General features: G+C 53.2%; 3 protein-coding genes across 3 annotated transcripts; 1 reads left to right on the top strand and 2 right to left on the bottom strand.

Annotated features, from left to right (window-relative positions):
- Nucleotides 1-9,091: 9,091 nt before the first annotated feature.
- Nucleotides 9,092-9,493, bottom strand: LOC116890128 (60S ribosomal protein L29-like). Its single transcript, XM_032890866.1, has one exon. It carries the CDS (start codon nucleotides 9,491-9,493, stop codon nucleotides 9,092-9,094), a length of 402 nt encoding a protein of 133 aa, XP_032746757.1.
- An 8,050-nt stretch (nucleotides 9,494-17,543) lies between these two features.
- On the top strand, nucleotides 17,544-43,389 carry LOC116890127 (maestro heat-like repeat family member 5). The gene is made up of 24 exons (XM_032890865.1): nucleotides 17,544-17,627; nucleotides 18,588-18,680; nucleotides 18,899-19,015; nucleotides 19,243-19,362; nucleotides 20,556-20,678; nucleotides 20,773-20,849; nucleotides 21,386-21,521; nucleotides 25,847-25,942; nucleotides 27,604-27,708; nucleotides 32,621-32,756; nucleotides 32,846-32,940; nucleotides 33,954-34,103; nucleotides 34,548-34,702; nucleotides 35,639-35,783; nucleotides 36,890-37,074; nucleotides 37,282-37,419; nucleotides 37,590-37,701; nucleotides 37,907-38,050; nucleotides 38,541-38,717; nucleotides 39,680-39,835; nucleotides 41,219-41,341; nucleotides 42,730-42,832; nucleotides 43,028-43,102; nucleotides 43,289-43,389. The coding sequence occupies exons 1-24, from the start codon at nucleotides 17,562-17,564 to the stop codon at nucleotides 43,387-43,389; spliced, it is 2,928 nt and encodes a 975-aa protein (XP_032746756.1). The 5' UTR covers nucleotides 17,544-17,561.
- Nucleotides 43,390-57,866: 14,477 nt separating this feature from the next.
- Adgrb1 (adhesion G protein-coupled receptor B1) lies at nucleotides 57,867-129,434 on the bottom strand. The gene is given in 32 exon segments (XM_032916582.1): nucleotides 57,867-58,643; nucleotides 59,000-59,107; nucleotides 59,270-59,305; nucleotides 59,949-60,169; nucleotides 60,172-60,648; nucleotides 62,865-62,919; nucleotides 64,309-64,404; nucleotides 66,126-66,297; nucleotides 71,104-71,189; nucleotides 72,815-72,881; nucleotides 74,127-74,196; nucleotides 74,768-74,918; nucleotides 75,567-75,669; nucleotides 77,195-77,298; nucleotides 82,844-82,985; nucleotides 96,571-96,614; nucleotides 97,959-98,061; nucleotides 98,240-98,315; nucleotides 98,814-98,957; nucleotides 101,439-101,547; nucleotides 102,182-102,250; nucleotides 102,807-103,001; nucleotides 103,153-103,259; nucleotides 104,639-104,740; nucleotides 104,840-105,004; nucleotides 105,546-105,719; nucleotides 105,978-106,142; nucleotides 106,357-106,521; nucleotides 106,920-107,030; nucleotides 107,759-107,920; nucleotides 116,002-117,000; nucleotides 129,104-129,434. Coding segments are annotated over 31 exon segments (4,749 nt in total). The 5' UTR covers nucleotides 116,774-117,000; nucleotides 129,104-129,434; the 3' UTR covers nucleotides 57,867-58,445.
- Between the last annotated feature and the right edge of the window lie 12,452 nt (nucleotides 129,435-141,886).

Raw genomic sequence — 141,886 nt, 5'->3', positions numbered from 1 at the left:
ATGGCTGGTTGTGTTTTCAACAAGAATAGAATCCAGATTTTATTCAGGTTTGGCCAGGAATTACATCCAGGACACAGATTGGGATTACCAGGTGTCAGCAGGGTACTACCAATCAGTTGTTTTAACAGACTACACTTACAAAGTTTCTGGGAATTCACCTCACTATGCAGGTGCACAAGCTGACTGCACAGTCACACTTAGGTCTGTCAAAACTAGATAGAGGACCATCTCTCTGACCTTCAGGGCACTGGTATGTGACTCAGGTCGTTGCCTGGTTGTAGCTCATCTCCTTGAATGAGACATCTTAACCATGACACCGAAGAGTCCTCATCATTTACCTTGGCTCCTAGTGTTCCTCACGGGGTGGTGACAGGAGAGACACAATGATTGACCTCTGAACTTGAGGTGGCTGATGAGCTCAAGTCAAGCTAGTGGCCTGCCTCAGTGCATACCTCCCAAAGGACGAAGGCATCAAGGAATTCATGAGGAATTCATGACAAAGCTCGTGCAGGGCTCTTGGGATGCTTCACTTTGCCTTTTTTCTTCCCCTAAGGAGGGCAAGGCTGATTCAACTGCTTTTAACCACACTTTCAATGGAGGTTATAGTTATTCAAACAGTTTGACCTCTTCTTTATAGAGAGTGCCTCGCTTGCACACTGTAAGGAAGACACTGTCATCAGCTAGCTATCCTTCGCTCTATGACTCTATGACTGACTAGTTCTGCTGAAGCCATTTGGATCAGCCCCAGAAGCCCAGTTTCTGAGGGACTCCTTTCTCTTGTCTGCATCATAAAATACTGCCACAGTAGGGGTCAGTAAGAGCAGTTGTTGCTCCCCATTCCCAAAGGAAGTCATGCCAGTTTCTGAGATGGGAGTGTGAAGCAGGGCCAGGGCACCTCAGCCTGACTGAGAAAGCAGAGATGGGCCCCTTTAAGAGGAGCTTCCTCATGTTCCTGTGGTTGCCACCCCCCCCCACTTCACCTGTCACAACATCCTTTGAGGCTGTCACTTTTGTTGTCTCTACACATTGCTCTTCTCTCCAAGGGATACAGGATAGAGTCCTTTGTCCATCCTGTAGAATGAACTTGGTGGCACCCTCTACATGACCACCTGTCACCCAGAGTCCCAGAACAGTTGTAGGGGCTTGTCCAGGCTTTGAAGGCAACCCCTCAACCCCAAGACCTCCACTTAAGGTCATTATGACTGATTGGAAATCATGACAGAGGAGACCTCTGGAGACACACACACACACACCCCCGCCTTCCCCAGCCACTTTCACTATGCAGGTCTTTCTTCCAGAATGTACAGTTCTTTGTCTATCCCACAGAATAAACTTGGTCGTCCCCCCTGACAACCACTCCTCACCATGGACCCCCACAACAAGGTAAGTTCTCAGGTCCTAACTTTCTGCTCCAGTTTCAACAAGCCCTCGTGCAAGACCCATGTGTTCCCAGCATCTTCGGTGTGTTTGTATCTAGTTACTTTTTACTTTAAAAGGGAATCATTTATCAGCCTGTATCATGTGGGTGGTGCTGGCCATGTGGTGTCTGTGTACATAATGAGATGCACTCATTCTGAGCTGCGTGCACATGCAAAGGGTCCAAGTGCTTCTTGGAAAACGCAGTCACCCAGGCCAAGGTTCAGCCTGAAAAGCCACCATTCACACAATATAAGGCAGGTTAGAGCAGGACACAACCTGATATCCATATTCTTTGTGTTGAAAAGGGTTCTACTGAGGCCTGGGGTGTCCAAAATGGCAGAGGAGACGCCATTATAATCAGCTCCACAGGTCTGAGCAGCTGTGGGTCTGGTAGCTCCACCCTAGAAGGGGATGGTTTTACTTGCTTCCCAGAGCTCGCCTTCAGCTCTCCGAGTACACATCTATATATAGACAAATGTGGTTTTCCCTCCACTGGACAGATATCTCAGGAAAGCAGTTCCCCTCCCCAGCGTAGCAGCCAGGGCCTAGACAAGACGCCAAGGACAAAAGTAGGGGTGGTATAAGGCCAAAGCCCACCAAATCAACCCCCCACTCCCAGAGGTCTGGGGACCCTACAGGACAGCAGCTGCTCTGGAAAGAAATGACCATGCCAGAGCCCTAGGCAGTACAAGGCCAGAGGTTGGTTTTTTGTTTGTTTTTTTTTTTTTTTTAAGCTCTCTGCTCTTTGTTTTAACTCTCTCCTCTTCGGGAACCTGGCTGAAAAGGCACAGGAGTGGGACAGAAGAAGGCTTGATGGCCTCTTGGTCCCAGCGGTTCAGCAGTTATCTCACACCTTCCTCCTGAGGAGCGAGGAATCACTATTCCAGATCAGCTTCACAGTTTCCAGGCTAGGGAGGTGCACATGGTCCCTGCCTGCCACCAGGACAGTGTAAGCTGCCACACTGAGGTGTTGCCAGGCATCCTCAGCCGGGGGGGGGGAACCTGAGGCTGCTGTCCCGCTGCTGCCTAGCTCTCATCAGACAGGCCTTAGGGAAGCATTTGGGAGAACTTTCCAGGAGGTAGATCCCAGCCCCACAGAGCCCTGCACTTGGGACCCTAAGACCAGGGTCCCTGGAGGGGAGAGTGGAAACAAGACCTCACCTTTGTCTTCCCCTCAACTGGCAGACTACCCCACACCCCTTGACTTCTGCTTCGCACTTTTGGAAATAACCTGTCCCTGTACCCAGCACCTCTGCCACCTTGGCTGTGCTGTGGCTTCTGCAGCTGGGAGGAAGGGTGGATGTCCACCTGGATAAGGTATTGAGAGACAGCAGATGAGGGTGGGGTCACAGCTGAGAAGACCCTCTGGCCCGGGAAGGAACAGCCTCTAGCCAAGCCCCATGGACCCTTGGGCCCCCTCCTTTACCTCAGTTAAGTATTCTTGCTCTCCTAGAGTCTAAGCACACAGACCAGAATCAGGTCTCTGGCCTCACCGGCTGAAGAAGAGATATTTGAAGAAAAAGGTTTCAAAATTAGAATTGGTTCATTCAAAAATCACGCAAATGGCTAGCGAGGTGTATATTTAATTCGCAAATGAATGAGAACGCCAATAAGACAAGACTGACTCAGTTAAGAGACTCCCAGGCCCCATGAAAGAACTCTCTTTGCTAGAGATACCCCACCCCCATATCTAGAGGATAACACTGGCTCTGTGATCTGCTCAGGAAAGAAGCAGGAGAGGACATGATACCCCTCTTTCTTTACGAAGTGGGTTTCACCCTAACACCTGAACCAGAGACATCATGAAAGACAAGGTCACCCTAAAACTTGCCTGGGAAGGAAAGGGATTTGACATCTTGAAAAAAATGGCAAAAGAGGAAGGGATTTGACCCCCCTCAGGGCTTACTGGACAGTTGTCGTGATAGAGGTTAGTTGACTTGACGCAGGGGATAAGTGTACACAGAGAATAAAACAGAAAACACAGAAGTGCATGGCCATTTCTGCCTGCTGAGTGAAGGACAGCTGGTTACCGAGTGCTGGGAGCTCCGTGGCTCCACTGTACCCCTAGTGGCCCTGTCTGTATGCCCTGGAGGTCAGCAAGGGTAGACAGCCCATTCAAGAGTGCCCCGAATGGTGAGGAGTATTGAAACTGTGGGCCTTATTCCTTGCTGTTGCTGCTGTTGGTTCTGAACAGACCCACCTTCTGTCCACCTCTACAGGTAAACCTGAACCATCCAGGCTCTCTTGGCCTCCTCTGCACACTTAGGTCCCTTCTCTGAGACTCATGAGGCTGCCAATGCTCACTCCAGCTCCTCTCAGACAATGTCTGGGAAAGTCTCCCTTCTCCATCCGTCTGCCCTGGGAAAACACGCCGCAGCTGAAGCCTCCAAGGGATGCCTATACTCAGCTGGTCCCCCATTGGCTCTGAGGGGCCCTGTGCCTCCTCCTCCGTTCTCGTCACCTCCCATCACTCACTCATATACTTGGCATAGAGCATCACAAAGTGCCAGAGAAGTTAGGCAAGATCATTTTATCTCAGGGCTCTAAGACTTCTTTGGTGACAGGCTGATGCTGGGCAAGGGCCTGCAGCTCCTGCCCAGGAGGCAGCAGAGTACTTGTTTCCTTCAGCAAGAGATGTCAAGGAAAGGGGGCCAAATCATTGGCCTTTCATTTTTTCTGTTCTGGAAACCTTACATTGTAACCAGGCTGCACAGGTACTCTCTGTACCCAACTTTAATCCTTTCAGCAGCCATGAGCTGAGGGACTACAGGGCCCAGAGCTCACCTCTGCTGCAACCTGTTAAGAACACTGAATCCGTGTGGGTAGGGAGGGCCTCTGAGAAAGGAGAACTTGCTGTGTGGGTGTGGCAGTGGGTTAACTTGTCACACATTCCGTTCTCCTCAGCCTCCAGCCTGACCCTTGGAAGATGAAGTCTAGACTGAAGAGAGATTGGGGGGGGGGCAGGTGGAGTCTCAGTACCTCAGAGCCCCTCCCTGGCTTCTCCTGGGCATGGGAAGGCATTCTGTGCTGAGAGAAGTCTTAGAGGCCATCCATGCCCAGGCTTCCTCCTCAGCCTAACCAGGCTCCAGTCCTGCCCAGTTGGAGCTGTGAGCCCACTGAGCACCCACTGTGTGCGACACAGCCTTTACCTTCACCAACTCTGTGTCCCTCAAAGTACAGTGACAAGGGCTATGCATCGCTTACCCCGTTGTCCACTGTACTCTTCAAACCTAGTGCCCAGGCTTCAGCCTGAACTTATGCCTCACGTCAGATGAACAGAGGCAGACGGGAGGGGTAGAAACCATGTTCAGAGTGGCCTTGAATTGTCTGTGCCGCCCCCAGCACTCCTGGCTCCTCCTCAGACACAGATCTACTCTCCCAGGCCTCTGCCCCATTCTCTATGCCACCCCCATTTCTCCAGGACACCCCATCTCCCCAGACCCCTATAGCCAGAGGGATGTGCCTACCACCCTCACAGCCTTACCTAACCCATCACTACCCAACCCACATTATGCAATGCCTCCCATCAACATGGCACCTATGGTGCAGTCTTTTGAGGACCAGCTCTGTCTGCCCCAAGCCCGACCAAGCACTTATCAGTCTTCATCCCAGCCTTAGGCAGTAGGAGCTATGGAGGGAAAGTAGCTCAGAGGTTCTTCCAGACCTGACCCTCAAGTCGGGGGTAGGGGAGGCTGATATTCCCTCCCAGATGTTGCTTGCTTGCTGGAGTAACAGCCAGATGTTGATGACCAAACACTTCCAACTGCCAACCACACCACCTGGTGAGTGTGGAGTGTTAGTGGAAGCTCAGACACTGCTATGAACACTCCAGACTATCTCTGGCTCATGAGCATCGCATCCTGAGAATCCCCCCACCATCTCCATAACAGATTCAACCAAATCAGAGGGAGGAGGTAGTGCTTGGTCCCTGAAGGTTCTCTTTCTGTGAAAAACTCTGACAATGACAGACAGTGTGCACACCACACCCTCACAACCCCCTCCTGGAAGAAGCCTCAGGGCTCAAGCTTGCCAGAGGAGCTGCTTTCTAGAGGTGGGACCTTCTTCATTCCTTGGTCACTGAGGCATTTCCTGCCAGTTCTCTGGACTGCTGGAGTATCTACCCTTGGGTATGAGGAGAAGACTTGTAGGTTCAGTAACAAGACAACGTGACGCTCCTGGAGGTGTGTGGCTTCCACAAGAGCTCAGAGTGGGTACCTACCTCTGGCCCAGCCCTGTGGGCTTAGGGGACAATCCACTGCCTCTGGTGTGAAGGCTGGGTCCAGGAGAGCCTGACCAGGAAGGATGCCTCCTGAATTCTCACCCCAGACCACTACAAGGGCTTCCCAGGACTCCTCCCGGATTTCCAGTTCCCATCTGGGACTCAGATTCAAAGGTGAGGGACACTCTCTTGGGACAACTGAGGAGGCAATCATGGGAGTTGTCTCAGGAATGTCGACTTCTCCCTACTACAGCCCAATGATGGGAGGAGAGGCCAGACAAGTCAGCCTGTCTTCCCGTGATTGGGTGATCCTGTTTCCTTTCTGAGCCACTGGACATTGACTGGTCCTTGCTGCGTGACAGATCAGTTGGGTGCAAGGAAGTAGGGTGGCTACCCCCTGTCCCTCCTCCTCAGTGGGCCTTTCCTCTTGAAAGGGCCCAGAGATGTCACCAGAACCTCCACTCCACACCCTTCAAATCTCATTAAGACACCTTGCACTTTCAAACAACTTTGCAGTGGGTACCAGCCCACTTCCTCCCTCTGCTGTGTTGGCCAGTCTGGCCATCCATGAGGACAAACCCCAACCCAGTATCCTCAGCCTCCAGCTTGCCCACACCCATCTTGCCATGGCTCCCCGTGCTCCCTTCCTGCTTCTGTGAGGCCACTTCCCTCTCCACCACCTAGCAAATGTCTATATGTGCTCCAAACCCCAGCTCCCAGCTCCCTTTCCCTGGTGAGGCCTGCACCCATTCTCCAAGCAGAAAAGCCACCTCCTCTGCTTGCTTGCCCTGTGCTTTTAAAAGTCTTCCCTGCTGCTGCCTCTTTGGCTTTGCCTCCCTCCTTTCCCATGTGACGGGTGACAGAACATCCTGTGTTCTCAATTATTTTATGCAGAATAGGAAGAGACTCAAGAGGTAACCTGATGGGTAACAGTGGCCACAGTAGAAAGAAGACCCACCTCAACCCTGCATCTCTCTCTATCAGCCACCTTCCAGCACTGGCCCACCCTGCCCTGCCTTGTTCCCTCGTAACCCAAATTCCCTCCTGCCCCACCTCCATAGGTAATGGAGGCTAATGCAAGTCAACAAAACATAGCACAATAAAAAGCCTCTGGAAAAGCAAGCCCCACCCTGGGTTTCTGTGCCTGTCAGGAAAAAGAGCAGTCTCAAGTGCCCCAGGAAAGCTTTACACAGCCCAGGCCTTGGGATAGGGCTCTTTTTCTTCAGGTCCCTGTTAGGAGTGAGGGTGACCCCGTGTGGTTTGGATGTGAAGTGTCCCCAGAAGGCCGAAGAGTTGAAGTTTAGTGCCCAACTGGTGGATCCAGTCATTGAGAGGTGACTGGACTTGAACCACACCAATGGATTAATCTGTTGCTGGAGCCAATAATTTGGTGGCACTTAGGAGGTGGGAGTCTTGCTCAAAGTAGTTTATTGGGAAAATATCTCGTTCTGCTTCCTGGCCATTAGGGAGTAAGTAGTTTCTTCCATCTCCCATGCTAAGCAATGGATTCAGTTGTCCATGGGATAAAACAATTGAATCTACGAGCCAAAATAAATCTTCCTCCCTTGCTTGGTCAAGTACGTGTTGTATGGACAAAGCACCAGACTCTCACACTGCACCAGCACCCTTTGCTAGGAAGCAGGATAGACTCCCAAGACTGCACCAGGCAGTGACAGAGAGGGACTTGGCAGCCAGGCACGAGACCTTCTGACGAGCTGGGGCCCCAGCCTCCGCTGCCAGCAAGTGAGTAGTCTAAGAAAGCATACTGCAGACTGCGTGCTCTTTAGTGCCAATCCTGGAACGCTCACTTTTCAGCTCTAACACACCGAGATCTCCAGCCAGAGAGGAGCTTGAGACTCGCTTCTATAACGCAGCAGATACGGAGAATCAAACAGGTTGGATGGATCCTTCCCGGGAAGGAAGGATCAGTCCTCCTCTGTTTCTCATTTTCTGTTGATAATCCTTGCATGACATCTGCTCTCATTATTCTGTTCTTAATCTGTACTGAGAAACAAGTCCCATTGGGTCCTTATTACATATCACGAATGGCCCAGATGGGACCTTTCCCTGTCTGAGAGATGGTGTTGACACCTGCCTACTGCTGATCCAGGGACCAGGCTCAGCTTTTGCTCAGGGATTCTTGTAAGACAAGAAATGGTGCCATCTCTTTGACATAGTTTGGAGACAGATTCTACTTGTCATATGGAGTCTGGTACTATGGGGGGAGGCCACTGGAAGGTCGGGGGGTAGAGAGAGTGGCTTACGGGACTCTGCTGCAGAAGCCCGGGCAATGCTTGCTGGTTTGGCCAAATGAAAATGGTTGGAAGCTGGCCAGCACGCAGGTCTGATTCAAATCAATGTCTTTGTCTGTTGGAGATGCCTGACAGAGAGGCATCCAGTATCTGTTAGCTGTAAGCCTCGCACCCTCACTCTCCCAACTCACAAAGCCTGCTTCCTTTTCCAGTATGAGCTATATGATCAGCTGACCAGTCAGACTCAAAGCTATCTTGCACTTCAGTTTTGAGAGAAAAAGACATGTTCCAAGAATAAGAAGTCTGGGTGTACAAAGCAATTCGTTGCTACATTAACCATGGCACGCAGTCCTACACAACTTTGGAGACTATGCATAGGGTATGGTGAACCCTATTGCTCCTGGGGCCAAAAGGTCTAACTAGGAAAGCTTGGCTAAGACTGTTCTGCTAATTCCATGCCTCTGGAGGAACATGCTTCCAGTCTCCATGGTAGTCTTGTGGGCTCATGCATTGGTACTGGATGTATTAAAAATTAGGTCTTTTGAGTAAAACAGTGTATGTCCCAGGTTGTCACTACACACTTTCAGAAGTTAGGACAGCAATAGGTTCACATGGGCTCCAGTTTGAAAAGGCACCGAAAGAAGTAAAAGGCCAAGGCAGGAGGGGCTAAAGGGGAAAGGCACTAGTCTTTCCTAGTAAACACACACACAGCAGGTAGCTTTGCTCAAAACAAAATAAAAAATGGCTGCCCAGTGGCCCTGACCTCAAAGACAACCTCCACAGACCTGAGCCTAGGTGAATCTCCATGTTCTTAGGAGACCATTAAAAACAGGGTGGGGCACCCTCTGTGGTAGACAACCGAGGTTTTAAGTCCAAGGGACTCTGTGGGCTGTGGGTGTGGAGAGTCGATCCAGATCCTCAAGCTACGCTCAGTGCTACCATGGCTCTGAGGGTGTGTTAATGTCAGTTCTTAAAAGCAGAGCTCAAGGAGGGTGCCTGAAATAGGGGGGCAGTGACTAATAGTCTGGTGGTACCTTCATCTGTCCTAACAGGAGGAGTGTTCTTTTTTTTTTTTTTTTTTTTCTCAAGTTTATTTGTAAAAACAGCATAGGACACTGGTCATCTGCAAATGGTGTGTAGGTAGGTGTGTCACAGGGGTCCATCTGTCTTCACACTGACAGGAGCCTTTTCTATGGGGCCTTCACAGGGGCCTGGGCACCCTTGGGAGCCTGGGAGCTGAAGCCTGGGCCTTAGCTGGAGCTTTGGCCTCTGCCTTGGTTTGAACCTTGGGCTTTGGTTGGCAGAGCCTACGACCCTTGGCCATGTAGCTTCGAGTCTTCTTCCCAAGTTTGGGGTGAGCGATGAAAGCCAGAAGGCTGAGTTTGCGGCTGGAGCCCTTTGGCTTCTTGGGCTTGACGGCCTGAGGCTTCACAAGGGCCTTGATGGCCTCTGCGCGTGCGCTCACGGCCTTGGCATCGCTGGCCTGCATCTTCCTCAGGCCTTTCTTGTTGTGCTTCTTGGCAAAGCGCATGTTCCTCAGGAACTTGGGGTTGACCCCCTTAAGAGATTCATATCTTTGTGACCTGGGGTTTCTTGATGCCATTTCTGTGCCATTTGCGGGACTGGCTGTGTGTGGTGTGGTTCTTGGACTTGGCCATGTCTGCATGGTAAGCCATGGCTCCCGCCAGGAGGAATATTCTTGCCGCCATTGTCACCGTCTCACAGATAAAATGAGATTCTATTTCAAGCTACTCCACAAACCCTGGCTCTTTCACAGCCTTGGTTAGTTTCCTGACTTGCCCCATCACCTTTTGGAGAGCAGAGACAGGGAGTATACCAGAAAATACATCATGACATTTTTCTGTTGGTGTGTCAGGTCAAATCCAGACTCGCATCAGGGAAGTTTTATAGGAGGTAACTTGGATCTGTGATATAGAAGACTCTACTCCACAGAGATTTGGGACAGTTAAAAAAAAAAAAAACTTCGCCAAATTCAACCTGGTTTCAACCAGGGCTATGAGGCCCCCAATAACTCTCATAGAAAAAACTGCTATAGACCTTGTGTCCTTGGACACCTGCTGCCTTTTCTTAGATGTAGATGAGAAATCGTTTCTTGGAGTACAGACAGACTGACATGTCCCTTAAAGATACTCAAATGTATCTCAAGGAAGACACTTAACATGTTCACTAGTGATTCTTGTGCAGTTCCTGTACTCCACAGGAAGTAGGTTCAGAAGGAAGGTCTGCATCTCTCAGGAAGGAAAGCCCAAAATATCTCAGGGAGTGGGCAGTGAGCAGGGTACAGTGACATCTTCAGGGGTATTTTCTGGAGAGGAAGGAGGCCTCTCAAGAGGGCCTGGGGTAGCCACAGCAGCTACTCTGGAGTTTCTCATATAGAGATTTTCTGAGGACTGGAGACTAGCCCTAGACACCAGTTCTTCTCAGAGGGACCCTCTCTCTGGACAACATATGTCACTCAGCCCTTCATCGTGGTAACTATTCTCTTGACACCAGTCTGACCTGCTTCAGCCTGCCCCTCGTTCCCCCAGGGGTGGGTAGATTTGCATCCAGAGAGACCCTGTCTGCCTATGGAAGCTCCCACCTGACAGCTTTTGTCTGCCTCAACTCATAGAGAGTCAAACTGTTCATCAGGATTACCGCAAAAGTCCCCAAAGCCTAGCTATGAACAGGCCCTGCGTTCCAGAAGCACACTTGGGGGACTCAGTATCCCTCATTCAAGAAATCAAAAGTAAGCAACCAAACACCTCATTACTGATGGGTTACCACACCAATTTAAGCAAAACTTCTGGGCATGAGCCAGGCCTGTGCTGAAGCCAGCTCCAGACTGCGGGTTGTTCCTGAGGCCCAGTGAGAACAGTGCCAGGGGACTCATGGGGCTGTCTGTTTCTCTAGGACAGCTAACCTCTCTACCATCAGCCTACACAGCTCTTGTCTGTCATACTGGGTTGGGGGTTACTGGTGATCTTTCAGATCTGCAGGTGACAGTTGGCTTAGCCACACCCCTTCCAACTGTCATTCTGAGGGGCACTGCAGATCTAAGAGTAGACTGGTCCAAACGCCCTGGGGTAACCTAGGTGCGTCTGCAGTGACTGTCTATGTCCTAAGAACATCTTGACAGTGTTCATTCTTTGGCCATCAAGTCCTCAAGTCAGACTTGGAGCTCAGTGGAGCAAACTGCAGACATTACAGAGGCTCTAGGGAGGGTCCCAACGAGTTGTTACCCAGCCCTTCGAAACCATGAAGCAGGCTCTGCCAAGCAGCTGCTCATGGTGTTCAAGCCTCCTAAGGGAGACAAAGTCTCTTCTTGACTGTCAAATGGGCAAAGGTTTTACAAAAGGAGCTCCTCCTTAGATCATCAATGGTACTATTCCCAGTAGCCCTTCTTGTTTTTCAGAAGACACAGAGCCCAACTGCCACTAGCTAGGATACATCTTGTCTCTGTCTGATTACTCCTCAACTGCCTTCAGTGTCAGAACGGAATTCTCAGGGGTGAGGTTCCCTCCTGACCTCCTGGCAGTGGCTGTTGGGAATTTGTCATTCAAGCTTTCTGGGGCTTCTGGTTGGATTTCTTGGGGCACAATCCCCACTGAGCCTTGGGGATAATAACTCAAAGACAGGTCTGTCTTTGAGGAAGCATTTCTCCGTAATTAAGCCCCAACTGGGGACTAGTCCAGATTTTGTCATCAAGTCTGTTCCCTGCCCAGGAGAACCAAATCCCACAGTGGGGGATTGGTGTTTCCTTCAGAAGCTTCAATATTATATAAGATGGCAGAAGGATCCTGGGTGGATATGCCCACACCCTGAAAGATGAGAAATACCCTTTCCCTCTTCTTCCTTAAACCCCTGTCACACAGCTTCCCTTCTTCTCAGGGTGCCCAAGGCCACCAGACTCAAGACTTCAGGTGCTGGCAGAGCCCTGGACCAGCTCCTGGCTCTCAGTTTCCCTCCCAAAACCAGAGGTACGGTTTTACAGAACATCCGCTTGCCTTTCAAAAATCAACCAACCAAAAACAAACACTTCACAGCCTTTTGAATTTTAAGTAGCATTTTTGTCGTCATTTTGTTTTTCTGATAACAGTAAAATATGTTCCTTTGCACCCTTCCCCCCTTGCTGCCTAGAATTTTTAAAAGAGGATTCAGAAAAGAAAATCTGGAATCACAATACCTTGAGAAAGTGAATCTTAAATTAGAATTCTGGGTCTTTGTCCCCGGGGCCAGACAACATCCATGTGGTTAGTGAACATTTTTGGGAGCGGGTTTCTGGCACTGCCCACTGAGCATCTCTTTTTGACCCCTGTGGCTATTAAAGGCCTGAGAAGAATCAGCGAATGGTTATTTCTATTTTTTAACCCTTGGACTAAATTCTTGAAAGTGGGAGTCTAGGACAAACAGGCCATGATGCCTCAGGATAAGGGAGTCTTTAACATCAAATGACCTATGCAGGTGCAGGTGACCAGTGGGGTTCTCAGGGGCTCTTGGTGGGGACTGTCCTCTGCGTTGTCATTGAAGCCATGCGTATGTGTGAGTAACAGGTCTTTTCCATGTGTTTCTGTTTCTTTGACTAGCCTCAAGGTCACCTCTGAGCTGCCTTCCAGCACACAGAAGTCTTCCTTCATCTACCGAAGACTGACGGCCGCAGATGTGGAGCGCACAGGCAGAGCACTGATCTGGTGGCCCTCATTTCACCGCGTGTAGGAGCACAACACTAACCCAGAGCCGAATAATAAAGAGGCAGCCGGAGAGCTCAGGGGGGAGAGGCCACAGCAGAGAGGGATGAAAAGGTGACGAAGGAGTGAAGGGCGTGTAGGCAGTCAAGACAGAAACACTCCAGGTAACAAGGTGAGACCCCCGTGCCTTCCCTTCAAAGAACTAAAGAAGACCCTGGCTTCATGGAGATGGGACTGTGGCTGACCACGAGACGCTTGGCTGGGAGCTGCAGCCAACTGAACCAGGCCGCAGGAGCTGTGCAGCTGCTTCAGGGCCTATGGGGCTGACTGAGGACTAGAGGGTGGAGAGAGCCAGCAGATGAGAACCCCTGGACACACTGGAACACAGAAGGATCTGAAAAGCTGATCTCTAGGTTCCTTGGCCCGCCCTGCTAGGTGCGAGCTGACTGGGTTAGGTTGAAGAGGAAAAGCAGTTTGCATGGGAGAAGCTAGCACAAGCAAGGAGTAGGAAGGGAAGTGTGGGCAGAACGTATAGCAGTGTCCCATCTATTCTCTGCAAGCCTTTTGTTATAGACCTACCTGTCATCTGTAGCCACACTTGTCCCCCTTTGCCCTCAGTGGCTCCCTCACTTTGGGTCATTGTCTGACCCTTACTTTGGTTTCTTTGTCTAATGTCCTCCATGCAGCCTTCTCGTTCCCATTTCTCTTGACGTCTACCCCAGACTTGGGGACAGTCACTTAAGAATGGCTTTTGTGGCTTCCGTGGAAAGATTGGAAGGGTCCAGTTTGCAAAGGAGAGGTTCAACATCCCTGGAACCTTTACGAGGCCCGCAGGCGGGCCACCTCGCTCTAACTTGATGGGTGGAGCTACTAAGTAAGATCTCTAGGTGAAAGAATCAGGACAGAACAGCCTGAAGTTGCTAAGGCCAGATGTGTCATGGCCATTGTAGGTTGGAAATCCAGGGTCAGCTCTGGTTGGGGTAGACAATAACTTAAAGCAGACAGGAGAGGCTCTAGCTGGGGTCGTAGCAAGGTCAGACACTTAGGTATCAGGTAGGACCTTGAGGCCCCAGATGGGCAATGGACTTCTCAAAATGGTGTAGTGTTAAGGCCATCAACACTGGGCCATACTTAGCCCCTGGCACTGGACAGGAGAGGGCACAAAAAACAGCGAATGGGTCAGAGTGCCACCAGAGGCTCTTCCTTCAGCTAGAAGGCAGGGCCTCATGCTCTTCCCCACCCATAGCCATGCTTGCCCAGCCAATCACACTGTAGCTGTCACTTATAGTCAACTCATTGCTTATAGCATCTGTTCTTTTCCTGGTACCATGAGCACCCACAGTGCCAGGCCTGCTGATCATATAGGTCTGAAGGCAAACAACCTTCTTCTCAGGAGGGTAGGTGCTCAGAGGTTCCCCCATGCCATAGAATTAATGAGAGAAGCCACGAGGAACCTTAGGACAGAGGTGATAAAGAAGCCCAGCCAGGGCTGAGCTTGGAAAGAACTGCAGACGGGGCTGGGGCGGAGGAGGGTGTTGAGAACGAGGAGCCTCAGGATGTGAGGGCGTGGGCTGGGTGCTAATAGCTTGAGTAATTCTTGACAGAAGCAAAGGAGGGAATTTTGGCTCCCAGCTTCAGAGGTCTCAATCTGCCATGGTGAGGAAGGTGTGGCAGGGAGGAACAGCTTGAGGACAGTCATAGGAGGCCAGGACACTGTAGGATTCTGGCACCCACACACTTTCCTCCTTCCCACCCTTCCTTGCATCTGGGATGCCGGCCTACGGAATGATGCCACTCAACATTTGGGTCAGGTCTTCTCCTTTTGACTGATCTCTTCTGGAATCACCCTCACAGACACACCTAGACATGTGCTTGGTCAATCTCCTGAGTCCTTTAAATCCATTTAAGCTAGCAGTGAAAGTGGGGTAAGGAGCCTGATGCGAAAGCTTTACAATAGAGTTGCAAGATGGAGCAATGCTAGGGAGTGGCCCTCAGGATACTTGGGAGGTTCCCAAACTGAGCAGGGGTGTGGATGGGCAGCAGTGAGGTGAGCTAATGGGGGAAACTGGCTAGCTTGCTGCCTAGGGGTCTGGTATACGCCCTGACTGGGCAAGGCTGGACAGATGGGACATTTGCTCAGAATTCTGAAATGCCCCACGCATGGGGTGAATCTGTAGCCAACACCTACAATCAGGTTCTCTGGACTGTGGGCCTCCAGGTGGCCTCGGTGACACATAGGGGCCCCAGATCCCCACACATAAGGTACATTTTAACAAGTCTAAGGAGAACCTCTGAAACCTATGTGTGGGTAGGATGGCTGGTCCAAAAGAAGGGCTTGGAGCTGAGTTCTGGGGATGCCAGAAGAAAGGATTGTCAGGGTGAAAGCATCAGAGTGGGATCAGAGTCCCCACCACACCCATGTTAAGTAGCTGTGTTAGAGCTGTCTTGGTCACTGTTCTATTGCTGTGAAGAGACATCACAGTTAAGGCAACTCTTATAAAAGAAAGCATTTGACTGGGGGCTAGCTTACAGTTTCAGAAGTTTAGTCCACTATTATCATGGAGGGAAGCAAGGCTGTATGCAGGCAAGCCTTGGAGCCCATGGGAAGTCAAATTCAGACCACCACAGTAGCTGAGCAGGAAAGGCTGGACTATGGCCTTCTGGATAGCACACTGTTGCCTCCAGGACCAATTGTTGTCTCTGGAGTGAATATGGGGGCCATGGAGAGACTTGAGTTGATCAAGGGAGGAGGTTGTGAGTCCCTGTGGCCTTGTTCTGTCCCCAAGTAGGTAAGGGATATAGATACCCTGTCCTTGCCAGGTCCTGCCTTTCAAAGAATTACTGGTTCCATTTAGGCTATGCTTGGCGATGGCTCCTGTCGGCTCCACAAAAAGATCCTCTCCCCGTAGAAAGGCCAATCATCCATTGCCCAGACAGGAGCAAGAGCTGGAGCTTAGTAAGTGGGGTTAGGGGGTGGGCACACTGCTGAGGGAGGCCAAGGCCCCTTGGGATGAGCAGGGGGCTGAGAGCAGGTGCTCACATCCATACAGTGTATGCGTTGAAGATCATTTACTCTCTTCCTGAAGTAGGGCACTGGGCAGAGTCCATTCATTTGATGTCTCCATCCCTAGGGAGGACGGCTGAAATGGTGCTACCATCCCTACATCCAAGCAGTCAGGTGGGGCAGACTAGGTACCATTGCCACCGAGCTGAGTAGGTACCTCTCAGCTTCTCTTGTATCATTCTTTACAGCTCTGGGGGGCATAAGGTGTAACCGGTTAAGAGACAGCTGTGCTTAATAGGGGTCTCAGTACCTGGCAGGTATATAGGCAAAAGGTGCGTGGGCATGAATGAAGGAATTACTGACTTCCAATGGGTTGTGCATCATCTTGGCTACCAGTTCAAGGTAGGGTGAGTGATGCCCTCAGATGCCAGCAGCAGGATCCTTTCTGCCATAATGACACAGGGTCAAGACCAAGGCTCAGGTGAGGACCCTGTATAGCATTTCTGGTACCAGATCCTGTAGGTCATGGTTTGCAAAGATTGAGTCTGACAAGCATCCAGTGATGAGGCAGCCCATGTGTAAAGCAGAGTTAGGTTTTACTTGCACAACCATCATGACCGGCTTTGGATATCATCTTTGTAAAAATGCTAGACAATGCAGAAGTAACATACAGCCATCATGAAACCTTTAGGGTTTCTCTGTTGGTGAGGAAGGGACGGTGTTTGCAAAAATACCTGGCATAAGCAAAGGAGGAACTATGTGTCTGGGCTCATTGAGAGTATTTGGTGCATAGTGGGGCTACTTTTGTAGCCATGGCCTATGCTAAGCAGAACAGCATGGTGGAAGGTCTGGATGGGCAAAGCTTCTTACCACATGGTGGCCAGGAAGCAGGGACTGGGAAGAAGCCACCCTTCCAGGGGCATTCCAGTGACCTACTTGTATCCAGACCTCATTTCCCCACAACGCCAACACTGACACCAGCAGCAACAGATAAGGCCACTGAATGAAACCAAGCCCTCATGACCGCATGAGAGCCATCTGTGTGGACCAAGTCTTCAGCCCATGAGTCTTGTGGGGGTTGGGGGTATATGGAAGCCATAATGGTGTGGCTCTAGACATGCCTTCCTGATTGCACCTGGAATAGCTACTGAGGGGGTTTTCAGAGAAAGACTCACTTCCCAGCCACATGTCTGTAGGATGCAACTGGCTTCCCTCAGACATTCTTGTCTTTGTCTCACAAGGAGATAGAAAATTACAGCTCCAGGAGCCACCTTCCCACCCCATTGATAATGAATGTGGCTCTTTGGGATGTGTTTATGGCAGTGGAATCTCTGACTGGATGGCAAGGGAGAGGCCTTCGTGTGTCCACATAGCTCCTACCATAGATACAGCCAACTCCTTTCCAGCTCTTTCACTGCAGAGGGTGGCCAGGCCCTAGGAAGTCTTCCCTTTAGAGTTCTGTTTAGGCTTGTAGATGGCAAACCCCAGGATGGTAGTTCGTTGGTTGGATGCCTACTTCCAGGGTTGTAATTGAAACAAGGGAGCAGCTAGCTGTTTCTCTACTGAGACTAGGCAGGAACTGTGTCAGTATGTCACTCCAAATGACCTGCAGCTGGGGCCACATTCCTGGCCTCCTGTGTAGTCTCTGCTCCCACGACAACCGGATGAACCCTGATCCGATGCTGAGCTGGCCACCAGGCCTCCTTGATGCATCTGTATTGATGGAAGCGAGTCTGCCTCCAGTGTCTGTCCTTTCAGTGTGCCAAGCAGGGACCTGACAGGGCAGGTTCTAGGTGGGTCCTCCTCTGCACCCAGCTCAGGAAGGTTGGTCCTTAGGTCCTGAGGGGACTGGTGGGTGTGGCTTGTACTCCCCTTCTGCTTCTGGAATCTCTACAGATAACTTGGATGTGGGGATCTTGGGAGAAAACTTGAATGTCAACCCACCCTGGGAGGACGTGGTGGTTAATAAGATCAAGAACATGCTGGTCACGGAGCAGGGCCTAGTGCTGGACACCATCTGTCTCTTCCTTGAGAAGCAGAGCCAGGTAGGTTCAGAGAGACTGATACTCCCCGCTGGCTGGGAAATTCATGGGGCCTGGGAGGAAGCCAATGAACCTTGTGTAACCTGTCCCAAGCCACCATGTTGAATGCAAGTACCACTCCTGGACTCCCAGAGGTCTTGGTCATCCCTGAAACTCCTAACCCTCTATGGGAAGGTGTCGGAGGGATTCAGGGGCTTTGTGTTGGTGTCTTACTACCCACCTACTGGCAGAAAGGCACAGAGTCTACCCAGGGGCTCCTGTTAGGGTTGGCCATTTCCAGTTTCATGTCCGCTCTGAAAGCCTTCATGGCAGGGTGCAGCAGGACTGCCTATATGGGACTTTCCTGTCCTCTTAATGCCAGCTTGAAGGCCAGAGACAATACCAGGAATGTTTGAAGACTTTAGATATATGGCGTGTGACTATCAAATTAATTTTTATGACCAATCTCCCTCAGCTGTGGACCACTTCCTCTGGGCCAATCGGAATGGGACATTCTTTGAGGATTACAGCAGGCCTGTGTGCTTACAGAGGGAAGCTAGAGAGGCTACCAAAGCAGTCCCAGCTGGGCACAGGACTGAGAACCTAAGCTCAGGTGGGAGGGGAAACCAGTCAGAACAGAATGGGCAAGTACCCAGTAGGGTCAATCAGCACAGAGGCACAATAACCAGGGACATGCCCAGATGCCAACAGGACTTTCTACGCCTGCTAAGAATGTCAGGCTCTGTTCTAAGGCTCTCAGGGCACTATTGCAGAGGTGGGCATGGGGCCAGATTTACCTAGGATTGAGGCTCTGGTTCCCAGAGGGACTTTACCTTTGGCTTTTCCTCACCTATTTGAGAGCAGGCTGTCCTTCATCCACTCAGAATCCTGGTAGGGCTATATCTATTCTGCTGGCTCTAGACTCCCTATTACCCTGGGAGTTGGGTAAGGGTTGGCAGGGCCTGAGTTTGAGTTTCCCCACAGTTCTGGGAAAAGCAGGAAGTGTCATTCCGGGATGCCTCTGTGCAAAAGCTCCTAGAGCTTCTCAGCCTGGACCCCAGGAAGGCTACTGATAAGGTCAGTGACCCGTAGGCAAATTGCAGCTGTTTCAGCCTTGTGGAGATGCTTCAGGAAGGTGACCTTCCATGCTTTGTCTCACACAGCAGGAGGAGAAAGGACTCCCTCTTGGAGGAGGGTGGGGTGGAGTGAATAGCTCTGCCCACACAGCCCTGCTGTGCTCAGATGGGTGGGTCTCTTAGTAGTATTAGCCTGCACTCCACCCTACCCTGCCACAGGCTTTCTTCTTCCACCTCTACGGCATGATCCTCCGTGAGTGCCCCAGCATGGAGCAGGTGCAGTGCCACCTGGCCAGCCTCCTGGATCTGTCCCACCAGCATGCCAGACAGCGGGAGGTGGGTCAGGACCCCCCACCCCAGAATATTGTCTTGTGTCTCCCTACTAGCTCCCATCCCTCATGCCCCATTCAACATCACTGTGGTATTGTGTGACTCTCATTGCATGGGGCACTTCCCCAGCCCAGACCCTGGGAGGCAGCCCTGGTGGAAGAACAGCCCTGAAAGCTGGAGGAGGACCTGTGCTGTCACCTGCCGGCTGCCTCACAGGCTCCTCTGGTACACAGGGCATTGCACTGGCTGTGGGCCTGGCCTCCACCAAGCACTTGGAGGAGGTGTGGGCCCTGTTGGAGCATCTGGGCCGTACCAAGTTTTTGCGTTCAGCTGTTACATCTGAAGACAGCCAGGTAGGGAGGTCCCACGTACTGGAGCATGTTGAACAGGGCAACACTGGACAAAGAGGGTGCCAGCCTACACACTGGTGACACTAGGGCTCTGGCCTGGCCAACTTCCCTTAGGGGTTAGTGTGGGGGACAGGGGAGGGATGAAGGTTCTTCTTTGTGTCCATGCTTCATAGGAATCTCCCTCCCCAAGACCTTAGGAATGAACACTATTGAGCTAAGGATTTTGAACCGAGGAGCATCCCAAGCCTTTGAGAGCTATGCCATGCTTAGGCCTCAAGTTCTCAGATGTGCCCTGGACCTAGCAGATACACGGAGAAGCTCCACTTTCCTGGCCAGTTCCAACCTCTGGAACTGTGCTGGGAAGAGTCTACAAAGGAATCCCAAAGGAGGAGGCTTGCCTGGGGAACCAGCTAGAGCAACTTCCTAGATGAGAGGACTAGTGTCAGCCCTAAGACTGGGCCTGTGGAGGAGGGAGACTGATGGCCACCACCCTAAGTCACTACAGAGGCTTCAACTTTCTCCTTGGCAGGAGGGAGGTGGGGGCCGGGAGGACTGAGAGCTTGGCACCCTTCAGCATAGCTGTCACCCACACAGGCAGAGAGCAGCCTTCGATGGAAATGGGTCAGCAGCACCTCCCTACTGTGCTATGGGCAGATAGCCAAGCATACCAAGGAGCAGATCCTGCCCTGGGTGGACAACATCGCCTCGAGGATGGTGTACTACTTCTCCTGTGGCCCATGTGTGAGGCCTGCCCCACCTCTTATAGAAAGGCAGGGTGGGTGGGCAGAGCACCTGGGCTAACTCACAGAAGCAGTACTTGAGCATAGCAAGCTTGGTGTCTTAGGAACAGAGCCCACTCAGGGTCTGCTCTTTGTACTCCGTGGCCCAGTGCTCTGGCTGCAGGTGGTTAGGATGAAGCTGTGCCTTTCCAGGGTAGTGAGGCTGATCCAGGGAGAAGGGAAGCCTGTATTTAGCTTCCTCAATTGGCAGAGAACTTGTATGTGTGAGTAAGGTTGCTGTGTATATGTGATAGCTCTGTGTCCTGTGTATGAAGGGTATTGTGTATGCTTGTGTGTGTGTGTGTGTGTGAGGTATATACCTTCCTGGTCCTCTTATAAGGGGGCTGGTGGGTTGTGTGACAGGGTTTTAAGGAAGTGTCCCCTGACTGGGCCTTTGGCTCATCTGTGGGGGAACAGGATGAGATCCTGAAGTCAAGCTTCCTCTCTGCGGCCATCCTGCTCACCAGATCGCTCCAGGCAGAGTACGGCTCCCAGAGGTACAAGTTCACTCAGATACCAGAGCTCATCCTGTGCCTCTTGGTGAGTGACGCTGGACTCCACATTGGCTGCTCCCAAGGACCAGGGTAACCAAGCCAGAGGCAGCTGTCACACTTGCTCTTCCTCTGCCCTCCAGAACATCCTCCAGAAGGAGCCCAACTCCCTGACTACTTTCTTACGGCAGAAGGTCATACTGGTCATCGTAGGCCTGAGGTAACTCACTGTCCCAGGGCATGGGAAGGAAGACAGGCAAAGTCCTGAGTTTGTGGTAGAGTCAGTGTGTGAGGGGCTGGGGCCTAAGGGGGCACCAGTGTACTGGATGTGCTGAGGCCTTGTGTATTCTGCCCGAGAGAATAAGTTTGCCTTGCTAAGGTAAGTTAATGCTGGCAAAAACTAAGCACCAGCCATAGTCACACACTAAACATAGTCCTGAGCACAGACTAGGCCCTAACCCAGGTTATGCACAAAGCTTAGCTTTTCATCCTTGGGCCTGATCTCACTGCTGTCTATGTTTGGACATATGCTGACCTATCCATAGCTTTGATTCTGACTCCAGAATGTGTGTAGGTTTCCCCCCAAACAAGCGTCAATGAATCTGAACAGCTCACCACAACCCCCGTTGTGGTGACCCTCGCCAATGCCCTGAGCCAAGACAGTGCCCATTTTCATATTCTAACTGCGTTGACATGTTTTTGCTGGGGACCCTTAGGGCCAGCATCGCACCCCAGCCTGTCACTGTTCACTTGCAGTAACCTGCGGCCCAGATTCAAACCGCTGCTCAAGTCCCAGGTCCTGAAGACTTGTCTGCAGAGCGTGTACATGCTTCCTCCAAGCAAAGACCTAAAAGAAGACTTACTCTCAGTGGAGCAAGCCCCAAATACTACGGTGATGCCCTGGGATGAGCATGTCTCCCTCCCTGAGGTGTGGGTTCCTGGGGCTAGGCCAGGACTTAGCCTTGTCTGATGCCTGGCAGGAAGAGGAGCTCTGTCTGGGTGGAGATCTGTCTCACCTGGAGCACAGGCTCCTCAATCTGCTCAAACAGACCCTGGTCTCAGTGCTGTGCTGGCACTGTGTACAGCCTTCCTGTACTTTGTACTCTAGTGACTTGAAGAGCTGACAACCTTCAAACTGAGGTGCCGCATCCTGGTCCTTAGCTGGTCAGGCCTACCCTGCTGTCTCAGGCTGTCTCCAGGGGGGTTGAAGCAGGAATAGGGCTGGCTGTCACTCCTGTGCCTCTGACCACTCTTGCAGACATTTAACATACAGCTAGGCTATGCCCCATTCCCAGCCATACCCAAGGTGGACCAGGTCAACTCTGTCCACAGGGAGTCAGGGGAGGATACAATGTTCAGGGAGGACGCCTGCTGTGGAAAAAGCCCATCTGACTTCTGAGGGTGACTAAGCTTTGCTCAACAGAAAGCAAATAAAGAAACAAAGCCTCTGAACCCAGTTTGTTTCCTGGCCCTAGAATAGGACCAGGTTAGCCAGAGAGGCGATGTGGTCACAGGTAGTTGAACCGTGGTCTCGGACTAGGCACCCAGAGCTCACGTGAGACATTGCTGTGTGGATGGTCTCAAGGTCATACTAGGTGAGCTCAGGGAACTGAGAAAGATGGATGAGTCTCAAGGGAAGTTCACCTCCATGTGGTCACAAGGGAAGTGGCAGCCATTCCTGTGTGGAGTTCAACTGGGACCATGTGCTACCTCACTGGCTGATTCCTGGCAGTAAATCATAGCTTTTGTTAGCTTCATTTTGGCCACTGGGATGAGCACCTTGTTGTGTGCTCAACCTTGGTGGAATGTCTAGTCAGCTCTCCCAACTATCTTTGGAGTGGGCTCCTAGGTAGGTTTTTTAAAACTAGCTTTTATTTGCATTCATGCTTTGTGTGTGTGTCTGTCTGTCTGTACTGTGGTGCACATGTGGAGATCAGAGGAGAACTTGAGGAAATTGTTTCTCTCCTTATGTGATATGGGTCCTAGGGATTTAACTCAGGTCTCCACGTTTAACAGCAAGGATCTCTATCCCCATGATGCATCTTGCCAGCATCCCCCCACCCCATGCAGTTTTGTTTTTTTTTTTTTGGAGCTGGGGACCGAACCCAGGGCCTTGCGCTTCCTAGGCAAGCGCTCTACCGCTGAGCTAAATCCTCACCACCCCCCTCCCCATGCAGTTTTAAAGTTTCACTTGCACTCTATAAGCCTGTAGTTGGCATTTGAAAATCTTCTCTCCGAGTCCAGGCTCTCTTATATTCTCTGGGTTGTGACTTCTGAAGAGAAGTTGCTGCTGGTTAGAAAAAGTCTGCTGGTTTTTCTTTTATGGTCTATGCTTTGCGTGTGATGCCTAGGAAGTTTGCTTACCACAGGGTCACAAAGACTGCTTGGGTTTTCTGTTAGAAGTTCTGTAGTTTGAGGTTTCAGCTGAATTTTTGTGGGGACAGCTGAAAGGAAGCACCATGGCTTTACACTGAATGCTATAGCCCACCTCTCTGTCAGCGGCAAACATTCCTCATGAGCCTACTCCTGGTCTCTGGTTCCTCGTCTCTGGTTCCTGGTCTCTGATTCCTGGTCTCTGATTGATTCCTGGTCTCTGGTTCCTGATCTCTGGTTCCTGATCTCTGATTCCTGGTCTCTGATTGATTCCTGGTCTCTGGTTCCTGGTCTCTGATTGATTCCTGGTCTCTGATTGATTCCTGGTCTCTGATTGATTCCTGGTCTCTGGTTCCTGGTCTCTGATTCCTGGTCTCTGATTGATTCCTGGTCTCTGGTTCCTGGTCTCTGATTCCTGGTCTCTGATTGATTCCTGGTCTCTGGATTCCTGGTCTCTGATTCCTGGTCTCTGATTGATTCCTGGTCTCTGATTGGTTCCTGGTCTCTGGTTCCTGGTCTCTGATTGATTCCTGGTCTCTGATTCCTGGTCTCTGGTTCCTGGTCTCTGATTTCTGGTCTCTGGTTCCTGATCTCTGATTCCTGGTCTCTGATTGATTCCTGGTCTCTGATTCCTGGTCTCTGGTTCCTGATCTCTGGTTCCTGGTCTCTGATTGATTCCTGGTCTCTGATTGATTCCTGGTCTCTGGTTCCTGGTCTCTGATTCCTGGTCTCTGATTGATTCCTGGTCTCTGATTCCTGGTCTCTGATTGATTCCTGGTCTCTGGTTCCTAGTCTCTGATTCCTGGTCTCTGATTGATTCCTGGTCTCTGATTGATTCCTGGTCTCTGGTTCCTGGTCTCTGATTGATTCCTGGTCTCTGATTGGTTCCTGGTCTCTGGTTCCTGGTCTCTGATTGATTCCTGGTCTCTGATTCCTGGTCTCTGGTTCCTGGTCTCTGATTGGTTCCTGGTTTCTGGTTCCTGGTCTCTGATTGGTTCCTGGTCTCTGGTTCCTGGTCTCTGGTTCCTGGTCTCTGATTGGTTCCTGGTCTCTGATTCCTGGTCTCTGATTGGTTCCTGGTCTCTGATTCCTGGTCTCTGGTTCCTGGTCTCTGATTGGTTCCTGGTCTCTGATTCCTGGTCTCTGATTCCTGGTCTTGGCTGGCGGTGCAGTTTTGGAGTCTGGGGCCTAGATGGAGGAAGTGGATCACCAGAATGAGCCTGGTCCTGCTTCCAGCCTGACCTTTCTCTTTTCTCTGAGTCATGTGAGAAAGTGTACTGCAAGCTCCAGTCCAAGTAGCTTGCTAGGGTCACCATGTCTTCCCACCATGCCTTGCCACCATGATACAATGTAGTGGGCCGAGCTGTGAGTCAAAACAAATCTTGAAGTTGCCTCAGTCAATTTGGGCACAACAACGAAGAGACACTGTTGTTGATCTTGAGAGAGACACGGGCCCGTGCTGCTGCCTGCTGAGGCCTGAGGAGTTTTTTTGGGGGACACATACTCAGGGAAAGCCAGGATTCTTGACTTTGCACAGAAAGGAATTTCAAGACCTTCCAATTTGAAGCAGAGTTGTGTATTGTTAGGAAGAGAGCTTAGCATAGACTTAGCATGGGGTTGGTAGAAATAGAGGCACCCAAAGAGGCAGAAGGTACCCAAGTGTGAAAACGTCAGGACTAAATCATCTATGGGCACATAAATAGCATCAGTAGCTCTTAAGCTCCAGTCCAACTGATTACTAAAAACCTTCTTTTAGGTAAATGAGATTCTTAGATGCTTCCAGAAGTGGGTGGGTCCAGAAGTGGGTGCAGTCTGATAGGGTAAGATCATGGGTTGCTAGGGTCATATGAAGAGGCTAAGCTGTGTCTTTGACTGGAAATGGGCTCTCTTATCCTGCCTGTGAGATTTCTAGAAAATTGTAAGTTTACAATTCGGGGAAGGTGCAAGGCCATCCTCAGATCCGCTCAGCTTTAAAGCATGTTCGTGGCTGTTTTAACTGTTTTTAGACAGGTTTCTCCTGTGTGGCCCTGGCTGTCCTGGAACTTATCCTGTTGTATTCCTATTTCAAACATCTCTACATAAGAGTGTGGCCTCCATGTCAGGAGCCTTCAGAGTGGATGGCTTCACCATGCTGGAATCCTTGACTGCTCAGTGACTTGCTTGGGCCTCTGGATCTCTGTGTGTTTTTACTTTTCTGGATTTATTTCTATTTTGGAACCTTCCTTCACTTTGAGAGAAGATTATCATCTAAAATAATCTTTTCATCTAGAATTATTTTCTTTCTTTTTTAATCCTTATTAGAGATGGGGAGGGGGAAAACTGGGCCTTTGATTCCAGTACTTTGGAAGCAGAGGCAGGACAACCTGATCTACAGACCAAGATTCAGAACAGCTAGGGCTACACCAAGACACCCTGTTTCAAAACAAAACAGAAATAACAACAATAACAACAACAACAACAAAAACCCAAGCAAACAAAAACTTATTAACCAACTAACTAAGATGTTTTATTTGTATCTGCTAAGTTTTCAATGGCTGAGACATCAGCCAAAAATCCTCCTTGGGAAAACAGCAGGAAAGAGAGTAGAACAGCAGGTATCAGGAGAGGAGGGTAGAGGAGAAGGGTGAGCAGAGCTGGGGAGGACATACCTGAGGGACCTGTATGTTCACCCCACACCTCCTCTTAGAACAAAACCTGTCAGGAAGCAAGTCTCACCATTCCAGCCACTGCCAATGGTATGGTCTGGCCTCACCTGCCAGAGTTAGGCCCAGGCCTCATGGAGGAGCTGGAGAGACCACGAGGTGGCCTGGCAATGTGAGGCTAGCTGGCCTTGTCCTTTGCCAGCTTCTGTACAAGAAGACTGTACGTGCCCTCGACCTACTTCTCCAGAACTTCATCTCTGAGAACCCAAGCATGGATGAGGTCTGCTTCCTTCTGCAGGTGAGGCCTGTGAACCATCTTGGGCTACTACAGAGTGGGCAGGTGGGTGGCTGGTGCATGTGTGCGTGCGTGCGTGTGTGCGTGCATGTGTGTGTGTGTGGTATGAAGAGACAAATAGATCAAGGTAGGCAGACATGAGACAAAGGTAAGGATGGGACAGGTAGAGACATAGTAGAAATATAGCAGAAGGGAAAAAGACAGACAAAAGAGCAGACAGATACATAGACAGGTGGACAGAGATGGGGGGCTGGGTATCACTACCAATTTACCAGCTGCAAGCAAGGTCACAATACTTCTCCCTGGTACCCTTTGTGGCCTTCCTGTTGCCTGTATGTGCGCCCAAGTGTCTTATGTAGGATTTTATTGCACCTACTCCAACAAGGCCACATCTCCACTCCCTAGTGCCACTCTCTAGGCCAAGCATATACAAACCACCACACTGGAGGAATCTAGAGCCCATCCAGGACCCCAGGACCTCTAAGGTAGCTGTGTATCAACCCCACGCCCAGGCCTAGATCCCCAGAGCTCACGGCTCAGGAGACTTCCCAATGTCTGAACCTTTGAGATCCAAACCTGGCACAGGACCAGGAACAACATGGACGCTTTGTGGCCCTCTGTGTTCTTTCTGTGTGATGTCTGCTTGTGACCTTGCCATGTCCTCGATGATAAATGGGCAAACATACCCAAGTGTTCCCAAGTTGTGTGCATTGCTCCAGGAAATTGAATGACACTAAAGGAGGAGTGACAGGGCCCCCATGGGTGTGGTAGAACACAGGTCTCTGTTGTAACCTGGTCCCCACCATGAGGCACTTCAAGGCTACAAGCCTAAGCCAGACACAGTGTTGGGAGAAAGGCAGAAAACTTCATGGTTGGATACTGGTGGCTGTGGTGTGTGTGTGTGTGTGTGTGTGTGTGTGTGTGTGTGTGTAGTACTAAGTAGAGATTGAACCCAAACCCTTGTACATGGATCTTGAACATGCTAAGTTAAGTGCTCTAACACTGAGCTATACCCCAAGCCCTCCTGTGACAGCCTTTATGAGAGGTGGAGGGTGATGGGAAGAAATAGGAACATATGTGTTTCCTGCTTTTTTGATGTGGTGTCCTTAGGACTGTAACCAAGGCCATCACCACTCTTAAGTCCTCCAGAGCCATGCACCAATATAACCAAAGATCTTTGTAGTCAGTCATCTTTGAATATTTTGGTACAGAAATGAAAGGTGACCTAATATAATTTATAGCAGGCTGGACTGAAGCATGAGCCACAGTTGGGGCTTGAGACTGCCTCCAGAGATAGGGAGGTCTTGGGGACAGAGCTCTTAACCTGTGGGACCTAACATGGCCTGAAGGTTGATAATATTGAAGTTTAATTGAGTTGAAGGAGGCTTGTGTCTACCATAGAATTTTTTTTGGCTGGTGTTAGAATCATATTGGCTATGAACAAACATGAAGGTTTCTTGGGTTTTCCCTATATCTAAGATGGCCCAATGCTATAAGGCATCCCAGATCTCAAAGAGTAGGCCAGGATGAACAGGCAAGGAGGGCCAGTGCTCTGGCTGGGTAGCTGTTACCCTTCCCTTCCAGTCCTACTTGGAGCTTATCTAGAGCTGGCTGCAATGGGGTCTGTGGGCCCAGGTTCTTATGCTCTGCTCTACTCATCCCAGCACATAGAGCACTGGCTGAAATCTGACAAGATCCACGAGCGCAGCCGGGCGGTCCAGTCCACCTACCTGCTTCTGCAATATGTGGTGGACTCTTTGAAGCTTGCTGTGAGTTCCCTATATCTCAAACCCATGGGCAACACCTGACGGGGGAATGGAGGTCAGTATCCATGATCCAGAATCATGGAGAGGCATGATTTTGCCACAGGCACTCTTGGAGCCTTCAGTCTGTGGCTGTGTCTATAGCTCAATAGGGTGGCCTGAGGACATCCCAAAGCCAAGAACAGGGACCCAACAGAGGGCAGAGTCTGGAAGAGTGAGAGGGTAGGGGGTCTGGTCAGGGAAGCTGCAGTGCGGAGGACCCATGTTTCAAACGGCCCTGGAAATAGCTAATCTGAGAGCTGGGAATGGAGAAGTTGAGAGAGAGAGAGAGAGAGAGAGAGAGAGAGAGAGAGAGAGAGAGAGAAGAGAGAGAGAGCCTGTCACTGTGCCCTCATGCTCCAGCTGCTTCACATGGAGACATCTGGCTTAGATGGGAAAGACTGAGACAAGCCAAGTTCCCTAGGGCAGTGGACGTCAGTTACCACCCCACCCCACAGGAAGATATAACAGGGCTTCTTATGGGCCAGGTGTGGTTAGCTCATCACTCAGAAGACGGACCAGAGGATTGCATGAGACTAGCATGAACTATATGGTAAAATCCTGTCAGGAAGGAAGGGGAGAGAAAGAGGGGAAGAGGGGGAAATAAAGAAGAGGATAGAATGACTAAATTCAAGCTGACAACTTCCAGATCTCTAGAAGTCAGGCCCTCCTCATAAAGGAAGAGCAGGCAGATTGGCTGTGCAGCATGCAACTACCAACGAGATAGAACAAGCTGGCACGAAGTATCTCAGTTAGCTGAGCACTTACTTAGGATGCACCAAGTCCTAGGCTGGAGCCCCAACACCATGTGACGCAGGTGCGATGGTGAATTCTTGCCATTGCAGAACTCAGAAGGTGAAGGCAGGGAGATGAGAGGTTCAAGGTTATTCTTGGCTACAAATTGGGTTTGAGGACTGAACTATAGGAGACCCCATCTCAAAACCAAAATTGATCAAATCGATTTCATCAAATGAGAACTATTGTGCACCCAGCAGCCACAGGACACAGATGGGCAAGAAGTCTGCAATGTGTGTATCTCACAAAAGGTGATCAACTATAACTCAGTAAAAAAACAAAAAACAAAAAAACGGAAACTAGCCAGCCCTTAAAATGGGCAGCAGATAAAAAGGGACATTGCAGAACCCCTGAAAATGAATGTGCCCCCACATAACTGGTCAGAAAGGAAATGCAAATAAAACCACCACGAGGTCCCACCACCCGCCCACTGGAAGAGTAAAATTAAAGACTGGGAACAGCAAGTGTTGGCCAAGGTGTGGAGTCCCGGAAATGTCTCACATAGAATAGAGAGTGTAGGATGTTAAAACTTCCTGGCAGAACTTCCAGCCGTTTCTTTGAAAGTTAAATACATACTTATGCCCTAACCGCATTGGTCTGATCCTAGATATTTACCAAAGAGGAGTGAACATTTATATCCATAAAGAGGCTTATGCAAGAATGCCTATATGGTTCTATTCATACTGGAACCGAGCTGAAAGCCCTGTAGATGTCCAGCAATAATAACAGGCAAGTCACTATGGCAACACACGGCCAACCATTCACAGGGGTGAACTGAAGAGAGAGCTGAGAAGCTGAGAGTCGAGTATAATGGCAGACGTGGGAAATTGATGATGTTGGGAGGTGAGCTCCATCAGGGAATTATGTCTTTCCCTTGAAACTGGCCTCTCTCAGGAATTGGTTATCCCTTGAGAGACCGGAAGTCTCTGCACACTGATCTGGCATGCACCAGTGCCAAGTGCCATCCAGCGCACAGTGAGAGAGTCCAGAAGGCATTACCTGATGTCAGGCCTGCTAGTGTCCAGAACTGTGAGCTAAATAAACTGCTCTATCAATCATCACCCTCAAGATGATACGCACATGAGCATCTATTCAAATTGCCAAAGCTATCGAATTTTGAGCTGATTTATTGTAACCTCTCTGTAACTGCAATCTTAAAAATTGCCATAAAGACTGCTAAAAATTCTGTAGTTTGGTTTTTGCAATATTATTGATTTGAAACTGTATTGTGTACAATATTCTAAATATTCTGAAATTTAATTTATGAATGATAAAAGGTGTGGGGGTTCTGGAAGAAAGGGTCTCCTGCAAACAGACTAAGGCCTCCATCAGAGAAAGAGAATGTGGCTTTGTACTAGAGTTGGAACTGAACACTAGATTCTCTTAATATGTGCGCGTGTGCATTTAAGCATCTGTCAAGCTCTTGTATGTTTGTAAGGCATGTGTGAGGATTGTTGTGTGAAGGAAGAGTTTTCTCTCTCTCTCTCTCTCTCTCTCTCTCTCTGTGTATGTAGTGCTTCTCTCTGTGTGTGTGTGTATGTAGTGCTGTGTGTATGTGTGTGTATGTGTGTGTATGTGTGTAGTGCTGTGTGTATGTGTGTGTATGTGTGTGGTGCTGTGTGTATGTGTGTGTATGTGTGTGCGTGTGGTGCTATGTGTGTGCGTGTGTGGTGCTGTGTGTGGGTGTGTAGTGCTGTGTGTGTGTGTGTAGTGTTGTGTGTGTATGTGTGTATGTAGTGCATGTGTGTATGTGTGTGTGTATGTGTGTGTATGTATATGTGTGTGTGTGCGTGTAGTGCTGTGTGTATGTGTGTACGTGTAGTGCTGTGTGTGTAGTGTTGTGTGTAAAGTGTCACCATATTGGGACAGCTGATGAATGTTGAATGTAGAGTGTGAATTAGATAATGATGCTGATGTTGAATTAGATTTTTGTGACTGTGACTGTTGCATTTGTCACTAAGTGTCCTGATTCATATGAAACAGACAGTAGGGGCGTTTGAGGTAAAATACCCAGTGTCCCCTGTCAGAAGAAGGGAGGGGAGCAGAGGGATCTAAACAGAGTAGACTAAGGGGAAACAGTGGCTAGAGGGGCACATGAGAATCCTGAGCTATTCTTCCATATGTTGGAAGTGAAATCAAGATTAAAACTTCAGTATTGAAAATGAAATGGCTTTTAAGGTCCTCATGGAGCAGTTAGACCTGACAGAGGTTTGATGCGGATGAGAGCTTTACCAGAAACTGAGTTGGGTATTGTGAAGCTGGCTTTGGGGATCCAGTCTGGGGCTGGCTGGGGCAACGAGGCCTATTCTACTCAGGACCTAAGGACTGGCCTTCAGAGAGGAGAAAGAGGTACACCGTTCTATGCTCAGAGTCACACTCAGGGGGCTCAGGCCCCCAGAAGAAAAGAGACCATCAGGGAGGATGGAAATAGCCCCTCTAAGAGGACTTGAGTGAGTCTTGTGTTGGTAATGGTGTGCGCAATACAAGTAGAGGCCACAGGAGGTCCTTCAGCGCAGGCTTCAGCCTGGATATCTACTGCCAACCGAAATGGCTGCTCAGCCTGTAGACTTCAGAAAAACGCATCTGCTAATAGGCTTCACAGAGCAATGGATTCACCAACGATACAAAAAGTCCTAAGCTGACAGTAAGCAGGCTGTTTTGGTCTATCATTCGCCAAGCCTGGAGCAGAAGCTTCACTTTGAGAGGACAGCAGTACGGACCACATAGGAAGAAAGAGACTATAGATCAGGGCTGTCCCCATTCCAAGGCCCTGTCCCCAGTGCTTCACGATCCTCGTCAGACCACTTCCAAACCTGCAGACACCACCAGTGTAGAACGGCCCAGCCTCAGATGGCTTCTGCTTGGGTCTAACCTACTTGGGCACCACAGACTCAGCAAAGTCAAGCTCCAACCGTGTGACCCTCCGGATCTCAGAGGCCCGACACTCAGAGGAGACAGCGCGTGCCCTCCCTATCATCACTGTGGGGGTTGACAGGAGGTCTCTGTCACTACTGCTCTGCACCACTTTGCCTATGGTAAACGGAACCGAGGGAACAGAGCACGGTGTGTGGCTTGAGTTCAGGAAGTTAAAGGAACACACAACTGCAGGAGACATGGATGGTACTGAGACACATGCGGTAACCACAGAGTTGGAGGGACACTGTAGAACTGCACAGGCGCACATATCCGGGATGAAAAGCCACTGGGTCCCTTAACCAGCAGCTCAGCCACCACAGAAGAAGCAGGACAGAGGAAAAAGAAAGCCCCAAGGAACATGACAAAAGCCCAGTGGGTGTGGAACAATGTGGAGTGCAACAGAGTCCCAGGAGAAATGAGGGGGTGGGGAGGAGGAGGTGGCACTGCTGTGGTAGAAACTGCTTTGTTTGGCTGAGAAAGTACACATCTCCAGAGAGGAATACCAAGAAATCCCAAGCAGGACATGCTCAAAGGAAAACACGGGAACACACCACAGCTCAAATTATCAAAGACCAGGGGGAGACAGGAGAGTCCTAAAGCAGCCAAGAGAAAGGAATCCCACACATCAACATATGTGGATATACACTGGCAAACACATGCACACACATATACAGGCATGTGTGCACATATGTACACACACATGTGCGCACACACATGTGCACACACGTGTGTACACATATCCACATAGTCATGCATGTATACATACAGGCACAAACACATGCACATACCATCATGCAGGTACATATGTATGCACTGGCAAGCCTGCATGCGTATGTGCATACTAGTACATGCATGTGCGTTCTTGTGCATGAGCGCACACGCGCGTGCGCACACACAAACATAAGGCTGCAGGCACACATCTCACAGGCACACCTGCACACAGATGTCTGAAGGAAGTGATGGGCCTACTCAGCCTTTTATTGTTAAAAACAGAAATGCCTTGTCCCGAGGAGAAGACAGGTCAGAGAGGTGAAGTGCTCTGCCAAGGAGGGCGGGACAGAAGCCCCTCTCAAACCCTAGCCAGTGTGTGTCCCAAGGATGCTGAAAACAGGAAGAAGCAGCACACAGAAGCCAGACCTGGCTTTGCTTACTGCTCCACTCTCCCCAGAAAGAGGCCGTGCCATCCATGCTGGGTCACCAGATAGGCGTGCTGACCCTGCTGTGGCGGGAGAAAGACAAGATCACACAGCAGCACTCTCACTTTTGTGTCTACCTCCTCATGGAGCTTGTTTTCCAGCAGAAGGGTGAGTGGGACCGGCAGGGGTTCAGGGTTGGGGGCGGAGGGACTGGGAGCGGGGTGGGTAGCAGCCCTCCTGAGCACAGCTGTCCTCAGGGAAGTTGGTGGAGTCCACCCAATGGAGTAAGATGAAGCACTTTGAAAGCAACGTGTTTAGAGAGTGGGAGATGAAGCTCTACCACCTGGTGAAGGTGAGGTCGCTCGGGCAATGCCTGGGTCTCTGCTGCCCTCAGTGCACAGTGGTTACATGGTTCCTTCCTACTCCCAGGCCTGTGTAGATGGGGCCAAAGGTTCCCAGGGACCTGGGCAGGCAAGTAGGTTGGGCAGAACCAGGACAGGACGGACTTCTGCTCTTTTCAGGGAAGTTCCTCTCCCAGCAGATAGGGCCTTTAAACCCACGGGGCAAAGGTTCTCACTTGTATCTCCCTCTGGGGACAAGAGAAGCCAGCCTATCCTGTTCTTCTGGGGACACACTTAGCACTGCCCCTCCATCCTGCGTAAGCTTGAGAAACCCCTTCCCTGGCCTTTCATGACACACCCTTCCTACATTTTTCTCAGGCTCAGCCTGCCTATTACCTTGGATAGAGAAGATCAGGGCTGGGGTTGTGTTCAAGCTCAATGACTGGGTAACCCTGGGTCAGTCATCCATCCTCCTGAGCCTCCAAGTGAGGGTCACTTGGGTCTGGATCCAGCTGCTCCTGAGACTGGCTGGGTCAGAGGCAGTGACACTTCCCAGCATCTGGTGTCTCCTGGGCCATGCACTAGGCTGAATCTGTTGTCCTAGTGGCCCTTGCCTATGAGAAAACAGATTGGTTCCTGTCGTTCCAAGGCAGTTGGATAGTAAAGCAAGGCAGAGGAGGGCTAGATCTGGGCAGGAGTTGGTCACCATTCCAGTCCAGCAGGAACTGGGTACTGGGACTCCTTACAAGCCTGTTCACCACCATTATCCCCTGAGAAAGTCTTCAGGGAATAGGCAGCCATGAGCTTATGGAAGGCACCCTTACAGCCACCCAGCAATGGTCACAAGAAGGAGGAACTATACAGTTCATAGTAGCCTGGGGCGAGGGTAGGATGGGGCCTTTGGAGCCCTGCAAGCCTTTGTCCATAGTGATGTTCATTCCCTCCATAGTAAGAGGCTGGACCCCTTCCTGGACTGAGCCACTGCTGACCAGATAATCCCGCTCCCTGCTTTGCCTTTACACAGGTTTTCAAGGAAGACCTGACAGTGGCGCAGCACACACAACTGATCCTTACGCTGGTGCACAATCTAAGCACTTGTAACCACCTTCGCTGTGACCTTGCTGCCAAGCTCCTGCTAATGATCTGTGTGGAGCCTGGCTTCAGGAAGGAGCAGGTGAGGGTGGGTGACTGTGGCTCCCTTCTGACTGTGTGTGTGAGCATGCGACACACCCTCTCATTCACCCGTAATCACAGAGACAAGGAGCGATGACCCTAGTAGCCTATGAGTGGGGTCCCAATGGACTTCTGGTTAGCGGCTGCTTTTGTCCATCAGATTCTCGGCCCTCCTTCTGCAGCCTCACAGGTGGCTTGTGGGAGAGGGCAGATCTAGCTACCCTCCAGTTTGGCTTCACCAACTAAATTGAAGACTCACTCTTAGGGACTGCCAGGTCCCATCCACTTGGGTCCTCTTACAGGGTCAACCACAATGCACCTCTTGCCTTGTTCACCCTGCCTTCCTGAGGACAGGGATGGAGATGGGGGAACTGAGCTGTAAAGCTAAGTCCTACCAGGAACTCAGAAGGCTTTGCCCTGTCTGAAGCTGCATTCCACCTTGCAGGTAGCTGAGCTCTTGCAAGGTCTGTTCCAGGAGCTGCCAAACATCCACCTCAAAAGTGTGCAGCAGACCATAAGTCAGGCCACGTTGGCTCTGGGGATCCAGCATATCCAGGAGGTGGTGGAGGTGATCTTATCCCTGTGTCAGCCCTCAGAGAGGTATGTGTATATATGTATGTATATATATATATTTATTTATCTTCCCTTGACCCAGGCACCCCAATGTAGTCCTCATCCAGGCATGTGGTGGTCCACCTTCCTGGGCCATAGTTTACTTAACACACTAGGCAAAAAAAGGCATTTGAGGGTTCTGTCTCTTTCTTGACTCTGGACTCTGGCCAGAGGGGCTCTAAAGGAGTTTGGGGATTAAACAGGGTTCTAGCAGTCCCAGGAGGGACATCGGTGTAGAAACAATCTCAGTTTCACAGTCACCAGAGGCTGACCTATATGCAGAGCCCCAGACCAGCCAAAGGCTATGAAGATACACCAAGACACCCTTCTACTTATCCACAGGTACCCCATTGCCCCAGGACCCCAGTGAGTTTTGATCCAACTGTCACACTAGATAGTCTTTCAGGAGGCAGTCTGTTGACAATGAAGCCTCACTAATTCAGAACATGGCTAGGAGCTGCTGGCAGCAGCAGCATAACCATAAGCCTGTCAGTCCTTAGGTGGCCAGCCTTATGCTAAGCACCTCATGAATATATGTATATAGTTGGCAAGCCGGGACATAGCAGGGACACTGGCTGATCTCTGAACACACAGCCTTTGATAGGGAGCAACTGGGGACTCATGAGCTCTGCCTGGAGTGGTTTCTGGCTCTGTTAGCTTCCCTCTTCAGACTATCTAAGTGGTGGTGGGTGAGGGCTTGCCCCTACTTCTAAGAAAAAAGATGGGCTTTAGGGAAGCTATTTGCTGGGACTCGTGTAGATATCAAGCAAAGCATCACAGAATATAGACCTCAGGGCCCCTCACTTACTACCCACCCCTACGACTCACTTTCCCACATCCTTCTGATGGCCAGCATTCATAAGAGGTCTCTCAGCAGTGTTGTGTCCTGTGTTCCCAGTGGTGGCCTGGTCCCTGTCTCATCAGGTGGATCCTACCACTGTGGAAGGCTCTGGCCGCCAACTACCACGTGGCTCGTGAAGTTATAACCCTACTTTACATAAGGCTGAGGCTGCGGCCGCCAAGGAGGCTCCTCCAGTCCACATATCGGGCCCGGCTGGTCTCCCTGATGGTGAGCAGCACCCTGTGCTACATGCCACCAGCATGGTCCCCCAGTGGCAGCAACAGTACCCAGGGCTTCAGCTCCTGGGGTAGGAGGGGCAGGCACTGTGCTGCCTCCAAGGGTCCCCCTCTCAGGCCTTCATCATGGTCTGTGATCATTTGTAGAGGTGGGCAACACATTTTAGCTGCTCTTGGTGAGCCTCTCACCCGGTAGGCATGGCTTCAGTAGGTAGGTGTCTGAGGTACTCATCGATGGGCCAGCCAATTGACTACAGACTCCTGCTGCCACTCTATACGGATGCCTCATCATAGACCATAACAGAACTGAAAGTTCCACAGTGAAAGTAGGAGAGAGCTTAGCCTTTCCTGACATGACTCAGAGACTGTGCCCTGGGCCACGGTTGGCTGTGGGAACAGGAACAATGAAGAGAGATGGTGGGGTGATGAAAGGCCACCAGGATCTAGGGAAGGCAGAGGGATTCCTGACAGAGAAGGCAGGGCAGGGGTAGGAAGTGAGATAGCCAGCACTGATTGAGAGTTGAGGCTGGCACCTGGATTTCCCTAAGCTTTAGAAGGACCTTACTTGGCAATGACCCATTATCTCTGCCCCATGAAAAGGGACTCTTACATTCAGGGGAGGACAAAGTAGAACAGTGGGCACAGCACCATAGGACTGGCTGGGGGATGGTTTAGAGAAAGAGCCAGGGAATTCTCAGGCCAAACACAACCCAATCCCAAAGAAATAGGGCCAGATGGAACCAACCATCAGAAACTCGGGGCCAGGAGAGGCCTTCACCATGGAGGATCTGAGAAGGACCTCCCCACAGGATGGGCACTTGGAGAGGTGTAGCTCATCATAAGGTGGAGCCCAGCCAAGAAAAATAGAATCAAGAATATGGAAGCCAGGCTGAGCAAAGCCTGGACCTCAGGGCCCAGCCCCAGAGACCACAGGGGGTCCTTCTTGGTTGAGCCTCAGAGCTAGTGTAGGATCTTTGGAGATTTACTGAAGGGGTCTTCATGGGAGGCCAGATAAAGGCAGCAAGGCCCAGACTAGAGTGGCTTTGTGGCTGTTGTCTCTGTTCTGCTCAGGGGCTCCTCTCTTACCACCCACAACAGGCTCTAGGCACCATTTATGAGCTCCTCTACACCAAGGAGTACAGGGACACAGTCTGCTGGGCTTTTTCAGGGATCCTTCTGGGCCTCCTCACAGAGCTCTACTACCTGCTGGAGATGGGCCTAGTGCAAGGCATGTTTGACTACCAGGAAGACGATCTCGGCTCTAAGCCCCTTGGGCCGTGCAGGTGAACAGAGATATCTCTGGGCCCTCCCTTGCACTCGCTGAGCCATGCTGATGCTATGGAGCCATGAGGGAAGGATTTTTGAAGGGAGGTGGGATAGGGTTGGGACAGAGTTCCCAAACTTTCTAATAGAGAGCCTCTTGAGCACGAGAAGTCTAGTAGGTGGCAGCTGACAAGTTTCAGGCACCTGTTTTCTTCCACCTTGCCTAGGATCTGCATGGAAGCACTCAAGGGCCTCTTCTGGACCAACGACTACTGGGAAGTGTTTGCTGATGTGAAGCTGATCCAGGGCTGGGAACTCTTTGGGCAGTTGGAAACTTTTCCAAAGGGAGTGACCCTTTTGGCCAGGTGAGCCCTCAGCTTGGGCACCCTCTGCCTGAGAGAGAGTAGACTGGCAGCCCAGCCCACTCTCCCTATCCTGGATCCTGCACTCCAGACTCAGAAATCTGGCCAGTGTGAAGGGCTAGCTGGTGAATGGAGCCCTCTGGGACTCTGTGCCTACCTCTTGCATGCGATAGGGCCATGGCTCATTATAACTGCGAGATCAAGGCTGTCTTGGGGCAGGCTCTCATCTCCCTGAAGAGCAGTGAAGAACGAGACAACATTGTGGGCATCTGCATCATCATTGAGGTCAGCCTGTCCCCTACCCACCCAGGTGGGCTTCCCTTCCAGGGTTTCTGATATATGAAACATATACATCTGGCCCTTGTGCGTCAGCTCTGCTTGCTGGTAGACGCGATTCTTTAGGTCTAACTTCATCCTCATGGCATGGGGCGGACCACTTCCTTGCCAGCTGGGGTTAGCAGGTGGGCTGATGGTGCCGACCCCTGCCCAGGTTCTCAACAGCCCAGATGCCTCCCAGTATGTGTCTTGGAAGACCATGTACAACTCCCTGAACCTGGGCCTTTCCAGCCGCAACCAGATGGTGCGAGCTATGAGCCTGAAGGGCCTGAGCAGCACTCTGATGCGCCCTAAAAAGGTGAGGGGGAAGGAAATCAAGAGATAAACCTCCTGCCATCTCAGGAGATCACAGAGAGGGCTAAGCACAAAGGCAGTGTCTGGAAGGGTGGTAGAGAGGCCATCAGGTCTGCTTGGCCTTACTTAATTGCTTCGTATGTTAACTCCTGTCAGGTACCCAATATCCTACCCTTTTGAACCTCCCAGAGCAGTCCTGCTCTGAGATAGTCCTCATGATGGGCTGGAATGCAGCTGCAGATTTGGCCTATTCCAGACACCTGATATGGTTTTGTCTGTTTTCCTGTCCATCCTGTAGAGGAGGTAGGGGATGGATTTGGGAACAGCTAGCTTCAGCACTCAGACCTCTGCCCGACCTGGACTGACTCAGAGATGGGCAGATAATACCTTCTGAGAAGGCCAGTAGCTGCACAAAGCTATGACCTGCTACTTCACTGGGACAGCTGGCAGACACTGGTCAAGGGCCCTACTAGAGAATGGTGGTCTCCCTGCAGGCAACTCTGCTAAGAAATAGGTTGATGGAGCTGTTGGACAACTTTCTACAGCCTGAGTTCCAGGACCCTGCAGGCCTGATGAAGATCCTGGGCCACCTCCTGCACTGTCTAGGTGTCCAGGGCATCGGAATTGTCAGCCTCAAGATTGCCCAGCATCTTCTCAGCCTGTTCACAGATGTGAGCTGGGCAGGGAGTTGGGGTGGCAGGACAGGACAAAGCAGGGCTGCAGATAACAAGCAGAAACTAGTACCTGTCCTCCTCAGCTCTATCCTCAGAACCACCTGAGAATAAAAATTTGAAGTTTGTGAAGGCCCTGAGTCCTGTGCTCAGGATTCTGCCTCCCAGGCCATCAAGACCAATGACTCCATTTAAAAGCCACATGAACTCCTCATATTGTGGAATAAGACCCAGTGATTTCAGGAGGTTGAGGTTGGGAATGTGGAAGGTTTGAACTTGGCGTGGACAGTCATAGGGAGACCACCACAAGGGGCCTCTGAGGTGGATTAGAACCAGAGAGATGAGTGCTAGGATGAGCCCCTCTTGGGATAGGTAGGCAGGCAGGCCACTGCACATCTGGAATTGAGGAGGGAGCAGACCCAGATTGGGCATGTCTTTCACAGAGGGGAGGCTGAGTCCTGACAGAGGGAGTGTTAGGAGAAATTATGACATTAGCAGGCACTCCCTTAGGTGCTGGGTTCTGCACTCCCCTCAACCCAAGGACAAGGGTGCTGTTGTTAGCAACTGTTTATAAACGATGAAACAGTGTATGAGGACAGAGCCTCACCCAGGGTCATTAAGCTAGAATGTCACAGATCTAACAGTCGGGTCTGCTTAGGACTGGAGGTATGGCTGCTGTCACCTCCAGAGACTTGCAGAGAAACCCAGAGGTGAGAAGCTAGGAAAAGCAAACAAATCCAAGAAGTTCACCAGAGGATGAAGGAAGCCGAGGAATGGGAAAGTGAAAAGGCCCTGGGGCAGAAGTCAGCAGGAATCAGGGGCTGAATGGCCATTGGCTTCTGGGGTTAGGGACAAGGACAGCACAGGACCAAAGTGAGGCAACCAGAAGTCATGGGAAGAGAGGGAGGGGGAGGAGCCTGGCCTGTTGCATGCCTGAGCAGGAGACCTGCTTCCCCTCCCAGGAAAGAGCAACGGTTCGGGAAGGTGCCATCTTCCTGTTTGGAGATGTCATCCACTATGGTGGCAAGAAGCTTCAGCAGAGCCTCAAGGACCTGGCTTCTCAGGCTGCAGTACCCCTCCTCTTAAATATGGCTGATCCCTGCCAAGAAGTAGCCATGGTGAGTGGAGCCCAGTTCAGCTGGGGCAGCTAGGAGAGCCAGGCTGAAGGAGAATAGGACTTGAGGGTTCAGCTCTCTGAGACCATTCAGGAGAGGCCACCTAGGCAACAGAGAGGGCTGGGACTGGGTTTGTAGGCCACCGCAGCAGCCAGAGAAAAGGCATGGGCTCCATCTTGGTGGTGTTTCCTCAACCACCTGCTTCAGATTCATCACTCCCTTCCCATCAGGCCATTGGGCAGCCTCTTCCGTCTGAAGACCTCCACGCCACCATCTAAAATCAGCTGCAGAAATCCAGCATTCAGGAACTTTCTACCTCTACTTTCCTCCCTCCCTGTTGCTGGAATTTCCAACCCCAATAATTCCATGTAATAAACCACAATCCAGTTATTATAATTATAAGCTTTATGCTTAGGTTGGGCAGGCCTAACACCACACTAACTTATTCCCCCGCTATAAGACCCCTTGCTACTTGTGGTTTCTCCTGGCCATGTGGTTCAGGTCCATCGTGGCTTCTTCCTCTTCTTCACTCCTTTCTCCTTCCCCTCTCATGCTCTTCTCCTCTCCACCTGCTCCCACTCTCCCCCCACTCTCCAGTCCCACCTTTCCCCCCACTGCCCAATCAGAGGCTCCAGCCTCTATTGACCAGTTAAAATGGGGAGGAGGTTCACGTGAGATCCCCTGAGTGCTCTTTGGGGGCAACCTCTCTTGAGGAAGCAGAATTAACATCAGAATATGAACAGCACCAGGACAACCCCCCACCCCAACTCCCGGCCAGCGGTGTGACCATGTGCTGCACTGGAGTCCCTACTTGTATCCTGCCTGCCTAGTGGCACAACCCCAAGTCAGAGGAACTTCGCGCAACTCTCCCTGGGTGGCCCTGAAACAGTAGCCATGTTACAAGGACCTTGCGTTTTATAGGCCATGCCTTTCAAGGCACCCTGAGTTCCTGGAACCATCCTCCACCTCTGTTTCTCCCTAGGGCTAGGCTAGTCTCTATCTGCTACCCACAGGCCAAGCCTGTCCTCTAGGCTTCTGAGAGTAAGGCTCATATTTAACAACTAAACGTGGCACAGGCTCATATCCACTGTGGGAAGTCAGGTCCCTTCCCAAACCTAGACTAAAGCTTCACCCCTCTAAGACTGGTACTCTAAGCTGGTTTCTCAGAAAGAGGCCTGGGCCGTTTCTGGAAGTCCTATGTGAATTAGAACAGGATAGCCTGGGTTGGTGTGAGTTACCCCTTCCTCTGGTGATACCTTTCCCTGTCAGTGTCAGCACCCTGACAGGGGTGGCACTGCTGCAGAGATCTCTCCCTGAGATCTCTCGGAGACGAGAGGGATGACGATGAGTGGGAGCAGAGATGCTCACTCTGTTCCCCACTTACAGAAGGCCAAGTTCACATTCCTGCGCTGTGCCATCTTGCTAAAGTGGGAGTTCCGGAAGGAGCTGTTCGGCAAGCTGGCGTGGGGTCAAGGGCTGGGCGCTGCAAATGACATTTTTGTCTACATGGTAAGGCCTGAGCACCTTTCCAGGGAAGGGCCTGAGACCAGAGAGCTGTGATGGCTGTGCAGTCACCCCAGACCTCTCTGAGGGTAGTGTATGGGGAGGAGAGGTGGTCCTGAGGGAGGGACTTTAATTACTGGGCTTCTGTGAGGAACATTTCCCTCTTCGCAATGAAGCTCATTCTCTGAAATACACTGTCCAGGAGGGAAGGGAGTCTCCACCATGTGCCTAGACTGTGCTCAAGGCCACCCTAGTAGGGCCTCTGTGACACAGTGTCCCCTGGGGTTCCAGAGCTTATCTAAGGCAGACACACCTGAGCCTCTGAGTCTGTACATTGCAGGGCCCAGGAGTAGGAGGCCAGTAAATGGCACCCCTTGGTGTCTAGCCACCAGTTTAACCTTTGGCCCCAGGTTCTTATGCCCTCCTGGGTCTAGGCTGTCGGGGGCATAATTCCAGACTCTCAAATAGGACCAAGGTCATATGGGCAAGGCAGGACAGGCCTGTCCTCAGTCTTCAGGCTTCAATGGATTCTGGTTCAGCCACTAGGGACAAGCCTAGAACTGTGGTTGCAAAGACCTCCAGGTGATCTTTAGACAGGGTGGGGACACTGAACTCCCAAGTCTGCTTACCCGTCCCATGCAGTGCACCATGCGGCACCTTGATGACAGTGACAATAGAAGCATGGCCCTTGAGAAACCCAGGACTGCAGCCTCCAGCTGTTTCACGTGGCCCTAACTTTAAGTATCAGGTACAGTTAGGGCCCACGAAACAGGAAAGGTTTATGGCAGGGAGGACAGGAATCTGGGCAGTTAGAAATGGAAATGCCATTGAAGGGCGCGGAGCAGCAGAGCCTTTATGTGACACAGGCACTTGTGTCGTGTCTGCAGTGCATGGTAGCAGCGCCTTAAGGTAAGCACTAGAGAACCCCGGAGGCAACTCTGCTCCCTCAGCAGCAGAGAAGAGCAGGATGCGGAAGTTGCTGGTGATGAGTCTGCCTCTCCTCTCCATGACACGGGCCTTGCAGGGGACCCTGGGGACTTGGGAGTGTGGAACATAGAGCTTTTGATCTGTGGTGAGATGACAATCAGGCAAGGATGGGCAAGCATGCTGGAGGGTCTCCAGAAAGATGTTGGGAAGGGCTACAAATGTGGGAGCTCCCAGATCCTGGGCATGGTCTCCCCTCATTGGATCAAATGAAGGAACTGGGCCATCAGCACCAGCTACCCTTCCACATCTGCTAGGGAACTCAGATGCCTGCCCTCCTCTCTTTCAGGCTCTCAGTACTGTAAGTGGAATTCGGCGCTTAGGGGTCCCTCAGGAAAGCTTTGTCCCTGAAGTGAGGTAGCACATAGACCTTTCATATGGTCACAGGCCCTCTCTTCTTCCCTCCTCAGCTGGAAAGCAATGTCGGCAACTACCAGCAGTTCCTCAGTCAGGCCTTGATATGTCTGGACAGTTCCCACATGACAGTGAAGCTGGCAGCCATGAAGTTCATCGGTAAGTACTGACCCAGCAGCCTCAACCCCCGCCCCTTGGTATTCCCCTGCCTCGGCTGCCACAGTGGACGGTCCTGGGTCCATTGCAGGGACACAGTAGATCTAGCCAGTGAGAGGACTGGATGCCTCTGCTGGCCAGTGCTCTCTTTCAGTGGACAAGGATTGCCACTGCTAACCACTTCCTTGACTACCCCAGGGGCATTGCTTCAGGACTATTTCAATGACCTATGCCTGTACTTGAGAAAGAACGATGTGATCTTCCTTAAGAAATGTGAGCAAGCAGAGCCTTTGTACCTTCTGGTGGCTGGGACCTGTCTTACCTGACACTTGAAGGAGCTTTCTGGCTGGGAGATGCCTTTCTGGGGGGGGGCTCACTTTTCCCTCCAGACTGTGGGTTCACTTGTGCCCCGAGTTCTTCAGTGAGCTCCTGGTGGGACAATGTGGTCTCTGCTTGCAGGTTTGGAGGCCCTCCGCCATGACACGGACTCCAGGACCAGAAACTTCTACCTGAACTGTTGGAATGACGCCGTAGAGCTATCTTACTATGTACAAGACTAGCTGAGCCTGTGATTGTTCTTATTTTTGTCTTTGTTGAGTCCTATCTTTATTAAATGCCTCAGAGTATATCTCTGGCCTCTCACCAGACATGTGCAACAGACTAGGACTACTTCTCTGCTTAATCTTAACTCCATAGCCTATCCGGTGGGAAGGGCTCGACTCAGAGCTCCAGACGTTACGTAGCGTTTCAATAGTCAGCAAGAGCAAGGGCCCGTCAGTGCAGGTTCTGCCATACTCAAGAAGAGTTTAAGACCCCGGAGCTACCTCAGCAGCCCCATTCCCAAGCTCCTTCTGCCCTCAGCCAGGCCAGGCTGCCCCACATGCCCACTTGGCCTATTGCCTGCCTTATTCATCCTGCCCTCAAGTAGGTCTTATGTGAACCTGCTTAATCACCTACCGCTCTCTTGTGGCCACTGAACCTTTCAGACTTAACCAGGACCTTTGATTAGCTGACATCTAGGCCTCGGTGGATCTTCCAGACTTCTGAGGACACCCTTCCCACATTGTTTGGCTGCTTCTCTGCTGTTGTGTGGTTCCCCTGGGATACCCATTCTCTCTGGCAAACTCACCTTTTCCAAGCCCGTCTAGGTCCTTCAGTTATGCCCAGTGCCATTGCCTCTCACAGTGGCATTAGAATACTGTGCTGGCTGTCAGGGTAGACTCAGGGTGTTCTTGAATCAAAGCCACCAGACAGTGATGAGAAATTGAATGTAGACCTAGCCAGTGACTTGGGTATGGCTCTTCAAGGGCACACAGCTTCCTGTGTATTGAGTGACTGTCCAGGCTGGAGGTGCTGAGTCATATCAGATGCCCAGATATTACCAGAAACTCCCATGTCCCCAAAGGGGAGGCTTAAAAAATGGTCAGGAGCCCTTAAACCATGAGCTAGTACAAGAAGGGGAGGGAAGGCATTGAGATATCCGGGGTCACTGAGGACTGATGAGATCGGTGCTGGGGTTGGTAGACAGGCTCTGGCTCCCACAGGCTACACCAGGCTAACTCCAAAGGCTCCTCAAGATAGCAGCACCCGTGGGGCCGGGGACCCATGGGACCAGAGAAACTGGTCTAGAGCAGGAATGTGGTCAAGTCCTGTCCAACCCCAGAGATCTTGTCCCAAGATCGGTAGAAAGTGGGACAACTCCCTCCCCTGCCTTAATCCTGTGCCCACCATCTTTGCTCATACCAGAGGAGGTCGTGTAGTCGTAGCCAGGTTAAACTTCCTCTCTTCTTATAAGGTCAGGTCCAGCGAGCACATGGAGTTCCTCCTAATGTAAATGAGGCATCCTCAGTATCCCAGCCCCAACCAGTGCTATACTCCCACCTTAATAGCCCCTTTGCACTCCAAAGGTTTAATACATCCACCCAATGGTCCCTACTTATCCCCAAAGGTTTAAAAAGCCTTTGCTCTTCTATCCCTGCCCCAGTTAAATGAGCTTCTCCCTGAAGCCTAGCTCAGAGAAGACTGTTTCTTGTTGTAGTCACTCACTGCCTGAGGTCCCCATGACCCTTGGTTGGTCTTGACTCATTGCCCTTCTCTGGGTCTACTGGCTGTAGTCACCAGTCACTTCATGAGGGAAGGGGAAAGGAGTGGGAATGAGAAGCATCCACCCATTTCCAAGAGGTGGACAGAGCTGCCTCGTGGTGAGGGGCTCCCACAATGTACACACACATGCCTGCCAGCCTCTTAGAGACAGAAGGTCATTGACCTCACAGGAGAGCTGTCTCAGCGGATTTCAGCTCCCACGAACCTGAGATAGCACAACGAACAGAACAGCTGTCAAACAGCCATGCATGGACCATTAGACAGGACAGACATTAGCTCACCAGAAAGGGCTAAGGAGAACGAGATGAAATCCTGAGAAACGCTCCAAAACAGAAGAAACACACAAGTCCATAATCACAAAGAGCGAGATATATATATATATATATATATATATATATATATATATATATATCTCAAGTAACAGAAAGCAATGTGAAGAATGCAAGGTCTTGAAAATGACTAGAAAGGAAGAGACACTTCCTCCCTTCCGAAATAACACAGCTTTGGGCAGAGGTGATGTCAACTGGGAGAGAGTACAGTGACATTTATGGCTGCCCCAAAATGTGAATGCTAACTTCCAAGCAGAAAGGCAAAAGCAATGGAGACAGGAATCATTTCAGTGTCCCTTTAGAAGGATTGAAGGGCTGTCCACACGCTCAGAAAGCCAAATTGGCTGCTGCTCCCATAATGCAACACTAAAGCAAGCACAGGCTAAGGATAATAGCTTCCAGGGTAGCAGAAGTCTACCTCATGCCACCTGTGCATGTATGGAGCAAACTTCAAGAGCATAAACTGTTCTGTACTCAAGAGGTTGAGGCAGGAGGATGAACAAACGTTTCAGACAGCCTGAGCTACATGGCTTCCTCAGAATGAAAAGCTATGGCAAATAAAACCCAAACCAAAACCAAAATTCAGCAACCCAACATCCTGAGAAATATCACTGCTACTGGGTATGTGGTTGCTGGCAGATACATGGATGGAGTGAAGGAACAGCAGCTCTGAGGCTGAAAATGGTTCTTCACTGCCAACTTGACTTGGAATCACCATGGAAACACACATCAGGGTGTGTCTGTGAGGATGAATCCAGAAAGGTTTAATAGAGGAAGAAGGACCCACCTTGAATAGGGGTGGCACCAAGCTGAGGACTGGGGATCCCAGACTGACCTAAATTAGAGGGCGCACTGAGCACCAGCGCTGGGCTCTGCTTCCTTGCGGTGGGTGGAGATGTGACTGGCTAGCTGCGTCACACTCCTGCCTCGTGGGTCTTTTCTGCCACAGTGAACTGTCTTCCTTGAACTGCAAGACTTACTAAATCCCTTTCTTCCTCAAGCTGATTTTGTCAGGTTTCTGAAGAGAGAAGGAACTAATACAGGTGGGTTACAGGATATAGGAACAAGTCTGGAGAAGCGGCAACCCCAGCAGAGAAATGGGTCAAGTGGGTCGTTTACAGAAGACTAGGGGCCAATGGATATAGGGACAGAAACAGAAGCTTGGGGATAATGTGGGGGAAATATGCCTGTAACAGAGCCCCAGGTCCTCCTGTACTTCTTTGGTAAGTCAGACAGACTGATGTCTGCTGTGGGTAAGGCTGTGGCATATCACGTCAGGGTACAATCGGAGCACAGCCGGATGGCACACGACCCGATGAAGGCTGCAGAGCACAGTTGGCCGGTTGTCCAACTCTTGAGTCCCCACACAAGGCTACAGCAGGCCCGTGTGAGGCTGTGTCCAGCAGGAACGCTGGTGGGATAGAGTTTGAAGTAATTAGAGGAAGCATGAGGAAATGCACACACAAAGCACTACGAGGCAGTGAGGGGGCCTCACAGACTGAAGCATCTCTCCTGCTGGGTGCAGCGACGTGTCACATACTGCACAGTCACACACAAAAGTACTCTGACCTGGTCGTAGGTCTCCCCTTTTCCCTGATATTCCCTGACCAATACTCAAAAACTATCTAAAACCCACACATAACCATCAGGAGCAGACAGACAGAGCTTCAGGAGAAGTCACCTCCTTGTGGTCCAGGAGGTAGAGATGGCTCCTGTAGGGAGCGAATGTCCTTCTGCTTTCTGTGTGCTTCTGTCTGAAGCTCCAGTCTTGGGAAATCTTGAATGGAGCAGTACCAGCACTGAAGACACAGACCTCGGAGGCAGGGCTGGGGACTGTTTCCCCTTTGCCTGTTTGGTGCCTGAACCAGGAGACAACCAGTTGCACAGATGCCTCACAGAAGCTAAAGCCCCTATTTGGAAAGCCAGGTTTGCAATCCAAAATTAAATGACCTATAGAGAATCCAGAAAGGCTCAACTGCAGGGGAAAGGACAGGTGACATTCCAGACCAGGAGAGGCAGGGCGCCAAGGGTGAATGTTCAAAGACTTTACGCATCCCTTATTACCATTGCACTAAGATGTAATACAGTGGACAGGAAACAGAGCCACTGCAACAGAAGGCTGAGGAAACAGGGGAAGGACAGGAGGATGAAGAAGAAAAAACAAGAACCAAACATAGAAACAAGACAGAAAAAAAAATCAGACAGGACCGAAAAAGAATCATGTAGACAAAGCGGAGAGAAAACAGAATAATCAAACACAGAAACTGGACAGAAATAGGAGCCGAAGCCGTGGTGTTGATTGGAGGCAAGCTGACTGACGGGCAGCGCCAACGAGAAGCCAGGAGGAGCTCTGACTGAGCAAAGGGAGACAGGCAACGTGGCGCAGCTCGTTGTATCACATCCTCTTAGTTTTCTTCTTGCACAAACGTTATCATATTGGGAGCAGGGCTGGAAAGATGGCTCGGGGGTTAAGAGCACCTGTTGCTTCCTCAAGGGACCTAGGTTCAGTTCCTGGCACATACATGTGGTTCCCGATCCTTTATAACTTTAGTTCTAGGGGACCCAACACCTCTTCTGAACCCTGTAGGCATGGTGCACATTTAGTGCACAGACATACGCACAAGCAAAACACCTGCACAATAAACTAAAATAAAACTTAATTTTTAAATTTAAAAGTGAAGTTATGAGAGGGGCTGCTTTAGGGGTAGCGGCTCCCACCTGTAATTCTAACACTTGAGCAACTGCACCAGGAGCAGTGTCATCAGACAGAGGCCAGCCCGGACTACACACTATGTTCCAGGCCAACCTAGACTAAAGGAGTAAATGCTGTTTCCAAACCAAAACCATCCGAATGGATGTTAGAGTGTATGTAGAACTAAAAACTCCTAGACTTTAGAAATGAGTCCTTAAGAGTCAACCCACGAAAATCACCCCACTTCCTAAATGCTAGATCTCTTCATAGAATAGTCTGCTCTACAAAAGACATTGCTTGGAGGAGGAAGAGGTGGCCCCAGGCTGGGAGAAAAATAGAAGAAAGAAGTGAAGAAAGACAGTACCAGGCACCCGGTGTGCAGTAAGATGGCTAAAACCAGCTAAACATACAAGGTGAGCATGAAACAGGCTGGTGAGGGAAGGCAGGGGACATGACCGCTAAGGAAGACAAACTAACACACCTCCTGGTCTGACATTACAGTCCAAGGTATTTACCTGACGGAGGTGAAAGCCTATGACCATATTGAGGGAAAAAAGGATTTTGACAACAGTTTCATAACTTTCCCCAACCAATCTAGACGTAATCAAGATATCTCTCAGGAGCAGAGAGGATTGACTGTGATGTATCTGAATGATGAACAGGCAACATGCTAAGCCATAGCAGCAGCCTAACATGCAGGTGAAAAAACACCAGCCTAGAGTTGGGGAGATGGTGCAGTGGGCAAGGACAAGGGGGTGGGGCTGAGCTGTATCCAGCATCCATGTGAAAGCCAGGCCTGGCCATACACACATGATGGTAACTCCTGTGCTGTAGAGACAGGCTGATCCCAGAGCTCACTGGCTAGGCAAGCAGTGAGCTTAGATTTAGTGGAAGCAATGTGATGATGATGATGATGATGATGATGATGATGATGATGATGATGATGCAGCAACAATAATGATATGCAACAATAATGTAATGTGGAGAGAGCAATAGAGGAAGAATCTCAGTGTCTGCCTCTGGCCTCTACGTGCACATACAGGATGTGTCCACCCATAAGCATGTGTGCTCATACACCAAACACACCTGAAAGGCTGTCAGAGAGATGCAAGTCCAGAGACTAGAAGGCTGAGGATAGAGGAGCATTTATTTCAGGCCAGCGTGGGAAACATTCTGAGCTCCTGACTCAAGGCTGAGAGAGTAAATAGGTTATGGCTCAGTGATAGGATGTCTGCATACCAAGCATGAGGCCCTGGATCCAACCACAGTGTGGCAGAATTAAGAAAAACCAGGCCAGGCTCCCAGGGGAGGCACTGATGGTGAAAAGGGATTGGAGGTTTGGGACACTATTCTTTGTCCTGTCCATTGCTACAGTTCTGCGTTCAGGTCCCAGAACTGGGGAGCAGACAAGTACACACTTAACCAAGCTCATTGAACACTCCAAGTGTACAGTACATATATGAATGGCGCCCTGCTGCACATGAATGAAATGGTGGAACCCAAGAACCTATGACCGTACTCATCACCATGTGTAGAGAAAGCTGTTGAGTATAGCTTTGTGTAATCCGAGCTCTGTGCTTGGCTATATGTCTTCTTGTTAAAATAACCCATATCAAGAAAGGAAATGAAGAAAAAGTAACAGATCGGATGTACACGTAACAACCAGATGGGTGGTTTTTAAAATGTGCTTAGTGGAAAAATTTTAGATATGGGTTAAGATATAGAGTGATATTGAAATGAGCTGGTGCTTTGATCACTGGGCCCTGGTTATGCAAGGTGCGGGTGGGAGGAGAAGCTTGGGAATGGGCCACCAAACTCGCCACACTCTCTTTGCACTTTTCTCTATGCCTGGAATGGTCACAAAAACTGCAAAGAAGCCTTTAAACGGGAGCCACACATCAACTAAATCAAAGAGTTCTTTACAGACTTGGGCAGGGTTGTAGGGGCACAGGGAAAGCCTGGGGCTTCTCAGAGGTCAATGGTAGAAGTGGGTAGATGTCGTTATCGTTAACAGCAGAGAGACAGAGGAAGGAAGGGAGGAAGGAAGGGACTGAAGTGGGGAGGGGGGACAGAGGGAGGTGAGAGGCATCGAGGAAGAGAGATCAATAACAAACCAATAATCACTCACTGAAGGCTTGAAGCTTATGCCCCATGAGACCAGCTTGGGACCTCAGCCAGTGCCCTCAGATGAAGCCCACATACATATAGGTAGCACCTTTCACTGCCTACAGAAATAAGACAAAGCTGTCCCACTTGCAGAGTTATCGAATACAGGACTGAAACAGCAGGTAGAGTCCCTGGCTGAGGTTAGGGACCAGAGCAAGGTTCTAAGATCCTTGTGCTGTTGGAAGTGGTGTGTGTGTGTGTGTGTGTGTGTGTGTGTGTGTGTGTGTGTGTGTGTGTGTGTGTGTGCCTCCTTGACACGGCTTGGATCCTTGCATTCCTCAAAACACACAAGGCAGCCTTTGACAGGACTGCAGGGAATTTTCCACTATGACAGTGGGAATTTTCCATATGTCTTCTGCAGTTACTGAATGGTTGAGCAGATACAAAAATCCCGAAAGGTTATGAGAAAAACAGCAGGAAAGAGTCTCCTGGCTGACTAGTCACTTCCGCCGCCACCAGAGAGGAGCACAGGCTGTGTCCTTAGTAGCTGGGTGCCCTTCACTTCAATTCCCTCCCACACCTTGCTCCTAGACAAAGTGTCAGACCCCATGGACTGAGGGCTCCATTCCCCAGGATGCACAGTTGTAGAAAGTCCTCTGGGGCTTCTGGGCACTTGTCTCCCATCCCCCATCTCCGGCTCTCAGCCCCTTCTTAGGTGCAATACTCAGGGGACTCCTTGGTTGGCCACTTGGAAGCTTCCTGACCTCTATCTTTTAGGGGTTTCATGGGGTGTCAGTATATAAGCATGGTCAGTAAGTCGTCAGCCAGAGCAGCAGAAGATTAGCCATTCATAAGCCAAGAAGAGAGGCCTCAGGGGAAGCCAAACGTACCCATACCTAGATCTTGAACGGCAGCCTCCAGACCTCTGAGAACACACCCAACCCAAATAATTGGTGACCAGTGGTCAATTTAACCTTCACTGTTTGTCCTTTTTCCCTTCCTGTATGATTCAGGAGGCTGGCAGTCTCCACTCCCTAATCCTGCCGTGGGCTTTCCTGTGAGCTTTCCTTCCTCAGGCTGTAGAAGAGACCCCAGTTAGCAACCTTCACATTAGCCTACCAAGGACACTCACCACCCCCCAAGACTCTGCAAGTCCCAGGAGCCAGGTGTGTATGTCAAAAAGCAAAGATAGGAACCAGGTTTGAATAGATCACAGAAGGACAGATTTGAGTCATAAAACTGACCACCCTGACTTCCTGAACATGGCCGTGACTCTACTCTGGGCTGAGAAAATGCGTATTGAATATTCATGAAAATGGTCACATCTTATGCAACAGAGCATTTGTCATACAGACCACATTCTACCAGCATGATAGTTAAATCAGGACTCACAAGTGGGGGTGTATGCCTCTGATCCTAGCATTTGAGGGAGTTGACAGGCTGACTGAGAGGTCCAGGCTAGCCTGGGGTACCTAAGAAGAAAGACCCTGCCAGGAAAAAAAAAAAAGAAATCGCAAATTGATAGATTTGTTTTTCAAAACCCCATGGTTTAGAACGCTTAAAATGTGTATAAAAGAACTTGTCTATCCAAGGACGTATTCTTGATAAAATTAGAAGAATAATTACTACAACTGAATGGTAAAAATAATGTGTACGGGAACCTGTAGGACGGAACTCAAGTGACATGTTGAGAGAAACTGGTGGTCTAAGATGCTTATATTAGACACTAAGAGAGGCTAACAGCTCGTGTGGGAGGAATCCAACTTGAGCTGCTTGTCTGCATTCAGTACCACGCTCAGGCAAAGAAGGAAGTGACAAGCAGGGACTAGCACAGGGACCCAGAGGGCACACAGCTGCTTCCTAAGCAAGGTGACCCGTGTCCGGGCTGACAAGAGGGACCAGACACATCAGCAGTTCTGAGAGTAACAAGAGGTTATTATGAGCACTGCCAGGCAGTGTGACCGAGGTAGATTCCCAAAGACGTCACTTTAAAAAGCCCCCAAAGGCTGCCCAGAGCTATAATTAATCACCGAGAAGGATTTAGTTGAGGGGTGGTGTGGAAGAGTGTGGGGTGGGGACAGCCTTGGGTGAAGGGTCCAGTGCAGACTCTAGGATGGGTGGTCAGGATGGCTCTGAACCCAGCAGATGCAGGAAGTGGGGCAGCTGAAGTGCTGCGATGTGTGTGGCTTTGCAAGGGTGACTTCGTTCTCCTACGTGGATCCCGTGCTGAGCTGCCTTGAGCCAGACACACTTCATGTTTGCCCGTTTGTAAAAAACCCAGGCCCAGATCAGCCTGGTCTTAGCTCTTGTGTTGGTGCCAGCCTGGAAATGGGAATTTTGAGCTTTTCCAGCTCGATTGCATATGCACTGGAGACTTGCTGTGGGGTCGGAAGAATAGAGCAGCTCAGCGTCTGCCTGCACCCCACTGGCTTAACTTCACCTTTTGGCTGGCTGCCCCCAGCCACCCTTTTCCTTAGGTTCCTCTTCTACAAGTAGAACAGTGGTAATGGGCCTCCCCTCAGGGCACCGGAAGCTCTTACAAACATCTGCCCTGACCAGTCCCCCATTTAGTTCAGCACAAGATGGTGGACACAGGAAGACTCAGTCCTCACTGACCCTTTCTTGAGAGTCTCCACTGAGAGCCACTATTAGGATGTGCTTTAGGGCCCCTCTCAGCCACTCTGCTGTCAAGAGCTTCCTTTGAGCACATCTTTCTGTGTGTTTGGTTGGAGGTCCTTGTCTTGAGAGTCAGCCCTATTGGAGGCACTTAAGAGTGTAGATAGACCAGTGATGAGTGATGGGTGGGGCCAGGCCTTGGAGAGGGAGGTCTTAGAAAAGTCTGGACTGGGTGCTTGTTGTAGATGCAGACAGACTGAGAGAAAGCCAAGGTTTATGAGGAAAGAGTCATGTTCCTTTGGTTGATTCTCTCACCCCTACTCACCCCTGCCCAGTTCACTCCCCCTTACTCACCCCTGCCCATGTCCACCCTCCCTTTCTCTCATTCTGGTCTTTGTCCATTGGGAGTTATTTCTAACCTATGAGAAGCTAGCAGAGGAGCCTCTGAGAGAATCCTCGAGCCTCAGCAGGGCCTGGGTTGCACCAGCCACTATGGAGGGCAGATGGGGCACATACAGGTGTTAGCCAGTTAAGAGTGGCTCCAGCTCCATGTTCACTGTTGACTCAGTAAAGCTCAGCCTCAGAGTCCTCACTTGCAGCTCCATACTCCTGTCAGGAACTCCAGGGAGAGAGAGAACAGCAGGATGTTAATGGGGTGGCTGCCTCTAGCCTCCCCCATCCTTGACTGAAGTACATATGGTGTTCCCAGGAAGCCATAAGGAACCCAGCAACACCTCCTCTGCTTGGGGACAGCTGTGTGTCACTATCCCGCCCCATGTCAGCCTCTTTACACCCATCTGGTCCCATTTCCTAGTGAGTCCACAGTGGTGGTGAGGGGAAGCTCCCGGAACCCCATGGGACTTGTGTGGGTCCACACAATGTCCACCGAGACGGAGTGACCAATTGTCCTACGAGCCCATACTACTAAGTTCAGGACTCCAGCTAGAGGCTTCTAAAGTCCCCGAAACCGATCTTAAAAGTCCCAGGACCCAAGGGCAGACTGCTTTAATGAATTGCCCAGTAAGCTCTGGACACCCTGAACAAATCCGACTCCTGGGTCCCTGAGTCACACAGGCTCCGGGGGAGACTCTGAGGGTACAGGGAGGGCAGGTTCCGGAATCCACGTCAGTGCTGACGGGCTCGCGTGCTGTCTTCCGCTCTGCCTAGGCCTTATTTGGAGGCGCTTCCGCTGCGTGGGGTGCTGGCTGGCACATTTGCTAGCTACTCAGAGTTCCTCCTGCCTGGTTATTTTTAGGCCCTGAGAAAGGGGAGCCCGAAGCTTCTCAACTACCCAAGAAGCTTTGTGCTAATAATCTGGGGACCCAGGAGTCCTTAGGGACTTGTGGCCCCAGTCGGGGACCTTAGACCGGGGGACGGTGGGGATTGAGACGTGGTGAAGGGTAGTCTTGACCTTCTTTACCTGGCCATCCCTGGGTGGCCAGTGAGGCAATAGAGACCACTCCTAGCATTGCTCTACATAAACGCAGCTCAGACCCTGTGGGCAGGTGCTCTGAAGCCACATCGGAGAGGCCTCCCCCTGGGCTCCTCTTCAGGAGCCGGTTCCTTAGGACCCAGGCACTAGAAAGGATCAGAGCACTGAGCAAACCAGGACTGCAGGACTTTACATCTAAGAGGACTACTTGGCCGCCTGTGCCCATGCGAAAAGCCAAGGAGTGACAGTTTCTGGGCTCTTGGCACGATTCACTAGCTGCCCCATAACCTCGTGGGCATTTAGGGAGCCATGAGGAGCTGGCACCTCTTCAGCCCCCTTCCTCCAACACAGCCCCCCTTCCCAAGGCCATCACAGGGAGGTGAGGGTAGGCTGAGGAAGGGAAAATCCATCAAGCAGAAGATTCTGGAACAAGTCCTAGAGCCAATGTCACCTTGTATATTTGCTCCCATCTGGGACCGGCCCATGGGAAGCAGCGCCTGGGGATGAGAATGGGTCTAAGGAGAATACGGAAGGATAGAATTTTCCAGAGCAACAGGAACCCTCATGTGGTGGAGTGCAAAGCAAACGGGTTAGATGCGAAGCTTTTGTAGTCAGTCTTTTTGCCACGTTGGGGCCAGAAGGTGGAAGAGAGGTCACTATAGAGCTTTGCCACAGAGGCCTCCAGCCTGCCTAGAGGCAAGGCATTATGGGAAGGGCTAGAGCACCTCTGAGGCCCCTCTCAGCAGCGTTTGCATTAGTCACAGGTGGGAATGAGCAGACAGAAGCAGGTAAGGCGGGGCATCTTCCGGATTGTAGGGGTGTGGGTGTTGATAAGAACACAGTACCTGCTGGCAGCTGCTCCTGCTGGCTGCACCCCCAGTTGACGCAGAAACTTATTGTCCTCATGTGTCCTTCTTCCCTCACATTCCCCAGTCCATAGGAGACAGGAACCCGAGATCTGCAAGACCCGGGTCCTGATCCCATCAACACCACTACCATCCACAGAGATCACAGTAGCGATTGCTGTCTTTAGCACCACCAGGACAAATGTCAGTCACAACCATGACCATGCCCACCACCCTCACCTCACTAGCATCATTACCTCGACCACATGACTATTTGTTGATGTTTCACTATTGCTGTTGGTAGCCTTCACCGCCATCACCAGCCTCACCGTCATCACCAGCCTCACCATTACTCCATCACCTCACTGACATCATTGCCACTACCATTGTGACATCACCATTGTTATCATCGTTAACCTTACTGCATCATCATCACCATCACAATCACCATCATCACCCTCATCACCAGTTTAATCTCCAGTTCTATGTCTATAAACCAAACTTTCAGCCCCAACTTTACCCGTCCCCAATGTTGTACCGGTCATAATGGTGACCACCATCATTCTAAGTCCCACATCTCCTAGGGCGAGGCAGTTCTAATGATGGCAGGTGGAGGATGGCAGAGAGTACTCTCAGGATTACTTCTGACAAGGTTGCTAAAAAGGGTAGCCTGGTACTGAGAGGCTAGGACAGTCAAGTCACGCAAGGAGGGCCCAGGAAGATCTCTCTAGAGGCCCCTCCATTTGGGACTCCAAAAGAAAAAAGTGCCTTCAGGTGGTAGCAGCAGCTAAGGATGGTTCTGGGGCCCCCCGGAAAGACACCCACTGGGGGAACATCCCGGAACTGATGCCAGGAGAGCAGAGTTGCAAGCCCTTCCTGACCTGTAGCATAGCAGCAGCATCCTGTAGGCATCCTGAGTCTAGTTCTTCACTACAGATAGGCTCATGATCTTTCTTGCCAGGCATCATGAGCACAGCGCTCCAAAAAGCTGCAGCAGAGCAAAGAGACCTGAGAGAGATCCATGGAAAGGCGCCTGTCCCCACAAGGGTTCTGAGTCAAGGCAACACTCACTACGGACTCTCCTTCAGAATGTACGTGGTGCCTGCTGGAGTGGGGCCCGCTGGAGCAAGGCTCAGGATGCAGATGAAGTACAGCCTTTGCTGGCCGGCTTCCTATGCCAAAAGTAGATAGCAATTTCCGTTATGAGTCTCTCTAGGAGGAGGAGGAGGAATCCTGGGTAGCCAGGAGTCCTGGGTATCTCTTAGCACAGTTATCCCACAGAGGGAGGGCCGGCAGTGGGGGTTGGCGGGGAGAGCTGCCTCTGGACACACACTGCTTTTCCCAGAGCTTTGACTGCAGCAGTTGTGTCTCTCCCTTCATATGGAGGGTGTGAGGGTCTATGGTGCTCTATGTGGCTTTGTGTTTTGTTGCAGGTGGTGAGGACAGACAGGGACAGGGAGGTTACAGAGCTGGCTGCGGATGCTCAGTCACTGCTTGAGGACAGTGGTAAGTCTGAGTAGGGTTCAGCCCTTCAGACTCAGCACCTACACTTGCTGCCTGTATAGGCAGGGTTCTAGGACCTCGGGGCTTTCTCTACCGGCACCTATAGGTTCTCTCAGCCACTCAGCTCATAGGAAGCTCTCCAGCCCTGGAAGGTAGGGCCTCTGTGCACAGACTGCAGTGTATTGTGATACTGACATTTCACGTGACCTGTGGGAGACGCATTGCAGAACACAGGCACCAGTGCATACACAGTTTACAATTAGCCATGGTGTGGTCTAGGCTGGGTCATGCTTTGTTACCAAATCTCACCAAAGCATTGGTGGGGTTTTTGCTTTGTTGTTGTTTGTGGTCTGTAGCTAGGGTCTAGGCTGGGCTCTACATGCCCTTCTCTGGGCGTCCGTGGACATGCCCCTCCTCACTTACCATTCACCCACCCATGTTTGTGGACCCAGGGGGTGTGCATGGCCACCACAGTTCCCTGAGCCTACTGTGGTCACTATACCAACAAGCACTATCCCTATCCTGTCTCTGCCTGCTAAAAAGGATGCTGGGGGAGGGGGTGTGTCAAAGGTATGGTGAAGGAATGAAGGGAGGAGGTTTGGGTGAAGGTATAAAAGGAATCTATATGGGGACATACTCCTTTTCTAGCTCTTAACACTTTGTGTGTGTGTGTGGGGGGGGTTCCTAGGGTCTCCACATGTCCCTCAGGGCCAATGGTCTGCATCTTGAATCCATTTCATATTGAGGTCTGAAGGGTTCTGTCTGGAGAGGTCCAGCCAGGTCTGTGCAGTCCGAGGGTTTTGGAAAGGAGGGACCTCCTAGCTTCCCAGCCAGACTCCTTGTGTGGCTTAGGCTGCCCCCTGCTGGAAGTTCTGGGAAATGCAAGAACGCTGAAGCTGGGCCGGCTTCTGGTGATTTGCTTAGGTAATCTGACCACGCTCACGCTTCCCTCCCAAGTTTACACCACTGATAGGACCACCATGGACTGGGGACAGGAAGCACCTATCATGAGACAAAGGGAGTCAGTACTGGGCCCTACAAAGCAGGGAGGCAGGCCTGTTCAAGATGAGCTCAGAGAGGCTGCAGGTGGGAGGGAACCTCTAGATCCCAGCTACAAACCGTATTTTGTTCCTTTTCTTTCACTGTTTCAAGTTGTTTTAAAATCGCTGCCTGTTAACTCTGTTCTTCCCAGGTGACTCAGGGGCCAGGGAGTCGGATACTCCTGAGCTGGAGAACTGAGTTAAGTCCAGCCTCAGAGGACCATGCGGAGGCCAGGCACCCAGGGCAGGGCAGGGCAGGACCAGACAGGATAGGACGAGAGTTGCCTACCTACCACTGAAGTGGAGCTGGACTGCTACAGAAAAATAAAATAATAAAATAAAATAAAATGAAATATAAAAGTCTACAAAGCTGGGTTTTTAATTCTTTTTATTGAAGAAAAGAAAAGGAGAGAAAAAATAGATTCCCCACCCTGCTTCTTTCCAGAGTGGTCTCAGTCCTGTCCCGGGGGCTCTGGGTCAGGACCATGCTCTCTGCCTGGGTCTGGGAGGGGCCCAGGGTCCTGGAAGGGAGTGGGGGGGTCTGGCTGCTTCCCAAGGGGTAGGGGGTGTCTAAAAATCGGAGCCAGGCTGGTGGGCCGCAGGCAGTCCTCTGCAGTGGTGGCTGAGGTGGGCATCCTGGGGACGCTGGCCACACCAGGCCTGTCCATGTCCACAGCCGCTTGCCTGCCTGCCCGGGGTTGCCCAAGGAGGGCAGAGTCTGAGGCACCATCCGGCCTCTGGATCCCTGTGCCCGCCGGCCATGCCACCTCCTGTCCTGTGTCTGGCTCTGGTCCCAGCACCGCGGGCCCTCTGCCTGGCCGCCTCTGAGCGCCCTGAGGCCGGGGCTGGACCCGGCCCGCCACCGCGAGCGCATCTGTGCCCGTCCTATGGCGGAGCGGGCAGAGCAGCATCCCACCTCCTGGCCCGGTGTGGGGCCACGGCCCGCCCGCTCAGACCTCGGTCTGGAGGTCGATGATGTCCTGGCCAACCAGTGGGATGGTGGCACCCGCCTTCTCCCACTCCACACTCCGCAGCTCCAGTGGAGATGGGGGCAGTGGCTCCAGCTCCTTCTTTACCCAAGCGGGTGTCCCATGAGGCTTGCGGAGGCTCTCCCAGGCCCTCTTGTTGGGAGTTTGCTGCTTCTCTGGCTACTCAAGGTGTAGGCAGGGCAGATGTGAATGGGGGTGATGTCACAGGCAGAAGAAGAAAAGAGAGGAGGGCTCTTAGGAGGGGATTCCCAATGAGAGCAGCAACCCACACGTCCCACAGCCTGAGTCCCGGAAGTAGCTGCAGTTCCCATGATGTCTGTTCCCTGTGCTATGGGGAAGGACAGTCTGGAAACTGCCAGACAGAGCGAGGCTCAGGAGCCTCCAGCCCTGCTCTTTGCCCGTCTGAGAAGGAACAGCTAGCACAGGGGAAGGCCACCCAAAGAATCCAGGGAGTGAGGGTGTGAAGAAAGTGGGCAGAAGCCCGTGGTGGCTGGAGCAGAGACCATGCTTCTGACCTTGCTGTCTACGCCTGGCACCTCCTTCTCCTTCTCAGCCGCATGCTGCAGCTTCCGGTTCAGGTCCTGGAACATGTCCTGGTGTCGCTTCCGTGTGTGCATGATCTTCTGTGGGTTGGGGCCACGAGTCCTGAGCCAGGATGGGTATCCACAGCCACCCCTTTGCCCCACCTGCTGTCGGCCCCTGACTTGAGCCCCTCCCCAGTTCCAAGTTGCTGAGATGGCCCTAGGACCCAGCTTGTCTGTCCAGAGAGAGGCACCTGCACTTACCTCGAAGTCCAGTTCTGCATACCGTGATTTCCGCCGCTGCAGGAGAAAGGGGTTGTGTGCATGGGCACTGTGCTCCCTAAAACTGCCTAGACCACAAGTCTGGCCTGACAACTGGGGAGACACCAACCTGCCTTCAGGGGACATACTGAAGGTGCACCAAGTTCCCAGGTTGCCTGTTCCTAAGGGCCAGGCCCAGCTGTGGGGCTGCTGAGACTAATGGGAATGACAATGATGTAATGTGGATGGGTCTCAGTGTCCTTACTCCAAGGCCGCCCCAAGGTCTCTGTGAGGAGTGAGGACTTCTCTCCCTGCTCTAGAACTGTTTACCCCTGCCCTTCCTCTGCAGTGTCAAGTTTCGCCAGGCTACACAGGTCACATGGTTAGACCCCCACAGTGAATTCAGGGTACTGGTTGCACCTAAGAAGTTGAAGGCTAGATGGTGGTATATCCTAGTGTGGAGCAGGGCTTCCCTAGCCTCTGCCCCTTGTCCTAAAGGCTGAACAAGCACTAGGCTAACCACAGATTGTTACGTGTTTCCAACTATGAGATGGGATTGCATAAAGATCCTGAGCCAGCCTTACCCACTTCTGACATACCCAGAGCCTATGGGCAAGGAAGTGCCAGCCCTTGGCTGGGGATCCACCCATCTCTGCCTCCACGGACTCTAACCCATCCTTACCTCCAAGGAGCTCACTGACAAGGTGGCCACATTCTCATTCTTGGTCCCAGCACCTGAACTGGGTCCTGGGTGGGCCGTAGGCTCCCCTGTGTCCCCCAGGCTGGGAGGTGCAGGCTCCAGGGAGGGTGGTGGGGGTATGGGCTGTTGGGGTGGAGGGGGTGGTGGAGGAGGTGGTGGTGGGGGCTGGACAGGGGGCACCTCAGGGGGTGCACCACCTGGGGCTCACGGGCAGGTGGGCTTCGGGTAGGGAAGCTGGCGTCAGGCGCCATGCTAAGGTGGATGAGGCGGGTTTGGGGCATCTGGTCAATGTTGATGCTGTATTTGGGTTCCTCCTTGGGTTTGGGCCGGAGTGTGGCCGTGGCCGTGGGCAGGATCACGTAGCTCGTGTCCAGAGCCTTCTCCTGGGCCCGGCTCAGCTCAGAGTCCAGTTTCTTAAAGATGTCCCCATCGCCAATAAAAGAGGACTTGGGGGCCTTGTCCTTTTTAAGGGTGAGTGAATGGTTGGGGAAGTCAGGCAGTGGCCCACCGGGGTAGCGGGGTGAACCGTGCAGGTGCAGCTTGGACACATTAGCTGGTAGGCTGTTGAAGGTGGGGGGTGGGCCCTTGGCCAGCTTCATCTTCTCCTCTTCAGGCAGTGATGGTCGCTTGAAGGTACCTGTGATAGTCGCCGTGCGGCAGGCTGCAATGTCTTTGTTCAGCACTAATGGGGAGCATCAGGGAAGACAGCAGATAGGAAAAGGGGATCAGAGTGGTAAGGATGGTCTACAGCAGCAGGGGCTCACCCTCGCCAACACTGCTGCCACCCTGGTCTCCACCCACAGCAGCCCCGCCATCCACTCCAGACCCATGCTGGCACTTAGACGAAGCTCCTTTGCTTTTTCTAATGAGGCTGGCCCACGGTGGTTCCTCCCAAGACAACCAAAGACTGTCACTCATACAAGGCCCATCATGGCGATTCTGAAAGGCAGGTGAGGGCACCCTCTAATGGAAAACACAGAGCGAGGTACTTCCAGGTGAAAAGAATAGCCCTTTCTAGTGAGCGCCCTACCCGACTCCTCTCTAGGACTTCTGTAGCACATTGAAGGATGGGCTTGCCATAGGCACATCAGATCCAATGACCCTGAGACCTAGCACAGGAGGTCAATGTTCTGAAGGGCTCTCCTGCCTTAACTTCTCTTGTGCTTTCATGAAGACCTTTTTCCCAAAGTGTCCACCCTGGCACCCCTCTTGTATCCCGTCTGACATCTGGCCTGGACTCCAGCTCACCAAACATCCCATCAACCCAGCCCCACTGGTCAGTGGAATAATGGATTAGTTCTCACCCAAGGCGCTGCTCTTCCTGGGTGCTCTCTCCAGAGCAGGGTCACACTCCCTTCCTAGGAAGCCTGGCCCAGGTCTGCATGCTGCTAATTTTGGTTGCACCTAACCTTGGGGCCTGCCAGCATCTCTTGCCATCTTATCAACTATGGCCACCCACAACATTCTAGCTCCCCAGACCAAAGGTCCTCACCCTCCCAGTTCACCTCCAGTGCGACATTTGGCTCTCCCATACTACCACCCAGTGTGGCGGTTTGAGTAAGAATGACCCCCACAGGCTAATATATTTGAATTCTTAGTCTTCAGGGAGTGGCATTATTCGAAAAGATTAGGAGGTGTGGCCTTGTTGGAGGAAGTGTGTCACTAGTGATAGGCTTTGAGGTTTCAAAAGCCCATTTCAGGCCCAGTTTCTATGCTTGTGGATCATGGGGTAGCTCTCAGCCACTGCTCCGGCGCCTGCCTGCATGCCACAGTGCTCCCCACCATGATGAACTAAAACTCCGAAACTGTGTGCAGGCCCAAAGCTAATGCTTCCTTTTATAAGAGCTGCCTTGGTCATGGTGTCTTCACAGCAATAGTACAGTGACTAAGTCACCCAGCATTGTCCTCTAGCCCTTCCCCAGTGAACTAGCCATCTCCCTATCAATTTGTATGTGCCTCTCCAAAGGTCAACACCACTCAAGGACCTCCTCAGCCTGTACACAGCTCAGCCCGACCCCTCGCAGTAGGGAGACCACCCCACCATGAACATCTATATACAGACACCCATCGTGTGCCCACCAACCACATTTAGCCCAGCATCATGAGGCACACCTGGGCACAGAGAACCACTATGGCTGGGTTGGCACCCAACCCCTAGTACCAGAGTCATTACTTGGGTAAGCTATGGAGTTGGATCTTTGAAGACTAAGAAAGGATTCTTCTGCCCCGTGCCAAAGTCACCTCCTTCAGGAGTCTCACTCAGGAAGCAGCTGGCATCCCCACTTGGGAACCAGATGGTGCAAAGCCAGATGACCCCTGCATAGCCAGAGACTGTCCGCCATTACCCTAGCCCTGGCTCATAGATGCTATGACTTGACGTTGGGAACATGGGGGAGGCACCGAGTCTCTTCTTGACTGTGTTTCCCGAAAGCTCGGCACTAGCAGAGCACCCAGGAGTGTTTCCTTCCCCTTGCGTTCTTCCTGCCTCCACAGAGGCCTCCTCCTGCCCCTCCCCTATCCCAGTTTAACAACAAAGAAACAAAGACAACACAGAACATGGGTGCTTGGGGGAGGGCAGGCAGGAGACAGGTGTCAGTGAGTATACAGGCAGAGGAGGGCAGGGCTGGGTCTCACACAGAGCTGTCCATCAGCTCTGCCCTAGGAGGGGAGAAGGGAGAGACAGACACATGAATGGGGACCAAAGATGGACCCAGCTCAGCTCCATGACAGCTTTCTGGGGCAACCTCAGTCACACCCACAGGCCTCCTGAAGCTCTTGAGAAGGAGGGGGCCCTGGCTGGGCCATGTGGCAGTAGGTGTGGGATGGGGACAGGTAAAGCACACAGATGCTAGAGTAAAGAAAGAAGCAGAAGGGCCGACTGGCCACCATGGCTCTCACCTGTCAGGCGCTCACCTGATCTACAGGCCAGATCCACATCCTTCTCAAAGTCGGTCTGCAAGACAGAGATCGAGGGCGAGATGAGGGCAGGGCTGGTAGCAGGTGGTGCTGCAAGTTGCAGGGTGGTAGGAACAGGGCCACCAAAGCCAAACCCACAACTCAGAGGTCACAAATACACTGATACTGTCACCAAGAACCCCAGCCCACATTATTAGTCTATGGGCCACACGGTGTGGCCATGCATCTGTATGCTTGTCTGTGCAAGCATGGGTGTGTCTGTCAGCATTCACATGCATGTGTGTGCTGTGTTTCCGTGTGCTTGTGGTGCATCTGCCTTTGTGAGTGCAGAGCATACATACTGTGTGAGCACTAACATATATGTTGAGAGGAGAATTGAGTGACTCACAGTTGAGACAGAGTTGACCTGTATGCATTTATGTGAAGGAGCATACGCACATGTTTCTCCATGCATGTGTTTGTGTCTGCCTGTGTGTGCGTGCGATCAACCATGCGTGCTCTCCCTCCAAGGCATCACGGAGCAGCCGGCCTCTGCCCCTCTGGCCATGCTCCCACAAAGCCATGCAGCCACCAGGGCTTCCAGAGCCTCTGCCATTCCATCCAAGACAGACAGCAGGGGACAGACACAGACCTGGGCCAGCACCAGCCTCCCCTAGAGCAGAGACATGGTCCCCCCTGCATCTCTGAGGACAGCAGCTGGGGAGGCCAGAGTGGTGACCCAGGACCACCTTAGAAGTTTGGGTCTACAAGACCCATCCAGAGGCCACAGGGCTCCAGGGGAGTCAGTCTGGCCTTTAATCTCAAACTGGAGGTCTTTCCCTGAAATGCAGGAGCCAAGATGCTGGGAAGGTGGCCGTCTTCCCCTGAGGTCAGAGGTCAGGCCAGGAGAAACATCAAGAGGAGGGAAAACAGTGTCCCCAAGTGACAAAGTACCTGTCCAGCTGACACTTGTTCCCTCTAGATGGTGGCACTGAGGCCCAGAGGGTTGGCCCTGTGTAGACACCACCTGGAGATGTTTCCCAGTGCCTCACCCCTGGGGGTGCTGGACACCTGGGACAACATATAGGTGATGCCAGAGGGGCAGGAAGCTGGCCAGCCAGCAGAGCCCAGGGCTCTGCTCAGAGGCTACTGTGCCTAGATCCCACAGTTGAGGAAATCTGTGTGGGTTAACTCACAGTTGGCTTGTGCACAGTTCTGGAAGGGCCAGCTTTGAGGAAGGCAAGAACGCCCCCACCCAACTCACCAACAGCCTTTCCCAGCTCAACACGCTGGATCAAGGATTTCAACTTGGCCTCAGTTTCTCCAATTGTAAACTGAGGTCAGAATTCATCTAATAGGCCTGCCAGGGCCCAGCAGAACTCTGGGCACAGGGAGGACCTAGAGGTCCCTCGTGGGACAGTTTGTATCTCCAGGCAATCAGTCCTACCATGAGCTGAGCGTGGCCGTTCTGGAAGGAGCCCCCCGAGTCCCCGTTGCCCTCCTCTTGTCGATCTACCACACGACACTTCACAGCATCCTGGACCTGGAGGAGGAAAAGCATGTCAGCAGGGAGCCATGGCCCCACATTACCTCTCAAGGAGCCTCCTGGGAGCACACCTTGTGCGAGGAGGAGAGAGCATGTAAGATGAAGGCGTCTGGAGTTCCGGATGCTGGGAAGGAGCTGCAGACTTCGCTGCCTGGAGGCCGCTGTGAGAATGTAAGCCTGAAGCAGGCACGTGGCTTCAGGGCCAGCCTGTACCCCCAAACCTGTACTGACTGCGGGTGATGAGCCTGATCCTCATGGCTGTAAGAGTAAGCTAAGGCCAGCCACAAGGCCAGCATAAATCTTGGCGAGGATTTATGCTGAAGAGGAAGTGGCCAATCACCCGGGATAATCAGGATGAGGAAGAACACAGAATCAAATATGATCCCGAAATCCAGGCACTGGAGACAGCCATGCTGAGGTCTGCGTCTAGAACCACACACAAGGGCTGAAGCTGGCTCTGTGTGCTCCCCCTACCCAATATGGAGTTGTGGGCCCTTTGCTGTTAGTCACATCTGAACTCCTTGACCACAAGGCTTTGGGCAGATTCCTAGGGCCAGACCTCAGTGGAATGTTCTGCTATTCTTCTCATGTCTGTCCTGCTGCCTTCCTGGAGGGCCTACTTTGGGCCAGCTGGTCCTGCAGACCTCTCCTTCCAACTGATCTTGCAATCTTTCTTCCTATTTTTGATGCTAGGCACAAGAAGCCTCCCTCTCCCCAGTCTAGCTCTGAAGTTGCTGTTCTGAGTTAGGAATGCTCAAAGCTCCTTCTGTCTGTACAACGTTCCTATTCCTTTCTCACAGGCCACTGCTCACCTCATAGAAGCCAGAACCCCGAGGGGAGAACAGAGGACAGGTGTGTAACTTCAGGGCAGACCAGGGGCCTTAGAGTGTGAGACCAGACTTCACTTGCCTTTGGGCTGAAAGTCATGGCACCTGGTGGAAGGGCTATGGAGAATTGTGGATTCAGTGATTAGTTGGCCGGGGCAAGTGGGCTCAGAAGCCTCTTCTCTCCCTGTGAGCTGCCATGGTGCTTGGTGGCTTCTCACAGTAGCTTCCCACAGCTGAGCGACACATGACCAGCCCAGGAAGTAGGAGGGCATAGGCTTTGTTGTGGGAATATTTTTGCAACTTTGGGCAGTCCTCTTTCCCAGGGTGCTCCTCCAGAGCCTCCCTAGAGAACAGTAGCTCCTCACTGCCCTGCTGGCCCAGTCTTTTCTGTCACTGAGGTCCCAACCTGGTTCCTGCAGCTACAATCGATTGTGTCCTCTCATACCTCTTGCTTTTCAAGTCCCTCAGCACCATTCTAGAAGGTTCTGGAGAGAATGGAGGCAGCAGGTTCTTTCTAGGCCTCAGCCATGTCCTGGCTCTGTCTGGGGTAGAAGTTGGTCTACTGAGGTAAAACGTGCTTCCATCCACAAGGCAGCCTCTCTGAGGTCAGGACAGCCACTTAGTCTCATTACTGCCTCCTGCTGGTGGCCATCAGACATAGTTAGATGGGAACCTCATATCCTCACCTTCCAAATGCTTCAGAAAATGCTAGAGACATCTAGCACTAGCTCTCCTACTCTTCCCTGGCGGCCGCAGACCTTCCATGGCTGATGAGGAATCCTGGGAAATAAGCTATCCTCCAAAAGAGGGTCATTCCCAGCAACCCTGGCACGTGATGGGCACAAGTACAACTCGAGGGACACAGGTGGATCCCAGACCCAGGGCTCCCACCTCTCTTCGCAGAATGCAGTGCACCATCACGATGACGAAGCCCTCCAGTGAGTCGAAGACAGCGAAGAGGATCTGGAAGAGGGCGGAGCGGCGGTCGGTGACAGCAAGCACAGCAGACATCCAGGTCAGCGCCAGCAGCGGCAGCACCACGCAGGAGCTCCACAGGGAGGCCCTGGGGATGGAGGGCATCAGGGCGGCCCTATGGGTGCACCTCTCCTGAGGACACCCCTTTCCCCCATCCCCAGGCCTGAGGGCTTGGAAGGGACCCAGCAAAGTAGAGGAGTGCTTTGGGAGAGAACTTGGACCCTGTCCAGGAGGTTGACAGGAGGGAGACAGACAGGAAGGACACTAGGATGGGAGAGATGCACGGAGCAAAGCAGCCCCTGATTCCATCTTCCAGGCCCTGAGCCCTGGACCCAGAGACCCAGGGCTCCAACTGCAATGCAAGATGGCTGTGGGGGACAGGAGTCGGGGAAAGAACTGAGAGAATGAGAGAAAGAAACTGTGAGGGAGAGACAGGACAGACAGTGGACAGTTGGACAAGGCCAGAGGGTCAAAGGAGAGACCAAGACAGACAGAACAGACAGAAGGGTGTTCTTCCTCTTCCGAGGCTGCAGCTGCTCTCCTGGGCCTCAGCGCCCTCCTGTGGCCCTGACCTGAGCCACCCCTGCCATCAACCCTCAGTGTCTTCTTGGAGCACCTGGCTGGCACAGGGAGCCTAGCAGCCTGAGCTCTTTCAGTACTGGCTTGCCCACCTACCACCGAGCTTTTCCCAAGCTCAAGTGGGGACAGTGGTGCTGCCTTGAGGCTCTGGGGCATGTTAAATGCTTGAGAACTGTACACTGGCTCCAGCCCTAGCATTCTTGAGGTTCCATGAGCCACCATGGCTTGTCGGTAGCCCCTGTTACTGCCATGAGTCAGGGGTGACATCAGGATCGCTTCTGCCTCTTCTCTTGGAGGTGGGGATCATCCTGCTGTCCCCTCAAAGGAGCAGATGGGAGAAGGGGACTGAACATAAGTAGGATCTAGGGCAGTGGGGCTGATGGGAGAGGCTAGAGGTTCTTAGGGCCCAATTAGGCAGAGGATCCCCCAAACTCCCATCAAACTGAAGAATACAGCCGTGGCAGGGGTCCTATGCGGGCACTGGCCTTGCAAGGACACAGCCGTCCTCACCTCCTTCCTGCCTCTGAGGCCATATAGCTGGCTACAGCAGCTCTTTATCATGACCTCTTCCAGGCCTACCTTTGTGCCTTCTGAAGCCATGATACGTTGACCCCAGGAATCTTCTTACCCGCAGCCATGGCTATTACCACTTGGTGAACATAGTAGCCATCAGTAGTCAGACACAAGACTCTTAGCCCTGCACAGATCTCCATTGGCTCAACATCCCCAACTCAGGCCCAAGTCGGGAGTCAACCTAATGACCTACTCTTCCCTCGATGCCCTGAAGTATGGGCTCCTAAACTGTACCACATAAAGCCCCTACTTCCAGTCAATTCTCATTCCCTTCTTAGTGGGAACCCCATGTGGATTCCCACTGGATCCCTACTGACCCCACTCATATTTTTGAAGCTGAGGATGGAGTGGATCCCCCCGCAGCACACTGCCAGCTACCCTACCCCACCTCCCTCTCCCCTCCCTGGCTGTGTAAGCCAGCATGCAGTACCCCTACCCCTGCTGTGAGCTCACCTGACCCTGAAGCTAGAACAGAATAATGGCAGGCTGGCTCTCTAGTAAATTACTTCCCATCACTGCAGGAACATTCTCAGCTCTGTACTTGTCCCCACCACAGCACTGGACCCAGTGACATCTCCCCTCTCCTTCAAAGCAGACACTCTTTGATCTGGGATCCTGACCCCTCATGTCACCTGTGTCTGGTATAGGAACAGATCTTCCCATCGACAGAAACCCTTTGGCTTCCCACAAAATCAGCTCTGCCATTTCTCTATTTCCCCCAGGGCCACACGTTTCCAAATCATTTCTCCAGAAGCCCTGAGGAAGAGGAGCCACAAGTTCCCTAGGGATTCAGATACCCTCGGGCAGAGGAGCTCCAGTGAGGCCTGGGTGTCACCACCTCTAGCTGCTGCCTGACCTTTGCAACCCTGACCCTCAGCTGATTGGCTCAGGCTGGACCCGAGTTTGTCTGATGATCCAAAAGTTGGGCACCGGGGCTCAGAGCAGCATGGACCCAGCATGGGAACAGGCTACTCCACTTGGATGAGTCCTAAACCAAGCATATCTTCTTACCCACACAGCCTGAGGCACCAAGAGTCCTGGGTTCCAGTGTCTGCTCAAGAGGGTTAGTGTGTGGGGTCTCTGCTACTGCTATGTCCTGAAGGAGGGGCCTGGACAAGAAGAACTTTTGGATTGGACCTTCTATGCTGAGTGCAACCCACCCAAAACACAGCTATGTTGTCACAGCCAAGTCAGGGTCTCAATACCCCTTGGGCTCAGTACCCTGTACTCATGATCATATCTTTCTGAGCATACATACAGACACACAGCACATATACCCACAGGGGATAACACGTGCATCTATACACACTTGCCCATTCCCAGTTACACGCTTACAGTCACATGTTTGCAGGCACCCCCATCACCACACACAGAGTACAGGGGATAGCACATCTCAACTATACATGCATCTACACACACTTGTCCATGCCCAGTTACATTCTTGCAGTTAACATGTTTGCAGGCACACACCGTCCCCAGACACACACGCTCACGCTTACTCACCATTCACTCACTTGCTTACAAGTTCACCCTTGCATACTTTTTTCCTCACGTCTGCGCACACCAGTCACTCTCACTGCCATGTGCAGCACACTGTCCACACACCCAGCTCCTCTCACCTATGGGAACCTCTCTGCACAGCTGCATACTGTAAACACACCCATTCCTACACATAGGTACCACCCCTGTGCACACTGACACATATACACTATAGACACATCCGACCACTCCTATACATGAGCAACACTGACAGGTTCATGCCCCACCAAACAATCACACACACACACACACACACACACACACACTCACTCACTCCAGGCTCTATCCACTTGTCTTATGGAGGTGCGGGCTGTGGCTAAGCTCTGGGCCAGCATTATTGGGGGGACTCGGGGAGCGGCAGGAAGCAGTGCAGGCCTACCCCAACCTTGGATTCAGTCCCACTCTAGTACCTTAGCTGACCCACTCCTCGCCTCCCAAGTATCTTATATGCTGCATAGCAAGCAAGCCTTGAATTGGGAAAGACAAGCCTGCAGGCAGAGGGTGGGTAGAGGCCAGGTCTGCCTTGGAAACCCAGAGGGGACTGCAGAAATGAAAGAAATGAAAGAAAAACATAAAAACAAATAAATGTGGGTCAGGAGGGAGCAGAGCCCGTGCAGGGCTGCTCCAAGGTGGCAGCAAGGCACTAACATGGCGTTACTGGTGGCGTCGGAGGTGGCTTCGGCCGCAGAGAGGACTCCGCATTCAGCACACGTGAGGGCATGCCCGAGGGGGGGCACGGGCAGCTGACTGCAAGTGAAATCAAAGGCTGAAACAAAAGCAAACAGGTTCCCTCGGAAACGCGAGGCAAGGAGCAGAGATGGCAGCCCGAAGCTCTCAGGCATCTACGAGACCCAAGCCTAGGCAGGGAGTAAGGTGGGCAGGACTTCAGACTGCCAGCATCTGCTGACTGACAGCATGCCTCAGTCTCAGTGTGGAGAGCAGCAAGATCCGAAGGAGGCTTTGCTATCCTTCCTCCTCCCACATAGGCACACCAGATGTTATCACATGGGCCGGCCTCACAAGGAGAACAGAAATAGACAGGCTGATCTGTATGACAACCCCGTCCATGCATGCCCGTGGATGTGTGAAGGGGGTGTGCGTGCACACACAGCAGGAGGGTGCCTCCTCATCTAGGCACTGGCCCAGGATACCCATAGCTGGGGTCTGATTCCAGCTCCCAGCTTTCCCCATCTCCCAAACCCATTTACTCTGATAGGAGGGGACACAGACATGGCTGCTTGCCCTGTGGCTACTCTAATAACAAATCAAGCAGGCCAGTGCTGGAGAGTCCAGGAAGACCTCCACAGCTACGACTGCAGCCACAGTTCAACCCACATGTGTTCTGGGTCTCAGACTCTGATGCTGGCCCTCTATTCTGAGATGGACAGCCAGGCTGAGGCTAGAAGCTCAGGTCCAACCTCTCTGTCATAGAGGTACTCTCAGCACAATGATAGCTCCCTAGCCTGCTCAAGAGCTTTAACCAGGGCCAGAGTCCACCAGGAACCCAGGGAAGTCACTGGGTAGAAAAGGAGGAACCAGAAAAAGAGAGACAGTGAGAGACAGAGAAAGACACCAAGCAAGACAGGCACAGGGGGGAGGGGCAGGGGTAGGACCCCCACAAAGACACCAGCACACCAGCTGCAGGATGTAGAAGGCTGGACAGGGAGAACTCTGGGCAGGGCAAGGCCACCACCCCAGTTTCCTGTGACCCCTCACATGTCCCTGAGCTGAGGCAGCAGTGACCCCCATGTCATCCCTCACTCCCAGGACAACCCACAGAGCAGGTGCCTGATTAGTGTGGGAGGAGCCTTGCCCCACTTGTCCCTTGCTATCCTCCAGTGATGAAGATACCAAATAGGCAAGACCTCTTGTGGTAGGAAACAGGGAAGAGGCTCTCCCAGCCTTGGGCCTGGGGTGTCCTCCCACCAGCCTGAGCCCAGTAGGGGGTGCTCTCTTTGAGAAAGAGCCTTACAGTGTCTGGGGACTCTGCAGGGTCCCAACTTGTTACAGGTCAGTTAGAGAAACTGAGGCACAGAGCAAAGCAGAGACCAACCGTCTAGAAAAAGCCTTTGTACTCTATGCCCCAGTTTCCCAGCCTGCTCCAGGACACCTGAATTGTTAAACTGGATTGGGGACTTAATGGTGGGTGGGCTCTGGGTCTTTCCAGCCAAGAAGGGCAAGGTGCCAGGGCCACAGGGCCTACCCTGCCCGCTCCTTCAGCTTCTTGTCCGTGATGCCGTCCTTGGACACGAGCTTGTTGAACACCAGGATCCCGATCACCATGTTCACCTGCCGGGCAGAGGCAGGAGTGGGCCAGAGCCCGTGGGTGCCTAGATCAGCAGCGACCATGCCCAGAACGTCCACAGTCTTCCAAGGGTTACTCATGTGTCCCACAATTCAGACCCCAGTGCTGGCCAGGTGGAGCCATTCAGTGCCCCGTTCTCAATGTTCCCACACCACCAACACCCCTCCCCTGGCCCCTGATGATGGTAAGATCCTAATTGTAGATGAGTCCTAGGGTCAAGGATGGCTTCAACTGGCTAATACTGGGCACCCTTTGTTCTTGATCTCCTCCAATCCCACAGACGATTTTCACTGGGTGCCTCCTGAGGGCTCTTAGGGTGTCAGAAACATCTTCCAAGCTACTAACCAAATTACTACCCAAGACAAGAATCAGTCTTAAGTCCACTGTATGAGTCTCTGTGCCCTGGGACCTTGGAACCTTGCCTGTCTTTAACTATCTCTGCCAAGGTGTGGAATAAAGGATAAGGTGTTGCTCAAATCTTATTTCTCATCCCCACTTTGAGAGAATTCCCCAGAGCCTCTGGGTAATTCTCTTTTTGTAGAAAGGCTGCCAGGACCCCAAGGCCTTGACCTGGCCCTAAGGGTCAAAGATCAAGGTGGAAAGATCCTCTGGGCTCTAGTGCCAGAGACCATGCCTAGAGGCCCGGGGACTGACAGTTTCCATGGCTCTGCACAGTCAGGATGTCATGTGCAGGGCCTTGCTTCCTGGGGTATCCCTGCCTCATAGTTTGCTGACCACAGAGCTGGGCTGCAGGTATTCTAGGCCTGGCTACCCTCTTGCAATAGGCTCTGCTTGGCTGTCATAGCATGAGTGGTCAGGGCACAGGATCCTATGATACAGCTCCTGGAGCCTGCTCTTAAATGACACCTGCTCTGGCCCAGCAGCTACCCTCAGAGGCACTGACCAGTTACATCCACCTTGCCTTCTGTCTGGATGCCTTTGAGGAATAAGGAACAGGGATTCTGGCAGCCACCCGACTGTCTCTACCCACCTACACACTCACCCCAGACTCGATTCTCACACTCTGCAGGGTCAGTCACTCCTGTGCCACCTGTCCACCACACTGACTTGAGCCAAGCTCCCTGGCCACCCCTCTCCCACAGAGGGTAAGCTGGGGTGACAATGACTAGAGAGAGAGAGAGCATCTACTCCCATGCTGAGCCAGGCCAGCGCTGGTTCTGGGCCAATCCCCACCTATAGTCCTGGACTCCTCTCCAAAAGCAAGGCCCCGCTGACACCAGGAAACAAGCAGCCTCAGCTCTTGGCACTCTGGGCGCTGACAGTTGCGGTGGACATGCGTGACCTGAGCCAAGTCTACTCAGTCCCTGTAGCTTCAGCTGTCCATCTGTCCGTCTGTCCCCACCTCCCTGTTACTCACCAAGCTCACAAAGGCCTCTTGGCAGGTACATATTCAGTGCCCAGTACCCAGGAAAGCCATGCTCATGGAGATAAGAGGGTCACAGGGTACCACACTGAGTGACTGGAGTGGGGTGAGAGCTGCCACTGCTGGTGACCAGGTCCCCACAGGCCACCTAAGGGGCAGGGAAGGACCCAGGGGTCCAGCCGTGGAGGGAGGGGAGGGAAGAAGAGGGGAGGGGTGGGTCGGTACCAGCACAACTGCAGCAGCCGGTCCCACGAAGGCGTACAGAAGTCCCCCCTCCAGGGAGAGCCAGCAACTGGGGACGAAACAAGCAGTCAGAACCAGCACCATGCCCAAGACAGAGTAGGCAACAAGTGTGTTAGGGAGTGTGTATGAGCTGGGTGGCCAGGAAAGGAATCGGGAAATTTGCCCACACTCTTTGTGTGTGTGGGGGGGGGAGAGGGGGTTGGCTCCTCAGGAGTCCCCATGCAGCCACCGCTACCTCCACTTCCAGATGGAGGTGTGGCCCAGAGCGAGGATCTGCCTCCTCAGAAGCATGCATGGCATGAGGGTCCTGTCCTAGGTCACTAGGCTGATGCTCACCTGCCCAGCTCTCCGAAGCCCAGACCACTATCAGCCCCTGGACACCATCCATGACACCAGCAGATCAAACCCTAGAGCAGTGGTTCTCAACCGTCCCGATGCTGTGACCCTTTAATATAGCTCTTCATGTTATGGTGACCCCGGCCATAAAATAATTTTACTACTTCGTAACTGTGATTTTGCTACTATGACGAATTGTAATGTAAGTATCTGATATGCAGGATATCTGACATGTGACCCCTGTGGGGGTTGGAACGCGAAGGCTGAGAACCGCTGCCAGAGGCAATACTCAGAGTGCTACAGGCCTGTCCCCAGCCCTGGCCTGGGCATTCTAGCCAATGCTGTTCTGCATGCTCCTCTTCATCCTTCAGAATCCCATCAATGTCTTCGACATGGCTCAGACATCAGGGCTCCAGAGTCCTGCTACCCACCTACCTGGAGCTTTGGAGTGAGTCAGGTTTGCTCTGACTCACCTGCTGGTGGTTTTAGACACACAGCTCCCAACTAGTGCGAGCCGGCCAAGCCTGCAGTCCCCCTCCATTCCCCTTTCTACCTCTATCCTGAGCCTGGGATCATGTCTCTGCCTGTGGAGCCCACACTGCTTTAGGTCAGCTGTTGTGGTCCCAGGGGCTTCATCTGTGGAATTGATTGACCCTTATAAAGCACATGGGGAGGGTGCATCTGCTGTTCTCAGGGGTCACCCTTAACTCTTGCACACATGGAGAGGGTGACTTCAGAGGCTCATGGCCATCGAGGTCACCTACTGAGGAAGCAGGAGGCTCTGATGGCCCCAGACATTCTTCTCATCTTCCTGACCAGGCTGGACAGGACCTAATTGCTTAGGAGTGAGAGAGCTGCCTAATGGCCCTCCCTCCTAAGGCTGGCTGATACAGTTCCAGCAATGTGGGCATCTCCAGGGTCTGCAGAAAGCTATTCCGTCCCCACCTGCCCAACTCACTAGTTCATGGTGCTGTACCCCTTGGCCTTGGTGAATCCCACAGAAATGGCCACCACCAGTGCAGGGAGCCCTAGGAGAGGAGCAGAAGAAAGGGATCAGTCCTGCCACCCCCTTTCCACATGGGTCGAGGGACAAGCTGCATGTGGGAAGTCCCAAACGAGGGCAGTACTACACAGGAAAGAGGTGGACGGGGGTGGGATGGTGCAGGACTGCAGACCAGAGGGCGGGACGCAGCCTGTTGTCACTCAATCTCATAGAAAGAGGGTGTCCTTGTTAGAGCATGTGTCCCAAGCGCTATGAAAGATACAGTATACTGTCATTGTTATCTGAATGCCTATGGGACAGGTTGAGCTGCATTTTCTGGCAACCTCATAAAGGAATGGAAGCTCAAAGGGAGAAGCCAGAAGAGCAAATGGAGACTCTAGACGTGGTAAAAACAAGCAGGGGCCAGGATAAAAATGCTGAGAACAGAGACAGCCCATCGTCTTGATCCAGGCTGCCCATCCCCTGAGGCTTGCTTACCCCAGCCCACTGTATACCCTCTCTCCAGCTGTGTGCCTTCACTCCTGCCCACCCTCACATACCCCAGCTGCCCTAGCCACAGTCCACCCTCACCTGCCAACCCCAGCTGCCCTGCTTACCCCAGCCCAGGCAGAGAAAGCGCTTGCGGACGAGCCGGCTCCGGAGGCGGCCGGTGACGGCCATGTAGGATTGCCAGGCCTCGGTGAGCACCCAGCAGAATGAGGACAGGAAGAAGAAGTGCAAAAAGGCAGCCACCAGCGTGCACACAACCTGGGCAGACAGGGGCCAAGGGGACTGGGCAGGTGCTCCCGGGCCCTCACCCATCCCCTGTGTGCATGTGGCAACAGACGGGAAAAATCTGGCATACAATGACTCTGAGACCAGAGAGTTCTGGACAGGAAGCAACCTGGTCCTCACCCTGACATGGACCACTGAAGCCTAAGGCGTTAAGTGCTTATCATCCTCCCCCATCTCCTAGCAAACTGGGCCCAGGAACCCACTGAGAAGCTCCAGGCAGGTCTGTCCCTCAGCAGGGCTGAACCTGAGGCCCAGGGGTCAGGGAGACACACACCCTAAGACCCACATCAGTCACAGTGACTGTGAAGTTCTTCCATGGCACACGGCAGTGTCTGTGGCTAGACCTTCTCTCTGTCTCCAACACATTAGGGTAGCCCATGAAGACCCCCTCTCAAAGCTTAGCCCCCTGGGTCACATTTGGCTAGACAGGGTGAGGAGGTCACAGCGCAGGAGTGAGGAAGGGGTCCTAAGATAGGCAAATGGAGAGCCCTCACACTGAGCTGCACAGTTCCATCTTCACACCAGAGAATACAAGGCAGGGCAGGGCAGGGCGGGGTGGGGTGGGGCAGGGCGGGGCGGGGCAGGGCAGGGCGGGGCAGGGTGGAGAAGGAGGCTGCCTACCTTGTTGCGGGTCTGGGTCTGCCCAATGAGAATGAGGGCATTAGAGGAGATGATGGACAGGCAGAAGTTGATGAGGATGACGGACCGCTCTGAGCGAATGTACCTGTGAGAGGGGTCAGGGTCTGAGGTCAGCACCTAACAAGGACCAAGGTCATGTGGCCTGCCTAAGCACTAGAGTTCCCCTTCCTCCCTGAAATTACTGCCTGTCTTTACCATCCTCACCATGGCTACTGTCATTCCTAACCCCATCACTACCATCACCATCACTGCCACCACCATTACCACCCCAACCTTCACCACCATCATCTGCACCCCCAGTACCACGTCTACCATAACCATCACAACCTTCGTCACCATCACTATCACCATCACCATCAACAGCGATACAGCCACGATGGCCATCACAACCATGGCCAGCATCATCACCATGAACCACCACCAGTCATTGGGAAACAATATCCAGCCAAGCAGAGAGCAGACGGCCCCCTTAGCTAAGCCTTGGGGCTGATAAGCTTGCTGCAGGCATATCCCTCACTTCACTGTCCCCTACTCCCCAACTGGCCATCAGAACAGTTCCTGTCTGCAGCTCACAGGGCACAGGGATGCCAGCAACGCTCACTGAGAAAGGCGCTTTAAACACCAAGCTGCCTCCTCTCCAGGTCAGAGTTGAATTCAGCCTCTGAGCTCCAAGCTCCAGATGCTCTGAGATCCCGAGAGGTTGAGCAGAGGGAGTCCTATGGGAGGCATTCTGGATGTTCTGCCTTTGGGAAGAACGCAGAGGGCACCTGACGCTAGAGGCTGCAGAAACTGCCGTCCTCCACCAGTCACATCGATCTCTTGCTGTTACCCACAGGCAGTGACTGGCACATCAGTTTCAATCATTGGCTACCATCGTATGGGGCAGAGAATTGGAATAACCAGTCACAGGGGCCAGCCACGGCACGGGGAGCCCTAGAACAGCTCTGTGTACAACGACCTTGAATGTTCTCAATGTAAACGACTGGGTGGGGAACTGGATGCTGGTGAGCATGGAGAACGCCACCCTACTGGCTCATGCCGCTGGTTACATATACCTACTGGTGGGGGCATGTGCACAGACGCACCTGTGACCTCAGTGAGCTCCTTAGCCATAAGATGATCCACACTATGCAAGTCTCCTAGATACACACTTGCCTGGAGTTTAGCTAGGCTGTGCCACCCTATAATCTACACATGGTCAGATAGGGCCTGCAGTATACATAGGTCCTGATGATCCTGGTAGCCTTGGGATGCTGACCCCAGGGATTTTGCAGGCCCAGATATGAGAGCACACAGGAATATTAGGTAGCCACAACCCAAGTATGCAAAAGATAACTGCTCTATGTGCCCAGCTGGGGCCTGGGCTCAAAGTTGGTGTCTGTCAAGGAATGTAGTCAGGAACAAGGACCTGTATATTCAACAAGCGCCCCCTCCCATTCTGTCTCTGTGTCCCCTTAGTGCCCAAGCAATCAGGAACCTGGAATGGAAACAAGAGGTAGCACAGGACGAAGGGGTCAGCTGGTTCAGAGTAGTACAAGGGAGAGGGAGGGAAAGAGGGAGGGAGGGAGAGAGGGAGGACTGGATCTCTGGCTTCTGGAGTGGGCACCTACCTCCACACAGACACGTAGATGATGACCAGCATGAGCAGGGTGAGGGAAGACACGCCACAGCCCACGATGAGCGTCACAGATGGCACGGTCACCTTATCCATGGTCTGGGAAGCAGGGGAGACAAGGAGTGAGACGTGACCCATGGTGAGCAACCAGAGGTCTGGCCCAGGCCCCGTAGCCCCGGGGGGCTTGTGCCCTTCCACCCCAGTTCTCTGACTTTCTCTGCTGGGCAGGTTTTGTCCCTTGCTGAGGAGAAGCCCTCGAAAGTATAATGACAGTCACAGGCCACACCTGGCAATAGTCCTCACCTCCTTCATGTCACTGCCCCTCAACTCCGGGAGGGTTCGCCCTACATCACAGGTAGGGTGAGGGAGGCATAGACTCAGCCTTGCGCCCACAGTCAGCTGTGGCTCTGCACTGCCAGGGCCCCAGGGTGGTGTCCACCCCCAGCTCCTACTAAATCTCAGTGGGCAGCCGGCCAACACCCCCAACTCCATGGTCACCCACCCCAACATTCTTCCCACAGTTCCATTTCTCATTGCCCTGCCAAAGCTCTTCCTTTTGTCTTTCCCCCGCTCTGGGAGGTACCTTGATTCACCTCCATATCTTGGCTGTCCCCCTCTCCCTGCTTGGTTCAGTATTCCCAATCCAGGGCAAAGGCCATTGGGCTGCCGTGTTTCCATCTCAGAGACTGTAAACTGTGATTCACTCTGCCCAAAACTCACTTCCCAACTCCACAAGACTAGGGCCTTGGCCCTTCTGGTCTGGCTTATCCTTGTGCAGGGGCAGGGCCCATAGACCCGACCATTCTCTACCATATGCCCAGCACAGCAGGCTGACCCTGCTCACACAAGGGAGTGTTCACTGCAAATGATGACACAGGCCATGGCTCACACCATAAGCCATGTGGTACCCCAGGCCATAAGTCATGGTAGAAATAGAGGAAGCTCTGCACCACCCCTCATGCCTCCTTCCTTTCCCTCTTCCAGGATGGAAAGAGCCTGAGGTGGCCTAACTAGGCTCTGGACCCAGGGTGACACAGACAACATGCTTAACACGTCTACAGGCACCCAACTACCTGATACACATATAGATACATATACCCCTGGCACAAGCAGGACTCCCACTCTGGCCCTAACACCAAGCCTGTCCTTCATGCATGCCGGGCACCTATGTTACAGCTGAACCTACCCTGGACAGAGGCTGAACTCCTGCTGTATGAAGTAGCAGGAGGCTCTAATTACCCTAGGCCCCTGGGTCTTGCAGGAGACCTGGGTGACCAGCCCTGTGTCTCTGCAGCCTCTAAAGTCTCTCTCTAGCCATACTTGTGAGTGATGAGTGGAGACGTCACTGCATCCGCTACACTGAAATGCTGGACATCTTTCCCCAGGCATGAGCCCTGTAGGATCACACAGTCCTATCACACTTTCCTTTACCAATGAAGAACCTCGGTCCCAGGTGAGGGGAGGCCAGGTAACAGGGACAGGTGGGGGTTGTGGCCAGCAAAAATTCCAAGACTCTTAGAAGGTCACAGTCAATTGAGCAAGTGGCTCACACCCATGCCACGGCTGACTCCACTTTCGACCTCTATGGCCATCTGCCTTGCCTGCCCTCATTAGGCCTGGCAGCCACCAGACACCCCTAGCCTGCTTGCTTCTCCCGAATGGCACTCATGAAAGTGTTAGTTCTGTATTCTATGGGGCCGGGGGCAGCTGCAATCTGTGAATCAGGAGTGTCAAGAGAATGCCAGGCCTTCTTAGGAGGGTCAGACTGGAAACCCCCAGGACAAGAAATAGACCCTAAATCCTAGAGAGAAGACAGGACCAGGCTGGCCCACTGTGGGTCATCAGCTTCAATACCAAGCTCACCATGCTGGAGGGCCTTTGCACAGGCTGCTCCTATCACCCACCACTGTCCTTCTGACCTTCACATGCCTGGCTCCTCTCTCTCTCTCACTCTCTCTCTCTCTAAATATTTATTTATTTGATGTGTGTGACTACACTGTAGCTGTCTTCAGATACACCAGAAGATCCCATTACAGATGGTTGTGAGTCACCATGTAGTTGCTGGGAATTGAACTCAGGACCTCTGGAAGAGCAGCCAGTGCTCCCAACCTCTGAGCCATCTCTGCAGCCTGGCTCTTCTCTTAGCTAAGATGTTACTACCTTCTAGAGACCCTAAGAACATTCCGTCTGATCCAGCCTCAGGTTCTCTGCCTGCCGCTTTCCCTCAAGGACTCTGAATAACTCATCAGTGGCCTCAGCTGCACGTCACACGGCTGCTGTCAATTTGCACCCTGTATGCTCCCTAATTCTGAGTCTTCACATGGTCTACACGCCTCACCTCCTAAAGAGTAGCTTCTAGCCCGCAATGCCAGCTTCCACTCTGTTTCTTGATCTAGTGAGTACTGATACCAACTAAACAGTGAGCCTTGATCCTTGTCACAGGCTGAGCTCTGGCCATAGTCTCATATTGAGTCCTGACCCTGGAGACAAGCTGAACTCTGACCATGTACACACTAAGCCCTGATTTCAGTCACAGGCTGAGCCACAATCCTGGCCACACTCTGAACCCTGCCCCTATTCACATTCTGAACCCTGATCCTGGCCACACTCTGAACCCTGCCCCTATTCACACAGAGTCCTGATTCTGGTTACACTCTGAGCCCTGACCAATCCCAGTTATGCTTTGAGCCCTGTCCCTGATCATACTCTGAGTGTAACCCTGGTGACACTCTGACACCTGACCCTGCCACATCTGGGCCTGACCCTACTCACACACCTGTCCTCATCCTGGTCATATGCTGAGCCCTGAGTCAGGTTACATGTTGATACCAATCCTGGCTACTTAAACACAGGACTAGGGTCTGGTCCCCTACCAGCTAAGTCTGAGGCATGTCCCAGAAGCAATGACACCAACAGCTGGCCTCACATTCTGTTTACTATGGCCAGGCTGTGTCGGGCACCATAAACACACTGCCTAGTCCATCCACAAGGCTCAGGCAGGTGGTGCATCCCACTCACAGGTGTGACTCAGAGCGGTTACTCACCTCCCGCAGCCGCAGCCCAGCAGCATCTGCGCCCACACCCTGGCTCCCAGCCAGCTTCCCGCTCCTAGGTCTGTCTCCCTCATAGCATGTCTTGACCAGTTTGCGACCCTAGCTTTGGGGGCCACACACTCTACCTGCACCTCGGGCCCTTTAGACAAGAGTCCCCTGGGCCACTGTGTCTGGTACATTGTCTCTGCTCAGGCTGAGGTACCTCCCAACTATCTGGTCCGGTCCTGTCGAGAGGAACACCTGTCTCTCTCTGCAGTCACCTAACTCAACTTCGGCCAACTCTGCAGCCAGAGAGGTTGTCCTTTGCTTGCTTATTCCTGCCAGGGTCTCATGTCTCCCCTGCTGGTCTCTGCCCTGTCCTTCCTGTCTTTCCTTCCCCTGGTGTGAAGCTCAGCCCTCCCTCTCACCCTGTCTACCTTGTCTCCTGTCCTGTATCCAATGCCTTTCTCACCTAAATGAGATGACTGTCGCCCCCTGCCCCAAGCTAGGCTAGTGAACTCCTGTGAACCTCACTCCAAACCTCCTCTTTACAAACTCCTTCTAGATGCTGATTTGGGGGAAGGAGGCTGCTGACTGCTTCCAGGGCCCCCAGTCTCTCTGAAGGGCACCACCAGGTTCTGCCTAAGCCCCCAACCCTAGACATTCAAATGTCAGCTTGGGCCAAGGAAGCCAGCTAGAAGTCAGGAAGACCTTAGCAGGAGCACTTTCTGGTCCCTCCCCTCCAGCATCTTAAGTGAGGTCTCTCCCTGTGGAAACCAATATGGGTGAGCCAGGAGGGTTGGGTGAAAAGGAGAGGAGAAAGACCAAAAGGAGTTCTAGTGGGAGGTAAACAGAAGCCACACCCACAATAGCCATCCAGCCACCCCCATACCCTGCTCAAGCCCTACACTGAACACAGGCTGCTTTCATGGGAGTCCTGCAGTTAGGAAGGTCTGGTTGCTATCACATCACACAAGTGAGGGAAGAGGCTCCAGGTGGTACCACCTGGCTCTGAACTCAGCTTCTGCCGCCTCGTCTGGGCTACAGAGACTAGGAGCTCTAAAATGACACCCTGCAGAGACACTGTTATATGGCCACTGACCTGAGATGCAGAAGCCCCCAGAACATCCATGGATTCCTGCCACACAAAGCAGAGCCGGGGCGCTCAATCTGCTCCTCCCCCTCAGGGTGGCCTCATTCTCCCCATCCCAGGCATTTATGGTCAGCTCTACCTATGAAGGCTCCACACCCAAACCCTCTGCTCCCTCCCAGTGTCACAGCAGCTATGGCTGCTCCAGGGGTCCAGCTCACAACAACAGTGCTTCTCCCTAAGGTTAAAGCCCCCCCCTTTCACAAGGGAAACTGAGACTCTAACAGACAGAAGGCCAATCCAGGATAGTGCTATGTGTAAGAAACAAGCCCATTTTCCCAGTCTTCAACTCCGATCTCCTACAGCCCAATCTTGGGCTAGTACAAAGGAACCAGAGACATGGTCTCTGCTAATTCTCCCTGGTCTGGTCCTCCTTCCAGGTCCCTCGTCTTGCTCACAGACCTTCCAGTATAGGCAGATCCAATGATGGATCTGCCCAGTTGGAAGGCACATGGGACCCAGATTCACCATGGGATCTGAAACTGGCCTTTCTTGGCCTCAGAATCCATGACTATCAAAGAGGAGTTTGGTAGCAACTACTGAGGTCCCTCTAGTTCCGACCGGCCACGAGACCCCAGCTAACATAGTATGCCCTTCTCACTTTCAGAGAATAAGAGGGCAGTCAAGCATCTACATGGAGTTTGGGCTCTCAGAGGGCCAAGATCTGTCTGCTCACAGCCAGGAGAGCCAAGTCCTCTCCCCCAGAGTCCTCCATTCCAATCCCAGGGCCCCTTCCACAAGAGAGCTGGGCTGGGCTGGGGGCCAGAGCTCAGACCCTGGCTCCTTCCGTTCTTGGGCCAGTCTGGCCCAAGAACTCTGCAGCTCCAGCCCCTACCCCCACTCTCCTGGCCTTCCTGAGGCTGTAAAGACAGGAAAGCCCACCAGTGTAGAGGGTTGGGCCAGCACCCAGAGCCCCAGGCAGCAAGCTGGCCTGAGATGCTGTCACCATAGAAACCAGCAGCCCCCACAAGAATCACAGGAACAAAAAAAGGAGGCCCCTGAGACCATAGGCCTGTCTAGGGACTTGGGCCAGGCCCAGCAGCCTCAGCCACCCCCAGAACCCTGCCTGGGGACACAGCCACCTCCGCAGCCCAGGCTCCACTGGGGCGGGGGCAGGCAGAAGCGCTGTGCGAAGGAGCTCCTCTTCTCTGTTCTCTAGCAAGCAAAGCAAAAGGGTCTACAGGCCCGCCTCTCAGTCCCAGTTCTAAGGTCTCCAAGGCCCCAGGCCTCCAAGGAGAGTGGAGACAGGACCCACCTGACAGCCACTTCCTGAAGGTCTCTAAACTCCACACTGCCACCCACCAGGCTCCCACTCACCATCTCCAGGACTTCAACGGGACACTGTGGCTGCTAAGCGCTGAGACCCCTGGGGGGCCGGGCCTGGCCCTGCGCCTCCCGCCCGCCCGCGCTCACATCCCCCCCCGCGTCCCGCGCCCCGAGCCCCCTGCCGCCCGGGTCTCACCGCGTCGGCGCTGAGCTGGGCTAAGATGGCGAAGGTGGAGAGCCGGTCACACAGGCAGCGCGTCCGGAGGGCATCGAGGGGCACCGTGCGGCAGCCGCGCCACGACCAGGGCCCGAGCTGCGGGGGGGCGGAGGAGGAGGGTCTGCAGGCGGCGGGACGGGAGACAGCGTCAGCGGCGGCGCGCGGGCCCCCGCCCCCGGCCCGGCCCGCCCGCACCTGCGCCCGCCGCGCGACCGCCCCGCCGCCAAGACCCGCCGCCCCGGCGCCCATGGCCGCGCTCTGCACCGCCCGCCGCGCGCTGGAGACGCGGAGCGCGGCCCGCAGGGAGCGCGGCCCGCGGAGCGGCAGGGAGGGAGGCAGGAGCTGGCCCGGGGCCCGCCGCCCCGCCCGCCAGCTTGCCCGGCCGCGAGCCCGCGCAGAGCCCGAGGCCCCTGGCGCGGGGGGCGCGAGGGGCCGTCCCAGGAGTACCCCAGTCTCACAGCCCAGGGCTCTTCGGAGCTGGTGACCTTGGGATGGCTCCATCCCGCGCGGCTGCGCGGCCGCATCCTCCAGGACAGGCAGCCTGGGTATCTGCGGCTCCAAGTCCCGGACTAGCACAGCCCTCCCTGCAGGGAGCTGGCCAGCTGCTGGAAACTTCCCTCTGCGCGCTGACCCTGGTCCCTCCTGCTGCCTCCAGGCCTCCGCTGGCCCCATTTCAGTTAAGCAAAGTGCTAGCTATGTTCTGGGTGCACCAGGATCTGAAGGATACCAGCAAAATCCCCCGTCCTCCCCTTTCTACCTCCCCTGGGGCCTACCAGGCAGTTCTCTGAACAGAAAGTTGCCAGCATCCATCCTTCACCCTCTGGCCCTGGGGCTGAGCTTGCCCTGCAGGAAGTGCCAGAAGGCACCTTTTTTTGGAACTCAGTCCTGCTCCTGTCCCAGAAGCACCCCAGCATTTGGGGTATCCAGAGTCTTAGGTAGGAGTGGTCTCTTGAACCCAAGGCCAGGAAGGCTTCACTCTTTCCCAGTCTAAGGCTTTGGGAAGCCAGCCAGATGTCCTCTCTGTGCACCCAGGAAGACTGTAGCTTCCATCCCTAGTCAGAACAATGGCCTGAGGCCTTTTCCAGGCCACCTCCACAGTGCCAGTGGAGACTATAAAATTCATAGACAGGAATGGGCCTGCCTCTCTACACCTGCAGTGGGTTTTCTTTGGTTGCTTTCCCTGGTGGCATTGGAGAACTGCCCTGTGCATGGCCCTGACCAACACATAGCCCCGACCGCACATAATACTGAGAACGAAAAGAATAGCCAGATACCTGGGTTCCAACATTACCTCAGCTACACCCTACCTGTAGGAGCACAATTACTTTCACCCCCTTGCCTCAGTTTCCTTGTCTCTAAAGAAGGGATGGACCCCAACATAGCACAGGGTTGCACAATTCAGTGCCTGACTGGAATACGTGCTGGCAGCCAACAGCAGCTTCAGCTGTCAGGAGTCTAAACCCTCCGTTAATTCCCAGTGACTCCATACTTCCTTCCCCCTCTTCTCAACAACCCAGTGAGTCAGGCCCAGGGAGACAGGACCACAGCATCTGCATCTCCCTCAGGGTCCCTCTGCCCCTCCGAAAGAATTACTCCAGAGAAGCCTGACTTAGGTTATGGGCTAGCCCAGGAGCTGCTGCTCCAAGCTGTGTGAGCTTCTTTCCCTCCCCTGTACTTGTTAGCTCACTCTGAGATGCAGTGCAAGCTGAACTACAAGGTCGCTGGCCCATGAATGCCAGGATTTGAGGCCCAGGGTTCTACCTGAGGGCGCTCTTTTTCCACAGCAAGAGCAATAATACAGAGTAAATAGAGGCAAGGAAAGGCCTTCATGTGCAGGATCTTTGTCCTCAGGAAAACCTCTGAGTCTTCAGACCCTGTCTCATCAGAACTTTGCAGGTCCCCAAAGGGTTAGCCACTGTATCAACTCCAGGGGACCGAGACTACCACTACTCCAGAAGCCTTTCCACCAACTTGTCACCCTGCACACCTAGCACTCCACATTCCTGGTTATAGCTCAGAACAAAAGCATATTTCCCCCACTAGAGAAGACTACAGGTCCAACTGGGAAGTAGCTAAAATACCAAGAGTATAGGAAAGGAAATGTGGGTCCCCCTGCTCAGAGCCCCTTGCTTTGAACAGTGCCCCAGATTCTGCACCATCCCTAGAGATTTTCTAAGATCACCTTGTGTGCCAGACATGCCTCTGACTATCCCTCACCATGCCCACTCTTCAGGTCAGGAGCCATGGAGTCCTGGCTCTCACTGTACCTCTCTCAAGGTTAGGAGTGACAAAGGGACAGTCTCATGCCACAGACAACAGACCAGACACAGAAGGCCAGCACAGACTAACAAATGTCACCAGCATGCACACATTCCAAGAAAGCCCTGTGTGCTAGACTGGCAGGCTGCTGCTGGCCTGTCCTCGTTCTTGGCCGTGTGGCCGCTCTTTAGAACAGGACACACTGAGCTCTCAGCTATCGTACCTGCCTGATGGTTGCTGGGAAGGCTTCAGAGGACAACACCCTAAGGCAGGGTGAGGGGAGCTAGGCTGGCAGCCTGGCGGTTTCCCAGACACCCTGTCGGGTCTACAGGACGCCAGGCTGACCGCTGCTGGCCACCACCTGGGAGACCGCCAGCCTGAGAGCCAGAGTTGCCCAGGACCTCCGCTGTGGCACCGATTAGCTTAGTCTCCCAGGGGCAGGGGAGGAGTGGCCTTACCCAGATGAGGGTCATCAGGGCAGACTCTCCAGTTCCAGGCTGTGGAAAGCAGAGAAGGTACCTGTGTGGGCCCAGAGAACCAGCCAGCCAGCCGGCCAGGCTTGGCATGGAAAGAGGGCAGAACTAGCCTCTGTTAGCTGCCCAGACTACCATATGGGCCCGCCTCTGCCTGCCTACCTCTCTAGTCAAGTGCCACGTGTGTTAGGAGTATCGTGGGCACCCCACGTGCAGCCCAGGGACAAGTCCTCTCCTCACCTCCCTCCCCAGCTTCCGCTCTGCTCTGAGGCACCTGTGTGTTTCATCTTCCTTTTCTCCATCACAAGCCTCAGGTCAGCTTTGTAGACGCTAAAAGGAAGCTGTGCGGGTGCAGCTGACCACACAGCAAGATGGCAGCGGGGCCTAGATTCCAGCTTCTCTCTACTGCTGCCCCCAACTGTCCCCATCTGAACCCTGGCTGAAAGTAGATCTGATCAGGCCCTTTCAGCAACCCAGAATCCAGACGGGCTGCAAGCCAGGAGGAGAGCTCAGTCCGAGAAGCCATGGAGCTACCCCCAAAGCCCTGGACCACAGTTATTTCAGCAAAAGTGTAGAGGTTGCCCTAGTTGGTAGACTCTTGTACTTTTGACGCCCTACCTGTTGAAGGTGGGGGAAAGTCCCTATTTCTCCTTCCATAAAATTTTGGTTCCTAACATCTGGAAGTTCTTCCCCAAGCCTGACTGAAAGTCACTCTACTGCACGAATCTCGACTCTCAATTGCAGCACATGCAGGCGCCCCTTTCTTGCTTGCTTGCTTGCTACGCCCACAGCAGAAGCTGTTGTCACCTGTCCTCTGAGCCTCAGAAACGTGATCTGGGTCATCCAGCCAGGTCCCTATCCTGGACCAGGACTAAGGAATCTGGGCCAGTCATACCTGCCCACCCCACCCCCCCAAGTCATGGCAACAGATCTAGAACTGGGGAAGGAGCTGGGCCAGTGACCCCTTTCTGGACACAGAATAGAGAGGGATCATAACGAGGAACTCCCCTCCTGTGTAGGTGGAGGCCTACCACCCTCAGACGGGTACCGGGATGGATCTAGATAACTCCCATCTCTCTATATGCCATGAGTGCCCTTCATCACGGAAATTCTATTTGCCTCCTGCCGTGACCTCCAGTGATATCACCACACTTGGCCCTGGATGCCATTCTCTGTCCCGTCACTCCACGTCTAATGACCCCCTGGCCTGATTCAACTTCCTCTACCCCAAGCATAGGTCCTGATGAATCACAGTCATCCCCTGCCGAGCAGGCATATCTGCAGGGTAGGGTATCCAGTACAGACCCCAGGAAAGTAAGGCAAAAAGGAAGGATAAAGGCCCAGTAAGGCTCCATGGATACCACTCGCTCACTCTGTCCATGGGAAACGTGTCCATTCCCTGCCTCCCCAGCGTCTGCACCTGCTGTTCACCTGTCCTAGCAGCCTCTGTCAGGGTGGTTGTCTCCTGTTGGCCTGGCGCTCCAAAGGGAACCTGCTGGGATCGACCACCACCTGGCTTCTACAGCCACAACTCCCACTATAGCCCCCGAGCCAGTGTATCCCCTACTGCATTTAACCCTCAACTCCAAGGGCAGAGTCACAACCCTATCCCCAGGTCCCAGGGACAGTGGTACAAGAACGATATTCACTACCGGTTGATTGCCCAGCATCTCCCTGAAGGCACCTCAAGTAGCGTCCAAAAGAGGTGGACCCAACAAAATTGGAACACCCTGAGGGGACATCCCTGCAGCTGGCCACAAACTCAGCTTCTGGTCCTGCTCTCCTAGTACCCGCCAGCCCAGGAGAAGGAGTGAACAGAGATTCCTGACCCTATCCAACTCAGAGCTCAGCTGCCTGTTAGGCAGTGGGTACGCAGTAACCTGTACTTGTTCAGAGAACGATAGATTCTTCAGGGCCTATGTGTTCGAGGAAATTGAGGGGACAGTATGCAGAGAGTGCATGGAGCCCACCACCCACTGAGCAAGGGCCCTACTGCATCGTGATGCCTCCCGCCAGCCCACGAGCAGGTGCTATTATAGGACTGTGCCTGTCGGGGTCCCCTTGGATCTGATGGGCTAATTCACACCCCAGTATGAATGACTCATAGGGTGTCCACCCACAGGGTATAAAACAGCCAGGAGTGGGCACGGTGCACCTCAGCGGGGGATCTTAGGCTCTGGGCAGGGGTTGGAACTGAAGCCTCTGCAGTTGAGGGGGTTCTCAACTGGGCCTTTGAGAACCCCCATGAGCCAGCTTCCATCTGTACCCCAGAAATCAGCTCCCCTGATCCATCTCTGTCCCGGTTCCCAGACGGTTTAGTCACACCTCCTCTGTCAGGTGTGCCCATTTCCCAGAGCCATCTACCGACTTCTCTCTCCGCATCAAGATGGCTGCTGCTGCCTCTGAAAGGCTCACTCAGATGCTCGAGCTCTGTCTTTTCTTCCTGTCACCTATGTTCTGGACCACTATGCCCAGCCTCGGCGTCAGTCCATCCCCCTGCTGACTTGGCACCCCTCCTGTGCTGTTTCTGAGACTCTAGTCCTGGTCTGGCTTTCAGAGATCCAAACACTTGGAGTCTGGTGCCCTCGACTAAAGATATGTGGCCATCTGAGCCCTTCTGTGCACCTCAGATCTGTGCAGGGCCTTTGGGGCTTCTCCTGTTCTCCCGGACCCTGACACCAGTCTCTTCATCTCTCCTACCTGGCGCCAGACACTACCCTGGGGCTTCTAGTCTCAGAATGTCCCCCTCTATGCTTAGTGGCTCCTCTCGGGTTACCCAGGCAGGGCACATAGGTCATGGCTGTCTGTAGGACTAAGTGGGGAACCTGAGGACAGTGGACAATGACCTACCCTGGAGAACAGGGTCCTGCTGACTGTACCTGGTTCAGAAAGGTGCTTGATGCCCAAACTGAGTCCTTGTCTCTCTCCTAGGTTCCTGTCTATGACTCCTACAGACACACATACTGGCCTGTCACACTCCTGCCAGTCAAGGGGCTACTGTCCAGATGACACAGCCCTCAAACCCTATCGTTTCGATGACAGCTGAGCTAGCCCTGGCTGAGCACTGAGCATTCCTGGTATTGCCCTAGGTCAAGATGATCCACACCCCAATGGACACCCTAGCCAAACTAGCCTCATCTACAAGACATCCTTCCAGACTTCCATGTGTAAACCTTCCTCCTCTACTTGCCCTATCATGTCCCTGTGGTCACTTTGGCTTAACTCTTGACTTATGCCATGAAGAAGGGAGCTAATGCCCATAGGGGGCCTGTAAATCTTTCCAGCCCCAGCCCCCTCCCACAATACCTATGTCTATCACCAAACATTGAACAACACAGGCCAATAGCATCTGCAGTCGGTATTTACCACCAGCGACATCCCCACCCCAGGATACTCTACTACCTCCACCACCTCTACCACTGCTTCCATGTTCCCAAAACTGTCTCTATGACTACCATGTCCTCACCACTACTCCCATGGCTACCACCACCATCACCATCACCTCCATAACCACCACCGACTCCCGCCCCTGCATGGTCACCTCATCTCTGATCCCACCTCCACACCCACCACCTCATCACCAGCACCATCCCACCTCCATAACCACTGTCACATCCTGGCACCACCTCCAAGGTCACTGCAGCATCACCAATGCTCCTTTCGTGGCCACTACCAGGTTCTGAGACCTGCCCCCTCTATGGCCACTGTCATGTCAAAGCTGTTGTCATCATGGCTAACCCCACATTGCCAGCATGCCTCTTACATCAAGACCATCACCTCTGCCATCATCAGCATCACATAACCAAGACTGTCAATCACCCCCCCACCGTCACCAATGCCGTCACCAACAGAAGCATAAGTACCACCATCATGTTATCGACACACCCCTCCACAGCACCATCACTCCCATCCACAGCAACTATCATAATGGATGGTGGGTCACACCACCAGCAGCAGCCTCAGATTCACCACCACCACCACCACTACCAGCCTCAGATTCACCACCACCAACACTACCACCACCAACAACAACACTACCACTACCACCACCACCACCACCAGCAGCAGCAGCAGCACAAGCAGAAGCAGCAGCACAAGCAGAAGCAGAAGCACAGATCACAGAGCCATGACGACCACCACCACCCTGTCACCAGCACCTCTCACACCACCCCATTCTCCACGCCTCCTACTCATTGCACAAGCTCCAGCAAGTACCACTCAGTCGCTCTCAACATAGACATTACCGGGCCCTCCTCCTCCCTCATCAACGCATCCTCAGGCCAGCACCAGCAGCACCTACATCAGCACAGACATCATCACCATGTCCACAAGTGCAGTCCCCACCACACATCACCGATGCTAGGACCTTCTGCACCAGCCAAAGTTCCACAGCCTGGTAACGCTACCTTGTCCAATGTGCTCTCCTTCACAGGCACTGTGAGCCCCTGCTTGCTGTGAGCATGTTACTGCCCTGCAACATCAGCCTGTCTTGAGCATGGACAATGTCCCCCAAATGCAAGAATCTTCTTCAGCTTGATGCACCCAGCACAGTGCTGGTGCATGCTCCTCCCTCTGGACCCTCAGTGTGCTTCCTGACAGGCCAGGGTAGTGAGAACAGACAGACAGACAGCCCTCATGATTGCCTTTGACACTACCACCCTCCTGTTACACCTCACTGTTCACCTGATCCAGAAGACCTGGTCACCTCCATCATTCTGACACTTGCAGGCGAGGGCCAGGAGCAGGCTCCCACATCACTCAAACCTCCCAGCTAACTGGAAAGTCCTTCCATGTGTCTTCCTTTCCATTTGCCCTGCAGTCTGAGAACAGGGCCCAAACCAATTCCACCTCTCCTTAAGTCTGAGGACAAAGAGCCTAGTTTCCACATCTAAAAAGAGGTACAGTGATTAGAAAAGGGACCCCCAGGCCTGAGGAGTCACTTCCCTGACCTATATGTTCTCTGCCCCATTCCCTACCCCTCTCTCCTTGGACCTCTCCTTGCAGCTCTACCATCTCCAACTGCACTCTGCTGGGCTTCTGTATACTCTATACTGTGGCCTTGGACTCCCATACCCTCCTGCCAAGGTACACTCTAGCCAGCCAGCATGCGCTGCTGGCCTATGGGATAGTACTGTGTCTGGGAGGCTTATTGGTGTCCTTTAGGATACCTTCTGACCCTCAGCACATCATCAACCATGGCAGCCCATTCCATAAGTGGAGAAAACAAGGCTCAACATGACGGAAGCTTGCCCATGTAACCAGGTAGTCAGACAAAGGCCTCAGGACAGGTCTAGGCCAGGGTTCACTTGTAATGGGTATTACAAGCCTATATGTCCCACTAGCTCAGCCTTGGGACTACCCCTCCATGTCTAGTAGAATGTTGCAGACAAAAACCCAGCAGCCTGGGGAACCTGTAGGACAAATGGATCTCTGAAGTAGCAAAGGATGATGGGAAAGGCCTTCAGCTCTGCCCCAATTCAAATCCTCCATCCACTCTGAAGCTCCTCCTTAGCCATGTTTTGAGGGAAGCAACTGCAGTCCTGCCAAGTATCAAGGTAAGGCTTCTTATAAAAGCTCACTCTTGCAATCCTAGCTGAGGCAGAAGAATTGCCATGAGTTCCAGGCCACCTGAGTTACTGAATATGATCCTGTCTCCAAAAGGAAGCAAAGAAAAGAGAGGAGACAAAGGAGTGTGGGGTGGTGAGGAAGAAGACTAGTCAGGCAGAGGCAGCTTGGTGGGGTCCCTACAGAGTCCTGAAAGTAAGTCCCCCCTCTCCCTGTCTCATCTTAGAGTTGGGAACTGAAGCCTGCGATTGCATAGCCAGTGGGGGCAGAACCAAGTACTCCATAGCTGGAAAAGCTTGGATTATGGGATCCCAAAGACCTTCAGCCCTCAGGACAGGACTTGGCTGGTACCCAAGGGCATCCTGCTAGGTGTATTCACAGGTGAGCGTGGGGAGGAGAACTGGGCTACAAGTCTTTGTCCTGTGTTCAAGGAGTAAATGATGGAGTGGATGAATGAGTAGGTGAATTACCACTCTCCCCAGGGAGAAGGTAACCTCATTAAGATTGGGCACACTCATACCCTGGACAACATCTGTTGCAAGGCCACCGTGTGCCTTACAGTCAGGACCCTGTGGATAAGACCTGGTGCCTACCCCAAGGTAACACCAGAGACAGACTGCATCACTGATGGAAAGACAGGGGAGAGAAGATGGGACCCCTTAGAAAAGCAGGATCAGAGCAGTGGATGCTTCACCCCACCCCAAATTCTGGGTGGGGTGAGGGTCTTGTTCCTGGATGTGCCTTCATGACCCAATGCACCCTCTCCAGTTCTCCAACCCAGAGGCCTCTGTAGGAAGTCACCTTAAATTCACCCTGCCCTGCTCCCTTTTCTTTCCTTTGCCCCAGTAGGAGCAAACGCAATGAAGAATGACAGGCACGGGTGACCCTAGCAAGTAGGCTGCCCTCCCCAAGGTGATGAACTTTTAAAGAAGCAGACTCTTGGTCTGGCCTGTGGTGGCACACACACTTTTAACACCAGAGCTTGGGAGGCAGAGGCAGGCAGATCTCTGAGTCTGAGGTCAGTCTGGTCTGTGGAGTGAGTTCTATCTAGGACAGGCAGAGCTACACAGAGAAACCCTGTCTCAAACAAACAAACAAACAAACAAACAAACAAACAGGCAAACAAACAGAAAGAGGGGTCAGACTCCTAAGATATGCCTTTGCCGGGGTGTCCAAGAGAGGGTCCCTGAACATAGTACTGGGCTCAGTGGGAACCTTCAAGCCTAAGGCTGTGAACCTGACTGACAAAGACAGTGGGGCAGGAACTTTGTGAGAGAATTGGGTGGACCTAATGGGACTTGGCAGTTCCACCCAGGAAAGGATTAAGAGTTTGAAAAGAAATGCAGTGAAGAGGGACAGCTCTGTCAACACCCGAGGTCAGAGCTCAGGCCTTTCTGTATTACAAGGGCCTACTTCCTGTGACATCTGGTCCCTTTTCAGGCACCTGTTTGTCCTTTGGATGACTCTGGATCTCATCCTCCATTCAGTCATTCACCCTGTACCCCTGCTGTTCTAACCTCACTCCATTCCACACCTTGCCCAGCACTGACCACCATGACCTGCTCAACCATCTACCCATGCTGCCCTGCTTCCTGTCCATTCCCACACACAATCAGTTCTCATCCTAGCAGGTGGCAGGAGACTGTGGGAATACACCTGTGACTGTCATTGTCCCTCTCAGTGGAGACACACAAAGCTGGAGCTCTCTGTGGATGCAGCCTGGTTAGTATATGCCAGCAAGGACTCGCCCCCCCCATCCTTCTCTTCCTTCTCACTTCTTACCCCAGACTCTCAGAATCACTGGTGATGCTTCTCTAGGTGGGTAGAGACAGCTCTAGAATCCCGTTGCCAACCTAGAGTTCAAGACCCAGATCCAGTGACATAGATGACAGACATTACATAAGGATAGGGTTACATCAGAGGCTCTGAACAGATGTTTAAGGCACTTAGACAGAGACCTCCAGTGTGCACACTACCAGAGTCCTTGCAGGTATGTGGATATTCCTAGAGGAAAGGGAAGAAGAGGGTCTACATTGTAGGTGAGAGCCTCTGGCTTGTTCTCTACATGAATGTGTCACACTATCAACTGTCACGTGTGGCTGGAAAAGAAGGTGATCCCGAAGCATGTGTCATATATGGAATGAGTGTCAACAGACATTAATGGTTCCAACAGAGACAAGGGGCAGGGCTCACCCTAGGGCCAAGATCAGGGTTCAGTGTGTGATGAGGGTCAGCATCCAGTGTGTGACCAGGAACAGAGCTCAGTGTAGGACTAGGGGCAGAGCTCAGTGTGTGACCAGGGGCAGGGCTCAGTGTGTGACCAGGGTCAGGGCTCAGTGTGTGACCAGGGGCAAAGCTCAGTGTGTGACCAGGGTCAGAGCTCAGTGTGTGACCAGGGTCAGAGCTCAGTGTAGGACCAGGGTCAGAGCTCAGTGTGTGAGCTCAGTGTGTCAGAGCTCAGTGTGTGAACAGGGTCCTCAGGGTCCAGGGCCAGAGCTCAGTGTGTGACCAGGACCAGGGTCAGGGTCAGCTCAGTGTGTGACCAGGGTCAGAGCTCAGGACCAGGGCAGAGCTCAGGGGGACCAGGGCAGAGCTCAGTGTGTGACCAGGGGCAGAGCTCAGTGTGTGACCAGGGTCAGAGTGTGTGACCAGGGTCAGAGCTCAGTGTGTGACCAGGGTCAGAGCTCAGTGTAGGACCAGGGTCAGAGCTCAGTGTAGGAACAGGGTCAGAGCTCAGTGTGTGACCAGGGTCAGAGCTCAGTGTGTGACCAGGGTCAGAGCTCAGTGTAGGAACCAGGGTCAGAGCTCAGTGTGTGACCAGGGTCAGAGCTCAGTGTGTGACCAGGAACAGAGCTCAGTGTAGGACCAGGGTCAGAGCTCAGTGTATGATGAGAATTAGCATTTAGTGTGTGAGCTAGATCAAGGCTTGGTGTATGAGCAGGATCTAGGTTCAGTGTGCAGAGTTAGGAATATAAATGTGTGACTCAGGTCAGGGCTCAGTGTGTAACCAAGATCAGGGCTCAGTTTGTGATGAGAATCAGCATTTAGTGTCTGAACAGGAGCGTGGTGTGTGACTAGTGTTAACACTTAACTTATGACCATGATAAGCTTTTGACCAGAACTAGGGCTCAATGTCCCAGTGAGGGTCAGCACTCAGGTATGACTAGTGCCTGGTCTCAGCCCACTTTCAGTTGGTGATCTGGACTCTACCCTAGATTAGCATGGTTTGGTTATGGGTCACAAGGTCAGTACAAAAAGGTCACCCTCTATCAGGTGGCAGTCACAGAAGGCTGTCCTCTCCCCCTAGTGGCCAGGCCATTCCTTGGCCCCTAGGCCTATTCTCAGCCAAGCACAGGCAAGCACAGGCCACACCAGGCAGGTCAGACACACTGAGGAAAGTAGGCCATTGCTCTGCCCCCTTCAGGCCAATAGGAAAACGCTCACATTCACGAGTCATAGTAGAAGTAATGACTACAAGCTGTGGACCAAAGAGCCACTCAGCAAAGGGGAGAAGGGTAGCTAGGACTCGGAGAAGTTACAAAAGCCAGCTTGTCCACCATCCAGTCCTCCTCTAGCCTCAGCTCAACCGTTTTAGATGCCTGTTCTGAGCATTCTCCTTAATCACCACTGGCCTTCTGGCTGGCTGTAGCCTCTGGAGTCCTTGTAATCTGTAAATGGGGGTGGAAGAGTAATCCCAGGTTGGACTTGGGTCTGCCTAGAAGTGGGCCACTCAACTGAATTGGTACCATTCTGCTCTCCTGGGGTCCGACCTTCCATGCTCTAGTTCTCTAGGGCTGGGACAGAAGAGTAAGACTGAGGTCATTACCACAGTTGTAAAAATAGGTCAGGTAGAGGTCACACTAACTTACAACATCTGAAGGCTCACCGGAGTCCTTGAGCTGCCCTGATTCTACCCAATATCAGGCAGCTGACAGCTCCAAGGATAGGATCCTCAACTCATGAGATGCCTGGTGGGCTATAACCTGGCAAGGGAGAGTGTCTTGACTTATCTGGTGGGCTGTCCCCACCAGGAGGCTGGTCTTTACATTACTAGAAAGAGGGAGGGCTCTGCAAGGTGCCAGTATGGACTAAGAGGGTGAACAGGTTGGTTGCCCCTCAGACACCCACTGCACAGAGCTTGCCAGAACCCTGTGTAGAGATCAGCCTCCCCCACAACATACACACACAGAGGCCACAGTGACCCTGCTTGGAAAGGTGCCACACAACCTGTTACAGTGTCTCTGACCTCCTGTTGGTGTAGGACAGGACCTGACACTCATTTGGATCTACTTTTCTACTGTGCACTGCCCCTCATTCCTGGGATGCAGAAAGTGGTGACTGGGACCTCTGTGATCACAGTCACCAGAAGATGGGTGGGGATAACTAGTCCCACACGATAGCTCACTGTTAGCCACCATCACCCCTCTATCCTGCCTCCTGCCCATGCTTCTCCAGCCTCCCTGAGCCCCCCAAGCCTTCCTGCTGGAGCTGCGGTCATACCTCTCTTAGAGTCTCTGTCATCTCCCAAGCCAGTCACTTGAGAGACCTTCCCAGATGCCTAGGTCACACCCATAACTACATAACCTGAAGCACCTAGGCTTGCTACACACACTGCCCATGCCTGGGACCACTTGAGTTCCCATGCCACCCATCCTGGGGAAGGGAACAAGATCTCTGTTCTTTACTTCCAACCAGACCATCCTAAACACATGCCAAGGCCCAGAGGCACAGCCCCACCTCCAGGCCTCCCTCAACCCTTCAACCCAAGCAAGCTCCTGGCTTCCATGAACTCTACGTCAGCCTGCCAAATACTTTCTCCCTCAGGAGGTCCCTCCCCACATCCCCTTCATTCCACCTGGGCCTCTTATTCCAGCCAGGAGGCCCCACTCATTTACAGAGTGCCCTGGAGCAGGCTGATGACCACTATACTATGCACTTGAAAAGGTCTAAGCACAGGGCCCAGGATCACATGATGCTGCTGAGGACACCAGGAAGCCCCAACACCACTGGGTTAGCTGGAGTCTCAGGGTCCTCAATCCTGAAGCTGTCTTAGTCCACACAGCCACATTCCTGATTCTCAGTGCTTGACACCTGCACCAAACCCGACACCAAGACAGCATAGCCTGAGTGCCCTACTTCAGCACCTAGCTAGGGCACATCTCTCTGGCCCTCCTTCCCGGAGTCATGGACTTCCCAAGGAGAATAAGAAGGACAAGCCAATAGGTTCTGAAGCCAGACCTGAGCAGGAAGAAAGGGAGGACCATGCAGATGTACTAGCGGCCAGAGGTCCAGGGAATGATGGCTCCACCACCTTAAACCTGCCCCCCCCCACTACCCAAGCATGCTGCAAGCTCCTCCCACCACCCACCATCCTAGAGTCCCAGGGCTACTAAGTCCAAAAGAACTTACCCATCTGTCTCATCCCACAGGATACAAGTCTGGTTGGTGGTGCCCTAGGAGATAAAGAAGGGAGGTCAGGGCCACTGCCGTATTTAGCCCCAACCTGGGTCACTGAATCCACTCACGGAGGCACTACACACACGCCTGGTGACATTCCCCCAAAAGACTGCATTGTGTAAGAGGGAAAACCCCTATAGTTCAGAGCAGAGAGGAGTGCTTGTGTCACTCAGGCCTGGCTTGACCCTCTCTCTCCAGTGCCCAACACATAACTTCGGTTCCTATCCAGACCTCATGATAGGGCTGGGCTAAAGGATAAAGCCGTGTCTTATGGGGAAGTGGTAGAGTTGCCTAAGGGAGTTCGGGAGGAGGGGGAAGCTGCCCTGTTGCTGTCCTTGGTCCTGGAAGCAGGAGGACCTGAAGAGCAGTGCAGGACACCATCACTGTGGGGGCTACTTGGCTGAGCCCTGGAGAGATGGGAGAAACCACAGTGGGGTCAGTACTATGCTCACAATGGCTATGTGCCCTGAAGATTCTCGGGAATCTTCCCTGTTTGATAAAGGAAGGAAGCCAAGGTACAGAGAAGGTAAACAATCCCCCGCAAGGTCACAAAGGACAAAGGGACAGGTTTGAGTTCTTCCTGAGACTCCCCACACCCCTGGTCTGAGGACTAGGACCTGGCACTGCCACATCCTGGCTGAGTAATGCAGTTGCCTTACCCCCTTGGGGTTCTTACTCAACCAAACCGGAAGCAGAGACAGTGGGATGCAGGAGCTTCAGCTCTAGTCTCTGAACAGCCATACAAGAGGACTGACAGCCACCAAGGTCTCCTCATGCCCATCAAGGTATCCAGGCATCCCTGGAGCTGGGAGCTTGCAAGGGTCGCATGGCAGCAGTGGCCTGGAGTCCTAGGGAGCTTTGGAAGGACGCTCCTGACACTGTCATCCCAGAGGCCCTGAATGATATAGCCTGCTGGTCAGCCCTGACTCTGGCAGAAAGTGGCGATCACATGTTCCCAGCAACCTGGGCAGGGAAGGGAGCAACTCCTAGAGGTTGGAGACCTGGCTTGGGGTAGATGGCCTGTCATACAGCTCCCAGGATGCTGGGTCATGGGCACAGGAAGTATCAAGCAGATCCCCCTCCCCCGGGGGATCAGAGTCTGGAGTGGAGGCATTGAGCACAGGGATAGGTTAGGGGGCAGGTCAGAATGAGCTAACTCAGCATCCACACCAATCTGCTATGTGGTCCTGGGAGCTCAAAGACTCAGTTTTCTCAATTGGAATCCAGACGAGAGTCACTCTGCTTGTAACCCCAAAAGCTACTGCCTGAGAGGAGTGTACAGGGATGTACTCAGACCTGACCAAGGTACCCGGGCACCCACACACGTGGGCAGCACTCACATTGTACATGTGGGCGAACTCGATCTCCAAGGGTGTGAGGAGTGATCGAGGCGGGGGCTTCACAGTCACGGAGATGACCTTAGAGTTGAGGACAGTTGTGTTCCTGGGGACATCAAAGTGGCAAAGGCTGTCAGAGGTGTGGGGTGGCACTGAGCCAGTCTTGTAGCCCAGCCCCAGCTTTGGGGCATGCTTTGCACATCCCCATACCACCATGCCCAGCCTACCAGTCTCTTACTGGCCATCTGTAGGAACTCAGGCCGTCCCCTTCCCAAGTCACCCACCTCTGCAGGGCTAGGAAGCTGCCCAAGTTCCGGTAGAGCACAGTACCAACCACGAACACAGATGAATCGTCAGCTTCTGGAAGGGAGCACAGGTTACCCCAACCCTGCTACTGCCCACTATCCTGCACCTCGCCCAGTGGCCTCCATTGTCTCATCTATACAGTCATGTCCAAGGTCCTGACAGGAGAAGGTATGTCCCACCACAGATGAGGAGGGGCAGCTGGGATCTGGAGCAACAGCCTGGACCTATATGGGGAGAGGGAACTCGCTCATCTCCTCAAGTGACCTCACAAGAGATATGGGAACCTGGGAACCTGCGTCCTTGTTGTTGAGTGATCCACCCAAGTCCTTTCACTCTGCTTGGCCTTCTGGCTAGGAAGTTTCCCTGGGTACTCTCCCACGGAGGCAAAGGGAGCTTGTGGCAAGGAGATAGCCTCGGGAATAACAACGAATACCAGGGATATCCCCTGTCACTAGAGAAAATTCACGGAACCCTATACAATATCTCAAGTTGATGAGTCTCAGGCTCTAGGATCCTGGTTTTTAGCAGGCCCATCCCAATCCCAAGCCTCACCTGCCAGCCCTGTGGAAAACACACTCTTGGACACGGTGACCCTGTCCTCTGGCACCTTGGCCCAGTCTCCAGTGGCACGCCAGCCCTTCATAGGGAAGCTGATGTCGGTGGCCCCACTGGCTGGAAGCTTGTGGATGCTGAGCACTGAGGCAGGGTAGGGGCAACACAAACAGAGCATCACCGACCTGGAAGTCAGCTGGGACGAGGCATTAGGCTTTGGGGCAAGGCGGTGGCACACGTTTCCTGAGGCTAAGAGTGGGCCAGGCTGGCCAGGTTTCTGTCAGGTATGAGTACTAAGCCTGTAGACCCTAACTACCACACTCACTAGTTCCTCCACAGTCTCCCGATCACACATGAGTAAAATCCCCAGAGTCTAAAGATGGCCGATGGGGACTGTACGTGACAGCAGGCCAGAATCCCTACAGGAAATCTTATCTTGAGGACTCAGACCCAACCAGGTCCTGTCTAGACTGGTGAGTACTGAGACTCAAGCTCAGTCACTATGGTCAGGTGTCTTCTGTGGGCACAGAAAGATCTACAGGAGCTAGGCACTCATCTCGGGGTCATAGGTCATACTCTGTATGGGAACATCAAACCCGTCCCCCCTTTGCTGCCACCAGTGACGGCCTCCATTCTGTGTGCACACCCAGAGGGGCCTGCTGCCCACATATCCTCAGCACCTGTAATGGCCCTGCATGCAGACTCAGACATGTGCCAAATGAGGTAGAGCACTCATTTCCCTGGGGAGCGCTCAGCACCAAGGGCCAGCCGAGTGCTGGCATTCAGAGGAAGGCTTGTCTGTCCCCATGGCCTCTGGACGGCAGATACCTTATGGAACACTATGAGAGAATCCTTGGGCTCCCAATGCCTCAGAGTCCCAGGAGGGCAGGGCCAGGTGGGGAGGCTGCTGAGCCTGGCCAAGCAGGGTAGGTGGCACAGAGGAAAGGTGGACAGGACAAGGAGTGTACCTAGAGAATGTACCCTAGAGCTCAGATGTTCCTGCTCTTCCATAAAGTTACAAGTAGCCCCAGGCTATGTCAGTGGTTAAAGGGTGGAGTGTATGCCTACAGTGGGTTACAGGGCATGAAAGGGAGCTAGGAAAGCCACCTCTCTTATATTTTTGGTTGTGAACCTAGCCTTTAACAGCTTAGCCACTCTCCAGCCTGAAAGCCACCTCTCTTACAAGGGCCCTCCCTCTGTCTCCCAGTCCTGTCCCCCTTGGCCTTTGATCACTACTCTAGTGTGAATGTGCTAGAATAAGATGTGTGGCAAACAGGGCCATCCTCTAGGACGTCTTGCTAAGGTTGGTGCTAGGCTGGAGCCTGGTCTTGTGTGAACTGGGAGGGCTCCAAGGACTAGTTCCCCTGGCAGAGGCTTCCTGGGCTAGGGTGCAGAAGAGTAACATCCTACCTGACTACTCTGAATTCTCCCTCCACACCTGCTGCCCCTCTCTCACGGAGAAATCCCACGCAAATAGAGAGACCCTATGCCCGAAGTTCGGTCACCTTGAATACACTCCCCTGTCCCTACCTTTCTTGAAAGAGGAAGAGGAGGCTGGAGGTCAACTCATCAGAAACCTTGGGGGACAGGAAAAAGAGGGACATATCCCAGGGAGAGGGGAGAGAAGTGGCAGAGAGCACGGGGTGAGATCAGATCAGACTGTGGTAGCGACCCCCTGAAATATGGCCCTGTCGGTGGAAGGCAGGGAGGCCCAGAGGCAGGAGCATGGGACTCCTAGGTCCTGTGACGGGGAGCAGAATCAGGGGCTCAGACATTTTAGAGACATGCCTGGGGTGGCATGTCAGGGCTTCTCTGGAACTGGGATAACAGGCTCAGATGGATACTGGGGGCTTTGGGCCCACTTGGCATTCAGGCCTTGAAAGGATGAGGCCACAGGCATATTGCTTGGAAAGGCATAGCACTAAAGGCCATGGAGCCTGGAGTCTTGGCTGGGGGGGGCATCTTAGCAAGAGGCCTAGAGGGGGAAGGGGACATAGTTAGCCTGTGGTACATAGGATCAGTCTGACCTGGTGGAGGTAGAGGGGAGAAGGAGGGCAGAGACAGGTATCAAGTTCAAGGCCACAAAACATCAGTCTCATGCTGGAAGAGGTGGGGACACAGCCAGTGCTGGGGAGACTCAGAGTGGGAGGCTGGAGTCCCATTCTTAGGGACGCAGAGGTGGAGCCTAGGTTGAGGAACATCTCAAGCACTAATGTATACTTATGAGGACAGCTACCAGCTACCCTCGGATCTGCTGCCCAGTCTACATCTCCACTCATGATACAGGAAGGAGAAAACAGCAACCAGGCAAACACCAGTCTCCTGTCCCACGGCACCTAGGCTTTGTAGAACCCGAGGGCAGAGAAACAGCAGCTGCAGAGGTGGCTCTGGGGTAATAGGATGAAGAGAGCTTCAACCTCAGGGGTGGCTGGATTCCTGAGTGTGTTCCTGGCATGAGATCTCCAAGTGCCTGCCTAAGTCTGAGGTCCCAAAAGGCTCCTGGTATCAACCCCCTAGACCTAAGCCCCAGGCTACCATGTGGCTGCAGAAGGGTGTGGTGATTTCTTATCTTATAGATGAGGGGGAAAAAAAAGAGTCACAGGACCAGGGCATGGAAGGGCTTACCCAGATTGTCTGTCACCTGGTAGGCATCCCTCAAATCCTTCATGCGGAAGCCGATGACATCCACAAAGTCTTCCACCAGTCGAAAGAGCTCCTTGGCGTTAGGGCCCATCTGAGATAGAGAGAAACAGGGAAGCTCAAGTTGGGGGAGATGCTTGTGGCCCCACCCCTGCCTCCTTCCCTTCTCTGCTACCTCTTTTTCTGGGCCCTGTGGGTCATTCCCTTGCATAGCAGGGTAGCAGGCTCCTGGCCTCTAAGTCATTTTATAGACAAGGTCAGAGAAGCTGCTGAGCATATCACAGAGGTCCCTAAGCTGGAGTGAGGGAAAGTGTTCCAAATACTCCCCGTGAGGGTTACTGCCCCGGGGTTAGTGTGATAGCAGGCTTGTGGTCAGCTGGAATACAACTGTAGACCAGATGGGGAGAACTCACCATCCCCCATCCTCTCCATCCCCCCCAGGACACACCCAGTTCTTAACACAGTTCCTGTTCTTCTCATCCCCCTCCTCCACCTCTCCAGCCCCAAGGAAAAGCCACAGCACTTTCACAGATGGGTAGAGAAACAAAAGCCGCAAGGTTAAGGGGTGATTTCAAGGTCATACAATCCACTGGGAGCAGTGTGGAGACTCAAACAGAAGACCCAACAAGGCCCCAACATGGCTGGCCTGAGGTGTAGAAGGCCTAGGGCTGCCTGCTCCTATCCTGGTCCCGTGGCTAGCACTGAGGGCGCCAGGCCTCCACACACACCAGCTGTGCCTCCTCCCACTTGTCCCGGTTCTCCTCCGCCAGCAGGTTGCTGATGATCTGGACAAAGTTCTGGAAATAAGAACCAGAGAAATGGGGCAAGGCATCAGTGCATGAGGAAGATCACAGCTCAGCCTATGACTAGGGTAAGGGCTCAACAATTGACCCAGATCAGGACTCAGTCAGTGACTGGGATCAAGGCTATGTATGACCAGGATCAGAGGACAGAGTGTAGCCAGAATTAGATCAAGGCTCAGTATGTGATTAGGGTGAGGGCATATATGGGGCCAAGGCCAGGGCTCAGTGTGTGAGCAGATTCCAGGATGATTGATTTAATCTATGGCTATTATGACATGAGTCAGAGCTTAGCCTTTGACCAAGGACAGGACCCGGTTTATCATTAAGGTCAGAGTTTGTGACCAGGACCTCAGTATATGACCTGGAACAGAAATTATCCTATGACCAGGCCAGGATTCAGTGTGTGACCATGTTTAAGACTCATTACTATGGTGTGGTCACAGCCCAGCCCACACTCAGCATTGAAGACCTCATTTCTGCCTGGGCTCTGGGTTGGTTCCTTTGACAATTCCCCAAGTGTCCCCAGCTGGAGCTGTCCCTTGAGAGCCACCTGCACATCCCCGGGCGTGGGGCTATAGTAAGCCCTGCGGAAGATCTCTGTCATGTTCCTCAGGACATCGATGGTGGAGAGCAGGTCGCCGCTGTAGCTGGTGCCATCCTGTGAGATCTCCAGCAGTGTCTGGATGACCTCTGAGACCCCCTCCCCTGGCAGCCCCCGCTGCGCCTTCGCCAGGTGCTCTCGGGTCTGGGGAAATGGAAGGGATTGGGTGCTGGCACCGCTGCGGGTCACAGCCAGGTCAAGGCCAGGGACCTCCGCTGCCTGAAGGTCCCTGCAGCCCCCAACCTCATGTCCAAGGAGTGGGAATGGTGTCCCGAAGCCCCTGGGTCAACCTCACCATCATCTGGATGTTCCGGTAGTCAATGGAGACACAGCGGATGTAGGTGGGTGGCTCCCAGAAGGCGATGCCCTCCTCGTCCAGCTCACAGCGGCGCAGGATGAGGCCTGGGGAGACCTTCTTTCCTCACATGACTGCTCACCAAGAAGCTCTGGGGGTCCTACCCACAACCCTCAGGCAGGAGTGCTCTATTTGGGACCCTGGGGACCTAGAAGCAGGCCATGCTGACTTTGTTCCTGTGTGTCACATAACCAGCCCTATTCTGGGTCCCTAACAAGCACCGTATCTTTAGGAACCTTGCAATGTGAGGGTGGGATCCACAGCCAAGTAGGGTCTTCTGAGTCATCCAGAGCCATTCTTGGAGTCCCTTGAAATCTAGAGACCTAGGGACAGCTGTCCTCTAGCCCCCTTGCCACACCTCAGCACAGTCACAGGACTTCAGGGGGCTCAGGGCCAATGGACACTGGTACAGCTTTTAGGGGCCACTTGGTACCAAAAATCAACACCCCAAAACACAAAGCCCCACTTTCAGATAGAAGGGACCCCAGAAGACTGTCTGAGCAGGGACAGTAGAGTAAATAAATACATGAAGACAACCACATGGGATGTTTCAAGCCCTGTTACCAGACAGGAACCATAGAGTCGCCTGATGCAGCAACCTGGGCAAATTCTTAGCAAAAATGAGGTAAATGCTATGTGATCATAGGTTAGAAGGAAGTCAGAGGAGGGCACCATGAGGAATGGCTGTTGCCTTTCTTCTGTTTCTCTGGGTTTCTAATATGCCAGCAGGAAGGTGTAGCCAAGGATGGGCACAGCAAGCATGACCTGCAATATTCAGAACCCACCATCTTCCCTGCCCCTGTGGACCAATTTACCTACTGCCCACAGCAGCCCAATGCAAAAGATTACCTCAATTCCTCATTTTATAGAAGAGAAAACTGAAGCTCAGAGAAACCAAATCACTCCCCAAAAGGAATACAGCAAAGGAAGGCAGAGTCAGGGTTTGAACTGGGCTCCCACCCTCCCTCCCAGAGACCTCCCAAGTACCCACATTCTTTCAAAGTGAAGAAGACCAGTGCACGTGGCTGGGCAGACCCCTTTTCCATGGTGCCCACTCTGTTTTTCATATTCTCTGAAAGTACTTCGTCAGCCCCAGGGCTAACATGGGATTCTAACTCCTGGTGATCAAAGGCAATGTCCTTCCTGTAGACTGTAAACCCAGGGTAGGGATCTTGGTTGCTCTCTTCCTGCTTTCCCCTCTACAGGGGCATTGGTATAAGGATAGCAGAGCTGTCTATGCTCAAAGAGACCTCTTGAGCAGAGGACCTGGCATGGGCCCTGCTCCACATGAACTCAGGACACAATGGCTGCCAGGATGTCCTAGATACCAGAAGCAGCATGAGTTTTGGGTCCCACACAAGGTCCATGGGGACAACTGTCCAAGGGCAAGACAAGGCAGGGACTCTCAGACCACCACCACTCTTACCTGTGGCATTGCGGGGACACCGGACTGCAGCCACCTCTCCAGCTGGGGTCTCCTTCCAGACCACGGCCCCAAAGTTGTCCTCATCACAAATCTCATGGGGCTCTGCAAGGGTCCAGACAGTGAGGTGGACAGGGTTGAGGGGCAGTGATACTCAGTTGTTCCCAATCCCTTTGAGCCAGAATGCAGTGGGAAGGGTCTCACCGGGACATCGCTGAGCGCCACACTGTCGGTACTCATCCTGGGGCCCCTGGCAGGCTGCTCCCCCAAAGAAAGGTCCAGAGCAGACACGCTCCCGTCGCTGGCTTCCACCTCCACACGTGACGCTGCAGCTGCCCCATGACGCCCAGGCCTGCCATTTGCCATCCACTGCAAGGGATGGCCAAACGAGGGGCACAGATGGCAGGAAGAGGAGGTGGGGCCCAGGATCAGTAGGGAAGTGGGGTCAGAGAGACATAGAGAAACGGAGACATAGGGGCAAGACAAAGACCAAGGACACCAGAGGGTTGGGTCGAGAGCCATGAGGAGACGAAGTTGAGATCAGTGAAGGAGAGGTCTGAAATCAGCTTGACTCAGAAAAGAAGCCGGATCTCTCGAGCAGCTGAACCTTGTCACCTGACCTTTACTCCACTACTCCATCCTCAACCTGCTTAACACTTCACCCCACTCCAGCACTCTAAACTGCACTCAACCCCACCATCTCCATGCTGTATTTCGACCCCAAAACTGTACCCTGCACCCTGACCCGACCACACTACCCTTAACCCCAACCTTCACTGCCCTGTACTTTCATCCTGACACTGTAACCTGAACTCCAATCCCACTCCTACCCTACACCAACCCCCAACAGCCATACCTCCCCAGAGGGCCCCACCCTTTTCCCCCCTGAGCCCTGAGAGGGCATCCTGACCTGGGCATTGCTGCAGGAAGCAGTCTCGAGTCTCCACCCAGTGCCCCTGGCACTCGGCACCCCCATAGGAAGGACCATTGCACTCCCGGGTCCGTTGCTGGCGGCCTTGGGAGCAACTGGCAGAGCAGGTGCTCCAGCTGGACCATTCATTCCAGTTTCCGTCCACTGCCCGGCCCGGGGGAGGAAGGAAACAGGAAGCTGGTGTGAATACCCAGAACCCCGAGGCCTGGGACACACAAGAACACCCCAGGGGCACCATGCAACAACACACCTGGGATTTGGGAAGGAATAACAGGGTCATATCTCAAACTAGTGTGGTCTGAGGTTTTAACTTCTGAGCATCCTGAAGTGTATCAAGCTGGGTTCCTGAACTGGCAAGTGGCTTGCTGGGTCCATCGCTCAACCCCCAGCCACTCCCTCCCTCTCACCTACCAGGGCACAGGGCAATGTTGCAGAACTTGGTTTGCTTCTCTGGACCCTCACAGGGGTTGCCTCCAAACTGAGGGGGCCTGCAGGTGCGTGTACGGTCACGGAAGCCACGGCCACAGGTACTGGAGCAGAGGCTCCAGGGTGACCACTCATCCCAGGCTCCATGCACTGTGGAGAGACAGGAAGCCGCAAGTGGTCCCCTTGTCCAGAGGACCCACCCCACTACCCTAAGCCCCACCCACCTGGGCTTTGCCCCACCCACCTGGGCTCTGCCCCGCCCACCCAGACCCTGTCATGCCCACCTGGGCTCTGCCCCGCCCACCCGGACCCTGCCCCGCCCACCCAGACTCTGTCACGCCAACCTGGGCTCTGCCCCACCCACCTGGACACACAGCTGAGTTGTTGCAGAGCCGCTGCTCCCTCAGAGGTCCACTGCACTGAGTACTGTACGAGGATGACACGCAGAAGCGCGTACGGGTCTGCCATCCCTCGCCACAGGTGCTGGAGCATACGCTCCATGGGGACCACTCCTCAGCTGCTGGGTCACCTGTGGGTCCAGTCCTGTAGCATCATGGACCTGCCATGCCCCTTCCCATAGGACAGTGCCAGCTTTGGAGACCCATTGGGGAGGCAGGACCTTGCTTTGGGGCCACAGGCTGGGGTTCTGTAGGTCTTAAAATGGCCTACTTCTCCACTGGCTGGGTTCCCCAAGGTCTGGATCTGGCTGGGACAGGGTTCTAAGTCTCCTATCAGCTCCCCTAAGCCAGTCTGCCTGGAGCAGGAGTCTGGCACCAACTAGACGAGGTGAATTATAGCAGTAAGTTATTAGAATTACTAATGGCAACCAGCAGCCATTACTAACCTGGCCCTGGAAGACAACACTCTCCCCTCCCCTCCCCGCCTTGGGCTATGTGTGGGCCAGCCCTACCCACCCTGCCAGCTCACCAGTCTGGGGGGATGGGAACCCAAACTGTTGCAGCTCATCCCCAAACTCCTCACGCCGCCGGGCATCCGTGGACCTCAGGGACTGGCTTCGTGAGCTGGTGCGCCCAGTGGCTGCGGGATGGACTCGGGTCAACATCCCAGTGGGATTCCCTCTGTCCTTGGCCACAGCTGGCCACCTACTGTCACCAGAGCAGTCTAACCCCAACGTACAACTGGGAGGCCCCATGCAGAGCATTTTTCCTGGCACCAGGTCTCTCCTGTCTCTCCTTTCAGCCTCCAGGGCTGCAGGACAACTCCTTAGAGTGTCTGCTGCCTCCTCTTACCCAACATCCCATGCCTCCCACCTTGTGAGATACTCAGGGCCTCCACCCCACCCCCAGGCTCCTGAGAAGAGTTGTCTCCTCAGGAAAGAGCATCCAAAAAAGCAAAACAAAACCGGAAGAATGACAGTCTCATTAGAACCTGATTTAACTTTATGGAAGCAGCTAAAAAATGCATGAGGTCATTAGAAAGCCTTATTAGAGAAATACATCCCGGAGGCCTATCCTGCTGGAGCTGACTGACTTGACTGCAGCTTGCTTGTGGCACTGCTTGAAGAATCTGAACCCACATCAAGCTCCAGGCACCCTGCCTCCTCCTGGGTCCTACCTATTTGGGATGAGGCAAGGCCTTTAAGGCTCTACCTTTAAGGTATCTCTGTCCCCAACCAAGTTTATCCCATCAAAATCCCGCCTATCTTCTTCACATTGACGTCCTACTCCGCCCCTTTTCTGGCCCTGACTCCTCCCCTACTTGGTCCCACCCACCACTTCAGCCCCGCCCTTGCCCTGCCCACTTACGACCGCAGGCCTTGCGATTGCACAGGCGGCCTTCTTCCAGAACGCCCTCACAGCCTCTGCCCTCCACTCCAAGGGTGGGCGAGCAAGTGCGGGTTCGAGTTTGTAGGCCTCCCCCGCAGTCCCGCGTACATTCGCCCCACAAGGACCACAGTTTCCAGCCACCTGGGGGAACAAGAGAGGCTCAGGGGCCTGCCATCTGGCCATAGCAGAGGCCAGAAAGGGTAGCCATGGGCTTTGAAAGGGTAAGGAGAAACAAGGTCTGGCAGGGGTAGACAGCAAGGTAGGGCAAGGCCATGGGGAACTTTGCCCTCAGGTCCCGACTCGCTCTGGAGAGCTGGTGTCAGCCCTGAGCCAGGAGGTCTGGGATAAGTACACACTGTGGTCCCAGGCTGACTTTTTGAGTGAACAGTCACCTCCTGCTCACCCCATGCTGCCTCTTAGTGTGAGGCCTGGTGACCAATGTGGGCCACCAGTCAGAAACACCTGGATCCAGCCTCCCCATGGACCTTCAAACCCCTGAAATCGTCCTTTGGCATTCCTGTCTGGTTGAGGTCATTGCCAAGGTCTCCACATCTTCACTCCAGAGCCAGGGTAGGGAATGGCTACTCCCATAACTGGTAGCCTCCACACCCCCCTTAGACTACAGATCTGCCCGCCTACTGAGCAAAGCAGGATAAATGGGTCCAGGCTACTCTGGGCCACACACCTGGCTTGAACGGTGGTATGAAGAGGCCCTGTCTGAGCTGAGAACACAGAGATGGTAGGTTCCAGAATGTGAGTGGTCCTGCCTGATGACCCCATGGACCATGGCATCTTCTTGGCCTTATCACCTATCTGCCCAAGGAGAGTCAAATTCCAGGGTTTGGAGAAAAGACCACAGCCAGAGCTGGCCCAGCTTCCCTTGCTTGTGCTCATCTGGACCAGCAGGGGGCGCTAGGATTCCAGGGAGTCACTGGTCCTTTAGTGAGAGCTAACTCTTCTGAGGTGGGTAGGATGGGAAGGGACACCTTCCAGGCTCCTATGCCTGTTGCTGAACCCCAACCCCCACCTCTGCCAAGATGCCAAGCTCGGGGGTCAGGGTTGGGAGATCTGAATAATAGCTATATTATCAAAATCATCTTCACCTTCACCAGGAGAGTCCTAGGGGTGGGGGTAAGGGCACAACCAGGATACAGGAAAAGGAGAACCATGGGACCCCCACCAAGACAAAGAGCAGAGAGTCTGCAGCACAGCCTCACATGCATAACAGAAAGGACAGGACAGCAGCTGTTCACAGAGCGGGCCCAGGTGGCTGCTCTGAGGCTGCTGGTCACATGCTTTTAACTCGGGACAAGCAGGAACAGCTCAACCAGGTCAGACTCCAGGTCTTGAACCAAATCTGACTCCAGATCTCTGCCCCACCCGCCAGCCCCAGGAAGGCCACCTGCCAGGACCAACCATGGTTCTGGCCTCAGGAGTCTCACCTGCTGCAGCCATATTCCCATCGCGTGCTTCCAGACAAAGGAGCCAGGAGTCTCTGAGGCAGGCCCAGGGTGGGGTCAGGGTTCTGTATCCTGCTTGTGCCCCCTCACTGCTCCAGCCCAGCCCCCACAAGGAAGCCTGAGTGATGTGAAAACTGGCAGTGGGTGGCAGAGAGGGTGTCCAAGCTGGGCTAATCGGAGGATGCCACTCAGTTCCCATGGCAACTGCTGCAGCACACAGCCTTTCAGGATAGACCCAGGTTAGGCCTCAGCTGCCAAAACACCCACTATTTCGGGGCTGGTTACCTTGGTGACCCAGGTGGTGAGGATGTGGGAGGGGGAGGGGACAGAAGAGGTGGGGCATATCAGAAGCTGGGGGAGATGGGACCCTGTGTCTGAGGATGGATGCCCTCCTCTGGTCCAGCCCTGACTCTGGTCACACAGAACCCGGATCCAGGCCATGCACTGCTTCCTAACCCTGTTCATACACTGAGTCCTGATCGTGGTTATACACTAAGCTCTGATCTTAGACATATTCCGATTCCTCACCCTTGTCACAGACCAATATCTGGCCCTGTACCCTTGTCCCTGATCTTTAGATCCTAGGCAGAGGGTCCCTGTCCCTCCATCACATACTGGGCCCTGACCTCAGCCACAGACTGATTCCCCAACGTTGGCCACACTCCCTCCACTAATGAATGTTCAGAAAATGGTAACTGCTGTTTTTATTATCATTTTCATTTTTAATGTGTGTCCTCACACACAGCTGACATGATAAATGTTTGCCCAGACTGAAAACATCCATGCCAGAGGGAATGTTATGAAGGGAGAAACCCTGGGGCCAAAGTGAAGGGCACCGGGGGACACAGAGGTGCGTCAGGGCTGGGTGGGCACAAGGGGGCAGTGAAGGAGCAGGCAGGGCTCAGGGGTGGGCTGCCCCTCCAGGCCCGGAAAGAAGCTGTCATTCTTCCTTGCTCAATGCTTCCTCTGTCTGGCGGCCTCATTTCCATCTCATTACAGGCATGAATAGAGCCAATTATCGGCCAGGCAGGCCGGCCACCCAGGAGGGAGGGTGTGTACTGACGAGGCTCCCGTACCCTTCCTACCCTAATGCCCTGGGGTGAGGGTGGTGGGATCTCCTGACCCTGCACCCCAAGTGAGCTGAAACGGGGAAAGAAAGGAGATCCCCTTCCCCCAGCCAGTCTCTCCTCAGTTCCTGGGATCCCCTTTGGAGGAGGGGAACCATGCACTTCCAACTTCTTCCAGCAGAGGGATCCCTACTCCAGCAGGTTGGACAGCAGATCTTTCGTGTACACTGCCACTTGGCTCTCTAGACTCTCATGGCAGATCCAGGGACAGTCCGGGCCCAGAGGGCTAGCAAGACCCCTGGTCACCCCCACAAGGACCCAGCTGGAGCAGGACTGTCACGAAGTACTTAGACACTGGTACTAACAGCTGAGTCTGGAGCGCCTGGACCAGGAACAAGGGAGAAACTAAGGGTAAAAGCAGGGGCTGAGAGAAACCTGTCCACACAGCCCTTCACTGGGCAGATCCTGATTCAGCCAGCTGCAAGCTGCCAGCAACTGTCGGGGTTGGCAAGGAACAGCACTCAGATCCCAGGGTAGAGTGAGAGGCCAAGTCTACTGTTGACTGTGCAGCCCTGGTCTCCCTGATCCCCCATAGCCACACAGCCTCCTTTAGGCCTTAGGCAACTCTACAAACGAGTACTGTCCCAACCCCAATTCTCAGGGGTGGGAAACAAGGAACTGGATGAGCAAGCAGGGACCATCTGTAGGAAATTCTTGCTGCTGGGTGTTCCTTGTCCCGAGACGGTGTCCTATTTAAAGGTTGGGGACCTTAGACAAGTAGCCTCTGTCCTCAGCTACCAGAGTAGGTGGTAGAGACTGCTGACCCTCATCCCATCATCGTGGGACCCAAGTTCAGGTCACAAGGACTCCTTGCCCCTGGCCGAGCAGGTACAGTTCTGGCACAGAGCTGAAGCAGGTGACACAGTGAGAGGGAGGGCACACGGGAATTTCCCTGTGGGTGACGGTGCCCACCACATCCAGCATTTCCACAGGGCCCCGTCCTGTTCCTTCCTTCTACGAGAGCTGTCTGTAAAGCGCACTTGAGCCTGTTTCGATATTTTTCTAAAATACACACCCATACACAGAGACAAGATGGCCACAGAATCTTCACAGTGGACCACGGTACCTGTGTCACCCCCACAAGTTCCACTGCAGTCCAAACCACACCTAGAGGCTCTTTCTAGGCCCAGCCTCCCTTCTACATACTGCTTTACCTCCTCCTGGGTGTCTTGAGGAACTGAGACGCACAGACACTGGGGTATCCCTGGCCAAGTAGGACCAGGGCTGAAGTCACAGCGAGGGAATCTGCTCTAGTCTTTAGGAAGCCATCAGCCCCTCGAGCACTCCAGAGCCCCCAGGCCTGTAGCTTGTATACGCACCCTGCCTTCCAGCTCAGTCATGTGCACACAGACACATTTAACAACGCATACACACAAGGATGGGCATATATTCTGGAATGCACACCCACAGCAACACTCACAGGGATACACTCACAAGAACATACCTGCAAGGATACTCACAGGGAAACACAGGGACAGTCACGGGAACAAATGGGGGGAGCATAGAGACATACTCACAAGGACCCATGAAAACACAAAGGGACAAGCTCACAGGACACACTCACAGGGACAAACTCAGAGATATGCAAGGGCTCATGGGCCACATTCACAGGGACATACGATGACACACTCACAGACTCACGGGAACTCACAGGCCCCACCCCCAGAATCCTGCTTTTTCATTATCTTACATGTCATTTCTGCAATAATATTCTTTAATTAAAACATGAATTTTTAAAGCAACCCTTGAGAAAAATGATCCATCTCAACAGCGGCAGAGACATGAGAGAGATAGAGGAGGAAACAGAGAGACAGGGAGTTGGGGACAGTGCATGAGAAGGGTTGGTGCCAGGGCCCGACAGCCTTAAAAGACTAGGCAGCAGGGAGAGTTGCCAGAGCCTGGAATCCAATGTGTGGCACGGCCATGTGGTATTTGGACAGGTCGTAGCAGGGAGGGGCAGGGCTGAAAATGGGCCACACACTCAGTGGGCTGCCTGCTGACTCTTCATCTCGGTCATACATCGCCTGACTTAGGAGGGGATGGGTGCCCAAGCTTGCCGGTTCCCAGAAGACGGTGAGGGCAAAGGCCCTTGGTGCAGAGCTCAGCAGGCAAGAGCAGGGCATCAGCTGTACATCCTGACTCAGCATAGGGGTGCCTAACTTGTGTCCTTAGCCACTGCCAGCACCGAGGCACAGCTCAGTGCATGCGATGTCACCTGGGAGTCTGCTGTTAGTCCATCCCTTACAGGCTATGCGACCTGACCTACCTCTGGCCTGATTTCACGAGCATGTGGGAGTGCCTACTTTGGGCCTAGTCCTCCACACTACGGAAGCATCAGTGAGTGGGATGTGTGCCCAGCGTCTGTGGTGCTCACAATTAACACAGGCAGTGAGTAAGAGGCCCACTGGAGGAGTCGTACGGCAGGGTTGAAAGTGATACCTGTCAAGGACAGCAGAAAGGAATGAAGTGCTTCACTGGGTAGGGCACACAAGGCTGCAGGGAAGAGCCTAGGGAGGGCCTGGGGCGGAGGTCCTCAGGAGGGCAGAGCAACAGCCTCTGCTGAGGCCTGACTCATGGTCATGTGAAGGGGAAACTCACCTATAGGACACTTCTAGAACAAAGTCACAGTCAGTGACCAGCCATTGCTGTCACTATTGGGCTCCTTCCCCTCCTACGGCCAGGAAGTGGCATAGTCTGAATGCAGGATGCAGTCACCTGATGTGAGCTCAGTGGTCACAGACTATCCTACTCATAAGAGCACACTCCCTGCCTCACACGCTGGGACCCAGCCTTTGTATTCTCCAGACTATCTTCCAATAGACCAGCAGCCAAGCAAGTCAAACAGTCAGAGCCCACCCTAGATACACATGCACACACTCACCATGCACACATGAACATACATGCTCAGTGCATGGCACATGTATACCAGGCACATATACATACATCCACAGATACATATACAGTCACAATGTACTGCATGAGCACCCATGTGTTCACACATGTACATGTATAATTTTTTGAGCATTGCTAGGAGTCTGCCTAGCAATAAACAAGAACATATGTGAGCTCATACAATGCTGACATACATACATGAGGGTGTACATACATATGTAAAAAAACCTGCAAACACAATAATCAAATCAGTATACCCACTGGGTTTTCATGCGTCATACATGTGAACGTGTGACCGCATGAACACATATGTGCAAAATACACTTTACATACATATACATATATGGGTGCAGTCACCACACACATATGCACAAGTGTACATGTGTGTACACAGTGCACCATACCATACACACATGTATAATTCATGCATGTACATTCATGTATACACACCTCCCACTTGCCTCTGAGTACTACTAGCCAGCACTGTCAGGACTTATACACTCACTGGATCCTCAGACTGGCCAAGCTCAGTCTGCACACACCCTTGCCTTTATCTGCTCCTAGGCCCCTAGAGTTGGCCTAGCAATAAACAAGAACACTAATTCTTCACCATTGGCTGCTGCACCCCATTCTTATCAAAGACAGAAGAAGGCCTTCTCAGGCCCCCAGGGATGAGAACTGAGGGGCTGGCCTAGAACCACAGGGGAGCCAGGGTCAGGCTCAAGACTCCAAAGTGGGGTTCCAAGGCCAATGCTCATTCACCAGGGACCAGAGCTGTGCTCACACACCCTATGTCCTGTGTTACACACGTCTCACGGCCTCAGCTTCTACTCTGACCTCAGAATCGTCCTTAGGCTGCATCTGCAGTCCTGCTTCCTCTGTCCCACATGGATGTCCTCATTCCTGATGGGATGCTGGGGGCCAGGCTTGCTCTTCCTGCTTCCACACCCACACCCTTTCATCCACAGTCCATCAGTTGCACCAAAAGCTCGCCGCCTCCTCCTTCCTCCTCCTCCTCCTTCCCATTGCAAACGACTAGGTCAACATCAGCCACCTCGCCATCCTGGCTCCAGTGAGGAGCCCTCTGCACTGAGCCCTCCCAAAGTCCTTCTGTCCTCAAGGTCATGTAAACACTCCACAGAGAAACCTGGCCACTTCACAGCTCCTGCAGCAAGGTGCTCACACACTCATTCCTTGGGAAATAAATGCAGCTACACACTGCCTCTGGCCCCACAGCACACAAGCACCTGCATTTGGTGCCCCCAGCATCTATCATGCCAGCCTGGAGGCCTTGGCTGCTGCCAGCTGAGCCAAGGGGTTTGGAGCAACATTCAGCAGCTCCCTGGCACAGTAGCTGCCCCAATATGCCACTGAGGACAGGCTCCTGCCCGGGGGTATGACTGTGGCCCCAGCCAGAAACAAATAAAATCAAGGTGGTGGTGCAACCCTGAGAAGCATTTTGCAGATGTAGGAACCAAGGCTCACAGCAGTTAAATGAAGGGGAGTAGTAGAGTACAGCACAGGGCCAGATCTGCTGTGAACACTGGACCTGTCCTCCTGCATCTTCCCACCCCATCTCTCTAGTCTTCTAGGGAGTCAACATGCTATTCCTCCAGGGTTCCCCTTGGGGCCACTCCCATTCCTGTCACACAATGAAACCTGCCTTTGTCAAGGTCACAATGACCTTCAGCCTAGCCAGCAGGAAGGCTGGTCCTCTACCCTTCTTCCCATTATAGTGGCGTGTTCAGAATTTCCTCTGAGGACCCTGGAGAGGTCAGCCCGTCCTCGGCCTCACAGAGATCCAGACCTGCCTGTCTCAGGGTCTTGACCAGAAATGTGCTTGGGGTTGGACAATTCCTCTGCAGCCAGTATGACCTCGTGGTCTCTGAAACGCTAAGGCTGCTGGATGCCCCAAGGGAATCAGCATCCCACTGCAGCCCTCCTGGCATCAGGTCCTTAGCCAGGCCTCGCATTGGCCCTACACACCAGGCAGGGAACAGACTTTGTCTTCTTGTACCCCAATGTCCCCTTGATGTTGACTCAGCTCATGTCTCCAGCTCAAATCTTCGATACCCCTATCTCTAGGTCACAGCAGGCAGGGCCTACCTCCTGTCACAGACAGGACACTTATAAAGATACGTTGATAGCTCCATGACCAGCCATCAACCCCACCTGGACCCTGCCATCCTGAGGCCACTACCCACGAGACCTCTAGCCTTGAGTAAAGACAATGGCTTCCTCAACACTGGGCTTCTGGGTGTCCTTGAACCCCTGGTTCTGCCTGTGATGGCTACATGCTGTCGGGTGATGTGTCTTCTTCCTGTGGCCACTGGACGAGGACGGCATTTTATTCCTGCTCTCACTACCACACCTCAGTGGCAGCTGCTTTAGACATGCTACACTGGGCCCTAAAACCTCACTTCCTGGCAACAGCCCTAGGAATACTCTGTCTCTGTGCGCTCCCATGCACCACCCTGGGGCACTACTGACCTCCACTTTTGTCCCTAGACCAGGTACTGTAGCCTAGGGATGCTCGAAAATGTCATTGTGGTAGATAAGTGTCCTCCCACTGGGGAAGATTTAAACTGAGGAAGTGGCTTGAGGAAACCAGCCTTCCCTTGTTTACTCACAAGCCACACCCTATGCAGACTAGGCTTTTGATCCTGGGAATGTAGAGCCATTGACGATTTGAATTCAGTTCATCTGCTGCTGAACTGTACAAGGTTCTCAGGATGCCACTCACCTGCTGAGCCGTGCCCACCTCGGTCCTGGGTCAGGCTGGTGAGGCAGTTCTCAGGGCCACCAGCTACGCCGTCTCTCAAGCAGACGTCCCCACGGGGGACCAAGGGGCTGGAAGCAGTGTCTCCAGCTTCTCCACCCAGGCAGGCACAGGGAGTCTGCATGATGCCACAGGGGTGCGAGCTGCGGCTGCCAGCTAGACAGGCATCCAGCCAACGGCACAGCATCTGACAGGCAGCGTGGCTGGGGTTGCGATTGCCCACCACCAGGTACTCCACAGAGAAGTCGTCACCAGAGCCCTGGGGACCAAGGTCACCATCTTGGGGTGGCTGTTGGCGCTGCATCTGTAGGAACTGTTTGCTGGCCTGCAGGAAGGCTAGGGGTGCAGAGGGATCGCAGAGCCGCAGAACTTCGTCAAAGCTCTCCACACCCAGGTAGGTGCGCGTGGATTCCAAGAAAGAGTCGAACTGGTAGGTGCGAACTCGGCCAGGACCGCTGCAGGGTGCAGGTGCCTTGGCCACCTTCATGTAGAGCGTGTAACGACGAGGGTCCGGGTTGCGAAGGGTCCAAGAGCAGCGTGAGGCGTTGGCTGGAAACACAGCAGCCGCGGAGAAGTATCCGAAGAACTTGCCCTGCACCAATGTGGTGCACTGCTCTGTCCCAGGCCCTATGTCTGCCCCAGAGGCAGCACGTGCCCAGCGCCCCAGTAGCAATAGTAACAGCAGGAGTGGAGCAAGGATCCAGATGGGGCCCGGGGCAGCAGCCTGGCCCCTCATCCTAGCTCGCGGGGCCGCTGGGGTTCCGCGGGCTGGGCAGGCAAGTGCAGGCCAGGCCTTGACATGCCAGGGTCCGGCAGCAGGCAGGGCCGTCCAGGGCAGTGAGCCAGAGGCAGGGGCTGGGTGAAGGCAAGGTGGGGACAGGGCAGGGTTTCAGGAGACAGCGAGAGCAGCAATGACTCCTAAAGTCCAGGCTCCTGGTGCTTGCCTGTGGCTTCCAATGGTAGCTGAAAGAAAAATCATGGTCTCAGAGCTTAAAGAGGCAGAAACTTAGTAGGTCTAGTGAGGCATAGTAGTATGACACTTGCTATGTCTACTTACTCCTCTGTCTCCACCAGTGACCCAACCCAGGGGACCTCCTCCTCTCCTTTCCTGAGTAAGGAGGACAAACTATGCTCCCCAGGCCTTCATCACTATGCCTGGTTGATCATGGGCCCTGAATCTGCTTGCACTCTCTGGGCCTCTAGATGTAGGAGTCGGGCTGTTTCAGACCCTCTGTAGCATGCCTGGCTAGCCATGGGCCCTGCCTGGATCTGCTCACACCCTCTGGGCCCTCAGGAGTCAGAGCCTGACTCCCTCAGACCCTCTCTTGACCTTCACTTCCAGCTCAGTGGCCTTTCTCGTTCCTGAAAATCTGTCAATCATACAGGCACAGAAGCAGGTAGAAGAGGAGAGAAGTCACTATGGCATTCCCAGGGCTCCCAACAGACCGAATACCTTTCCATAAACCTGGACCGGGTACTAACTGCCATCAAAGGAGGTAGGATGCAGCCCTGGAGGGGAAGGGCTTCAGACATGGTGTTGCTATGACAGCACTCGCTACCTGTTTCCCATCCAAGGCTGTTCCTGCCCCATGCACTATGGCTGGGGACTCCCTTCCTCATTCTCCTACCTGCCTCTTGTGCCCTCACCTTATCTCTAGCTCTGTGTGGCTACACAGTTACCCCACGTTTCATGTTGAGGAAGCTGAGGCACAGAGGATATGTGGCTTCCTCAAGGTCATAGGAAGTGGGTAAGAAAGCACAACCCAAATCCTGGACTATTAGCAAGACCTTCCATCTGCAGGACTGTCGCCACCAGGTGACTCCTCATGCACCCGTCAGGGTACAAACTTGAGAGTTGGTCTGGGCTTAGCATGAAGCATGCCACCCAGCCCAGACCTGGTGTGTTAGAGACATCAGTTTCCCCACTGTCCCTCCACAGGTGAACCAATAGGGAAAGAAGGGAGGTCATTGCCAGGCTCCTCCTTCCTTGCCCTCTCAGCCTCTGGGTGCAGATCGTTGGCGAAGCTGACTCTGTGTGTGTAGCAACCTGCCCCACCCCAGGGACTCTCTGTGTCTGCAGCCTGGGCCCAACTGACCAGCAATTCAAGATCAGTACGCATTCCATCCTGGCGTCCTTCCTGGACAGCCTCCTGAGCAGGCAGCAGCCTCCAGGCTCAGCCCCAACCTGGATGGAGGTTTCTGAGGTGATGGAAGCCAAGGATGCTTGAAGCTGGACAGTCCTCACAGAGCCTCGGTTTGTGCCTCTATAGAATGGGCAGGATCCCAACTATCCCTCTGAAGGAGGGTCAAAGCATACATACACACACTCCAGCCCCATCATGGTCTTTAAAAAAATCCAACCCTGTATTGCTAACTTATAACCATGGCAACCTCATGCACCCGGGGAAACCCTCTCCATGTTTTCTATCTACTTCTGCCAGCTCTGAGGTAAACACCTTTAGGGGTTTAGGGGTGACCTTTGATGCGACCCCCACAGATCCTCCCTGAGGACCCTCCCCATTACGGAACCAGAGAAGCCATGGCCTGAGCCCCGGTCTGCCCTCCACTCTGTTGATGTTTCTGACACCAGTCCCTCAGCAGAGCCCCGCCCAGGGGTGTACACTCCCACTAGGAAAAGCAGAAGTCAGCGTCAGGCCCATGGTAATGTTGGTAAGGTCTGCAGGAAACATTTAGCCAAGCCTGGTACAACTGCCCGTGCACTCACAATTCCACCCCAGCCAGCCAACCTCACTCTGCCTCCCTCATGGTATCCAGAAAGCCCAGGCCATCTTGTGATGGCTGTGATGATCTCCAAATCCACTGCCTTTTTACCAAGGGGCCTACAGAGCTTGAAAGGACCACTGATTCCTGGGCTCTCTCCTTACAGGAGGGCATTGGCTCTGGAGCCCCCACTTTCAGATCTGAGGTCAGATACAATCACCACCCTCCCATTTGGAAAATAGGCATGGCCTGGAGTATATTCTGAGCTCCCAAACTACCCAGGCAGGGTGAGGGTATCAGTGGTGTCCACAGAGTCCAGGGACACTGGCCTCCAAGGGTCAGCTGGGTGAGAAACTCAGGCCATCTCCTCTGAGTTTCTGGAAGGACAGTGCATGGTACATATTGCTCTAGGCCAACATTCTGTTGCTCAGCAGAGAGCCTAAGGGATCCACTTCACAGACAGCCAATAAGCTCTACAGAGGGTCCTTGCCTTCCCCTTACTCGCCACCATCCCAGGACCCCAGGGACGCTAGCTGAGCATGGGCCCTTCCAGTGTCCCTGCTGGCCAGATCCTTGTCATTGGTCAACTCTTGTAAGATGGCCAACTACTCCTTGAGTACCGGCCAAGGACATAGGTTTCCCAGTGTCTGTTCCAGGGACAGGAGGTGGCCATGGAGGCCGGTGGCAGTGCAGCCACAGAGCTGTCCCTTAAATGAGCCACCAGACATCCAAGGGCTCACTTGCAGGCTGAGGACCAAAAGAGGGTACAGAGGAGGCAGAAAGCAGGGCCTAGAGCCAAAGATAGTTATGGTAGGGGAACGTTTCTAGACTGGTTATTAAGGATGTAGGAGGTCACAGTGAGAGAGGTGGAAAAGGGCGCAGGTGAGAGCAATGACCTCTCAGGTACCCTTTCCCTTGGACAACTCCAAAGCCTTCAAGAACCCCACCTACCGAGTCCTCAAACTCCTATAGGGGGGGAAGGGGCCACCAAGGAAGGGAGGTGCTGAGGCTCCTGCCCCTTCCAGAGGCATCTTCTGAAGCAGTGGTTTTCAACCTTCCCAATGCTGCAACCCTTTAGTACAGTTCCTCAGGTTGTGGCGACCCCTAGCCATAAAATGACTTCATAATTTTGCTACCGTTTGGGTTGTAGTGTAAATATCTGATGTGCAGGATATCTGATATGCAACCCTCAAAGGGGTCACCACCCACAGGTTGAGCAGTGTTGCTCCAGAGCATCTCAGACCAGAGCTAGCTTCACTCTCAGCCTTAGAAAGGTCACAGCTGGCCCAAGGGCATCACAGCCAACACAAGAGAGAGCCATAGCAGGGCCTGCCTGTGCTCTGTTGCTAGGTAGGTATAGGAAGGAGTCTGCATGTAGCACACTGGGACCCTGCCTACACGCCAGTCTGTCCTTTCCCCAGTGATCCTTCAGCAAAGGCCTCTACATCTGCCTGGCTCCTCCCACAAGTCCTCTCTGATCCCTCTCGGCCAAAGCAAGTCCTCTAGTAGAGAACTCTGCATGGTACTCAACAGAGATTGGCTCCCTCTTAGCAGAGGCTAGGCCAAGCTCAACCTAAGGCTGTCAACCCAAGGCTGGCATCTTCGAGGGCAAAGCCCAAATGGGGTTCTGAGAGTAAGTTTTAGTTCAGGCCTCGTCTGATCTTCACTAGAGTCTTCTGTGGTTTCAGGGGACACAGTGTTGACGGTGGTGGCGGGGCTGGGGGCTTTCTCAGTAGGGACAGAGGGTCACAGGCAATGGATGACATCTGAGGAATGGGGAAGTGAGGGCAGCTGGTGGCCCTCACTGAAACGGGGAAGTGGAGCAGTCGTGTGTCCTTTGTGTGACTGCATTTACATGTGTCTGTGCAAGCCCTGTTTATATGCATGTATGCATGTATATAAGCATGAGCAAGGCGTGTGTTATGCAGTGTGCTGGGGAACCCAGACTCAGAAGTACACCCACTGGGCTATCCAGAGGGAGCTGAGTCAGTCAGGAACGTTGGATTCACCTGGGCAGCAAGTTTCAGAAAACCTTGGTGACCAGGAGCTAGGCTAAGAGGACAGCTGAGTCCTACAGGAAGAGGGCCTGCAGCCACCTAGCATGCACACAGATCCTCCTCTGCCCTATGTAGCCCGTGTCCCTTTCCTCTGCCACAGCTAGTACATAGGCTGTTCCTTGAGAGGGTGCCTGGGTTCCCCAGGGCTGCACCAGGCTCCCTAAGTTCCACACCTCCTAAGGCCATGCTTACTTCCCTGGTGAATGCATGGTGGTCCTTGCAGGAGCTCAACAGCCTCATTATCCAGAAATATTCCCAGCATTCATCAGGAACCCTGAAAGGAGCTGTACCCTGGCCTGTCATGGGTACCCCACATAATTTTAGAGCCTATAAGCTCTAAGACAGGCTAGAGATGGTTTGTGTCTCCTATCCCAATTGTTGAGGGATCCTCAGGCTACATGTTCCTGACTTAATATAAGGCTAGCACTGGCTCTCTGGGAAAAGGAGAGACTACCTTGGCCTCCCAAACCAAAGGCCACATAGCTGGTAAAGATTACCTATCTCCAGGTCTGAGTAACACTGGCCAGTATATATGCCTTCTACTCACTCTGGTTCCCAGAAAAGAAGTGTTCAATTTGTACCAGATCTTCCACAGACCCCTCTTTCTCCCAACTTTTCTCAAGGGCCAATTGTTCTACTTCCAGGAAGCTCTCCCTTCTGTCTAGCCATCTAGCTCTGTAGAGAAGGCTGGCTACAGGACAAGACATCTTCTACAGCCCCCAGAGGAGCCTCAATGGGGAGGTCCTACTAATAGAATTCATAGGTGCCCCAGCAGGTGGAGTGAACAGCAGGAATCAGGAAAGGAGAAAGGGGAAGTAGTGACTTGGCTCCCTGAGCGCCACCTGCAGGCAAAAATAAGCATAGCACCTTATAACCCTAGATTCAAGTCTTTGGGGGTGAGGCGTGGCCAACTGCCTTAGGCTATATCCAAAGAGCAAATTCCCACCTTGATCCACCCCAGCCTAGGAAGCAACCAGTCCAGAGCAAACAACAACAACAACAACAACAACAACAACACACACACACACACACACACACACACACACACACACACACACACACACACACACACACAGAGCAATCAGGCCCAGTAACTTGGTGTCCACATCATGTTCGAGGGGTATGGATAGGATGCTGTCAGACATCCTTCTCTAGCCTCAGTGTGTCCATCTCTTCTCAACGCCCTGCGCTAGCCCATATCAACAGATCAAACAGGGGCCCGGGCCTGGTGTTCCCTCCCTGCCCCAGGCTGCCAATGGCATCCTAGACACCAGCCACAAAAGCCACTCTGTAATCCCGCTGCATCCAAACAGTGCCCGCCTGTGTACTAGATGAGGCTGCAATGGGGGAGGGGCAGGCGCCCTGGGCACTGAGAACTGCCCAGGAGACGGGGGAGGGCCGGGGGTGTCCTTCTTGCTCACAATGCTTTCTCTACCCCCCGCTCCAATGGGCCTCCCAAGCCTCAGTCACCAGTTGCAGAGGTGGCCCCACCACCTGCCTATGGGGCCCTAGTGGAGCCTCTGATGTAGGCTCAAGGCAACCTGTGTGAAGCCCTCAGGACACAGGGTCAAAGGGAGCCAAGAATCTGTGAAAGGCCTTCCAGGAGGTAAAAAAAACACGCATGGCTCGTTCCCCAGCCATGGCCTCAGGCTGCCTGGTGCAGCCTGGTGCAAGCAAGGCCCCTTGAAGCTCCACCCATGGCAGAGAGGTGGGGTGGTCCATGCCTCAGTCCCACAAGATACATGGGACAGAAGACCCTGAGATAGAAGTAGGAGCCACTCAGGGGATGGGGCTGGAAACTATGCTAAACTTCCGGGAGGAACGGTCAGATAGAACATGGGGCTACCCTGGCAGTATCTAGGGGTGCTCTGCCTGTGTCCAGCTCTTTTCTAGACCACTGCACAATCTGCCTTGGCTTAGACCACCCAGAGAGGGCAGCACAACAGAAGCCTCCACCACAGGGAAGTCGAGCATTAGCTCCAGGTCCTTTGAGAAGAAAAAGGCTGTTATCCTTACTATTCTACCCCACTGCCCCTTGCCCCTTGACCCCTGTGTTATTGCCCTCCTTCCTGTGTAGTAGCCATCACCCAACCCACCTGGCACTAAAGGCCTGTGCCTTTCCTGATGCTCAGGCCTAAGAAACCCAGGGCAGGTCTGAGGCTATGGTGGACCAGCAGGGATCCTCCTGGTAGAGCCAGGTAGAAGAAAAGGGGGAAGGATGTTCCTGAGCCAGGGCCTCTGGCAAGTCTCTTAAGCGGCCACTCCTCTACAGCTACAACAGGACTCACCTTAAGCTGGTGTTCAGATGGGGATGTAACGGGAGGCTATGGTCTGGAGAGCAGGCCCCACCCTAGCCGCTACCAAGGGCAACTAGGAGCATCTTGCTTGGGAGGTCGGGGCTGAGGAAGGCAGGGCATGTTCTGCATGTGGGCAGTTAAGCACTGAGGAGCTAGGATGTGTATGCCTATGCTGACCACTTTTGTGGAGCTGACTTTCGGTTGGGACGTTGAATTGAAGGACATGTGGAGTGACAGAAAGATAGAAGAAAGACCCTAAGGTATGGCCTTGGAATTCCCCAGGTCAGGTGAGGGCAGCCCAGACTCTTGCAGCTGACCTTGACAAGCTCAGATGTGGGGAGACTGAGGGAAGGGCACAAAGATCCAGGGCTAACCTCTGCCATCTATGCTCAGACTTTTTTTTTCATGCCCCTGAATCCGTAGTAGACCAGAAGTCACTGAACGGAAACCTAGGCATACTTGTTGGCAGTGCGACTCTAGACAAGCGACTGTTCTGCCATGGCAGGTGGATGGGGGGTTGGTCAAAGGGAGATTGCTAGAGAGCCAGCATACGGAGTGCCCAAAGTAGGAGTGCTTCCACTAGGCGTGGTGCACGGGCTCTGGGAATTCATTAGGAGTTTCAAAATCTGAGTGAAAACGAATATGGCTTCCATGCTGGGGAGATGGTGCTCTGAGCCTGTGCCTGTCTGTCTCCCACATGCTCCTGATGCCCAGTCTGAGACTCAACCCCCATGCAGCCCAGGTTAGCATGCTGATGGCTCTGGCAGCATCATCCTGTGACCGTAACACACCGGACCTCAGAGTACACAACCTTGCCCGGCATGCCACAGGCTTGTGCACACCTGTGTTCCTGGCACCTGCCCAGTGGTCAGTCTCTCAGGTACCATGTTTGCACATTCGGACTTACCTACAAGGCTGTGTGCCTACCATACCGCACACTCACGGTACCACACTGTACACTGCACATATAACACTCGCACACTGTCTACACAAATACACATTCATACATCCTCACATATACTGTAGGTGCACCCTCACACTCAGAAGTGTGTGAGTCATACCCTACCTGCACACACACACACACACACACACACACACACACACACTAATGCATAGGCAGTCATTTTTTTTTTTCCGGAGCTGGGGACCGAACCCAGGGCCTTGCGCTTCCTAGGCAAGCGCTCTACCACTGAGCTAAATCCCCAACCCAGCAGTCACTTTTTTGAAGAACAGCCTTCAGCTGCTGATCTTCTGAAGCCTTCCAGGGACAAGTGACATGCTACCTCTGCCAGGTGGATTCTGAGAGGCAGGGTTGGGCCATACAAAGAGCCCAGGCAGAAGACGGCTTCAAGGAAGAGACAGCAGTTACAGGCCCTACAGTAGCAAGGATGGGGGTGGGGAAGGTGTGGGGGTGGGAGCACAGCACTCTTGACCATAGACCTCCTGGGAGTGGGAAGATAGGTGGGAGACAAGTTGGGGGCCTTGAACAGTTCTGAAGAAGGAGATTGAGGGGTGATGGTATGGACAAAGATGGGCACTTGTGCATGGGCATGAGATGGTAGGACTGATGTGTGGAGCGAGAAGAACCTCAGAGACCAATATGATGTCAGCTGATGTTGGTGTGGAGGGAGGGAAGGGTGCAGCGGGCGAGTATGCATATGGACTGTAGAGTGGAAATCGCCACAGCCTGACTGGCAGAGGGTGCAGGAGGCCAGAGGCATGCTCTTCCTCAGACTGCATAATCTTGGAGCAAGTAACATGGACCTTCCCAACTACCAGTACATCCCCTGAAGCACATTCCCATACCTCATCATGTACATATGTGGACACACATGGATACATGTGAAATGTGTTCCATTTGCTGTGTGCTTACACTGACGTGAGTCCCAAAGAGCCCACAGTAGGTACAGGGTTTGGGCAGGGGTATGTGAGCACTTTGTGTGTCTCTCTGTGGGATGTTTGTATGTCTGTTGCACAATGGCACATGGGCTACCTTGGGTCATATTAACCTGGGTACTTTCCTGTGTGACAAATTTACCTATACCTTCTGTGGCACGAAGCCAGGGGTATGGCAGCCCCATGCAACAGTGCATACATTTTGTCTCCTGATTGGTGTCCCTGAGGCCTACTACCCTAAGGGGTATCTACTACCTCTTTGGTAAGCCTGTCAGCCCAAGTGATACCTCCTAGCTTCCAGAGAACAAGCCAGAGCCCTTAGGGTTCCTGGGTTCTGTCTGCCCCTCACCTCCCTGTCCAGTTTCTGACTGGTCCTGACACCTGCATTCATTCTCCCAGGCCTTTGGAAAGCTTTCCCCATCTTAATCATTTCTGTTCTTATTACTGCCTTACTCCTGTTTCGAGGCCCTTTAGTCTTGGTCCTCCTGGCTACACCACTGGGCTACCTCAGCCCCTGGGAGATTGTCAGGCCCCTGTACCCTAATATATTCCCATTAACCCAAGTATTTGGGGGGTCTGTGGGGTGAGGAGGCTTTGCCTAACCTTTTATACTTTCAGCATATTTGTAAAATGGGCACGCCCACCCCCCGTGTTTGCTGTGCAAAATTTCATTTGTGTGTATGTGGGTTGTGCACAGGATCCTTAAAGCTCCGTGTTTCCCCGATTTCACAGGTCTATGCTGTGGTGCAGCTGCGCCCCAGGCAGCACAAGGGCCATGTGAGTGAACTTTCAGGCATGTTTCCAGAACCGTTCAGGTTGTAGAACCCTTCAGGTTCACAGAATCCTCCCCTTACTTAGGAAGGGGAGGGTGCTAGAGTCTTTTCCATCCATTGGTCGTACATGCATACATGTGGAAGGGTGCACGCATGCACACATGTGCTTGGAGCCTGCAGACTGTTCCATAAGCACGTGCATCCATTGGCACGTATGTACACGTGCCCACAAACACACAGTCACGCTTGTACGTTGCACACCTAGGCAAGGAGAGTTTGGGAGAGGGTGATGCAGGCTCAGTCTGAGACACCGGATGCGTCACTGACTCTGGCAGCAGGAGCCAAGGGACAAGAGAGGGCGGCTAGGGGGTGCCCAAGATGGGGCCTGGAGCGCGGGTCCGCAGCAGAGGAGACGGAAGGGGCGGGCAGGGCCGGCGCGGCACGGCGCGGCGCGGCGCAGCGCAGCTCGGGCGCCCTCTCTTGGTCGTCCGCAGCAGCGCGCCGGGGCCCTCCCGCCCTCCACCACCGCAGCCCGGCGCCGGTCGCTTGGGCCTGGAGCCCGCGGCATCCCCTGGGGACTGACTCCGCGTCCCCAGACCCGCTCCGGGAGGCAGAACTGGGCCAGGCGGGCAGCCAGGAGACCAGGGCGCCATGGGAAGCTGCCCAGGCCCCTGCCGCTCGCCGGGCCCTGCCTGGGGCCCGCTACTCCCTGGCCTAACCGCTGTGTCCGCAGGCGCAGAGCCGCCTCGGAACCCAGCCGGCCTGGACGCTGCAGACCCAGCACATTGCGGACCCAGAACGTCGGATCTCCAGATGGGCGCGAGGGGTCGGGGCTGCAAACGTTCCAAGAACCTAAAGCGCATTCCCATTTCGCGGTCTCAGCTACTGAGGCCCAAGAGCCTATGAGCAAAGGAAGGGTCTCGGAGGGCTCAGCAACTTGGCGGCGGCCCCTCCAGGGCTCAAGGTCCATAGGAGTGCGGTATGAAGCCGAAGGCGACAAAATCGCCTCCTCTACGCCCCCGCGCGGGATCGAGGCAGGGACAAGCGTCCTTCTCTCCGATCCGAAGCAGCAAACTCCCTGGTCGCGCTCCCAGTGCATCGCCGGTCCGCGGGCCCTGGCACATCCCTTGGCCTTGGGGCTTTGCTACGGCCTCAAGGGCTAAGGAGCTACCCCGCCGGTTTCCAGTCCCCTGGTTGAGAAGCAACAAGTCTGAAGGCAGTGCCGAACAGCTGTGATCAAGGGGAGAGGGAGGGCGTAGGGCCCCGTGCGGGGAGCTAGGCGCTCCGGGATCTCCGAACTCGCGCCATGTCCACCTCTCGAGACCGGGAGCCGGCAAGCAGGCTCTCGGGACTGACTCGGCGCGCAACCCACACCCCCTTCCAAGGCCCAAAATCTGCGCGCGCGGGGACGCGCCCAGGAGCCCCTGCCCCCTCCTTCGCTTGCTTGACCTTGCTTGGGTACTCAAAACTAGACCCTAAGGCACCCCGGCGGCGTCCGAGAGCAGAGTTTTGAGGCCACCCGCGGTTGAGAAAGGAGCAGCTACCTCCTCGACCTCCCTTGCTGCTGCGGCTGCTGCAAGGGTCTCAGAGAAATGGAAGGCTTGAAGGTTCTGGGAGATGTTAAATTCGCTTTCTCCGATCCTAAATACGGGATATTGCCTCTCAGATAAAGAAAAAGGACCCCAGCCTCTCTCCCCACGCCTCAGCCTGCTGTTTTGTGTCCCTGCAGTAGCTCCCACGAGGGGCGTGTGTTTATGGCTACAGAACATAGAGGGTCTCCTTGGGCCCCCAGGGTGCAGACGCGCAGACCTCCCAACCCCCTCCCCAACACGTATGCGGAGCGGCTCCTCTGGGGCGGGAGTGCGCGCCCCGTGCCCACCCACGCGCTTTCATGCCTTTCAACTCCCTCCGAGTTGCCGCTAAGGAATCTGCGCCCCAGACCCAGGGGAGAGGAATGTAATGGGGACTTCAGGGAGGGAAGGGGTGCAGGAGGAGTGGATTAGGGTTGGGCTAGTCTTAGCCCAGTCCGCGCGCTCCGAGAAACTTGGAAGCCCAAAATAAAAGTGGAAAGGGTAAGGGTGCCCAACAGGCCACAGAGGGTGCCAGGCTGGTGCAGCCCTCTGTGTTGCCTGGGAGTGACCAAGCAGGAGCCACCGCGGCCAGGCGGAGGGACCCAAGCACAGAGCCGCAGCCTCCGACCAACCCTCAAGCCACCTAGCTTCGCTGCGATTCTCCATTCAGCCGCCCACCTCCCTGGGGCCCGGGATAATTTCTGTTCTGCTTAGGCTGCTCAGAGGACCAGAGCAAAGGGCTCCCAGCCGGATCCCGAGCCCTCAGAATTTCAGGAGGGGGCGGGGGCCATGCTCATTCCTAGAGGCAGCAGCACGCAGCTCCGAAAGAGCGCAGCGGCGGAGGCTGGTGGCCTCTGCCCACTGGAGAAACGTAACCGGGAGTGCTCGGTGCCCAGCCCCGCTGCTTCGGTCAGAGAGGGCAGCGGGCCGACCTAAAGTTCAGGGCAGCCTATCTGCGCCGCCTGTCCAACCGAACAGAAAAGAACACCGGGAAGGAACGAGCTAGGGCGTATGCGCGTGTCAGTTGTGATGGTGGGGGCGCGAGGACAGCCCTTTTTCCGAATTTGGAGATAAGCCTCTGGGGGTCTCCTCTGCCATTGTCGGGTCTGTAGGTGAGAGCTGTGACGGGAAGTCTGGGGGCTTTTCTGCCCGCCTCCAGCTCTGTGCTGGGGGTGGGGGTGAGATGCAGCGGGGCCCTATAATCTATGTAACGGGCTCTGGGTAAGATCAGGGAATGGGAGACACATTGGGTTGTCTCTTGCGAGTCTCCTTGGGCCGGCATAGGGAGCCAGGTGGGGCTCCCTCAGACCCCTGCTAGCATCTCTGTGGAGCACCACGGGAACGCCTTCCCCAGCGCGCCCAGGGTCTGTGGGGGTGATAGAGCAGAGGGTCCTTCTGCTCAGCCTGCCAGGTTGGCCCGGCTCTGCCTGGTAAGGATGAGGGGGAGGTGAGGAGCACCAAGAAGCCTCTCCCACGTCCAGGGCGCCCCCTCCTCAGCCCGCCCAATGCGGGAGCGCAGGGACCTGCCAGATTCCATTGCCTCCGGTGGAAGAGGAAGGGGGCTGGGGGAATGGGGCTGGGGGGTGGGGGTGCGGCTGTTCAAACTCCCGAGCTCCAAGCCTAATCCTGAGAGCTGCGAAGCCCCAAACGGCGAAGTTGGGAAGTCCGGGAGGCCACCCCTCCTCCGACCCCCTCCTAGAGCGAGACGCCCCCTTTCGCCGCGCCCCCACCCCCTCCGGAGCCTCTCTTACCTTCCCCAGCAGCAGAGGCCCCACGGGCGAGCAAGGACTTGATCCAGCGACTTGCAAAGCCCCCGGAGCGCACCGCGTCGCCAGCGGCCGAGCCGCGCGCCGGATCCGAGCTGGGGCTACTGTCGCTGCCGCCCCCGACTCTCTTTGGGCCCCGCCGAGACGTTCCCAAGAGCGCACCCGCGGGCGCTCTCAGGCTCCTCCCCACCCCCTGCCTGGCGGAGCCCCCGGGCGCCAGAGGGGTCCAGATGCCCTGGCTGCGGGTTGTGCTAGGCGCGCGGGCCCGGAGTCGGGCCAGGACGCGGCGCGGACGCTTGTGCCGCCGGCTCGCCCGCTCAGCTCGCTCTGCCGGGGCCGCCGCCAACGCCGCGCCCGCCGCCGCCGCCGCCACCACCGCCTGCGCCCGCCGCTCCCTCTCCGGCCGCGCCGCCGCTCCGGTCCTCTCGCCTGCCCGGCTCTTCTCGCCTTTTTTCCCTTCCTGAGGGGGGGGAGCGGAGCGGAGCCGGGGGCGGGCGGCGCAGGCAGAAGGAGGAGGAGGCCGAGGACGCGGAGAAGGAGGAGGAGAGAGGCAAGCTGCTCCCCCGCCCGGCTGCCGGCGCTCCCCAATCTCTCGCTCTCTGAAACTGGATCCCGAATCGGGAGCCAGAGACTGCATTACGGATTACATCAGGCTTTATAGAGCTTCCAGATCACACATTAGAGGGGGAGCGCGAGCGGGGGGCGGGCTGGGGGGGAGGGGAGCGGGATCACGGAGAAGGGGTGCGACGCTCAGGCGCGCGCACCTAAGACAGCCGACTCCTGCCCCACGCAGCAGGAAAGCCAAGAGTTGGGACTGTGCTCTCCTCCCGGAGCAGGGGAGTGGCTGCATCTGGGTGACAAGTGGTGGACCAACAAACAAATGGATGGAGAAGAGGAGTTAAGGGCTGTGCACAGACCTGTAGGTGTGTGGGTGGAGGAGGCAGGTGAATGTAGGTAGAGGCTGTTGGGAAGGTAGATGGATGGACAGATAGCCGTCAGGGTCAGGGTCGGTGGAATTGTGGAGGCGGGTGAGGGTGAGCAGGACTGGGAAAAAGTGGATTTGGTGGGTGGTACTGTGGGGTGGGCCATGCAGAGGAAGGATGATGCATGCATAGGTGGATGAGTGGGTGGGGGGGTTGGATGAGTGATGGGTAGAGATGGAGTCAGAGGCAGGGACTGGGGCCCTTCCAGGGGTGGGGCACTGAGCGGCTTCAGTTGGGTCTGACCCGTCTAGAGTAACCTAGGGGAGGACCTCTTGTCCTGTGATGCTGAGAGGAGGGGAGCCCGCCAGGGACAGAGTCAAAAGGAGGTGGGTTTGAAAGTGTCCCTGCATGCCAGTTTCCATCCAGGGTGGAGGGAGGCCTACTCAGTTGCTTTGTCTTCCATCATAAGATCCCTTGTTCCTCCTCTGTTAGGGGCCCGCCCAAAGGGGTCCCTCTCTATGGGGCATGTGCACCCAGCAGTGCACCGATCCATACATCCCAGGATAGCAATGAATGTGACCCAACACATTTGTAGGCCATGATGCCATGTTCCAATGTCAAAAGTTTCAACACTCCAGGGTCTAGACTGACAAAAAGTCCTGGAACCCTGGCCTCAGGAAAGCTGCCATGTGTCCTTCTCCACCAGGATGCCTCTGCATCAAACCCCTTGCTCTCCTGTTCCACAACTTGTGATCCATCCTGAATTCAAGACCTTTTGTACAGGGTCCACTACTTTGCACACTTGGGCAGATCACTGGTACCACTGCTCCCCAAGAACACATCTGATCCAGATGTTTGCATCTGTCCTCAAGGCCACTGTCAACGGCAATGCAAACTCACACTCACTGTCAACACTCTTTCTGCCCGGTGTCAGGACCCACACTGCTGTCCTGTAACCCCCGCCAAAGCATCTGATCGGTGCCTTCCATCAATGTCACAGTCAACACTCTTCCTACAACTAACTGTGTGTGTGTGTGTGTGTGTGTGTGTGTGTGTGTCGGGGAGCACCTCAAGCCAATTAGGCACCCAGGCACTGAACATGTTATTCTGCATACCAGTTACTCCAGCAAGGCCTCAATTTGCAGGATGTCCTGAGGGACTGAGAGCAGGACCACACTAAATCCAGCAAGGTCCTTCCCAGCCTATCCTATTCATCAGTATCGAATTCATCTAGGCTTCCTGAGAAACGCCCTTCTTCCCAAGGTATTTGAAATCACAGAAAGGAGGCAGTATCCCTCCCAGGAGGCCTCTCACGACCCTCATCTGCTCCTGCTGGGCCTCTGAATTTTCCAGCCCCTTGAGTTTAGTTAGCCCTGCTTTGGCCTTCTTGTTGCAGTAACAGCCTGTGGTCACCAGGGGGCCTCTGATATCAGGCCAAGAGGCAGCTGAGCAGCAGTGAGGCTTTGAGTCAGGATCCAAGCGCTTTCCACACTTGTTTCTTGCTGATAAGAGAGGGCAGCAGAAGTCCCTGGCAGGGATATGGGGATTTGGCCTGGAGGCTCTTGGGGCAAGGTTGAGACATGTTGACCTGAGACAGCAGGCCAAAGAAGTCTCTCTTCCCAGATTGGGGCTTCTTGGGCATAAGGGGCTAACCGTTCCTCTCCCTGTGTGGGAGCTTACTCTTGCCCTTTCTGTACTTTTCCCTCACTGAAGTTTATGATCCAGAGTCTGGTGCAAGGTAAGACCTCAGTGGGGGCACCCTTATGTCTTCGCAGCGAGAGAAATGTTGGAGACAGGGAATGCCACTCTGAAGCAGTCACAGACCAGCAGCCTCGGTTGTCCTGGTCCCCCTGTGACACTCCCTCCACCAGACACAACTAACTTGAAACAATTCCTCCAGCCACATTGCTTCAGGATCCTACAACTCTAAGTGAGGGCATTTGCCACCAGTTAACAAGCAGTAGCTCCTTTCCCAATACCCACAGTAGCCTAGACCCACCAGGCACCATTCCGTACCCAAATCTGTTTCCTTCTAAGGGTATGGCCCTTGCTGAGAAGCCTTGAGTGGTCTCCTACTGAGCAAACCCCAAGTGACTGGGTCCCAACCAGGAGTCTCATAGAGCCAGAGAGAACGAAACTCTTAGCTTAGTATCTTCTTAACATCATCCTTGGCCAGAAAACAGACTATGCCCACAGCTAGACTCCACCATGACATTGAACTCACTAACCAGAAACTCTACTCCAACCTGAACTCTGACCCTGATCACACACTTAGCCCTTGACCTTAGTCGTAGCCAGAGTCCTGATTCTGGCTACGTAGAGACCTTGTCCTGCTCATAAGCTGAACTCTGACCCTAGTCAGCCTGAGCCATGATCCTACAATATGTTGCACGTTGATCCCCTTATGCACCGGGCAATGATAATGCCTCCAGCAAGCTTTCCAGTTAGGGCAGAGTGCTGCCATTCTAAAACTCAGCAGCCAAAAGGCTCTGCCCTCTGCCAGCTCTGCCCCACCAATACCCTAACCCCCACCCAGCTCCGCCTTAATTCCACCATACTCTGAAAATGTCAAGATGGAATGTCGGAGGAACTGATGCTAAGAGCAGGTTTTCCTTAGCTCCCACATCACCAAGGTTCTGAATTTTGAGACTCTCCTAGGAAGCCTCGCTCGTCTCCTTATGTGACCCCGGGTGTTTCACAGGTACCTCTGCCTCAGCCCAGCCACCAGCCAAGTCAGATTCTGCAACCTCCTTGGTCCCCACCCCCACCCCCAAGGACCTCTGTTACTGCCTGGGCCCAGAGAAAGATGGTGATAGACCTTTCAGGTTTGGCACCTTGAGGCCAGTCAAGGCTATCCCAAGGGGTTCTAGGAGCAATTGCTCAACCACCACTCTGTTTCGGTGATGCACCTCAGAATTCTTTCATTATCTCTGGTACCACCAATCCACCCCAGGGACAGACTGGGGCCTCAAGGATGCTTTCTGGGAGCCATCCCTACTTAGGGCGAGTACAGGTAAGAGCAGTTCCCAAGAGGTGGTTACTGCATAAGCACCATCCCAGGGCTCTTGTCCAGATGTGGGGAGACAGGAGTCTGGCCTTCATAGCCCTGTCCACCCATATCCAAATCCCTCTCCTTAGATCTCAGGATGACAAAAGGCAGAGAAGGCTTGGCCTTTGGGTCCCAGCATCAAGGGAAGCATCTGCCTTGAGGTAAACATAGTTCTACTGTGATCGTGGCAGAGCCTGGTGTCCACTCTGTCTGGCTTGCCCCACGTGCCACAGTGGCTACGAACTGGAAATGTCACTTGTGGCCTGAGGATAGAAATTCATTTTTCTGACATTAAGCTCATTTAAATGTAAACAGCCTCGTGTGTCACATAGCTGGTGCCTGCTGTACTGGACTGGTGTTCTGGATGGGACTGGCACTACCATACCCGCTCCTCACAGGCTGCAGGGCCAAATGCTTGACACTTGTCCTTATCTCTATCAATCCTGTGGTTTCAGATGGCTGAAAAGGACCAGCCCCGAATTTTTTCTCCTTTCCCATCAAGACCACCAGGTAAGGATATGACAGCTTCATGAATCCTACAGACAGCTAAGCTGGTTCCTAGCTTCTCTTGTTTCCAGCCCTGTGAGTTCAGGAGAATTTCTCACTTTATCTGTGCTTTATCTGGTTCATCTGCAAACAAGGACAATAGTGATGCCCTCCACCCCCACCCCCACCGCATGTTCTTTAACAGGTCCAAGTGAGCACATGGGTTCTCTGGCCCAAGTGTGTGTGTGGAGCAGGGGTGGGGGAGGCTAGGGAGATGCTCCAGATAACCACAGGTCTCTGGTTAGTACATGAAGCCTTCCTGTACATCAAAGGTTCTGAGTTCTGAGACTCTCCTTCTAGGTAGCCTTACTGGCCCTGGATGTTTCATAGGTACCTCTGTCTCAGTCCAGCCACCAGCCAGGTCAGATTCTGCAACCTCAGTGCAATCTACAGAGCTATACCCTTTTGCCGGTCCCTCAGAGCGCCTGACATATTCTACAGCAAATGGTCTTAGTTCATTAGCTCTTCTAACTCAACCCAGACTCCCTCTCCTCCAGAATCTGGAAACTGTGACTGCCTTCCTGGTTAGTGCCCAGCCCATGGGACACCCCCTTGGGAGACGGGGCCAGCTGTCTGAGTTATCCCTAAACAGGGAAGTGAGCAAAGAGCTCCCCAGGGCTTCAGCTTTTTGTGGCCCGGGCCCTCAGGAGCGGATCTTGCATGGCCCAAGTACCCTACTGCAGTCTTGCATGGATAATGACCTCATGGCTCTGCCTGCTCTGTGAAGACTCAGGAGAAGCCAGGTCTGTCTGCCCCAAGTCCTGGGGCAACTGTCTGACCTTATGGATTCAGGACTCGTGTAGGGTATCTGGCTTAGAAAGATTCAGTCAGTGTATGCGCTTCTAATGGTGCCTCAGCTGGGTCACTCAAGCACTGGTTTGCTGGGAGAAGGGCACAGGAAGTTCTGTTTGAGCTTAAGGGGAGCATGGTAGTCCTGACCGGGACTCCATCCAGTCCACATCTGTTCACTGGACAGCTGCCCTTGTCAGGCTGAGGCAGCTACATTTTCTTGCACACTGGATAAAGCTCAGGGAGGGAAAGGTGCCTGAGACCCATAATTGGTTCCTATTGGCCAGGACTCTGGCAGGTTGTCAGGGAGGAAGTCAAAGGAAGAGACATTGGGTGAACACTCAGAGGGAAGAGATGGGGTGGAGATGGGGATGGGGTGGAGGGGACAGATGCTTTGAGTTATTTCTCCCTCAGCCACTGGCAAGGGCTTTAAAGCTTCTGCCTTTTCAACCAATCCTGCCCAGACCAGGGAATGGACCCTCTCCAAGGGACCAGGGCTACTAGATCTAAGTAGAAGTGCCCTTCCCAAAAGGGCTCCGTGTATATTTATAACCTGAGTGTTCCCTGCCCATGCCTTAGGACCTGCTCTACCTGCCCTGAGGAGCTCAAGCTATTTCCAGTCACTCCTTGTTACAGCTCTCAGAGTGCAAACCAGGTGTGATCAGCGGGTTTTCCCAACACCCCTCAGGGCCTAGGAACATTGAATGCAGGTCAGGGAGAAGCGAGGTGGCACCAACCAGGCTGTGGGGGTGGCAAAGCCCTAAGCCTCCTGGAGAGGAGGTCCCCTGAGGCCATAAAAGTCTCCTACAAATGGTGAGGCCTAGGCCTGTGTTCTGGAAGGTTCCTCAGCAGCTTCGCTAACTGGTTTGTTCTCTACCTCCCTCTGTCCTCACATAGCAAGGAGAGGTGGCAGGGTAGGGCCCCCATCCAAAGTGGGCAGTACTGCAGCTAAAGAGGGGATGACTGCCCAAGGTCACACAGCCAGGGTCTAGGACAGACTCCAGAGTCTGAGTCATGGACCAGTCCTTTGAAGGAGGTCATCAAGACTAACAGAGCAGAAAGGGAAGGAGGAGAAATGTTTCAGGGAGAGCATGAAGCACTTCAGAAAGCTGCGTGTGAGTGAGTGAGTGAGTGAGTGCGTGTGTGCGTGTGTGTGTTGCTAACAATGGAAGCCAGAGCTTCATGCATGTCTGGTAGGTCCTCTACCACTGAGGCACATCTCCAAATCCCTAGAGAGAGCTCTGATCTTCCTTCTTTTACCGTCTGAGTCTAGGGACTGGTCATATATTATCTCTGGTTATTTACTGATCTCCGTCCATAGTTTAAGCTCCGATTCATTAACAGAGCCTTGGTTCTGTGTGTATGCTGTGACCCCTACTCTGACACTGAGCCCTAACTTCTCATTACCGATTGAGAGGTCGTTGTGATCCCAGATCACTGCTTATATACATGCCCTCAATTTCTGACTGATTTATAAATCTGGGCACATATTTAGAAGCATTAATTAAGCCCCGAATCTAGGTTAGTCACTGGCCAGGATCTGCAATCATAGACTAAGTCCTGGTGCTCATTTCACCGATGCCTGTAGATGGGCACCAACTGTGGTCATACAGTTTATCAAACCTCTTTTGGGCCTGGCATCTTGCCCACATTAGCCAACCATCCACCCTGGTTCCTAAAGCTGAGACTATAGGCTTCAAGACATCTGCAAACAGTTGCCTCAGCTGCCCCTTCAGGCTCCATATCTGGACTTAGTGAGCCTCTAGGAATACAGAATGCCAAGCTAGCTCTCATTGGAAGGGGTTTAGGCATTTAATAAACCGCACAGTGAAAAATCAATACAGAGAGGCAGACAGAGCTGGGAGCCAACGGGAGCAGGCTGGAGGTGGGCCTGGCTGGTTCTGTGTGCTCACCTGCGCAGCCTTGGCATTGCATAGGCTCCCTGTATGTGGACCGTCAGTTAGCCTCGCTTGGGCAGAGGCCATGTTCTTACCTTCCATGCCTCCTGCCCTTTTCAGGCCCCTATTGGCACAGATGTGTAAGCTTTAAGGACACAGTGACCTAAGTTGTCATCAGAAGATTATCAACACTACTGGGGCAGCCACATAGTTCCTCATAGCCTAGCCTGATCCCTACCCTACAGTTCACCAAGAGGGTAAGTTGTCTTCGGTTGTCCTAGATGGGAACTGGTCTGGGCATCCCAGATTGTAACACGACCTGGGTGCCAGGGAAACAGACGGGCAGAGATGGGCAGAGTTTCTACCCCAGGGAGTTTCAGAGAAAAGCCTCAGACATCAGGCTTGGGGATATGGCATTGTGAGGTGGGACCCTATAGCCGTCTGTGAGAGGGTGGGTTTGGGGCAGTGCCCGGGTCAGACCAGTGCCCCTCCACCTCAGCCCTTACGGGCAGTTTTTTTTTTCCTCAGCGGACCTGTGGTCATCTGTTCCAGTCTACCACTCCCCGCCCTTGAAAGATGGCCTGTGTCGAGGCCAACCCAGCACCTCACCGGGGCCCGCCCCTCCATGTACCAATGATCCTGACACTGCACCACCCCACAGTGTCTCTAGCTTGTCCCTGTTAGACAGGAAGATTAAGACTGGGCTGTGATAAGAAGATTGAGGCTAGGTTGGGGGAATAGCTTTAAGTGCTCTCTCTTCTCCATATTTCCCAGGGAGTCCTCTTCTTGAACTGGACTTAAAGTGGTGTGTTGATCATATCTGCAGGGATACTTGGGGGCAGAGAGAATCCATTAGAGGCCCAGCACAACTGGGATACCTCCCTGCAAAGGCACAGCTTGGGTGAACTTCCCTCTGAGGACCAGAACCCATCACTCAGACTCGCTTCTATGCCCTTGATGGCAACCCTTTGCCCTCTTCTGTTTATGAGATGCAGGGTAGATTCAAACAGCTGACATTTCCGAGACAAACACAAAGAACCAGGGACCCCAGTGCCTCCCTGTGGGGTCCCTCCATTGCAGATCTCTTCCCTTCCTCAGTGCCTCACTTTCCTCTGGGTAGTTGTATGGTGGTAGCATCGCACCTTCCCATCTCCACCTCTAGGGCACAGGAAGGGTGGTGGAGGGTTTTCTATGAGCACAGCTCCTGCTTTTTAGGGACAGAGTCAGGGGAGTGCAGTACCTGGAAGGACAGGCCTGCAGCAGGCAGGGGTAGAGAGACGAAGGGCTGAGCTTCATATGCTGAGGCCCCCAAGGACATGACCTTACTTTGAAGTGAGATGAGTTTGAAAAGGAAGGAAGGAAGGAAGGAAGGAAGGAAGGAAGGAAGGAAGGAGGAAAACAGGCTCTAGAAAGTCTGTGAGCAGAAGGAACAAACACTGAACTGGAGTAGCCCCAAGTTGAGGCCCACCACAGATCAATAACTGGAGGGACAAGTGTGTGGAGTGGCTCTTCCCTACAGCCCAGCTTCACAATCAGAGCCTTGCTTGGACTGCCCACCTCCAGAACTTTGAGGCAACGAAGTTCTATGGTTTGAGTCCTCCAGTGTGTGGGTCTGGTATCCCGGAGGCTAACACAGAGATTCTACCTAACAATCTCATTGGTTGTAAGGAGTGCCTGACCGTAGGTGGCCCATTTCATGAGAGAGTTGCTCCTTTGACTAGGTCAAACCTGATTCACCCATGAGTGAGAACTCTGGTTGAACAGTCAACTAGGTGTGAGGTACCCCTTGTTCCAGGAGGCCAGGGGGCCCAGAAATACCTCCCCGCTCTAGAACAAGAAGGTGTTTGACGACAGGGTTGAGCTGCCAGAAGTTTGGGTATCTGGAAATTTAGGTTGAGTCTTCTGAAAACGATGCTGACACTACTCCCAGTAGGCAGAGGTGACTTGTACAATCAATGCTTGCCAACTTTGTGTCACCGGGTCAGAACGCCCACAGAATGTCAGACCCCATCTTGAAGCAGGAGATACTCGTTTGGCTAATGATTTCAGAGATTCCGGTCCTTGGCCAGCCAGCCCCAGCCCTCCAGTGCAAAGTGAGGCAGAGCATTAGTTATACACTGTAGAGAAACTGCTCCCTGGTGGCAGCAGAAATCGGGGAAACCCAAGAGTGTCATGCTAAGGACACACATGTGTAATTCAGTGACAGGCCCTGCCTCCTGCTGCCTCTGCCACTTCCCAGAAGCCCTAACACTTCCCAAAGCAGCCGTGATGGTGCACATTCATCATCCACGTGATTGGCTTGAGAGGCGGATGAGCCGAGGGCACCCGGGATATCGGTGGTACTGTTGCTGCTTCCCGGCCTCTGTGATATAGGTTGCTCAGTTCTGCCGTGTTCTCCCCACCACGATGGTATGGGCCATGAACCAGAACAAGTCAGCATCTCTCTTAATCTTAAACTGTGTCCTTTTTCTTTTTTTCTGTTTTCTTTTGCTACAGCGACAAAACATCTAAGAAACCATCAGTGGCTAACCCGCTGCTGAGATCAGAACCCTCACTCTCCGGGCACTTCTCAAAGCCCCACCTCTGAACACCACATTCAACACATGAGCCTGAGGGGCCATTCTAGAGCCAGACTGTAGTAATGGCCGTTTCACTGTGGCTCCACCCAAGTGCTAGAGCACTCGATTTCAGAGCCCCTAACATGCCCCAGGCATCGTGGCGCACGCCTTTAATCCTAGCCCTCTGGAGGCAGAGGTAGATGTGTCCTCTATGAGTTCAAGTCCAGCTGGTCTACACAGTGAATTCCAGGAGAGCCAGGGCTGCACAGAGAGACCTCTCAAAACCGAAGTGAAACAAACACGCAAACAATAAAGCAGCCAGGTAAAAGTATGAGAGCCCATGTGGAGGTGGCACTTTCTGAACAGGAGTCCAGCCACCCTGGCAGTGCCAACAACGGGTAAATGGGACCTCGTGACATTAAAAGCCTTCTGCACAGCAAAGGAAATTAAGAAAGGAACCAGCCTACAAAGTAAGAGAAGATCTCTGTCAAGTGATATATATGCCTGAGGATTAATAGCTAGAATATACAGAGAACTCAAAAACTTCAACACTAAAATCCAAACAATAAATGTTCTCACGGGAAGAGCAGATGGTTCTCAAAAGGTGAAATATAAATGACCAGTAAACCTATTAGAAAATAGTGTGGCCTCAATAGCCATCAGAGAAATACAGATATAAGTACAGTGAGAGCTAGCCTCACTCCCGTCAAATACCTGGCATCAGGAAAGCCGGTCACAACAGATGCTGGCAGGTATCTGAACAAAGGGTTGCCCTTATATATGGCTAGCAGGAAGGCAGAACAGTCTAGGCACCTCGGAGATCAACTCGGAGGCCTCTGGAGGAACGGAAAGCAGACCCACTGTGTGACTCAGCCACCACTCTGGAGCGACATGTCACAGGGACACTTGCACATCGCTGTTGACCTCAGCCCTAGTCACAACTACCAGTTGTGCCTAGCGGTCTGTCAGCAGAGGAGCAGATTAACAATGTGGACCATATGCACGAGGGACGTAATTTCAGTCACAGAGGAGAGTTATGCTGTATGTAGGGAACCAGATGCAGCCGGAGAAAACAATAGCAAATGAATGAAGCCTGTCTGAGACGACTGTGCTCTCCCTCATTACTTTATGGATTCGTAAAATCGTAGATGTGTAGGTTACACGAAAGCAGAATCAGAATCAGAGAACAAAGCGTCCTAAAGGGAAGATGGAGGCGTGCGCAGGGAAGGGGGAGCCGGCTACCGGAAGAACGGGCCCTGAGTTTAGAATGCAGTTACGTGAAAATGGTCTTATGTAACCCAGAACCATCAAATCAATCAAATCAAACAAATTGTAAAAAATTAAACCTTTTCTGCAAAAGGCATGGGGTTAAGAGAGAATCGAGTCACAGACTCAGGGAGGTGGGGTGGAGTGGGGGGTAAACGTCTTCGATAAGATCTGCTGGGGATGTAAGGGTGACGTAGCCAATTTTTAAACTCAAGAGTAAGAAAACAATCTGAAAATGAGCAAGAATGCAGAGGTGCACCATGGGAGAGAGACATACGGCTGGAAAATAAGCAAAACAAACAAACAAACAAATAACGACAACAGAACAGCAAAGCAACAACGGAAGCAGATGTCAGGCGGACATGGTGCTACACAGTACTAGGTAGACAGGCTCAGCAGGGTGGCCATGGGTTCTAAGAGCAGCCTGGCCTACACAGCAAGGTGCAGGTCAGTGGAGGGTACTTGGGAGACCTGGCCTTAAAGTGGGTACAGTGTCAATGTCAAGTCAGTGTCCTTGGGGAATGCAAACTGAGGCAGAGGAAGGACACACCCTGAACCTGTGAGAAAGTCCACCTTTGGGAAGAGTGCTACCAAGTGTTGTCCAGGATGTGGGTCACTGAGGACCTCAGCGGTCACTGGCGACAAGGCAGAACGGAACTGAGTTCCTTGGTACACACCCACAGGACGTGGAGACACACAGTCACACTGTCCTGGATGTGGGTGTTCATAGCAGCTTTAACCATAATGGCTCAAAGAGATAATGGATGGTACTCAACACCGAGGAGGGGTTAGGAGGCCATGAGAAGACCCCGAGGAACCTTCCGTGTATGTTGCAGAGTGAAGGGAGCCAGGGGAAAAGGGTACAGACTATGCATGCAGTCTTAACCCTTAGATGTCATGGAAAAGAGCAAACTGCAAACACAGTGCGAAGATCAGTGCATGCCACTCGCTGGGGCCGGGAAGGATGATGAGGTGAGAATATCAGGCTACTGAGACCGCTTCATGAGGTATTATAATGGTGTATACAAGTCTTTAAACATGTCTCCACACTTAGAGGGACCTGCATCCAGTGGGAGCCCTGGTCCATACAATCATGGCTGATTAATCTAGGGAATGAATCACCCAAAGACAAGATGTGAATACTAGGGGAAAGATGGCTTAGCCGCTAAGCGTTTATTCCCAGTACAGAGAACTCAGGTTCAATTCCCAGCAGCCACACAGCAGCTGACAGCCACCTTAAACTGCAGTTCCAGGGAATCCTAGGTTCTTTTTTGACTTCCGTGGGTACTGCAAACACATAGTACACATATACACTTGGGCACACACAAACACATATACATATACAATAAAATAATCTATAAGAATGAGAGAACATAACTAAAACAACAACAGAGGAAATGAAGATCAGGAGACAAAGGGAACAGGTGGGACCCTGCCCTGCCAGAGCAAAATTTCTGGGAGTTAAAATTTCTCTACAGAAACATCTATTTAAACAATGCAAGCAAACCAACCCCAGCATAACACAAGGGACTGGAGAAATAGCTCAGCAGTTAAGAGTTCTTGCTGCTTTTGGGGAGAGTTCATGACAAGAAGCTCACAGCTGCCTACAATTCCAGTTCCAGGGGCACACACACACACACACACACACACACACTACATACATACATACATACATACATACATACATACATACATACATACATACATACATACACAGGATGTATGCTGGTACAGGCCTG

Source organism: Rattus rattus, chromosome 1 (assembly GCF_011064425.1).
Source record: "Rattus rattus isolate New Zealand chromosome 1, Rrattus_CSIRO_v1, whole genome shotgun sequence".
Taxonomy (NCBI): domain Eukaryota; kingdom Metazoa; phylum Chordata; class Mammalia; order Rodentia; family Muridae; genus Rattus; species Rattus rattus.
The sequence above is the reverse complement of the archived record's forward strand: the minus strand, read 5'-3'. Positions and strand labels throughout refer to the sequence as shown.

Excerpts from the sequence above, each read along its gene's own strand:
- LOC116890128 (XM_032890866.1), bottom strand. The coding sequence starts at position 9,493 with ATGGCATCAAGAAACCCCAGGTCACAAAGATATGAATCTCTTAAGGGG.
- LOC116890127 (XM_032890865.1), top strand. The coding sequence starts at position 17,562 with ATGCTGGTCACGGAGCAGGGCCTAGTGCTGGACACCATCTGTCTCTTC. Across the intron at positions 37,702-37,906 it reads GCATCTGCATCATCATTGAG|GTTCTCAACAGCCCAGATGC; the intron begins GTCAGCCTGTCC and ends ACCCCTGCCCAG. Across the intron at positions 42,833-43,027 it reads GGCAGCCATGAAGTTCATCG|GGGCATTGCTTCAGGACTAT; the intron begins GTAAGTACTGAC and ends TGACTACCCCAG.